This window comes from Toxotes jaculatrix, chromosome 8 (assembly GCF_017976425.1).
Source record: "Toxotes jaculatrix isolate fToxJac2 chromosome 8, fToxJac2.pri, whole genome shotgun sequence".
NCBI classification, from domain to species: Eukaryota; Metazoa; Chordata; class Actinopteri; family Toxotidae; genus Toxotes; species Toxotes jaculatrix.
The window spans coordinates 19140684-19264933 of record NC_054401.1 but is presented as its reverse complement, the minus strand read 5'-3'; the positions used below and the strand labels follow the sequence as shown (position 1 = coordinate 19264933).

The window sequence follows — 124250 nt, the reverse complement described above, 5'->3', positions numbered from 1 at the left end:
GTAACTTGGCTGACAAGCTACAGAGGGAGACAAAAGTTAAACACAGTCAGATCACTCGGCAGCAAGCTGCCAGCCCAGCACTGAAGAGGAACTTCTATTAATAGTCAACCCTTTAAAACACACACACAGCTCTCAAAACAAGCTGCTTGAAATGTACACCTCGACTCACTCTCTGTCATCATGAAAAAAAAAAAAAAAGCAGCTATGGTTTTGTTGCACCACATCTTCCGTTTATCTACTTTCTGTTTTCGCTCCAGCACTTTCTGTATACTTTCTGTATTTATCTACACTCATCTTTCTTTCTGTCTCTCGCCATATTTCTTTTTTCCACCCATCTCTTCCTAGACATATTGAGTCAGCTCCTGAGGCCTTGAGGGAAGCAAAATTTAGGTCATGCAGTTTCCATTATTTAGGAGGACATCCAAATGCCCAAACACTGTTGCTAATGACAACAAACCATACAGTCATTGCAAATGTATGACAGGCTGCAATGACATGTTTGTTCTATAGGTCAGGACCTGAGTCTGTCTCATGACTGAAACAGGCTGGAAAAGTTAGATTTAGAATATTTGTTTTAGGGATTTGAAAATCTAATCTGACTACACAATTGTTGTTCTTCAGTTGACAGTAAAAATAAAGAGGGAAAAGTCTTTGCTGTTCTTTAAAACAGAATCCCTTCATAGCCTAAAGGAAAAAACATCATAATAACTACTGTAATGCTAAAACCAAACAGTTGTGTATTTCCAAATTAAAGTTCCAAAGTACCATGATCTAATAATGTTGTGGCCACAACATTACCACCCTGTACTGTCCTCCAGAGAGGCTCACAATGACTGGGTTGGGTTGAGTTTAGAGGAAGTGCAAGATTTCAATGGGCTGATGGAGCAAGCGCTCAAGAAAACACAATAGTAACTGCAATGTCTCTCTTGGGGACAAGGTGTGGTTCTCCATTTTATTTAAAAGACAACAAATACTCATTCTTTTCTCAGGGTTACAATTAAAATTGTGTAATGTTTGCAGTGATAATGTTGTTTTTTTTGTTTACATGCAATGACACACTGTCTTTGCCCAGACATTCACTTATTTGGTCTCATCCAGGATAGGGTTGTGGGAATATACTCATCTAAACACAGGCTACATTAGGCAGGTGATGTAGTGAGTAGGAAGAACCATGAGAGCAGAGTGAGATTTTATCTGTTTTGTTTTAGGTTTGGGCTCAGTGTTATTAGTGGCGCGGGGTGTGTATTGTGGAATGTTCCAGCCTAGAGTAGGAGCTTAGAGTGTAGAGGCTTTTAAAAAAGTCTCAGAAATGTTTTCTTCACACGACGACTACAGCCACAAATTTTAGTCTACGACAGTGATATTCTCCAAAGTTGTAGCCACACTTGTCTTCTGTCTCACAATGTGTTTATTGGTAGGATTTACGGTTTTTGAATAGACTGCCTTTTACCGACATGAGTCGCTCTCAACTGCTCCATTGACTCCAATGTAAATCGAGAAGAAGAAGATTTTTGGAGAAAAATACTCTTTTTTTAAACTTGCCGTATTATCCACATTTTTGACACAAAATACATCACTGTGTTCCTTACAGTCTTGTGGCATTGACGGTGAAATTTGTTTGGCGATATTATGTTTGGTTTTTGAATAAATAGCAGTAGTTTGACAGGCCCAAATCGGCCGATAATGAACCCGTCGGAGCAGCTGTGAGGTGCTCCGAAAATTTCCCAAAGGCAAAACATCAGCATACAAGAAAACAAGAGAAAACACAGTCCTGTGAGGATTCCAGTGTCCTGACATGGTGCAGGCACATTAGATCCATTCACAGGATCAGACAAATTATTACTGTGATTAGCAGTGATAACAGTAGTCATACTAACTGCAGTAAAAGTCAAATAGAAAATAGAAAAAAGTAGTAACAATAGCAGATTTAGTGTTCAGCAATTGCAATTGCAGCAAGTGCAATAAAAGGGAAAAATTTAAACTTGTTATTGTTTCTGAACAAAAACCTATAAATCTGTGGCTCTAAACATGGGGACAGGAACCAAAAGGGGACCTTAGCCAAAGGTTGTGAATGACAGCCAATAGTAGTTTTTGCTTTTGTTTAGTTATTTGCACTTTTTTTATTTGCCCTCTTCTGTTAAAAACTGAACAAAAATCTTAACTGAAAAGTAAAATTTAAATTTTGACTTAAAAAGTATTTTTATTTGCCAAAAATGTCTTGTGTTTTATTATAATCATAATCATAATCAACTAATTGAAAATTGAAAAATCACAAAATCATTTAATGATCATGAAAATTCAAATGTTCAATTTTCATCCAAGTTTGCATATTGCATTCACGTCATTATGACGCATTGCTCCGCCCTACACAAAAGTAGATAAGATGCTTTTCTGAGTAAAAAAAATATTTATTTGGTATGGAATCATAGCAAATTTTGCAGTATCACACACTCCTATTAGTTTCTATGTTTTGTCTCGTAATACATGGTCTGTGATATTATGGTCTGGCTCAATAATCACTGGCCAATCATTAGCCAATCAGAGATGACGATCCACCTGGTTGTTAGAGGGGTGGGACATAAAAGGCGCAGGTACAGGCCGGGAGAACGCTAGAAACAGCTGGAGAGACGCTGGTTGTGAGTTTATTCAAATCTGTGAAATACTGTTGTTCTGAACAACAGTATTTCACAACAACTTGTTCATCAGGTGAAAACCCGGGACTTTGAGTCAAAGTGTAAACTGATAAAACCGGACGCTGAGCCGTGTGTTGGAGTACCACTGCGACCACCACGGCTGCACCGAGTCCACCATTACCGCGCCGGTTTGGAGGAGAGGAGAGCGCGTGTGCGCGGAACGCAGACTTCCACCGAGTTTCCGAGTGAGTATGGAGACAGAGTGTGCACACTGAGGGAAACAGACCAGGTGTATAAACCTGTGAATCTCTGTTCTTCAGATGCTGCAACAGAGGCGCCCTGGTCCTTTCAACCCCGTGAGCCACAGACGCCACTTTGTGTTCACGCCTGCGCGCACGCTCGCGCACACAGCCTCAGTGCGCGTGTCTCCATCGCACCGCTCACCTTGGACAGACGGCCTGGAAACGGCTTTCTGGACTTTCTACAAAAAGTGAGTACACACAACATTTCAGTCCACGATCTCAGACGAGCTCCAACGAGCGCGCCAACGACATGGTTCCGAAAACAGTCACAGTTTACGGTGCCGCGGTGAGCTGGTGCCACCTGGGGTTATATTTTAAGGTGGCGCTCACCTGGTTCTGTATTAAATATTTCTTAAGTCTTGATGGTTTGACATATTTAAATTCTGGACCGTGATGTGGTTCATGTGGTAAAGATAAAGGCTGAATATGACACGCGGGACAGCGCAGCCGCACAGAGATAATTAGGCGTCAGCGGCCTCCTCAGTTCACGTCACCTGCAGGTCAGTGCGCGCGGACTGTGGCTGGCTGGAGCACATCTGCTGCTTTGGCTCACAGGTGCAGCAGCGGCCTGGGTGAAGGTGAACCTGAGGCGTTGGTTCGCTCTGAGTGAAGCTCAGACAGTAAAACACCGTCATCAGTTTGATCAATGTTGATTTTCCGTTTTACTCGTGCAGAATTTAATCAATAAACAATATTTAAAGACTGTGAAACGCTGCTCAGTGAAGAGAACATGCTGCGGGTCTCTAAACCACCTGCAGTTAGTCTGAAAATCTTCATCTTTCAGCTTCACCACAGTCATCCTCACTCATACATCACAGTCTCCAATATGATTAATAGCTATGACAGGAATGTTCCATAATCTCGATCACAGCAGGAGAAATTATTCCCTGATCAGTGTGAGGTGTGTGTGTATAAAGCTTCACACAGATGGATTTATATTCAGTTAACTGATGTCCACAGTGTGTGAGTGTTGGACATGATCAGTCCACTCTGTGTCTTCACAGGTGAACTGGCTCTGACCTGCAGACTCAGACTGAGCTGGTTCTTCTTTTTCTTCTTCTTTCAGGTCCACAAACAGATCAGCATGAGAATAAATCAACTTATTGTAAGTGAAGTTTTTATTCTGCTACTGGAGTGTGTGTGTGTGTGTGTGCAAGAGACACACACACACAAACACAAACACACGGCCACTGTGCCAATCTGTCTCCCCCTCTTTTTCTTTCTGTCTCACACACAGCAACCATGCCATAATTATTTGTCCGCCTGACCGTTTGCCTGTCTCTCTCCAATATGGCTGCCATCGGTTGTCTCTATTGGTCTGTTGGTCGGGCGGTTGTTTGATTATTGTTTGCTCGTCGATTTTGACCACGTTGGATGAAGAGGCTATACGAGGTATACGACTATAATTTATTTGATGCTGGGATGTCTGGCCGCCGTGCCATAACTTTTCCTCCTACAGAATTTGTTCCTGTCCATCCTTCCAACCCGGCTGCTGTCTGTCCATTATTATTTTGAGCCTGCAAGATGTATTTGGTGTTTGCTCGGCCACTGTGCCATCACTTTACCTTGTCTCGGTTGCTGTGCCAGTCTCTGTCCTTCTGTCACACACACACACACACACACACACACACACACACACACACACACACACACACACACACACACACACACACACACACACACACACACATATACACTGACTAACACTCACACCTCTGTTTCTCTCCCTCCCTCTAATCAGCCTGTTGTTCATCTGGGGGCCCAGCATTGGGGCTGTTTAGGGCCTGTCTCTCTCTGTCTAATATTGTCATTTTGGCCTCTCCCATCCCCATTAGCTTTATGTGGGCTGATTTGGGGACCCTAGTTTGGGTCTGATTTTGCCCCCCCCCCCCCATTAGCTTTATTGGCAGATCAGATCAACCTAAACACCACATTTCCAAAGCAGACAGAGGATTGGCAGCATATACAGTGATATATATCAGCAGTTATGTCACATGACAAAATGCTTCAAATAACACAAATTAACTTGAATTTGTGACCATAGTTACAAATGTGGAAGGACAAATGACACAGGCAGCTGTTTTAAAAAAAAAGAAAAAGAAAAAGAAAAAAGAAAAGAAACAACCAGTCATTTTGATAAGTCCCTCCTTTCAACTTTCAGTTTGGATAGTTAAGGTTAGGTCAGGGTAAGGAGCAAAGGCATTATGCTTCAGTGTGTCCTCACAACTGAAGTAAGACAAGAATGTGTGTCATAGGTCTACTGTATATAGAAGTGATTACTGTTGAGGTACTGTTGAGGTGTGAGCAAGGAGGCATCTACAGCTGCCATGTTGGTGTGCTGGCTGTCTCTTAGGCTCTGATGGCGTTTCCTCCAAGTCGGTGCTGTATTTTACTTTAATCAGAATCTGAATGTTTGAATGAACTTTTTTATGTATTTATTTCTTTATTTGTACTGTCTCGACGTGTGCTTCCCTGTAAATTATTTTACAGTCTGTAGATTAATCTTTTTATTCACTGGTGATAACTTCTCTAAGATCAGCATAGCTGATTAGGACCAGGACTTTGATAATGAGCAGGAATTATTGCGGAATTATTGATAGAACGTTGCTGTTCTGATCTGATGAATTGGTTGTAAATGTGTTTCTGATGTTGGCTTTCTCAAGCAGTTATTCAGCCCATGGATGATGTTTTATGAATGCATTTAAAATCTGTATTGGCGTCTGAGATACATTTGTGATCACATATTTTGGTATTGAGCAAAATCACTGTTAGGTCAGTAAGTTGCTAAGTTTTCCATCGTTAAATGGTGGAGGTACATGGGCAGGTCTGATGTCGATTGATTGGGGATCCTCCAAAGTAAGACTTGTTTGTTGTTGTTTTTTTTAATATTTTTCAGCCTGTGTCCTGAGCATAGTTGCACTGCTGTCCATCATCACCAGCCAAATTTTCATAGAAGCTTTATTGTACAGGGAGGGTGAGTTGACTTTGAGGTCAAACACTGGCTCGTCTCGCTCTGCCAAGTTTCGTTCCAAGGGGAGACTGGAATAGGACCTTTCTAGGTTGAAGTTGGTGTCATGAGGAAAAGTTTTGCAATTGTTAGGTTTTTTGGCGTCGGCATATAGGGAGGCCTCCCGACAGGGGAATTTTACCCACCCCTGTAAAGCTCTACGCACGGTAAATCGCGGACAAGATTCACTGCAGAATCAAGCGGCATGGGGTTATTTGGGTCAGGTTTGAGTGTAGGCGGGTTCGTACTTTTTTTCGTTTTTTTTTTTTTTTTTTTTTTAATAGCGTGGGGGACAGGGTAAGGGAAGGAAGCCTGGCAGAGAGACGACTCAGATAGCTCAGACGACTGTAAAGATGCACCCAGTTTGGGTATATTTGCTTCATTTTCCAACTATTGGTGATGATGAATGCAGTGACCACTGTGAAAACCTAATAGATGTGTCAAATTCACCAGGTTGAACAATAATGATGAATTTGTTCCTACTGAGCTATGTGCTATTGACATATGTGAAATGAGACATTGTCATGGGCTGAATTGAAGAGAAAGTCTTTAGGATAACAGGCTTTGTCTTGAAGTAGAACTGCTAATTTTTATAAACAAATGTGAACAGAGTGACAGCCATTTCAGAAGGCAAACCTGAAAAAATGTTTACAGATGGTAGAGAAACCTTTCACTGTTTTAGAAACCATGTCAAAAACACTAGAGGGAAAGACACAGTTAAGGCCTCGTTCCAGTGCTTGAAGGAATAGAGTGAGGAAGACGTTGAAGTTTGGACAGACTATAAATTCTGCTTAAATGATTCTGTAGCTGCTGTAGTTTGATTATGAGTGAACTGAGGCTTTAATCTGTGGCTGAACTTCCAGTTATGGTGTCACTCTCTTTATCCATGATGTTTACTTTTACATTCTGTTGCACACATTTCTCCCAAATTGTCAGGTTTCTGTCCTTTAGCACCTTTTCATATGCTTGTCATTTTATGTATTTTAGTTTAACTTTACATATTTATGTGTATTTTTTTTTTTTATTCTTTTGTTTTCATAGTTATCCTTTTTCTTAAATTTTTGTTATTGTGAATTTATTTTATTTATTTAATTTCTTATTTTACATTTGGACTTTTCTGTCTCTCAGCCCATAATATTTATGTATGTTTTTTTTTATTTTGTTTTCATAGTTATCCTTTTTCTTAAATTTCTCTGTCACTTGGATGAAGAAAACCTTGTACTCTGTAGTGCTTGAACATTTCTTTTTGTCTTTTTTTTTTTTATTTCTTTACATTTGGAGTTTTCTGTCTCTGAGCCCATGACATGGAGCTGTCAACATGTTGTTAGTCTGCAAAAGGTGTAAAGTGCAGTAGGAGACAATAGCGTCTTCTCAGACTGTCTCCATGTACGTCAGGTCATTGGGCTTGCTAATTACCGCTGTGCCTCTGTGGAAGGGTTTGCAAAGATCACAAGACCATGGCAGAACATGCTGAGGAGGAGTTCCACAGGCAATACAGAACTGGAATGTGATGAAGTTTCGAGTTAATGGACTGATGGATAGATGAGTTCGGAGACTCCAAGCAGACTTTTCACCCTGCAGGGACGGATGCACTGGACTGTTCCACCACAGTCTCTGAAAGCGGCGGACACCAGAGTCAGAGGAAGTGAGAGAGCACCAACCAAAGGTAAGATCTGAGGTCATGTTGAAGGTTTGCTTTAGTCTGTTTGCTGTTTGCTTTTTACTTATTACTAATGATTGTTTTTTTTTTCTCCGTTTGAGTCATATGTCCAACCTTAAGGAAGGCTGGAAGGGGAATGTTGTGGCCTGACCTGATCCACCAAGCCCTGGACACCGCCTAGATCTCCGGAACTCACCTCTGAAGGACTGTTGCAGCCTACATCGCACAAGTCTACAAACTGCTCTTCAAACTACAAGACACGACCAGGAAGTGAGTCTGCTGCATCCAGGAGGTGGATGGGCTGATTTTCTGCATAGCAAAGCTCAAGTGCTGATTAAGCCAACAACAGAGTTAATAAATTAATAAATGGTCACAGTCTGTGCTGATTAAGCACAGTCTGTGACCATTTATTAACTCTGTTGTTGGAACCAAAGTTTTACCGGCTCTTCACTTATGATGCCTCAAAAGGACACGGTCTCAGGAAAGTTCAAATGAAACACGGCTGGATCTGTGATGTTGACTTTCTCAAGTGGTTATTCAGCAAGGAGCTGCTTGAAGAAACAGAGTGAGGAAGACATGTTTAAGTTTGGATAGACCATAAATTCTGCTTGAATGATTCTGTAGCTGCTGTAGTTTGATTATGAGTGAACTGAGGCTTTAATCGGTGGCTGAACTTCCAGTGATGGTGTTACTCTCTTTATCCATGCTATTTACTTTTACATTGTTGCACACATTGCTCCCTTATTGTCAGCAGATACTGCAGAAACACCTCTGAAGGACTGATGGGCAGATGAGTTCGGAGACTCTCAGCAGGGATGGATGCTCTGCACTGTTCCACCACAATTCTGTGAAAGTGGTGGACACCAGAGTCAGAGGAAATTAGTCAGAGAAAGTGAGAGAGCGCCAACCAAAGGTAAGATCTGAGGTCATGTTGAAGGTTTGCTTTAGTCTGTCTGCATTTTACTTATTACTAATGATGTTATTTTTTCTCTGTTTTAGTGATATGTCCAACCTTAAGGAAGGCTGGAAGGGGAATGTTGTGGCCTGACCTGATCCACCAAGCCCTGGACACGGCCTAGATCTCCGGACCTCACCTCTGAAGGACTGTTGCAGCCCACATCGTATAAGTCTACAAGCTGCTCTTCAAACTACAAGACACGACCAGGAAGTGAGTCTGCTGCATCCAGGAGGTGGATGGGCTGATGTTCTGCATAGTGAAGTTCAAGTGCTGATTAAGCACAGACTGTGACCATTTATTAACTCTGTTGTTGGAACTGAAATTTTACCAGCTCTTCACTTGTGATGCCTCAAGAGGACACGGCCTCAGGAAAGTGCAAACGAAAAACACAGCTGGATCTGTGATGTTGGCTTTCTCAAGCAGTTATTCAGCCCATGGATGATGTTTTATGAATGTATTTAAAATCTGTATTAGCATCTGAGATACATTTGTGATCACATTTTTTGATATTGAGTAAAATCATTGTTAGGTCAGTAAGTTGCTAAGTTTTCCATCATTAATTGGAGGTAGATGGATTGGGGATCCTCCAAAGTAAGAATTGTTTTTTAATAGTATTCAGCCTGTATCCTGAGCATAGTTGCACTGCTGTCCATCATCACCAGCCAAATTTTTATAGAAGCTTTATTGTACAGGAGGGTGAGTTGATTTTGAGGTCAAACACTGGCTTGTCTCGCTCTGCCAAGTTTCGTTCCAAGGGGAGACTGGAGTAGGATCTTTCTGGGTTAAAGTAGGTGTGATGAGGAAAAGTTTTGCGATTCGTATGTTTTTTGGCGTCGGCATATAGGGAGGCCTCCCGACAGGGGAATTTTACCCACCCCTGTATAGCGCTACGTACGGTCAATCGCTGACAAGATTCACTGCAGAATCAAGTGACGTGGGGTTATTTGGGTCAGGTTTAAGTGTAGGTGGGTTCGTACTTTTCTTTTTTTTCTTTTTTTTTTTTTTTTTTTTTTTTTTGTGTGGTGGACAGGGTAAGGGAAGGAAGCCTGGCAGAGAGACGACTCAGATAGCTGAGACTACTGTAAAGATGCACCCAGTTTGGGTATATTTGCTTCATTTTCCATCTAGTGGTGATGATGAATGCAGTGACAACTGCGAAAACCTAATAGATGTGTCAAATTCACCAGGTTGAACAATAATGATTAATTTGCTCCCACTGAGCTACGTGCTATTGACATACTTGAAATGAGACATTGTCATGGGCTGAATTGAAGAGAAAGTCTTAAGGATAACAGGCTTTGTCTTGAAGTAGAATTGCTAATCTTCATAAACAAATGTAAACAGAGCGACAGCCATTTCAGAAGGAAAACCTGAAAAAATGTTTACAGATGGTAGAGAAACCTTTCACTATGTTTTAGAAACCATGTCAAAAACACTAGAGGGGAAGACACAGTTAAGGCCTCGTTCCAGTGCTTGAAGGAACAGCGTGAGGAAGACGTTGAAGTTTGGACAGACCATAAATTCTGCTTAAATGATTCTGTAGCTGCTGTAGTTTGATCATGAGTGAACTGAGGCTTTAATCTGTGGCTGAACTTCCGTTGATGGTGTTACTCTCTTTATCCATGCAGTTTACTTTTACATTGTCTGTTGCACACATTGCTCCCTTATTGTCAATTTTCTGTCCTTTAGCACCTTTTTCATATACTTGTCATGCTATTTATTTTAGTTTAACTTTACATATTTATGTTTTTATTCTTTTGTTTTCATAGTTATCTTTTTTTCTTTAATTTTTGTTATTGTGAATTTATTTAACTTTGTCACTTGGATGAAGAAAACCTTGTACTCTGTAGTGCTTGATCATTTGTGTTTTGTTTTTTTATTTCTTGCTTTACATTTGGAGTTTTCTGTCTCTGAGCCCATGACATGGAGCTGTCAACATGTTGATGTTAGTCTGCAAAAGGTGTAAAATGCAGTAGGAGACAATAGTGTCTTCTCAGACTGTCTCCATGTACGTCAGGTCATTGGACTTGTTAATTACCGCTGTGCCTCTGTGGAAGGGTTTGCAAAGATCACAAGACCATGGCAGAACATGCTGAGGAGGAGTTCCACAGGCAATACAGAACTGGAATGTGATGAAGTTTCGAGTTAATGGACTGATGGATAGATGAGTTTGGAGACTTTTCACCCTGCAGGGATGGATGCACTGGACTGTTCCACCACAGTCTCTGAAAGCGGCGGACACCAGAGTCAGAGGAAGTGAGAGAGCGCCAACCAAAGGTAAGATCTGAGGTCATGTTGAAGGTTTGCTTTAGTCTGTTTGCATTTTACTTATTACTAATGATGTTTCTTTTTCTCTGTTTTAGTCATATGTCCAACCTTAAGGAAGGCTGGAAGGGGAATGTTGTGGCCTGACCTGATCCACCAAGCCCTGGACACCGCCTAGATCTCCGGAACTCACCTCTGAAGGACTGTTGCAGCCCACATCACACAAGTCTGCAAGCTGCTCTTCAAACTACAGGACATGACCAGGAGGTGGATGGGCTGATTTTCTGTGTAGCGAAGCTCAAGTGCTGATTAAGCACATACTGTGACCATTTATTAACTCTGTTGTTGGAACTGAAATTTTACCAGCTCTTCACTTGTGATGCCTCAAGAGGACACGGCCTCAGGAAAGTGCAAACGAAACACAGCTGGATCTGTGATGTTGGCTTTCTCAAGCAGTTATTCAGCCCATGGATGATGTTTTATGAATGTATTTAAAATCTGTATTAGCATCTGAGATACATTTGTGATCACATTTTTTGATATTGAGTAAAATCATTGTTAGGTCAGTAAGTTGCTAAGTTTTCCATCATTAATTGGAGGTAGATGGATTGGGGATCCTCCAAAGTAAGAATTGTTTTTTAATAGTATTCAGCCTGTATCCTGAGCATAGTTGCACTGCTGTCCATCATCACCAGCCAAATTTTTATAGAAGCTTTATTGTACAGGAGGGTGAGTTGACTTTGAGGTCAAACACTGGCTCGTCTCGCTCTGCCAAGTTTCGTTCCAAGGGGAGACTGGAGTAGGACCTTTCTGGGTTAAAGTATGTGTGATGAGGAAAAGTTTTGCGATTCGTATATTTTTTGGCGTCGGCACAAAGGGAGGCCTCCCGACAGGGGAATTTTACCCACCCCTGTAAAGCGCTACGTACGGTCAATCGCTGACAAGATTTACTGCAGAATCAAGCGACGTGGGGTTATTTGGGTCAGGTTTAAGTGTAGGTGGGTTCGTACCTTTCTTTCTTTTCTCTCTTTTTTCTCTTTTTTCTCTCTCTCTTTTTTTTTTTTTTTTTGCGTGGTGGACAGGGTAAGGGAAGGAAGCCTGGCAGAGAGACGACTCAGATAGCTCAGACTACTGTAAAGGTGCACCCAGTTTGGGTATATTTGCTTCATTTTCCATCTAGTGGTGATGATGAACACAGTGACCACTGTGAAAACATAATAGATGTTTTAGGTTTACCAGGTTGAACAATAATGATTAATTTGCTCCTACTGAGCTATGTGCTATTGACATACCTTTTTTAAAGGAAATGGTATCTTTAAAAAAAAAAAAAACAAAATTGGTTGAAGTCAAATGTTTTCATTTTCCCTTTTCTCGTATGTTTCTCATTAAGTTTTGTCACTTGGATGAAGAAAATCTTTTACTTTATAGTGTTTAAGTCTTTGTATTGTCTTTTTAATGCTCATATTTTGACAGTAATTTGGTGTCTTTAACAGGATTTAATTAGGCAGAACTTCTCTATTATATAGTGAATAAGGTCAAACTGAGTCGATTCATATGACATAAGATGTGATGCTGTAAGTAGTTATTGTTCATTTAGACTGTTGCTGACTCTGTCTTAAAGCTATATGTTTACCAAGTGAGTGATTTTTATGAATGAATTTCAGATCTGTATTGGCATCTGAATTATGTGTATGTTTAACAGAAGAAACCATAGCAAATTATTGTTCTACCTTTAGGTTCTTATGATATGGGATATTTTGCTGTTTCCAAGGATACCATTCTCAGTTTGTACTGTGAGTTCAATATTAGCTGTTATTGTGCTCTGTCCTGATTGTTAGCTGATGCTCTGTGTCATTTCCACTCTGGTCAGTCTGTGTTGAACTGTGATAAGTATGTTCATGATATAACTAAATGTGATGTAATTAGAGACCCAACGTAATTTGTTCATATTTTATTGAATTTTATTTAAATGACACACACTACTATTGATATTTTTTCCATCCTTTATCCTCCCTAACTGCTCTTAAGACCCCCTATTCATTTTTATGTCTTTTTCATTCTTAATCCTGTGTATGGGTGAGGACAGTTAAATGATGTATCTCCCCCACAGATGATTTCATAGTGCATTCTCTTAATCAGTTTCTCCTGATTGTGTGTCAAACTGCAAAAATTCGGACATTACAACACAGACCACAGATTTGAGCTGCACCACCCAAAGCCTCTGTGAGCGTCTCTGAAACTCTTTCCATCTCCAGCTGAGGTCTACCCTAAGAAGACTGTATCAAGCCCAGTTCAGTGGCCTGATTGGTTTGGTGTTGCAACTTGACCTCGTTAAAAACCTTTAGATCATCAGAGCTCGTAGACACTCAATACACAATACACAGCAGTCACCTAAACAGTCCAGCATCCATTTTCAAACCTACAGTGTGTATTGAACGGGTTTCCAGAACCACAGGGACATAAAACATAACTGATGCATAAAGACCAATCCACTCAAATCTGGTAAAGCTGATAAACCAAACATTATTCAAATTAAATCTACCTATAAGCATTCAGCAAATATTGTATTAATGTTGAAATTTGTTTCATTGTCATGACATTGTCAAATATCTACACACGCACACACACATCACAGATTTACAGTAACACAGAAAACGTACCCCAACGTACACAAAGACACAGTCACAAATGTTATGTCTTGCAGTGTGGAGGAATTCAGGTGCAGCCTGATGACATCAACACATTGGCAGCCTGTCAACACACACACACAAGTTGTGTGTGTTTGTGTGCTTTAAACTCTTTTCTGCATGCACAGACTGTAGCTCCCATGGAGCTATAGTCTGTGCTCAGTGATGCACTGATAGAATGAGAAGTTTAGTCAATCTAACAGTGTAATGGTGTTTGTAAGAGTGAGTGTAAAGCAAGAGCCGATGGACTTTCAAATGTGACACTGATTTGATTTTTTTTTTTCTTTTTCTTTAAACCATGTTCACTTTTATGTTTTTCTGCTGGATCCCTGTCCCCTTTAATTTCTTCATTAGAGCTGCACATTAGTTACAGTAACAGTTACAGCACTGTTATGTGTTTATTCAGTTTTTTTAGGATTGTGTCAATCCAGAGTTGTTTGATCTCGACTGGCTGTTGTGCAAAAGCTAATTCCTACTGCATGAAAAAGACCAGACTAGTAACAGAGCTGTGAAGCTGCAAGTGCAGCGACTAAAGCGAGTTTGTTTCAGTATCACACCCACAATCTACCATCTGTCGATCAAAATACACCTGCCAATCCAGTGCAAGAAATGAGTCTGTTTCACACTGTAGTACACGCAGAAATAAAGTGCATGTGGAAGACTAATTCTGATGACATGTACATATTTTACCTGCAACCTAAATAATCACCCTAGCAAACTTTGCTAACATTAAACTGTTGGCTGTTGATTAACCCACAGAATTTTTAGTTTGTGGCAATTTAGTTAGAACAATACAGCAAATGCATAAAGCCTTTTTTTTAATTTGCCTATGACCAAACTATTTGTAGCAAGTCTGCCTAAAAGGTTTAAAACATTAGCCTTTCTGATATTCTGCATTTTACTACACCAGTCAATATATCAGTGCACAATACATGCCTCTGCAGCAGTTTTTAGCAGCTGAGTGCTGAGGTTTGTCCTTGCTAGAGGGGATTTCCTTACTTTCAGTAGCTGATAATGCAGACCACTTTGACTGGGTGTAGTGCTGGTTTCCAGTGTTGTGTGTGTGTGTGTCCCAGTTAATGGAATATAGAAGGACATGCTGATGGATAAGTGTTTCCAGTGATCGTTTGTCTGTTAGGAGAGGACTCTCACATACTGTGCCTGACAGGAAACACTGAATACACCATAAACAACTTCCTGTGAATGTTCTTTACTGTAAAGGTCACAGGGGGCTGATTCCTGCCAGGGGGCAGGAATCAGCTTCAAGACAGGCTGCTTGAAGACATATTATAGAAACTCTGTTTCTGTCCGCCCCGAGAAACAGGTCAGAGCCTCTGAGACAGATGGATAAGTTTCTGTATTCCCACTCAGTCATTAGAAACTGAGATGAGTCGACTGTAAATATGTAAAACCAGCTTCCATAAAAACACCATGGTGAGGAGACCAACACATAAAAATCTCCTGCAATAAAATCACCAGTTATTAGAAGCTGATAGAAATCAGGGGACGACAGTAAACATTGGTTGCTATTCAAAACTGCAATGTCAACATTACCCTGTGTGTACAGCCCCAGGTGCTGTTTGATTAAATGTTACAAAGGACAGGTTTTGATTCTCAGCCTACACCTAACTGGTCATAGCCTTACATAATGGGCCCAGGCTGGTCTCATATTTCTCTTTACTTCCCACTAGTTTGATTGGGTTGGGTTTTATTTTAGTCCCTTACCCTTTTCTCTCTAAATCAGACCATGTGGATGTCCTTTAGTCTTGCCCTTGGCTCCAGATATTAACAAAATGAAATATTGGGTGCAGCTGCAAATGTTTCCAAGTATTTATAATCTTAAAATATTTGCATAAAAACAATTTGGTGCCAGTATCAGTTTTACCACATAATTGGAGTAAACAGTGCCACAACAACTGTTAAATAAATAAATTTAAGAATGTTATTTTTCAATCTTAAAAGTTAACAGAAATTCCAACTTCCAACAAAATTTTTGACTGAGGTTTTAAATGGAGGTCAGTCCAGGCTTCAGTCCTTCCTGTATGCCACTTTATGATCAGTGGATCCAACTGATCATAAAGTGAGTTTAATAGCCTCTGTTTAACCTTAGATACAATCAAAAACAAGAATTTCTACTTAGGAGCAACAATTAAATGTATGAGAGATGTAGCCCCGCAAAAGAAACTGATAATACAGAGCTGATATAAGTTCTAAACTGCTTTTTAATTTGAATTTGATGAAAAAAAAAATTAAAATCAAAATAGTTTTGCTTTGAAAAGTTCAGAACGAGTGTTTAATTAAAACTTGAATTTATAAACTAATTAAAGAAGTGTAGACTTTGTTACCACAAGCATTTAACTACAGCCAAGCCTATCTGTTCAGTACAGCTTTAAAAATCTAGATTGTGTAAAACTGTAGAACAGACCTGCTCTGTCCTGCCTTGCTAATCACGTCATTAAAGCATGTCTGAATCCTTGGTTTCTCAGTGACATGATTGGTTGGTGGTGAGTGGAGCAGGGTGTTGAGCAATAAACGAGAAAATCTCCTGTCTTTAGGATGCTCATCCATCACATGTGCTTCTCATGTGCTTCGTCCATTTCTTTCCTCTTCATTCATTCATCAGCCTTTCACTCTGTTCATTCGTCAGTCCACACTGCAATTTTTTTATCTGCCTGCAAACCAAAATCTAGCAAGCAGACAAAAAATACAAAGACACACAGTCTCAGTTCAACTGTCCTCACCGGACGAAGAGACAAAGAGGAAGTCAAACAGAGAAGTTGAGGAAAACGGAAGCTGCCACTGGATTTTAAAGACCAAGACGTCACATGATCAGTCAAAGGAAGCTGAGATGTCCTTTCTTAAATCCTTTACATCCCTTCCTGTAATGTCAGAGTTGAACATGTCCTGGCTGACGAGTGTTGTGCTGCTGAGAAAATAAATGTAAGTTCTTCTTCAGGAGCAAAGTGGAGTGGAAAAGGGCTGATGGATGTTCATGACTGCAATTGTGACAGTACCGCCTATTTGAAAGCTTTGCTGAAGGGAGACAGGAGGAAATCACATCCAGGAAGAAGACGGATGAGAGGGAGGATGGAGGAAGGGAGTGATGGAGTGAAAGAGAGGTAGAGGAACTGATGGTAGAAGAAAGGAAGAGAGAGGAACAGAGGGGGTAATGTGAGAAAAACAGAGGCCGAGAACTGGAGCAGATACAAGATCTATCATTTGCAGTTATTATCCTACAAGACAGGAGGAAGACAGAGAGAAAACCAAAAACCATAACAGAGAGCATAAACACTCTTTAACTATGACTCAGGAAACCATACAAGGCATTGAGCTATAAAGCTAATCCTGTTGGGATTCAACAAAGTTGGCGTGGCAAAGGAGGGTTGCTAAATCTCTCTATGAACAGCCTTCAGCCCTGTCAGCTTGATTTTATTATACAATATATCCTCCATGGCTTTCCACTGTCAGCCAGTGGTGAGAATGCAAACAAGCCAAAACTCAAACATTCAACCTGACCAGGAGACACTGGAACAGTGTACATAACACCTGGTAATAAAGAAATAGTTTGACTTATATACATATGTATATATAATTTTATCTATCTATATCTATATCTATATCTATATATATATATATATATATATACTTGAAAAAGGTGCTTCTTTGCCTCATAAAGGAGGATAAAGGTGGACAAAACACAACTTTTAGCAATTGCATCTGAAATCCAATATAAGAGCTTCTGAGCGATCAGAGCACTGTGTGCCTTGTCTGATTCAGTAAAGCATCTGTCCTGCATTCTTTATACTTTAAAGAGACAGTTGCTTCACTTCAGCTCAGTACAGTAAACTGTAGCACCGACACTAAAAATAACTATCATGCTATTTTCCATCAAGAGGGTTTTTTTCATCCAGACTGTTTTATATTACCATTAAATAGTATAATGTCATCCTTACAACTTTATTATGCTAATTGCTTTTTTTTTAAACGATGGAGTCAAATAGATACAAATTTCCACAGGCTGTATCTTAAGTGCGTTATTTTTTTATTTGTCTTTTGTTGTTGTTCCTCACTGTATACTATGAAACACCCCACCAGTTACGGTGATTGCATCAGCATCTCTTGCACTTGCTAATACGTACATGTTAGAGGAACACTACTTTGATTGTAGTTGTGGTTGTTACCACAACACCTACATGATTTGACCAGATTCGTTTGCAAGCAAAAAGCAGGTATATATTTATATTATTTACTAGTGGAATAAATAGTAGTCAGTATTACTGTGCCAACATATCAGACCAGACAGTGTTAAGTCATGATAAGGCAAAAAAATATCCAATCCCAAAGGAAACCCAGAGATAAACTCTACTCACTGAGGAACAGAGCAGTTAATGTTCATTTAAACCCTGTTAATGCAGTTTGGGATGTTTTACCTTTTTAATCATCCCTTTTTACAAGGATTTTTTTGTAATTTTTAAAAATTATTATGTAGCCATAAAGCCATAAATCCATAAAGTTCCTTCTCAGTGATATAGCGCAGTAAAAGAGCTTTGAAGTTAATACTGAGGGCCTCATTCATAAAAGCAACCTTTACCTTTACCAATATGCAAGATCATCAGTCTCTAGCACACTTACATGTATGTCTGTGCTGACAGAGTAGGACATAATACATGCTGTCATCACTTAAACAATATTGCTGTGTATTTCAGTATAAAATGTACTGCTTGTATTTTGTACAATGTAATACCACAGAGAAGGAGACTCATTTTGTCTCACTGAAAGGGGGTAAAGCAGTTAAAAATAACCAATGGAATCACACAGGGCTGACCATGATAACTGATTTACCATGTGCTACAACTCTTTGAATAAGTGTGTGTGTGTGTGTGTGTGTGTGTGTGTGTGTGTGTGTGTGTGTGTGTGTGTGTGTGTGTGTGTGTGTGTGTTAGGAGTGGGACAGAGAGGTCAGATAAGAACAAACACACTCCACAGTCCATCTGTCAGTCCCTCCCTCTGTCAGAAACGGGAGATATCTCTTAAGGTTGAGCTCCTGGTTGTGTGAACTTTCTCAGACGTCTCTGTGTTAGCAGTGAGGTTCACTCTGTGTGTGTGTGTGTGTGTGTGTGTGTGTGTGTGTGTGTGTGTGTGTGTGTGTGTGTGTGTGTGTGTGTGTGTGTCCGAGCAGTGAGACAGTACGCAGGCCTTCCACAGATCATGTGCTGTTAGTTGGCAAAACCATCTGGAGCCTTATTTAGCTTCTCAGGACTGGCTGAGAAATCCTCCTCCTCAGCTGTACAGCTGAAATAAAATGAAAATCACTGACTACTCAATACTTTTAAAGGCTGTACAGTACATGTAGAGTTGTAAAACACATGAATGCATCACAATATATAGTTAGCAACTTTCTTTGAACCTAACAGACTATTGCAAAGTGACTGGCTTACAAAAACATTCAGATACTCAAACCTGATTCATACAAGTAATGATCTAACTGACCAACCAGAGGATAATAACCTAATAATAACCTCATGTCCCTTGGCATCCATGGAAGAAGTTTGCTGACAGTCTCTGAGAGGTAGCTTTGAGAATATGTCAGACTGCTTATGGAGACTGAGGGGACTTCAGTCACTTTTAATGAGAGGAGGCAGATTTACTGTGATAGGATTAGGTCTTCCTAAATCTGAAATCAATCTTATTAAAAAGGTGCCCACGAGCCGCTGTGACAAACCCTCAAGGCTGAGCAATGGTTTTTTTCCACCTCTGAGTCAGACAAAGCGTGGCCAGAAAACAGAGGTAACAGATCAGACTAACGGATTGTTCTCACGCAAAACCTGGACTCCACACGGGTCATCTAACACACAGCTGAGCGAGATACTCAGCACATGAATGCGACAAGGAAAACATATCACTTTCACTAGTAGAGATCGGTTGAAAAACATCGCATGTATCAAGTTGTAGTATAAAGCGTGAGTAACTGTCAAAAGCTTAAAGAGTGACCAGTTTCCAAAGCTGTGTGGGACTCTGCACCTGCTCCAGTATTCCCACACCACATGACCATCAAACTTTACATCTATAAAACTCACAAACTGCCAAAAGATTTCTTACCGTTTCAGTAGACAGCTCAGGACTTCCTGCATAGACGAAATAATACCGTTTTCTCTTTTATGGGCGACTGCATACAGACTGTTCACGGCTCACTCAGCGCGGCTCTTCTCACTATCTGACGGTGTAAAATGAGTCCAAATTCTACGGTACGACCGGTGCAGGAATATCAGCGCGCTACCAGGCGAAAAACCAGCCCAGTGAACAGGCGAACACAGGGGATGTGATTCATTCAGTCCTGCGCCTGTTCACAAAACTTCAGCGACTTTTTTTTTTTTTTAAGCTTCCCTTTGAGCGTACACACACACAACCGATTGGAAACAAAGCTGCAGCAGAGCAGAGTCAAAGAAAGAAAAAATGTGGAGGGACATCCGGTGTGGGTGATTTCAAAATAAACCAGATTGTTGTTGTTTTTAGCATTGCTATTGTTATTTATTATAGAGTGTGTAATATTGTCAAAATTATATGTTATATCATATATTATTTTATGTCAAAATTTCAGACTCCACCTTACTGCTGCATAATCAAAAGCGTGACATAAATAATCTAAAAGGTTGTCTTCAAACTTTCTGCTTCCCTGGTTAGTGTATCAACGGCATATGGGACACCTATTCATTGCACATAAACCACATCACAGTGTCATGGTGAGACTGTGGCCCCTAAATGAGGCATTTTTTCCACAGAAACAATAGTTTCTAATTTGTAATTATTGTATTTTAATGTGATGGTGGCAAGAAAAGTTGTAATTATTGTAGATAACATATGTGTTTTGTCTATTCATTTACACAGTGTCCCATATTGATAACCACTGGACACAGGGTAGTGTGTTGCTATGGAAATGTGATTTTCATGGAATATGTCCAAAGGAAATACATAAACACAAACATCAAGCAGCTAAAGCGAGGTCTAATATTTCCAGTTAGAATTATCTGTCATTTGTGTTATTTTTGTTTTACTGCCCTTTCATAGTAACACTCTAAAATGAGCAGAAGACATTAAGTTACAGTTGCCTCAGTGATCAACAGTAGAAGACTGTGGTTTTGCTGCTCGGCTCTCTGGAATGAAGATACCAATTTACTTGTGCAATTCTGTTCAATAAGGCAAGCTACATTCTCCACTGAGTAAGCTGGGTGTGGCAGACCAGTACCACACAAAAAGGGCTATCTTGGAGGCAATGAAGTTGTCACTAGTCATTAAAACATTGGTGATCATTACATTTGTTTATTTATTTATAGTGTTGCAAGAGCGAATGTGGTGGAAAACACTTTTTTAATTTAATTGCTTCTATCTTTTATTTTGTAGAATAAAATGCTCTCAGAGGAAATTGTACTCTTAGCGTGTATAGGTAACCTTACAGTTTAGGAAGTTTTTCATTCTTAAGTTTTTTTTTGCAATGAGAGGGTTTCTGTTTTCCCCTGCTGTTCATTGTTTCTCTATCTTTATGCAGTAACCCAAACTTTAGATTGTCTTAAGACACTCTTAAAACCAATTGGAGTTTGTCTTCACTCTTAATTAGTTTTACACATTTTGTTGGGCTTTGTGTGCAGATTGTGTTCTACTATTGCCAAAAGCTTCTTTCTATAGTCTAATGCTGATTAATGACTTCCCCTGGAGCTGAGGGTAAACATTTACTCATGAATGCGTCTGGTTGGAAAGATCTGATCCCGGGGAATCGTTGGTGTCTGTTGCTCGGTCACAAAAGAAAGTTCACCACTTTAAGATCGTTCAATGTGAGTACTCCGACAGTTGCAGGCTGCATAAAATCCACTGAGGAGGGTCACGGGTGCCTTGTGTCCTGCTGGCGGTTTCATTCAATGAATGACGTAATTCTACTCTCAGATAGTGTGTGTGCGTGTGTGTGTGTGTGTGTGTGTGTGTGTGTGTGTGTGTGTGAGAGAGAGAGAGAGAGAGAGAGAGAGAGAGAGAGAGGTGGGGGTGCTTTTAGGTTAAACGTTGGGTAATGTATGCAGTGTCATTTCAAAGCACTGAAAGCCCATGTTTTTGAAAAGGAAATCTGAACATTGGCTGTAGCGCAGAGGATGGGAATAACAGCTAATGGCTGACTTGAATACAATTAAATTTTGAATGGAAAAAAATAAAATCCGAGAGCCTTTAAAATGCAACCTAAACAAAATCTGAGAAGTTGGAAATGTATATTTTGTAAACTGTAGAACTTACAGTTGTGTATTATACTTATATGCTCTCCTCCCTGCGCTGCCTGTTGTGTGCACTCTTGTGTCCTAGCAACGCAGGAATATGCCATGTGTGAGGTGGTCAGATCAAAACCAGTACAACTTTTACAACACACTAACGTTTTGATTTGCTCGCGCGGACGTAGAAGCATTTTGAGACCACAAATACACTTCTTTAAAAAAAAAATGTAATGTTTTTTTGTTTATATTTAGCCTTCATTTTATCTGAAGAATTCCAGACTTCCCTCTTCCAGTTGGATTTACGTGACCCACCACTCTTCCGCCAACAAACAGCGGATTGCTGAAGAGGTAAGTTCAAAGGTAGTTTAACACTAAGTTGAGAAATAGCAAACGAGATCTAAACGTTTTTTTTAGACTGGGTGTATAGTCGCTTGCAGATTTCATGCAACTACGTTACTTTTTTTAAACTGCTGTCTTATTGCAAGCGAACTGCCTCCTCTTCCAAATAAACGATAAGGTTAGCGTGGGCAGACCGCACGCGGTAGACAGTTAAAGGCCAGCCGTTACCCTCTAACTAGACAATTAAAGCTAAATATTTGATTCACCAATTAGTAAAGTAAATTATGCTTATTTGATATAACTGTATAGCACTTCAGAGTCCTGTCTGGTTAGCTGCTGATAGCAGGTTTTCCACTCAAATCATACCTTCAGAGAGAAACAGGTGCCAGGTGTCGTGCAGCTAATTAACTGAAATTATAATCAGCTGGAAAATTTTACATGGAGCTATTTTTATACTGCAGCTGTGGGATAATGTAAGTCTGTGTTAAATGTTAGTTCCTCATATGGCAAAGATATACAACAGTATAATGTATGTACATATATTTACATGTATTTATTTGTTTGTTTGTTTGTTTGTTTGTTTGAGTTGTTTAAAAAGTGATGCTGGCCAGAAAACAACTTGAATAGGTTAAACTTTATGGTAATGTAATAATTATATGGCTTGTAATTATTAAAAGTATATTTCAGATATGATTCTTCTGGCAGAGAAGATAACATTACAGTAAATGCACCAGCATTCATGATACAGCTAAGATAATAATTGCATGATTGCTTTAAAGTATTATATTTCTCTGCTTCTGTTCCTTACTAATAACAAACTCATCTTCTTGAAATGTCTAATTTTTTAATTGTAACTTAGGCTTCTTATTTTCTCTCCACAGCAGATGGAGAACTTTATCCTGTATGAGGAGCTTGGGGCAGGCAGTAGCTCTGTCGTCTATAAAGGAAGAAGGAAGGGCAATCTCAGTTATGTGGCCATCATCTGCACCGACAAAGCCAAGAGATCTGAGATCACTAACCATGTAAGACAGTGCTTTAAATCTTATAATATTATTTTTTATCTTTTGAGCCTTTCAACAAAAATGCTTTCTATGTGGATAACACATTTTCCGTTCCTTCTTAGGTTCGCCTCTGCCATGATCTGGATCATCCAAACATAGTGCACTTCTATGAGTGGTATGAGACAAGTAACCACCTCTGGCTGGTAGTGGAGCTTTGTACAGGTAAGCATTTCTGGCACTCCTGATAAACAGTAGTTTATCATTAAATGGATTCACCTCATGTTTTTCATCCATGAAACGATTTGACTATTGAAGCTTAGAACTGCAAGATTTCACAAATAGTGAATGCCCTTATATTCTGATTTATTCAAGTATAGATTATCAATTGTTACAGATTGTTGTCATATTTTTTATATGTAGAAGGGTTTTTAAAACACTGCAACAGGTGTTGGTATTACTTTGTCTCCCTCTCTCATGCTTGCCCTCTTGTCTCTCTGTCCATCTATATCTCTGTTAGGTGGTTCCATGGAGTCTGTGATTAGTCAGGATGGATGTCTGTCAGAAGATGTAGTGAGGAGGTTTGGATGGGACTTGGTCAAAGGACTGAAACACATCCATGAATTAGGAATCATTTTCTCAAACTTGACCCCTGCTAAGGTTTGCATTTATACATGTAAGACTAGCAGTATAACAGCAAAATCATCATTATCTAATGAATACAGTAACTCTCATTTTGTCACCCATAGATTCTACTGGATGGTAGTGGCATCCTGAAGTTTGGTAACTTCTGCCTGTCCAAGGCAGAAGGAGAAACACTGGAGGATTTCTTTACCTTGCTCTCCACATCTGAGAAGGCAAGAGAGGGAGATTGCAAGGAAAACTTTGACAACATGAGGAAGAGATTACAAGGTCAGATCACCATCTTTTAATCATCCTGGGTCTCTGTGTACTGCCTTATTGATTGATGGAGAAGCTAATCAGTAGATTAGCAAAGAGGAGTCCAAAGATATATATGTCTTTTGTGTCCCAATTCTAGTTGAATTGGGACACAGCTTACAAATGCCATGGGGAACAATTAGCAGCTGGGAAACATGAACAGGAAGGCAAGGATTTTATGTGACAGACAGGGTGGAAAAGCACGCAGAGGCAGATGAGTTGTCAGCTAAATACAAAAATACTTCTTATGTTGTTAAATTCAAAATGACAGGAGGGGATGGAGTAGCTGTTGCTATGAGATGGTCATCATATCAGAAACTAAAAGCTGAGAATGTGTGGAGGAATAGTATTCTATGATAACTTATTAATCTAAAGAAGCCCATCTTCCATCAGTTCATAATGAGGGTGAACATCTCCTTATGCAATTTTTTTGTATATATATATATATATATATATATATATTTTTTTTTTTTTTTCAGGTTCTCCAGCTTACAGTGCTCCAGAGGTTTTGCAAGGATCAGAAACCAATATAAGCTCTGATCTCTGGGCTCTGGGGTGTATACTCTACTACATGTACACTGGTATCCACAAACACATGCACGCTGACACACGCATACAATGAATAATTTAAAATACATGAGTATGAATTTATTTAACAATGTTTTTTCCTTTTTTTTTTTTAAAGAATTAAGAAAATGCTTAAATATTAGGACATAAGAAAGGAATTAATGTAACTGATGATTGGACTGAAAACAGGATACACTACTGTACGGTATTGTAAACCTAAACCCAAACTGCTTGTTTTCCAGGTAAGCCTCCATTCTGTTCTGATAGCTACACTGAGCTGACAGAGGTGATTTTACATCAGGAACCACCTCCTCCCAGACAGACGGGTAATGCATACTTTCTCACATACACACACACACACACATGCTTGCACACAGACACACACTCACACGCAGATGTGATGTTTGGCATAAATGTTTTTGTCACAGCTTAGCAAAAAAAAAAAAGTTAGTATCTGTAGTTACTTTGTTGAGGGCAACTTGTTTTTGTTTGTTTTGTTTTGTTTTTAACTACTGAAACATTTTCTTTGTTTTTTGTTGCAGAGTGTTCACACAGTCCTCCCAGTGAGGACTTCCAGAATCTCCTGAAAGCCTTGCTCAACAAAAACCCAGATAAGAGGTCAGGTTCATAGACACGCACAAGTCCAGCACACACACTATTCTACTGTTGAATTTTGAAATATAGAGAGCAGATTGGAGCTAGTAAGTTAATTATCTTCATGGCAGGTTATATTTTTGTCTTGACATCAAAATACTGCAGTTGTTGTTGTATATTATTTATGTTTCCCAGTACAGGTGGTTTAATGTTCATGAATCTCCACAGATTAAACAAATCGTCTAATGATAGTTGATTTCATTATCTTAATAGTTTTATTAATAAGCAGTCGTGTTCTTGACTTCTAGAGTTTCTAAGATTGTGAAATTTACTTAAACATGTTGAGTTTAGTGTCATCTTTCTGTCTGCTAATGTCTAGTTTTTTGTTTTGTTCTTTTTAGGATGAACTGGCCAGAGCTACTGGACCACCCTTTCTGGACACAAGTGCTGAGGGAGGAAGACGATGTGGTAGAGGGAGAAGTAGAAGATGAAGAAGGGGATGAGGAGGAAAATAATTGCTGTGAGGAAGTTGGTCCAGCTAGCGTGAGGTGTTGTTTTATTATTATTTCTCTTGATTCCACAGTTCCTACAGTATTCTACAATTTGTTGTCATTTTAATGCATCTAGATTTGCTTTTGTGAAAGAGTAGCCGTAGATAGAAAGTGCTGTTCAAATCCAGTCTACTGTTTCTTAAACCAAAACTTTTGAAACACCCATCAGTATGATGGGACAGAATTCAGCATCCTGAGGGATTACAATTAAGTTTAATCAATACATTTCATATGCTGCATTTTTTACTTTTCCTTCCGTTAAATAGTTTGTGTTAGTGTGCGTTTTCTTTCAATTCCTTCACAGACACACAAGGATTCCAGCACAGGCAGATGAGCATCCCTACAGCCACTCAGCCAGCACTCAGCCAGCCCATCGGGCTTGTCAGAAACTAATCTCATCACAGACGACAACTGCAACAACTGACAGATGGACTGATGGCCAACAAGTTCTCAGACATACTACCTGTGGAGTCTTAAAGGAGAGAAGAGGGGAGGGGCAGGCAAAGGCAAACAATGACCACAAGCTAATTGGGGCACAACAGATGTGCCACACACTGCATAAGTCATTCACACTAGGTAACACATTCACTGATGTTTGTGTTTGGTCTAGTTTACGTGTTTTAAGTTGAGAGTTTACTTGTTGGCCGCAATATATATGTCTTCTGTATATATGGACCATATGTGTGTGTGTGTGTGATAGGGGTTAATATGAAAGGCTGTTTACTGGACATTCTATACTTTATTTATGGGAAGCAGCTACTATCACCATACCCCTTAGCAAGATTGTTTCACAGCAGTAGCATTGAGAATGCATAAATATATAGGTACAGGCATGATTGGCAATTGTCCTGGATCAAGAAAGAATATTTAGTAAGATTTTCATTCCTTTACAGCCTTATTTTTCTCAGTTTAAACTGTTTGTATGAACATGGCTGTAGTTATCTGGTTTTCTAGACAAGCCAATTTTGTTCTGACCTGTAGTTTCCCCCTCAACTGCAAACACTGGATTTTCACGGTTTGTTATAGTTTCTGTTGTGTAAATTTAATCTCTGATTAAAATATGTGCTCCATCTTTCACCTCTGTGGCCTTTATTAGGCACATGTCTCAGACATATGTGTGATGTACCTTAGAAAATCTGATTGACTATCTTGTGTGCTTCCTCTTCCAGATAACGTATCAGAGCTCAGGCCAAAGAGTGGTGTGGATGAGGACGATACTGAGGCCATATTTCTGCTCAGGTAGTCAGTTCAGTCCATCTATTGCCGTTCCGTTTTATCAGGGTTTTCCTAGGTCACAGGGTTATTCTTGTTTTGCCAGGGTTGTCTACCATTTTAATCAGTAAGCTCATTGATGGCCTTGATCATTTCTTTTTTGTAAAGAAAAATGTGAATCTTTTAAGTTATGCTCCTTCCAGACTTTACACTTTACAAAGCATATGGTATAAAAGGTAATTTTAGAATGAGTGGCCCAGGCGGTACACGTACATCCTTACTCATCAATACTGTACTTTACCAATTAAGCTACAGGGGATGAGCTTTATGTACATATATCCAACTGCTAACCATGAGCAGCTAGCATTATATTATTTTATATTATATTGTTTAACTTTTTGATATTTTAATATTGTCTTCCTGTTGTTCTTCTAGCTCCCATGCCAACTCAAGAAGGAGCTGTAGTACCTCAGACTCTCTGAACCAGAACCCTGTTCCTCAGGTGACTGTCACCATATACTCTGAAATGCAAACAGTAAATAAATGTGATTCATTTAAAAAAAAAAAAAAAATCTTTAAATGCATTCCAGTAATCCTCAGTGCTCCATGATAAACAGTATCCAGCATCTAACCCCCACAAAGATGCATGCATGTATATAACATTGGCACAGTCCAGCACAGACATAAAGATGGCGGTAACAAGTCTGCTTTTGGCCTCAAAAGAAAGGCAGGACTTGATTTTAAACTAAAAACCCAATTTCAACTTCTGTTTTTTCATCAACTGCTGAATGTGAGACATAAAAGAAAGCAAACCAACAATTAAAGTTCCCAGATATTTGTATTGAGGTACAAACTCATTTTCTGAGCCCTGAAAAATGGTGATAGATGGAAAGTTAATTTTTTTTCTTCGTAAATATTTCTGGTGTGCCTGGTTAACGCTTGACTGCTCATCTGCTGAGGTTGATTCTTCTTCTCTCGTCCTTTACCCTCCTCCAAGGCCAGTACTGGTACTGACATCACATCCTGTGTGAAAACTCTTCTCCATACTGACTCTGATCTGACTGTCACCCCGATCATGGACAACCCCAAGGTACATATATGCAATATTATTGGACACAGGTTGTTTCAGGGCGTTTTTGGGTACATGAAACACATATATTTGGCTTTTCATAATCTTCAGTAGTCTTCATTGTCCTCATGAGGAATCTTTCCTGCTGTTCCAGTTTTATTATAACCTCCTCACACATTTAAAGTATAAGCAAAAAAATACTATTTTTCTACTGGTAGCAATGAAATGGATATCTTTTGTTGAAAACAGGCTTTTAAATATTTTTGTTAATTTTTCACTGAATTAAAAAGCCTGTATACACACATTGTTACTTGGAAGGAAGGAAAGTATTTGCCTGGAAGTTTAGACAACTACTGTGAGACTGAAGTTCACTTTGTGTTTTTCTCTCTCTGTTTACCAGATTCTGAAGAGTCCTCCTGTGCGATTTGATCCTAAAAGCCTTTGTGTTCCAGCATATTCAGGTACATTTGTTTTTGAGTCAAGAGGTTTTGTACAAGGTAAGCACATAGGGCCTTGGTGTGTGGTTATTTGCCCCAGTTTATCCTGAGCCTGACTTTTTCTCCTCCTCTCTCCTGTAGTTGAGAAGCTGCAGTCCCTGAGTGACGATGGCTGGTCTGTCTTCATCTTACAGCTCTGTTCAGCCCTTGAAGAACAGAATGCCTCCACTCCTCTGTCCTCCTCCTCCACTGCTGCTCCTCCTCCCTCCACAGTGACTCGCTCCAGACTCAACCTGCTGTGTTACCTCTGCTGTGTGTCTGGACATAAAGTTGTTGCTAACAGGCTGATTAACTCAACACTGGTAGGAAAATGCGTATTTTCTGAGAAATCCTGTTGAAATATTGTTGCATCACTATTGGCTGAGTTTACCAAGATGTTTTTGCAGTTTGAGGGAGTTTGGACTACACCACTGTATGGCAGTGTGGGAGTCTCTGCTCTTAGCCAAGTGAAACTGTGGTTGTAAAATATCCTAATTCTTCTCCATTCGCACAATTGTAGACTGACATAAAAAATGTTATATTATGAATTTTGTTTTTTCCGGTCCTTGTGCTCCCTCTGTGACACATTTGCCAGCCCTTTATTTTCAGGAAAGAGCTTCACTAGGAAGATGTAACATGAGTTTCTTGCTGTTGCTCCCAGCTGGTCATTAGTCATGTGGGAGTCATTAGTGCAATGACAAATACCATGGTCCCGTTGAGTTTTTCAGGGCCAACAAACTAAAGGACTTTTCTTTCATCTGATTTTGAAAATGAAACAACATATATATACATAGATATTTTTCAAAATTACAAAACACTCAAAAAAATGTATGTCCAATATTTTTTTGAATTTTGTCTGTTTTCAAGACATGTTGCTACTAGTATAACATGATGTGATAATAGTTTTGCCCATACAACCCATCAGATACTTTATTATTTGATGTTTACAAACATCAAGTTTGAACAAGGTTATTAAGAGCCATAATGAATCTAAAACTGTCATATCATCATCATTTCTCACAAATTGTTTATCTTTCTCCTTTCTCTCTGTATGTCTCTCCAATCTACCTCCTCCTCCATTCAGCTTCCAGTGTTGACCCAGCAGTTACGACAAGCTCCTAACTGGGATGTGTAAGTACAGTATATTTATATTTTCTCTATAAACCAGGGAACACGAGTGTGCACCTTTGCAGGAATGATAGAGTGGTTGCTACTGATACACAGTAAAAACGCAAACTAAAATACTCATTGGTGTAGATGAACTACAAGCTACTGAGACTGAAATACCCAAAATGCAAGTGATGTGACAGGCCTAAACTATGATAGAAAAACTGCTGACTGAAAAAGCACACAGGCAAAGCTGCCAAAAACAATTTTGGCTGCACTAAAGTAACAAACATCAGGGGCAGACAAGCACTTGGAGGATGGCACACCTACAAAGATGTGTCTTTGCTCACTCTCCTTCTCTCTCCCTCTCCTTTACAGTTCTTTCAGAACTGTGTTTCTGAGTTACTGCTATTAACACCAACACATAGACTGGTCTATTAAAGCTACAACAATGTGGTTGTTTACAAAGTACTGCTGCTCGTTGTTTTGATTTGAGGTTACAGGCTTTACACATAAACTGGAAACTGAAATTGCCCTTGTCAGTGATGTGTTTCCCTTTTATCAGGATTGTTTATTGTTTAAGCATAATATTAGATTGTCCTGTGTTGATGTGCAAACAAACTCAACACTTAAATACAAAAAATGTTTTCCAGGCGGAGCAAGGTTCTCAGAGTGATGGGTCTACTCGCTCTGCACTGTACTGAACTCAGAGAGGACAGTCCTGTGTCTGAGGTCTGGAACACACACACACACACACACACACTTTTCTATTTAAAAGGAAATTTAAATTCAGAACAGAAGTTCACATACAGTGTTACAGCAGCAACACTGGCACTGTAGAGACACATAAACTAATCATTTAATAAACATCTGTTGTCAGTTTTACTCCAAAACAATAAAAACAGTTAAAGGCATGTTAAAGTGTTTAACAACAGACAATTAAAATAGGGGAATTCCCAAATCTTTACTAAACATTTTGAGGACTCAAACCTGCAGTACCAGTTTGCACCATGAGGTGGCAGTCCATATCAGCAGGCGTTTACACATGCACATTTATGCATAAGAACATGCATAAAACATAAGAACAATGAGTTCAGTATTGCATACAATATCTGCAGTTGTTGCTTTACTTATAGTAAGTCTTGGTCAATGTTGCTGTGCACATCTGTGATTTTTTTTTCTAAATTTATATTTGGTCATTTTTGTTTGGATGTTATTCCTGGTATATCAGCAATAATGGAAAACCACTCGCCCAACACGATGGGTCAAATCTTCACTAAAACAATATGAAGATGGGAATGGTCGTCTCTGTCCACTCTTACTTTATAGTACTAGTGTATACCAGCAGGTGGCATTAAAAACCTATGAGACAACAATTCCTTCATTAGCGTCAGAGACACTGAAAACAGCACCCTCTCTCGTATTCTCTCTCTCTCTCTCTCTCTCTCTCTCTCTCTCTCTCTCTCTCTCTCTCTCTCTCTCTCTCTCTCACACACACACACACACACAAGTTAGTCTTACAACTGGAGGACACGCTGGCATCATGGTTTCCCTAGCCCCTTATTTCTTACCCATCCTATCCTTCCTATCCTCCTTAACCACTCCTAACCTTACCCATCACAGCTAAATGCCTAATACCCCAACCCTTACTCTAACTACCCCTAACCTAAATCTAATTCTACCCATAATCCTGAAACCAAGTCTTAACCTTCAAACAACCCACTGAAGTTGTAAGGACTGTCCAAAATGTCCTTTATGTTTGTAATCAAACATAGCACAGTAAAGTGAGTTCATGATAATGCTAATATGCAACTGAATGTGGCTTTTGTGGTAACATTTGTGATAACTATGTTGATAGTCGGAGGTATTTATTATTTTGCAGATTTTTTTTTTAATTGTTGTGCTTTGATTTGCAATTGCAAATTATTTGTTTTTATTTATACATGTCGTAATTACGGCACTGATGCAAGTGAAACTGCAGCCTCCAAAATGACCACACAGCTGAATCAACACGTCTCTGCTACAGTTTCAACAAAAACTGTACATTTTAATCTTCTTGAAGAGGGTTTATGTGACTGTTGTATTAGACTGCATTAGCTTTAACCAGGTTTATTAAATAAGCCGACAAATCACTGCATGTAGCCATATCACTGCCATACCTATAACCATAGTTGAGTGCTGTAAGGTAATAGGACACACTTGTCTACACTCAAAACACACACACGCTTTACTGAGCCCCCTTCAACACACATACACATGCAAACACACACACACACACACACACACACACACACATTCAGACAGAGGGGTGCTGAACTAATTCAATGTAAAAGCAGTTTAGTATGGAGGTGAGATGTGGAGCCTCTCTCCCTTATTTGGTCCTTTCAACCTGAGCACTCTTTTCCTGTCTGTCTTTTTTCTACCTTCCCTCTATTCTTCTTTGTCTCTCCGTCTTCTCAATCACATCTATTCATTCTGAATGAAATCCATCTGACTACAGTAGTTCTGATCCCACGTGCACTCCCTCTCCTGATTTGTCTTTTTCTTCTCTCTTTCTCCACTTGTTCTGACACTTTACTGCTACTAAGTCGTTACGGCGATTTACAAAATGGCTGACTGTGGCATAGCAGTGTTTTTCGGTGCGCCTGTTGTTAAACACAAATGGCGGAACATTTTTTTCTGCTCCTCTCCTTATGTCCCTGCAGCTACCGTAGGATGACAAATTGTTAAGAGAAGGACAAAGCTGTTTGTGCCTGTTCATCTTTGTGTGTCTGTCTGTTTGTGTTTACGGCCAAGTGTGTGTCCATCTATAGACTCAGCAGGGCTTCTGTGTGTGTGTGTGTGTGTGTGTGTGTGTGTGTGTGCGTGCGTGCGTGCGTGCGCGTGCACATGTGCACGCTTCTGTGTGTTAGTAAGTTCACATGGGCTTTTTTGTGACATGTTTATGCATGCACACAGCAGGGGTCCTGTGTATGTAGTTTTCTGTGTCTGTGTTCTGTTTCCCTGTTAGTGTGTGTGTGCATGCAGATTTTGTGTGTCTATGAGTATCCTTATTTTGTTTTTATGCTAACAGATGACCAGTAAAACAGCACACACTTGCATTTTTCTGTGTTTGTGTGTTGTCTCAGCAGGGGTTCTCCTGCTGCAGTCCTGCTGATTGGAGTGTCAGGGTTGGGCTTAGTTACCATGGTAACTGCTATATGCTTCGATCACCCCCCACCCCTACACACACACAGACACACACACACACACTTACCTGTGTCTGTCTGTCTGTCTGTCTTTCTGTCTTACTGCTTTCTCTTTACTCTCTCTAGTCCATGTGTCTCCTCAAATAGAATTAAATGAGAATAAAATTTTCTGGGTTAATGTTTCTAACACAAGCTTACTGCTTCCCTCATGCAACTTAGGGAAGCTGTGCTTTCGAAACCAAGTAGATATCATTTTCTCCTTCACTTATCATCACTTATAAAGTTCTATGGCTTTTACAGCGGTTTAGCTGGTAAAGCTTCTACTGTGCAGGGTGTTTCATGGGGATATGGGGTCTTAACACATTCGAAAAGCTCATAGCAATCTTTAGGAACACACATTCAGAGGGCATTGGTTCCAGAAAAACCCTTCTCAATGCATTTGTGAATACGTCTTGGGCGTAAAAATGAGAGTTTGAAAGACTTGTGTTGTATAAATATTAGACAACTAATGGATCTTGAAAAAATTAATTGAAAAGCTGTCATATAGTATACACTTAGAGTCAAACTTAAAATATAGTATTGTATAGTTTTGTTTCTTGGAGTTACCTATTGAAGATATTCTTATAGTCGGCTTTAATCAACATCTAAAACCTTAAATTAGGTGTTTAATTCATTAGCAAAACTGTTTAAATACAATACGTACATGTTATATCTGCCATGATACACTTAAGAACATATATATCTGTGTTTTGCAAAGGTCAATCTGAGGCCATCTCAGCGAAAAGCCAGCTTGTAAATTTGGGAAGTTAAGCAAATTTAGGTGGAAAGCTGGGTGCTTGAAGATAAGAGGGTTACCCCTGACTGCAATGCTGCAATACTGCTTTATACACCACTCTCCTCTCTCCACTCAGCAGAAACAAACCTTGTATTAGCTGTGAAGTTGTTAAAGTCATGTGCAGCTTCCTCTTTAAAGGACTGATAATTCACCAACCTGTTCTCTGTATTCTCTCTTTACACATCTGGCTCTTTACACTCTCAAGTGTAGACACACAGTAACTGCTCATGTGCACTATTTGTATCTGTCATATTTGTGTGTGTATGTGCAGAACCTCTGTGTGTTGTGTTGGGGCGTCTCTTTATTCTCTGCGCCACTATTTGAGTGTTGTCTGTGCATGTTAATTAAGTGCATATGTTTATGTTTTCTGTGTGTGCATTCATGTGCATTATTTGATCTGAGGGAGTGTTGATGCTGAGATAATGATAATGTGTTCTGGGGGAAAATAGTTATTTGTGTGTGTGAGTGTGTATTTGTGTCTGTGCTTGTTTTTGTTACCTCTTTTGGACTTTTTCTGGCACAAACACCAACCTTGTCGGGATAAGCACTCCTCATGGGGACCTAAGCCTAGTCCTAATTGGGCAAAACATCATTTCTGAGGTTGTGGTTACGTTTAGGTATAAGGTGAATTGAGATTAGAGTTAGGCTGTCTGCAGTGAACAGAAGTCAGTGCAATGTCCTATCAAGGATAGCTGTGCATATGTGTGTGTGTGGGAGAGAGTTTATGTTTGCTTTTCCACTCGCTGGTTGCACAGCGGTGCCTTTCACTATCCTCTGCCTGAGAGCAGCTGTGTGGCCAGTCTCACACACACCCCAGAATCTAAACTCCCCAATCAGCCATTTATGTTATTAGTAGGTTCAGCTCAGGAAGGCAGGGAGAGAGAAGAGGACAGAGCAGAAAAGTGGGAAACTGGCAGAAATCCAAGAGCAGTTTTTTCACAGCACATTAACAGTGACACAGCATGGTGTGAGTTTATAGTCTGAATAAATATGTTTAAAGAAGGTAAACTAAAACATTTTGCCCTAGTCTCAAAGTATATTAGCAATAATGTTCAGGCCTGCACAGGATTCCAGTGGCAAACTGATACTGTACCATGCTCATAGGCGGCTCAGCATGAGGATACACCATCGTGCTTGGGCAAAAATAAAAGGAATAACTTGGGGAAAAGGGAAAGGTATGTTGAGAGAGAACATGACAAACAGACTGTTACCATTTCTCACCTTACAATGTGAAAGACAAACAGAAGGTGAGATACAGTGAAAGCAAGCAAGTGTGAAAGAAAACTGAAGGTGAGTGAGTGAGAGACATTATGTGATATATACATAGAGGCCAATTCAAAGCAGAGCAGAAGGAAAACCACAAGTAGTGAGAAAAATAACAGAGGGAGGAGAGAGTGAACAGAGAGATGGAAAAAGAAAAAGTGGAGAAGGGAGAAATAGAAAAGTGAGGCAGAACCTGCATCAGATCACAGAGGGGGGAAGCTGGCAGTAATGCTAATGCCAAGAAGCAGCCAGCCAGCAAGGCTGGCTCTGCATATACTTAACTCTGTGTGTGTGTGTGTGTGTGTCTGTGTGTATGTATTTTAGTGGTTTCCACTGAGGTTGTTGTTGCTGCTGTCCAGGTCATATCTTTTTCTTTAATGCTCTCCTTCTCTCCCTGTTTCCCCATTTTCCCCATGTTCTCATTTTTCTGTATCTGTCTTTTCTTCTTGTTCGTCCTTTTCATTCTGTTCTTTTCATTCCTCCTTCCTGTTCCTTCTCACTGTTATTATCCTTTTCTCACTGTATCCCCTCCTTTTTATTCTTTACCCTTTATGCTTTTAATCTTTCCTCTCTATAGTGTTTCTCATTTTTGGTCATAGAGAAAACATTCCATCACAATATCCTAAGGGTTGATTGAAGGCAACTGGACTTCTTGTTTGAAGCATCTCACCTGTCATCCGGTGCGATGACCTGGATGAATGAGAACTTGCACAAACATTTCAATCACAATAGTTTCACACAATAGTTTCAATTAAGATAAAATAAAATAATTTTTTATTTTCGGTTTGTCATTTTTGTGACCAGGACACTAACTGAGCATTTTACAGTGTAAATATGTACTAATAAATACTCTCTGGTGGACAAAATCTTGTATTTGGAGACACTGTTTATATCTTATATCTGCAATCAGGTAATTATGGGTGGTGATGTCCTGGTCAATGTGTTGGTCTAGCTCATGTTTATGTAGCAGAGTGTGACCAAATTTGTTTATTCTGGACTTATACAGGTACAGCCATTCCCACAAAGCAGGTGTTTTTTCAATGTACTGGGTGTCAGGGAAAACAGAAAACCTTCTACATTCCAGTGAAATCCAATACAACAAGAAATTTAAGATACTTGCTAGAAAGTTGAAGATCATTAAATGGTTGACATTAGTTTAGTTGAAATCTAAATTCTGGTATATTTTCTAGTCATAAATTCAATTTTATAGAGCCTAGTTGTCTGTCTCTTTTTCTTTAAATTTTGCAACACCAAAGAACAGAAGTGTTTGTAAAACTGTGTCTGTTTCTCTTCTCTCTTTGCAGGCTGTGTCCACATTGACAGACCTGTTGAGGGATAATCAGAGGAACAGCAAAGTAAAGCAGTTCCTGCTGCCACCACTTGGGGAGTTCCTCTACCTCATTGCATCTCAGGTACTCTGCATGTCAGAAGCCAATATCATGAGACAGATAGAAAGGGACAGAGATAGTGCAGATAATTCACTGAAAAATATTCTTTTTTTCCTGCCCTTTTTAAAGGTTATTTTCTGGTATTTTTCTTTTATTAGACAGGCAAAAACAGAGGGTGGGCTCTGACATTTGATAAAGGTTTCTGATGATGTCTGAGTTTTTTGCTACAAGTCTTTGTACGCTGGCTTATGTGAATATCCAGCTGACTAACTGGTTGGGAAATGAAACAAAAGTTTGAGAGAAATGCAGAGATGTAGAAGACCAAAAGATACCCCCTAATGCTATTGCTGTGAACATATGAATGTGCAGTCATTTTCAGTTTAAACAAAAATGACATACATCACCTCTCCACAGTTAATTTAGTATATCTGCACTTAGATATAACCACTAGAATTTTTAACTAAGCAATGTAATGCACACTAGTTTGAAGTACTGACAGAAAAATTAGACGGGTTCCAGCTAATTGTCTTGAAGATTTTTTAAACACAGGTATTATTAGAAAAACATGGGTGCTATTTGAAAAACATTGAATGTTGGTGCTTTTTACACACCAACATTCAGAACTTTGACTAGTCTCATAGCAATTGTGGCAGAAAAGGGGTGAAACTTAGTGTGTGTATCAGGTAGAGCCAATTAAAGCTGGAGCAGATAAAGACAAAAGCTATAGGGTGTTATTGGTTTTTCGTTCGGTGTGAAAGGAGCTTACTTTTTAATTAATTTTTAATTTTAATTACTTTATTGATCCCTCCTGGGGAAATTACTCTCTGCATTTTACCCACACCAAGTGAACGAAACACACACACAAGCACGTACATGCACAAGAGACGCTGGGGCAGGGGGCTGCCTAGTGAGGTGCTCGGGGATCGGTGTCTTGCTCAGGCCATGGTCGCAGAGGCAGGGGAGGCGCGTCTCTTTCACCACCGTATCCATTTTTTTTGCGCTTGGTCGAGGGATCGAACCCACTACCCTCTGATCTCAGGCCAGTCCAAAGCCACACTTTTAACTTGCTGCGCCACGGCTGCCCCTGCCCTGCTTCACTTAAGTTGACTGTACTAGAAGAAATCAGCAGTTAAAATCAGCTACGTGGGGCCTCTCAGAGACTTCTGATTTCAATCAAGCATCTTTGATGTACTGTAATCTGTAGCCTGTGGTGTGTCTGTGTCTTTAATTAAATCTCAGACAAGTACTCTCAGTGTTGCTGAGGCCCACCACCACGTACTAGACCCGTTAATGACATAATAAAAAAAAAAGGTCATTAAATTCATGGGTTGGTTCATATTATTACATGTTGTGAGCATTACAATGAATACAATGATCCACTTGCTGCTCACACTGCTAAGTGTAAACCTCAAACAATAGTAGGCTGACAAACTGTAAAGTTACTCACGACTAGTTTGCTCTGCAAATCATGTTCAAACTTTCCATTGTGTTTGCACGGTATGCACCTTACACGTATGCACCACACTAAGTAAGCCATCAGGACACTACCTAAAGATGAGTTTTTAAATGTTGAAAATAATCTTTCAGAGGAAAGTTTTTCTTTTCCCTACTCTTAAGTAATTAATGTAGAATGACTGTTTTCTTTTCAGTTAATGAGTGGAAATGAATGGAGCACAACACTGATGCCAAATGCAAGAAAGATCAAAAGACATTTCCTTATTTCTTCAGTGACAAAGAACAATCTTGATTGAAAGGAATGAAACTGAGAGCTCTGTCATTAGGTAATGGAGTTTAAATTTTCATGCTGACTAAAGTAAATTGAAAGCGAATTGACCCCCAGACCTGACAATTACAAGAGAAAGAGCGGAGCAGACCTCTTTTGACTTCATTTGAAAAGGTGATCCCAATTTATTTCTGGTTAACCTCAATCTAACCAGGCAAGTCGATTAAGTGTAAGATTTTTATTTACACGACTGATGGATAACCTTCAAAAATCAATCACCCTGCCTGATTACACTTATTACTCTCCTGAAACCATGGAAAATCTCATCAGTGTCCTGTAGAAGCTCTTAATGAATTGACTTTTCAGCCCCTGCAAGAGCTACTGTGTTTTCATTGATGCCAATGTGTTCCTAACAAATAATAACATGACAATTATCTGTTTTTTTTTACCTCCCTCAGAGATCAGGGTCAGTCAATACACTGCACTTTAAAATTGTAAATGTTTGTCAGTTACAGTAACAAAATTAAAATAGCTAGATTAAAGATTTGTATTTTTTTCTGCAGGCCATCTGTAACATATGCCACAACAATAGGTTTTCACTGTGACTAAAGTTTCAGGCTGACAAAGTGTTCTTGATCAGAGTATTTCCACAATTTAGTGAATGAGGTGTTAGGTTTAATAAAGGGTTTTATTGAGGAGTATTAGAGGATTTACTTCAATGTATTAGTGACAGCTATGAACCAGTAAATATATTTGTTCTTCAGGAGTAAAGTCAAAACAGTTTTATTGTGCTTAAAGAAAATCCAGTTCAGTCCTCTTTTTTCCTCTCGGCTAGAGAGAAACGACGATGTAACAAGAGGACTGTAACTGTAATGTTTTGCCCTTAGATCAAAAAGTCTATAGTATAATTATATACTGAAAGCTGCTCCCAGAGTGTTAACTGAAGCACAGAAGAGCTCACATTTATATATAAATATATGTATGTGTGTGTGTTTTAGTAAATAACAATGATTAGCACAACTTTTAGTACTGTGTGGGCTGGTGTGTCACACCTGTCCCCTATTTCAGTATAGACTGAAAGAGAATTTGATGTTTTTGTCAAGGAACTGATAGCTCTGCAAACCCTGTAGTTATTTGGCTTGTACTCAGTCTTTTAAGAATCACCTGGTGGACTTGGAGGTCGGCTGTCAGGTGTTTTTTTTGGTCAGTGTCAGTGTGATCAGCTACATTGCTGCTTCTGTTCTCAAGGTTAGATATAACTTACAATCCTTACAAACACAGGAAACAAAGTTTTATTGGACTTTATTGGACTGATGGTTTCAAGGTGGAAATGAAAAGTTATGAGATTACTCCCATGTGGTGGCTACGGTTGGGTATGGCGGAAAAAAATGTACATGACCTCAGAAAACACCACTGAGAATCATACTACTGAATTTCTTTGAGTCATCATTTATAGCACCATGTTGAAACCATTCATTCAATATAGTAATACACAATAATAAGTTCTCTGAGCAGTATCAGCGGTAGCTAATATCTTCATTACAACCAGTTCTAATCCTAAACACAGAATATAAACTGATATGGCCCTGATGGGTAGACCCTCCTAGTTGTTTACTATACGGAGAAACAGTTTTATTGGAATAATTTGGAATGACCCTTTAAGTATCCCCCGGTAAAATCGTCTGCTTTGCTCCTCTCCTCTTCTGCAGCGCCAGTCAATGACAACGATTAGCTATAGCCTCCAGTGCTGTCTTTATCCTCAAGGTTAGATATAGCCTAGAGCCTTGCTCAGTAGCAATGGAACAGAGCAATGTTTCTTAAAAAGATAAAAAATATTGGTTAAAATAATCTGAATTTTGTGGAATGTAATGAGAGTGCTGATATGGTATGTATATATAGAGTGTTTTGTTAGAAAAAAAGTACACATATTCATCATGAGCACATGAATAATTGAAGTCAAAAATCATTTGAGACATTTCTCAAACAAAAACCAAATGGAATGTTATAATTTTCTTTTTTTGTTTTTCTCAGTTTCATATAATTGGAAATTAAATATCTTTTGGTTTTAAACTGTTGGTTAGACAAAACAGGCTGTTTAAAGACATTGCCTAGGTTTCTAGGAAATTGTGATGGACAATTTTTCATTATTTTCAGATTAGCTTCATCTTGGAGTCATAAAATTAATGGATTATTTGTTTAAGTAGTTGAGAGATTAATTGATGATGAAAATATTTGTTTGCATATCTGTGAACTTTAATTTAACTTCCACAAGTATGGTGAGAGTTTTAAGTCTTTTTCTACCTCTTTTATAAAACTGAGAGTGAGATGTTTGAGAACACAAACAACTAAAATTAAAGAAAAATATATGTATAATACTCACACATAGTATGTTTCTAACTAAAATCAATATTTTGATTAAAAAAATCAGCTGAATTTACATAGTTATGAAACCATGTTGCAGAGACATGGTAACCAAGTAATCAAGATGTCACGGCTCCTCTTGCTCCCATCTCCCCTCCCCGGCTTAGCCCTTTCTTGCCCTTTTCCTCACTCCTCTCCACTTGCATCTTCTCCACTTTCTCTCTCTGCCTTTCTCTCACTCCCACTCTACTCCTCCAATGCCCCCCCCCCCCCATACCCCCTCCTCTCTCCTCTCACCCTTTCTCCCTGTCTTTTCTATGCCTCTCTATCAGGAAGAGAAGAGAGGCTCCCCAGAGGGACTGTGGTTCGTTCCCGCTGCCGCCTACACTGGCTTAATGAGGAGCCTGCGGGAAGGGGTGAGTGTCTCTGTGTATGTCTGCGTGTGTCTGTTTTTGTGTCTGTGCCTGTATAGCTGTGACTAAGTCTCTCTCACTGTGTGTGCCTGCGAGTGTGTGTGTGTGTGTGTGTGTGCGCGCAAGTGTGTGGCAGGGGATCCCTGTGAACAGTAATGATGAGGCAGCTGTGGGAGCCTAAAGCGTTGTTTGCCAGCTGCAAGTCAAGGGCATGCAGAGCAGTCACACACACATGCGCGCACACACACTCTTACCTGCATCAAACACAACCCTTTACTGCTCAGCAGCCTGACCTCAGCAGCAATTAGGACCTCCAGACACACACATACAGTGGTTGGAGCAGAAGCACAAGCAGAAATATACATAGCTCTTTTCTTTTTGCTTGCTTTCTTTTTTGCTTTCTTTCTTTTTTCTCCTCTCTGTCTCATCTCTCCTTCTATTTAATTATGCTTCCCCTCATATATTAGTCTGTCACAAGAAAGTAAAGCTGTGTCCTAAAACGCGTTAAGAAATAAACAGGCAGTATATCAATGCTGGCATCACTGTACTGACGATGAGAGACTGGCCTGGTCGTATTTTGGTTTGGATCCCATGCCTCTTATCTTCAGCAATAAGATCCTCTGTTTCTTTTCTTAATTTGCTGTAGACATGGTAATTGGAAGAAAAGTGGGGTTTTACATTTTCTCTACTTGTTTAAGTTTTGCTTTACTATGTCTGCATCAAAGCATGCACATCTAACCGCTTCCATATCACATCATAATATAGTGTTCCTGTACTGTACTGTTCTTACATGGTGGGCCATTGCTTCTGAATGAACAATATTTTGGTGGGTTGTGAGGCTGATACAGTGGACAGGCAGAGGGAGGGAAGGAGATGGATGGATGTTGTTTTGTCTCTCAGAGGTAGAAGGGGTCTTACTGTGGTGGCCCACTATAGCAGAATGAATATAGATGAAACTCTGGTCTGCACAGTTGTCAGCTAGTACCTACTGTTGCTTCATTACCAGTGGGAGTGTAGTGGGGGTGGGGGGGGGGGATGGGGGGGTAGATGAACAGAGGAGGGGTGCATGTGACAGGAGCAGGGAGAGGGGTTGAGGGGAGGAGAGAGAAGGTTGACTTATTTATCATTATTGAGCTGTGAGAGTATGCTGATGGAAACACACACACACACACACCAGCCTTAGGGACCAGACGCTCATCCTCAGACCCAACCTGCCTCCCTCTTTCCATTTCTTTCTCACCCTCCTCTCCCCTCCCTCTCTCAACCCTGTCTCTCCCTGACTGGCTGTTTTTTTTTTCCTGTGGATGCACAAGTATACTTGGTATTATTATTACAGAGCTGTCTAAATAGCCTAACTTTGTCTCATGGGCATTACATTCCTTGCGTTAACAAGGTGGTCACACTGTAACATAGCTTGCTATACTTCCACAGATAGTCGTATAGTTTTACTGTTGATATATAATATCATTTCTAATGCACAAATGCCATATATTTGTGCAACATTTCAGGAATGCAGAGTAACTGCAAGTCAGTCTCAGGGTGTGCATACACCAGCATTTATAGCTATCAGTTCAATTCACTGCACTGCCATGGAACCACTGCTGTCATAGGGTTTTCCCCCAGAGATAAAGGAAATCCATACAAAGTTTTTGTGTAAAGTTGAGCTTTAATTACAGGATATCAGAGTCATCAGAATAAAGATAACCCTTTTAAGTGAGTCAGAAAAGATCTCAGACACTTCATCCTCACTTGACGTCCTTCTAGATCCTCCAGGCAGGGGATCCTCTGCCTCCACTTGCTGGTTGACTTCCAGGTCGACTCGATGCTCAGCAGCAGCGTCTTCAGCTTGTTGAGCTACATCACCATTTGTCAAGATTGTCATGTTGTCAGCTTCATCATCACTGCGCTTCTGTTCTTTGTTAATGTGCCACAGCAAAGCGTTGCCTTCATCCTCCGTTAATTATGATGAAATGCAGCCAGACAATCATTCCAGGGTCAGGTCTCTCATTTGTGCGTTAGCCACCATCACATCAAGCAAGGTTTTATGTGATGAGCGGTGATCTGTAGATACTGATGGATTGTAAAATTCCACAAGTAATAAGTATAAAATTGGAACAGCAGGTGTAATTATTTTCTAACCATGAGTTGCAATGTTAATGAGATTTAGATCACTCCTAGCTTACAACATAATGAGAGCAAATGCTTAATATGACTTATTATTATTATTATTATTATTATTATATTATTATTAATACAGATTGAACATCTTGTTTCAGATGAAATGACTGGGTGAAAGTTTCATTTTACACGTTTTTACACTAATTTAGAAGTTATTGCATGACATGTCTGCTGATCTGATGGAGGTACAGACATGACAGAACCAGTGGGAAGAGTGTACAGGAGGGACTCAAACTGTGATCTACTTGGATAGTCCAGCCATGGGTTATGCATGGGAGTTAGTTTAACATCTGGTCAAGAAGACAGCACAGATAGAGTTGCTCATCCCTGACAGCAAGGAGAGAGAGAGAGAGAGAGAGAGAGAGAGAGAGAGAGAGAGAGAGAGAGAGAGAGAGATGTCTAGAAGGCTGCTTGTGTGAGTATTAACAGTGCCACTCTTAAACTGGTAATTTTAGCTCATTTTTCTTGCATAGTGAATGAATAAATGGTACCAGCATTTCAATAAACCTACTTAATAGTATGGTACAGTGCTAAATAACCACTTGGACCAAACCAGATGTTTTTTAAACTCTAAATATTAATTCTGTTTTTTAAGATGTATTTAAAATGGGTTGTGATGTTCACTAAAAGCATGTTTGTACAAGCTAGTTAATATCTAATGACATTAAAGTCTGTTTAATCTAAATTGTAGTTCTCATTAGAAAATTCCTTATATTCAGACTGCCATGTCACCCATATAACATAAATTTGCCATATTGAACCAGAAATTAGGCTGTGCCAGTCCACCTTAGCTCAAAAGTAGGTGACAGCTTGTATGCATACAGCAAACCATCAGTATTCACTGTTTAGAGACATTTTACCATCTCCACACATTTTAATTTGCAAACCTAATTTCAAAACATTGTTTTTAGTACTCGCAGGAAGTGACAGAGAGAAGTGTTTTTCTGGTGTACTGTGAAATACCTACCTCTGTAAGGAGCATTTTTCCTGCTTTGAGTTGGCTAGTTCGAAGACATGTTTTAGAAGATGATGCTGCTGGAGTGGAGCTATAGATAATGAGCAAGAATGAAACATGAAATTTGTTTGTAAAGGGGTTGTAGGTAGAGAGAGGAATGGGCAAAAAGGGGGGAAAGAGAGCAGGTATGGGGAGAAAATGTAGATGAGACAAGCTTTGACAGAGTATTTACTCAGTGAGAGAAGCTTACAGAGAGAGAAAGTTGGAGAAAGTGCAGCCGGGACAGAGAGTAGATATCATTAAGTGACAAGGACGCAAAGATAAATATGTTGTGGTTAATCTATCTAGAACAAGATTTTATTCTATGTTATGCTGTTTTCGCTCATCTTCACATCTACCAAATCTGATCATAATTTGTCAATAAATGTATGTTACAATTATGCTCAGTTCATCATGCACATTTGGTTGATTTTTAGATTGTTTTTGGGTGAAATCATCTGCTTGCTGCCTGAAAAACCAAAACAATGAAGTAAAAGGAGCCAAAGCACTACATACAGCTGAGGGGCACTGCAGACTTCACTTTACACATGTTGATTGTATCCATTGTTGATTTAAAAATACAAATTAATTCAGCATTACATAAAAATATATTTAAGCTTACTAGCCCTCCAAAGATCAGTCCAATGTTGGATGGTGCCATTTACGATTCAGAAAGACCGGTTGTCTCTGTTGGGTTTCACTTGACCATGAGTTGAAAACTAAGTATTTGTTAACTCCTACACATTGTAAGGGATGTGAAGATGGGATCAGTTTGTTGTGGCCTTACTGTATGCCAAGACAGTTCTGCAGTTTCCAACACACTGGATGTTTGAAACTATGCTTACCATATCACCACAGACCTTTTTATAACCTGATATTGCCTGATTTGATAAGTGACCAGTTGCATCCTTATTATCATTATTGTTTTATTGCATCAGTGGTCTATCCAATACTTTGTGATGCATTTTTTTGTAGTGTTGTTTGGACAAGAACATTGTCTACCAAATGTGCTAAATGTAAATCCAGTGCCACATACTCTTTATTGCATGACAGCTCTGAGATACAGTGCCAAGACCCTGTCTAATGTGCTCCAGGCAGTGTGGTTTTGATGCGTTTTCTGACCCGCCAGATCACCCCAGCCCCCTCTGCTGCTGTTGGGAGTTTTCCTGATTTACAAGTGAAGCACTGGAGAAAGGGATAGAGATCATTGTACAAGAAGAGGGGTCGGCTGAGGGGGGGTTTGCAGAGCCAAAAGACACCATGGCGTTTTTACCAGTGGATAGAGGGATAGTAGGGGGAGATGGCAGGGAGTGACAGAGAGGAGGAGAGACAAGGAACAGTGTAGTGGGAGAATGGGGGGAGATGGCAGGGAGTCAGAGAGAGAGAGAGAGAGAGAGAGAGAGAGTGTTGTACTTGGAGAAGGGGAGTGGATGGCATGGAGTGAAAGACAGGTTTCCAGGCCAGATTTGAGCTGCAGGAAATTATTTATGAGCATGAACAAGATGATGCTTCTGCTGCCTATGAAGAAAAATCTGTGTGTGTGTGTGTCTGTGTGTGTGCATGCACGCAGCAGAAATGGGGTGTGAACAGTATTACAGTGATAGAAGCCAAGGGGCAGAAGGCAGAAATCACCACGCACACACACACACACGCACATAGACACATGCATACACACACACACACACACACACAGCAGTGGTGATCCTATTAATGATTTATCACTGTCTTCCACAAAGGAAAGGAGAACAGAGGGGGACTTTCTAAGTCAGTCACGGGTCCTACCCTTGTGTCTCTAACATAGGATGTGACCACTCCATGTGCATGCAGTCACACACACACAGTCTGAGTGCAAGCCATTGTGTAATATAATAATGTATTATGTTGTATTGATTAGCACATTTTTTGAAAAATGAGTGCCTCTGTCCTTCACTCAGAAAAAGAAGTGACAGAAGATGACTAATGTCCACCAGCCTGTCAGATTGTCCTTCTGTACTGTATTGTCTATCTTTGCCTACCTGTATCTCTGTTTCTTTCTTTCTTCTGTGTTTTCATGTTTTGTCTGCTAGTTTGACTGTTAGTTTTCATGTGATTGTCCATTTGTCTGTCTGCTGGTCTGTCTTATTTCCCCTGTGACCTTCAGCACCTCTACTTGTTGCTCTTTTCTGCTGTTTTGTCCATGTCTTTTCCTCTTTCTTCGAGCCTCGCTGTCTGTCTGCTGGCCTGTTAATCAGACAGTCTGTCTCTGTCTTTGAGTGTTGTTATTAGTGGTGATAGATGTGCTGTGTGAGGCTGATAGGTGGTGTCTGTTTCTGCCATAGGGGCTCTTTCAAAACCAGGTGCGCTGGCTTCTAAAGAACTTTAATTACACAGGAAAACCACATCAGACATGTGAACGCAGACACTTGTACACACACACGGTAACACACAAATCCTGTGTCAGTTCATGTGATGTATATCTCTTTCTACTTGAGACTCAGAGGCCAGGTGCAAACATGTTGGGATATAAAACTAATCTATTGATCAACACTCGAAGATAGGATTTTATTGTTCCATATCTGCCTAGCCCTTAACTCTTTTCATCTGAAAACAAAGGTTTTTCCAACTTTTTTTTAGCCGGGGGGTTCAAAGTTGCGTAAATCTTATCTGTCAGCCCTGAGCTCAAGAGTAAGGGAGATTTCTAATTTAACACAGTTGCTAGTAAGCCAGTTAGTCCGGTTGAAACCTGACGAAAAAGATGGAAATCCTGTTTAAACTACAGATACATCAGTAGGATAAAATAAGGGAACTACATGTTTTTTAGCAGTTGCCAAATTCAAATCCAGGAAATCTGAAACTGAAGAATGCATGTTTTAGATGGTGGTAAATTATTCTGAGCACAGAAGCTCAGAAATCATGGTTGGATATTTGAAGATGTACTATATGAGAGTGTGTGTGCCATCTAATTAGATCTGCCAATGACACCTCTTGAAAGCTGAACTTTGCACTCTAAATCTACCAAATGTTACTGATTCAATGTACTGATTAAAAAAAACAAAACAAAAAACAACAAAAAAAAAAACAAAACGATATCCATGCCAATCATCCAGGAGGAAATACAGAGTAGGAGAAGCAGTTGAGTCGGAGAAGTGTTTCAGATATTCGGCATTAAGATATGGATTGTCCAAATATTTTCTGCAGCACAATATCTGGATGTCCTAATTTTTTTTTTTTTTTTTTTCATGTTCACAGTACACTGCAATACCTATTGAGATGTCATTATCTTCTGAGGTCACAGATTCTAACCTTTTTTTCTCAACATTTTTTATGTTTGTTTTTTATTTCTACAGTTACTCTTACTGTTAATTTCATAATAATTGTTTCAGTAACCTCCCCATGCCCCTCACACTGGGGGAAACACTAGACAAGATGCTAAGATGCTATTTTTGCTGTCAACAAACTAGAAGAGCAGTTTGAAATCACTGTGGGAGCTCCGGAGAGTGAGTCTTGTCAAGAGAAGGCATAAGGAGACTTGGTGCAGTGCAGTCACTCCAGTTAGCCGTACCACATTTTCTCAGCGTAATGACTTTGTTGATCTCCTGATTTTTCCTCTAGTGCGTACATGATGTTGGCATTCTTGGTTTTGAGTGAAATGTCTTGACAGATATTGGATGGATTGCCATGATTTTTTTTTTTTCAATTTATTGCTGGCAGCAACAGTAGAAAGAGACAAGGAAGACAGAGAGGAGAGAGAGGGGGGATGGCATGCAGCAGAGAGCATGATTTCCTCACCAACTAAATACCTGCAAACTACTTGTTTTCCCATCAGCCTCAGCTCTACTTTATGTTCAGCGTGAATGGCGTAATAGACTTTTCTGTGACAGACATTTTGTTTTGTCATAGCAGGAAAAACACAGGCGAGGCAAAGTTTGTTAGTGATGGCTCAGGTCTATTAAGTGTCTCTAAAGCATGTCAGTCAGCCAGCATGTACAATATCATGACCCTGGATCCAAATAACCCATTGGTGGACGTGTCTCACAGTGTGGGACAGTTGTTGGAGTGATGACCACAGATTTTACCAAGTTTCTCCCACGACTAAAGGGGCCTTTAGTTTTGCTCTAAAACTATTTGCTTTACAATCACGTCAATATATTTATGTACAGTGGAGAGAGAGAGGAGGCGAGGACAACATGCAACAAAACATTCCTAATGTTTAAAACTGGAATATTTTGTTGAATACAGATCTCAGCTCCTAAGAAGCTGTGGTATTGTGAGAAAAGAAAATGACTGTCATTTTTTAATTTCACTGGTGTCATGTAAAATTACAGACTTGTTGTCACTTGAAAAAGAAGTCTTAGATGACCTTGTAGACAAAGTATTGGGAAAACCACTGCAGAAATTTATTTCACTTTTATTTCTTTAAAGTTGACTTTCTGGAGATGTGAGGTTTAAGTAGGACACTTAGTATAATATAATGAGTATGTTTCTCAGATGAACTTGTTTCTCCCACTAGGAGAAATTATAATGAGAATAACTTGCTCTTTCCTCTCTCTTGCATTTCTCTCTCTGCATTATAATGATGGAGTTTCTTGCATGAGCTACTTGTTTCTCACCACATGTAAGGGTATCTCTCTCATTCTCTCTCTCTCTCTCTCTCTCTCTCTTTCTTTCAGTCTCCCCCCCTCTCTCTTTCTCTGTGTAGTTCCTGGCAGGGCTACAGTCTATTAAACACACAGACAGTGGGTGCTCCCCCGTGGGCTCATTAGTGAACTGGCCCGCACAGCCTGGGGAATGCAGGAACAGACCACTCTACTGGTTCCCAGAGGGGTGCCAGAGGATTCATTATGTTGTCGTGATATGTACTCTCTTCTTGTTGAATACACAATGTGATGTCCTATATTGGATTAATAGGTATGTTATTTAAGCTATCAGTTATGATTAGAGTTCCCATGTGGTTGAAAAGGATGTGCCTCTAATTTCTGTAAAATGTTAAATAACTGTGGATCACAGCCTGACCATTGATGCATTGCTAATGTCAGAATCAAGTTTTTTCTCAGTTCTAAAACATTCATTTTGTTCTGGACACATTTTCAAAAGTGATACAAAAATGATTTTTAAAAAACAACATAGTGTTTAGCACCTGAACCGACAGTCAGCTCTTTCTGACGTCTAGCAGCAACAATGTAGTTAGTTTGAATTGATGGCTGTTATAGTAGGTGCTTATGGTTCCTAAATTTTCAAGGCAGAGTGTATCTAATTATCATCTATGGAAACTTTTCAGACCATTGCTGCAGCCTAATCACATAATGCGCATCTGCTGTCCAACCTTATTCTGCATTACACTGCAGGAGTGTTCGAGCTCCTGAGGAGGGAGAATAACACAAAAGAGAAGCAGTGTGTTTAGCCAACTGTGACTGTTTGAAACATACCGAGCACACAGATAGACAGCAGAAAAATATATTACGCTTCTTGAGTGATTAGAGATGTTTCTGCTGCAAAACCTTGGTACCATTTGGGTCCATTGTAGGTGACATGAGTTTAATGTGACCACAGCTGAAGTTGTTTTTGAGGGAACTTTAGATTAAGCAAGGTGGACCAGACGTCCCTCTCCCCAGCAACATTTTCCAGCTCCTCTTGGGAGAGGGGTTGGGGGGGTTTGGTGGCAGGAGGAGCTTTTCAGAATTACCATGATAAATTGCCACAGGGAAATTAATGTCTGAGCTGTTATTATGAACCCTCACCACAAAATGTAGTTAACTCTGTTTTATGAATAGGCTCCATTGTATCTCATATCTAGGGAGAGTAGTGTCTAAGTGATGTAACACAGTGAAACACAACAATAACCTGACAGAAGCAATCACTTCTGTTCCACTTCCTGTCTTTCTCCACAATGATTTTCCTGGAAAAACTCATTTCCTCCGCCACAGAGATTTCATTAGTCTGGCCCCATTGTCTGAACACAAACAACTATTCTCTACTCAGGCAAAGGTGTGTCGGCACATACAGTATACACATAATCATACTCACACAAACACTTGCACACTAACTCATATATGCTCACACGTGCACACACACAACCTCTTTCTCCTTTTTGTGTTGGGGTGATGTTGAGAGCTAATCTAATTGCCAGTTTGTGATTGCGTTAGTTCTTTGTTCAGTACTTCCTTTTGCTGTACGACATTTTTCAGTAATTGAGTTCTGAGTTTGTAATTTAACAATGAACCAGAGGATACGTTGTACAATGCAATTACAGAATGCGGGGAAAAAAATTTTTTTTTAGACACAAAGCACTATGATATGCTCTGGTATTAGGATGCACGTACACATTTACACAGCAGTATGAAAGCGTATCTTTTCATATATTAGTACGAATAGAAGACACCCACCACTTGGCTGTAAGTATTTGCACTGCCCCAGTGGTTGCACCCTAGAGGCTTTTCAGCACATGCTGTATTTCAGCTGTATGTTCTTTCTGTCTGCATTGTGTCTATGCATGTATCTCAGTGTTTCTGTTTGTTAATCTCTGTCTTGTCCATTCGTATCATTGGGATCGATGTTATGATGTTGGTGCTGAAGACTTTGGATTCCAGCTGCAAGGTTTTTGACGAACACACAGATCTCACATCCTTTTGCAGAATGGTTCTTAAATTGACTCTAAAAGGAAACTAGTTAATCAATTTTCAAATTTTATAGGCAAAAGTTGTGAGAATTTGTAGGCCCGCGTCTTGTGGCATAATTCTATTATTCTAATGGATTATACCATTACTTTATTCATCTTTATGATTGACTGTGGTGAAACACTACAAGTGGTTCATTTACTGTGGTAAGAGATGCTCCTCATTGTCTGTTGGTGAGAAGTTTCTTTTGGGTTTGTCAATGCCCAAGTTCATAATTTCACTAAATAATATGTACTTGTTAATATTACTTGTGGTCAATGTACCATAGTAAATATAAATTACTCAAGGGTGTTTGTGTGTCTGTCTTACAGGATGATTCCATAGTCCATCACATGGCTGCAAAATCCATAGAGAACATTTCCACCACTCTTTCTGGATGCTCCCACCACCTGGTAACAGCAGAGATAGGCTCCGCCCTGTGGTACCTGTTCACTCACTCCACTGTGGAGGCTGTCAGAGTCACTGCCATCTCCGTAAGTTAACAAACATGAAAACACACACTTAAATGCACAGTCAAGTTTGCGTGACTGTGTTACAGATGCATATGCAAACACTGCTATCTCTTCAGGTTCTACAAACACAAATGCCCACACACACATAGACACACACATAGACAACCAAACTGTTAACTCAAAAGTAGTAGATACTGAACATGCAAGCTGTTTTCACAAAAAATTTAAACTTAATAAAAGCAGGAAAAGATACTTGGTTGCTTGAACTTGCTTGTATTTTGTAACTGCTGATGAAAAATAATAAGCAACCTCCGATAATGGAAATGAATGACTTCCTAATACTAAATGACAACCTGTTTCAAATCTGGCAACTTGGCTTTACCCACCAAATATTTAAATGGGCTACACGTACATTTTATTAGCTCAGCGTTCATGCAGAATTTGATATCCTGAATCCCCCACTGTCAGACTGTGAATCACATTAACTTCTTTGTTAATGGTGCAGTGGGTAGAATTACAAATTCATTTGTAGGTTATCCGTTGCTCCGTTTTAGGCACCTTTGGGAACTTGCTTCTTTTTTTAAGCTACTAACAGCTTAACATCAGCAACATCAAGTGCAACATGATGTTACAAGGGAATGGAAACACACAAGTTATAATTGACATACATTACCTATGTGTGCATGTGTTTGTCTGTCTCTGTCTATGTCTCCAGTCTCTTTCTAGGCTAACCCGGGTGGTCCCAGCAGTCTTCTTGGGAGTGATTGACACATGTGGCCCTGCGGCAATCTTGGAGGGTGTGGGTGGAGCAGGGGCCAGGGTCCAGCAGCACCTGCTCACTGCTATGGCCTCTGCGTTAGTCACGTCACGCATCCAAATACACCGCGTCACACAGGCCAGGGTATGTGTATGCTTTCTTTCACACTTGTAATAGTATATTGCAAAAGCACCAGATGTAAATCCACTCAAATTACATATCAGCTGGCCCAAGAATCCCACAATCAAACAACCATATTATTTTAATCTTATATTTTATTGTTAATGATTCTGAGAAATTCTACAGATTTGGTGATAACATCAGTGCGGAGCAGAGTTTGATGTTCAGAGAAGTTTACATGGGGAATATCACTAATGAGGAAGTTTTTACACAAAGACTGAGGGATGAAAACACTCCTAGATAACACCACAACATCAGGAACAAGCGAGTCTGGATTCAAACTCTCTACACCTTTACTTCATCCTCTCTCTCTCTCTCTCTCTCTCTCTCTCTCTCTCTCTCTCTCTCTCTCTCTCTCTCTCTCTCTCTCTCTCTTCCATGCAGTTCATGAACTAATGCTGAACTGTGCATGAACTAATTTGTCAGGAATTACTTATTTAATTTTTCATAAGACAGCCCATGTAGTGTGTATGTGAAGTGCTAATCTTGGTAAGGCAGAGGTGCTAAAATTGATTTGAAGGTTTTTAACTTGGAGTCTAGCTTTGGTAATTGACTCTGAACTGAATTTATTTGCATTGAGCATTTCCAATTTAAAACCAGAATACAAACTTAGTACTTCAACTCTACTCTAATTATACACTGATATGCATTCACCCCCCACCATCCCCCTCTCTCCTCTGGCACAAAGACAGACAGTCCAAGAGTTTGTTTACACAGAACTCTGTCTATTCGTGTGTGTGTGTGTTTGTGTGTGTGCGCGCATGCATGTGAGAGACTGTGTGTGTGTATGTGTGTCCGCGCATGCACACACACTAATTTGTAGAGTGTGTCAGTATCTGGGCTAATTGGCTGAATGAAAGCGGTGCAGTCTTCTACTTCAGCAAAGCATTGTGGGTAGTGGGGAGGGACTTATCAGCCAGGCACACACTACGGGGCTTTGAAATTAATTAACTTGGTGTGTTGCCCCATAAACACACATGTATGCACATTCCCTCACATTAATTCTCACACTCTCACACACAGACATACACACAGTCAGTAGTGTGTGGTGTTGGTGATAATGATAATAGTAATGAATGTTGGCCAGTCAAAATTTTTTCCAACCACTTACTGCTGCTGAGTTTATGCTGAGTGAATGGATGTCTGAAGTAGCTGTAGGCACACAAGTTTGTGTGTGTGTGTGCATGTGTGTGATAATGTAGAGTCTGAGCTGATTAAGTTTTTAGTCTGGTAGTTTGACGCATTTTCATAAAATGAAATGTTTTTTTCTTCACCTTGGGGAAAATGTTACATTGAATTATTTTTTATTTCTATGCATACATTATTTGGATGCAGTACAGTAAAATCTTCTTATAGGATAAACTCAGAGTATAGCACTGCGTACAATGTGAAAACATTTTTCTCTTCATACTCAATCAACCTACTTCGTTGGAATTTTACTTCGAAAACATTTAGATGTGACTTTGCAGTGTTAATAATAAAGTGTGATCCACATTGCTGACTTGTATTTGAATTGCAAAGTGTAGTGTCTTGGACTTTACACGAGCAGAAACATGCACAACCAGTCTCAGGAAGACTTTCACTTTATTCATGTGGGTTTGTGTCTTGTAGGATTTGGTGCTGAAGGTGCTGCGCTGTCTAGAGAGTCCATCCACAGTGACAAGAGCCAAAACATTCCTACTACTGCTGCTGCTAATACAGGACAACTCACACACACTGCTTTACTGCTGTCAACACAGGTAAATACACACTCACTCACACCCACACACACGGACACACAGGCATTCACTCACACATAGAGACACCTAAAAGTCTGTAACACGTATTTGAAACATGTTTTGCCCCCAGCTAGATTATTATTATGTGGATTTGTTTTATTTGGCTAACTGAGTATCAGCTAGAAAGTAGCTCACGTTTGGTCACTTACTATGACCAAGTATGTTTGTATGAAAATTGACTGAATCTCACGTCTCAGCTGCTTGAGGTTGATGTGTCTGCTTAACTGTTATCTTACCACATAGCCCAGCGCACCCTCCTACTGACTGACTGTACTGAGATTTGGACCAGTGAAGCTTACTCATAACTCCACTCAGTCTGTCAGACCACTGGCTAATTAGTTTCTCTGGAATGTAGTTGCCCGGGTTCAACTGTCAGAGAACAAACAAATAGCATTTGTGAATTCCATTTCAGGGTGGGATTCCCCTTTAATTATTTAGCTGTAGCTTTCAGTGTGTGTTCTCTGATCCAGCTTACTCGCACTAAAATTAAATTCCCTCTTCAGTACACGGAGTGGTGGGCCAAATCCAAAATTGTGCTCCAAGTTTTTGTTTTTGTGAAATTGTTTATTTTAAAGAAATTGGCATTTGTACCATCTACCACAACAACTAATCTGCATAGTTAAGCTGGTCCATATTATACATTATCTACTTCCAGCCAAGGAGTCCTGTTGGTCCAGTTATTCCAGGTGGCTAGCTATGATTAATTGATTCCTCGGGAGGGGAGATGACACACTTCATAAGTTTCACTCAGCATAAGACTATTTTTTTGGCTGGACTGCGGCAGCAGGGGCCAGAAATATAAACGCGAATGTCTGTCGCTGACTGACTGACTGGCTGAGTGATGAAGTTACACCACTGGTTGGCTGACCAAGTGTTTGAGTTTCCCCATTGGTCTTTCTAAATGAACTGGTGCTAGGTCTGCTATTATGTCATCAGGTGGCATTTATGGGCAATGTGCAAGCGCAATACATTTCGAGTCTTTTTGAGCAGGCTTTAGTTACTTTCCATTGAAAACAGCTGTTTACAGTGGTTCAGTTTTTAACAGTTTTTGGTTAGATCCTCAGTTTCGCACACTGACCATACATGGTTCTTTTTGTAAGCTTTTTAATGGTATGTGTAATGAATGCTCAAGGGTCCAGCAGATTCACTCTGCCCATTATGATGGGTGGGGAAATAAAATCAGTTAATCGATAAATAAAAGCAGTGCAGTTTTCCTCCTCTGCAATCCTCATGCTGCCTACCAATATTTGGTTAAACTTCTGATCATCTTTATCAGTCCGCCTGGTGAAGAGAGTTTGGAAGGCAGCTGTTCTTTCAGCACCTCAGGAGCTGCTGAAAGACAGACAGCTGGTTCTGCCTAAAGAGACGGCCAGACGGATATTGGAGTCATTGTGGATTGAAGGGACCAAACATTTCAGTACTGCTTACATACCACTCACATCTCATTTTTAATGAGCATTCACAGGTAGACTACGTCCACAGTAACTGACTAAATCTGAAAAACTGACTACTTCTGATAGTGACTTGTGTCCACACCATTTTTCAGGTTCCTTTAGAGTTGATCCGTCAGCTGTACACACAGCCGATCATGTCTGACCAGGCTTATGTCATTGTTTTCCAAAAGCGCTGTTTCCTCCTGTCCACAACGAAATGCAAGACCGCCATTTTCAGAAAGAAATAGCATAATTTTCACATTTAAACAACTTAGTTTGGATATGTTATACAACAAACTGAGTTAAAGATTTATTAGATTATTAAACCAACAAATTTGGCCATACATGCCAGTTGCAGAGTGATTTATCTTGAAGCAAATAAATCACATGCAATGTTATTTAACGCAAACTGGCCTTAGGAGGGAGATTTCCTTCATAAAAATGCTGCCTGGGGTTGTTGGCAAAGCAGTTGTACTCTTAGTAACCTTTGCGTTAAGTAGCACAGCAGCCGTGGGAATGATAATAAAAATGTATGTACCCTGGACATTCAGTTTGTGCTGCTTCATGTTCTAACTTTACTGGAACTTCAAATCATTCATCAAAGCTGGCTGTCCTGTGTTTCACCCCATTCTAACTTGAAATACAGTTGTGAATGTGCATTGCTCTTATGATCAGATGCATATGCATGATATATGTATACACCCAGTTCCCCCGGTAATTTATGACCAGTTGGTATTTCTTTTTGAAAAAGATGCCCTAGATTACTGACATATGGATCCTTGAACTGTCTCTCTCCTTGTCTCTTCATCATCTCTCTCCTCATCCCTTTTTTTCCATCTTTTTTTCGCCCCCACAGTTTCTCTTTTTTTTTTTTTTTGAAGTGCTTCTCTCTTACCCTCTTTCTCTCTCAGACTCTTCTCTGATTTCTCCGCTATGGCTGTTTCACATTTTACACATGTGAACAGCCAGATTAACTTTTCCATAAAAGAGTAAGGGTAAGGTTATTTGGAGTGGGGTTTGATGGTATATATTATTTATAATTGTTTTTACTTGCCAAAATAAACTGAAATCTGAATACACCACTTTATTACCTTTGACTCAAACAGCCACAAAACTGCAGCTGCTGAGGAGCTTGCTCAGTTCAGCACCAGTGTAGTTTGATATTTTGCCAAGTAGTTATTAAATGTATTAATGGTTTTACACAATGTTCCACAAAAAAATGTAGATTATAAGCTGTTCCCAATTCCATAATAAATAACAATTCTAATTGGGGTTTGAGTATGTAGTGTATTCATACTTAAAGTCTGACAAAAGGATGTATCCTTGAAGATGTCATTATGCATGATAAATATAATACATTCACTTGCTCTGTGAATGTGGTGTTGACGGACACTTATGTGGCACAATTCAAAATACAAAGGAAATAAAGACCAAGTCTCAGCTAGAAATAATTAAAACGAATTGATTGTGAGGATTTGAGTTAGTTGCGTGGTCAGGAATATCTTGGTAAACAAAAAAGACAATTTTCCACACTGGTGGACAATAAAGTTATATTCTACTCTAAAATGAAGTATCTTTGGGAAGACATTTTTTCCAAATTTGCAGTTTGGCTGTTTATCTATCAGCACATATATTTCCTTTTAGTACAACATATTAGAGTGCATTACTTCCAGTTACTCCAACTGCCTAAACATGATCCCATAAAGAATAATACATTCTGCATATGTAGTATATGGAACTGGGACACATAAATAGTCTGTGGCAGGAAATGGAAATGAAGCAGCAAGATTACCTCATTTAGGATCTATTTGATTGGACCGTTCTCCCTGAGAGGCAGCGGAATGCCAGAGCATCATATCCTGGATCTTAGAATAATTGTGCTCTCTTATATTTAGGCATAAGAATAAAATTCCTGGAAGTCTGAACACAACCTTCTTTTACATATGGCCCTAAAATAGAATTAAGATGTTTTCATTTCTCACCTCCTCTTCAACTCTTTTCCTCTGTCTACCTCTTCTTCCTCTGTCTTTCACTCTCTCTCTCTCTCTCACACACACACACACACACACACACACACACACACACACACACACACACACACACACACACACACACACACACACACACACACACAGTTTCTTTCTGTCTCTCTCCTCTCACTTGCTCTCACTCTGTTCCCTGTGTTAGAGCTGTCAGAGTTGACCTGCCTGTCTCTCTCCCACCGAGCACTCTGCATGATTCAACCACACACACAGACACATACATCTTTCCCTCAGTCCTGCTCTCACCCAGGCACGTTGTGTTTAATTAGCTCAGTGGTGTGAAAATGTGTGTGTGTGTGTGCGTGTGTGTGTGTGTGTGCGCATGCATGCGTGCGTGTGAGTTTGTGTATGAGATAAACTAGTGCAGGCCTCGCTGAAGAAGTGTCTGGATTGCCATTGGGAGTGGAGAGTGAGATGGCTTTCAACAGACACAGTCTCACACACACACACACACACACGCACAGCAGGCCACTTGTAGGTCAGATGTGTGTGAGTACTTTGTGAGTCTCCCACAGTGACTGACAGAGAGGTGGCAAGTTTGTCTCTCTTTATTTAGCGATCTGGAAAAATGGCTGCAAGACGAACAGAGGAACACACAGGCAGAAGTCTAGCAGGGAGACGAATAGGTGGACAGACAGGAAGCAGGCATACAGCTGGGCAGGGAATTAGAAATGCTGACTTTGGTGCTGTTGAGGATAAATTATATCTTCAACCAAATGTAAACTAAAGGGTTACCCCAACACCAAATTCAACATATTGTTGAAACCTACTATCATTTTGCCATGAAATGGTGTACAGACATCCATGGTGCCTAGAGGATGAATCCTAATAGCTTTGGTGATCCTCTGACATTTCCTCTAGGTTGATTTTTTTTTTTTTTTTTTTCGGTTTTGAGTGAAATTTTTTAACAACAATCAGATGAATTGCCATGAAATTTGGTAGACATCATGTTTCCCTCAGGATGAATTAGACTTAGACTTAGACTTGTTTTATTGTCATTCAATAAACACACCACCGGTGCATATATTAAACAAAATATTGATACCTTGGCTCACAGTGGAGTGGACACATAGATTATCCAAATACGCTCAATTGTACTCACACTGCCCACTATTGTTGCCTCGCTGACTAGAGTCTGGCACCATAAATATGTCCTCTGGAAAGTTTAGAGTACACATTTTTATCTGTTTGTGTGTTCAGTCTGTTCCATGCCACCTTGTCTATGGGTCTAGAGATGTTTACAGGTATTTATACAGGCAGTCTAAAACAAAATATCCTCTTCATTTCCATGTGGAACATGTGGGGAGGCGTTTGATTCTGGTTGCAAATTGATCCACCTCCTTTTCTTTGTGTCTGTTGTTGTGTCAGAGTTTGATTTGAGTGAGTGTTGACATGTGAAATCTCAAGACTCTCCACTGTGCAGCCAGTTTTAGAGAAGGGGTGGGACTGACTTCTCAAGAAATATTTTTTTATTTATATTCTTGTTTTGTAACTGTACTGCAACAAAGAACAAGCTGCTGATTTCTCTAGTGAGTGCAAGGACAGTGACAGAGATGGCTGATACTGAAATATTTGATTAACAGTGTATAATTAACAACTCTGTAGACTGCTCTTGCTATTTCCTGTCCCTCCTGCTTTTGGTCACACAATGCAAGTGGATTTTGCAGATTTCGGTCTCCGTGAGTTGTCCATATAGTTAACTGACATTTAGTAAACCCTAACCCTAATGCACACAAACTGAAATCTCTCATTCACAAAAGTACTCAGACCCTTAATTCAGTCATTTGTAGAAGCCCCTTTGTCAGCAGTTACAGCTTTGAGTCCTCTTGGGAAAGTCTGTACTTATGTAAGTTTGCACACTTGGATTCAAACTCCATCAGACTGGATGGGAAGTGTGTCCTGTTAGAGTGACCAGTGGGTTTTTGGCCACCACCAAATTTGCAAAAATGTTCGAAAAACATGTTTTCAGTTTGTCATTATGGGTATTATGAGTATCACACAACTGTCTGTAATTTAAATGATTCATATAGCAGACCTTTGTAGAACTGGGACTGAATGTGGACTTTACATTTTTGATACCTAGATACACTTCCTTATCTGTATGAAATCCCTCTACCTCATTGTGTGTTTCTTGGTTCTAATTGTTTAATTTTTGTCTTGTCATTGCTAAGTATACTGTTGTTTTTAATACCTATAACAAGCAAATAAGCTATAGTTGGGAGTAATTGTTTTCATTCCTGAGGGTCCAATGTTGCTAACCACACTGCAGACTGTGACTGTGTTACTAAGATCTTGAAAAGGTTGTTCTTTACAGTCTTTTGAAACAGACGTGATTAAATGGTATATAAAGATAAGATAAACTTAACTAGTAATTTGCAGGTCAGTCTCAATGGCAAGGCTCAAGGTTACGTTGAAAGTGAACATTAATACGACCTACTAAGGAGTTTGTCTTTTCTTTCTTTTTCTTTTTTCCTTACAGTTTTTTTATTTGCACAAATGCCATTATGATCATGGAAAATTGGAAAAATGAAATGCACTAGACCCCTAATATAGTAACAGTAGCTGTGCCGGATACCATATAACCCTAACCCTGGATAATAATAATATATGTAACATTATGAGGAAAAATACTGAATTTATAATCCCCAAACCCTCGGCACAATTGCCACTCTAAAGCTTGGAATCAATATTTGTTAACTAATGTGACCTCTCTGAATATCTCTGCATGGACCTGCATTCATTCTTGCCTGTGCTTGTGTGTGCCCTGATATACATGTGTGGGTGTGTTTGTGTGTTAGTAATGAATATCAGTTAGCAGTGGTAACCTTTCTGCTCCGCTCTGAATTTGTGAATAGGATATTATTGATTACTGTTCAATACACGCAGTCTGACAAGAATAAAAATTTTCTCAAACTGTCTGTCTCTCTCTTGCCCAGTCTTCCTGGCTTGTCCTTTTTTATGCATCCTGTCAAAATTTCAAAGCTCATTGACTAGAATCATATTGTTTATATGTGTTTGCATTCTTTTCATCATTTGCATGTTAATCATTAAGTTGAGCAGTAAGATACGATAAAATACTATAAGCAGCTAGAATGAAAAAAAAATCTTGCATCCTTGAACAATGGATGTATTAGTAATACTACATACATATCTAGAAATAAGTTGTTTTTTTCTGTTTTGTGACGTGCAATACATGTGTGTCTCTTTCTCTCTAGACTTGTCATGTACCTGGAGAGAGACCTGCGCAAAGCCACACCTCTTAGAGAGAACCCCAGCCAATCAGGATACCTGTCTCAGTGTCTGGACTTACTGATTGTGTATCTGAGTAGCACGGCACCACTGATTCTAGGTACACACAGATATACCCCTCTGCATGTGCTTGTGTGTATTTTAATGATTCTGCAAAACAACCCAGAAAATTTCAGCTCAATAGGAAGATGAAATTTTAGCAGTGGTAAAGATTAGTAAATAAAATAGTCAAATATGGTTTATGTTTGTTCATAAGCACATTAGCTCCCATACCTTTTCATCTCATATGCCCTTGTCTTGTCTCTCTCTAGAGGATGTCTTATGTGCATTAAGAGATGTGATCGGGAGGAGACACCCATCTACAGCTCAGAGCAGACAGCTGAAACACACTTTGCCTACAGTGTCTGTAGTGCTGGAACTTGTTTCATCACAGGTAACTATGACCAGTTTGAGCATTATTATAGAATTATTCTTTGTAAGGTATCCACAAAATTCTCTCATAAATTACCCATACCCATTGCTAGCATTGAACACAGCATTCCCCACCTGATTGCAAATCAGTTATTTCATTAATCGTGCATTTTTGCTCCTTTCAGGTCAGGCCAAGTGTGTGGGCCTGTTTACAAATATATAATGATTTAATTTGGTTTAGGTTAGCATCAGATGGATACATTTTGCAAATTATGTACCATTAGAATATGTGTTTAGGAAGCCTTCAAAACCATAATTCACTGCTATTTTTTTGTTTCTTTTTACTGTTTTGCTTAGTTGTCCCATCAGCCTATCTCTGTTTGACTGTGTGACTATCTGTCTGTCTTCTTGCAGGTCTTTCGATCTCAAATTGTAACTGAGGGCTTTCTGGCTCAAATTGGATTGCTGCTAGTAAGTGTTCGGTAATACAGATTACATGTTCTGATATATCTGTATGCTTTAACATGTTTAACATGTTAAAACATACAGCAACATCCCAGCAAGTTTAAGCCATCAAGACAATAAGGATGACATGAAAAGAATTGCAGTCCTTAGATGTTTTGTAGGGAGACAGATGGACAAACAAGTAACTGAAACGTGCAACACACAACATTCTTCACTAGGTTACAGTCCAGAAAAATGATCTTGAAGTTTTTAACTTGATGACATTTCTACACACTCTCTTTCTCTTAGAACTATATCACCTCTATAGAGTCCAATGAAACAAATCTGGCCAGTGCTGTGGGTGAGTTACTTTTTCAATTACTACAATGATGATGAACACATGTTCAATATTTATTTACTATGTCATTCCTTTTAACAAACTATACATTGCATTCACTTGGCATGCAACTAGCATTGTGTTTTTCTTCTGTTCAGTGTTTTATCTTTATGTTCATCATAAATCATATTTTATTAGCTGATTTTGTTTATGCAGGTCTTAATTGAACTGCATCTGCTGATTTTCCATTGAAACTAAAATTTTTTTTTTACCTGATTTAATTAAGACTCAAAGTAATAAATGAGGTCTCTGTACTTGAACATTTTGTAAAAACCCATACATTTTAGCAAATGAAGGCCACACTAACACATTTCACATTTAAGAAAAAAATATTAGCATGTGGAAGATTAATATGTGGAAGATAAGGAGAGAAACAGATACATAAATCCTTGAAGAGACAGATGTGGCTTTGAATGTCAAATGTGTTGCATACAAGGTAAGTTCAGAGTACAAGGTCGTCCACAGTGCACTGCATCTGGAGGAGCTGAGGGCGTTCACATTATCAAACATACTCCATCTGCTAGCTCACAAATAGAATACACCCAGACTCCGGTGCAGGGGAGTTCCTGGCCAGCCTGTGGGTCATCTTCCACTTTTGAGGAGATGATTCGGTAGAGCTGATTGATATTTGATTCCCCCTCTAGGTACAGCAATATGTGAGGAGTTGATTAGGACATCTCTGTCCATTGTGGAAATCTTGAGTCAGCACCATACTCTCATCACTCCACATCATAGTGCTGTAAGTATGCACACAAGCGAGTATGCAACTGATTTCCTGTCTGACTCACTGTCTGTATACCTGATACAGACTGTTTGTGAATGTGTGTGTGTATCTTGTGATATTCAACATTAATACATTACCTCTGACAGGACTTTGGCGACAGCCTGTCATCATCCTGGTAGTTTTCAGAAAGTAACACATATGTTGCTTTGCTGTGATGTAATGCTCGTAGAAAAAAATTGTCAGGTTAATGTGAGAGTGTCTCCATGAATATCTTCAGTTTTTGTCCATTTCATGTAGTGGACCCTGGTTTGATATTCTTTGTATGTCTTCCAGTCTGCTAAACCTGTCTATTAGTGGTCAGAGGACACAGAGTCAACTTGCAGGTTATTAGGCAAGACACTAATCAACTATTGAACCAACAGAGCCTCATTAGATGTGTGTGTGCGTGCGTGTGCGTGCATGTGTGTATGTGTGTCTATATGTGTATGTGCGTGTATGTGCATGTAATGGGACGATGCGATTGTGTTTAATGACTATTGACGTATGGAAGTGGAGAGCAGCAGGAAGCAGACAGGATGGAGGGAGAGAAAAGAGAAGAGATGAGGAATAGAGGAAGGGAGCAAAGAGGAGCCTTGTTGCTACTGAGAGTCAATAACACAGGAAGACACTTTAATTACCATCAGCCAGCTCAGATTAACTTTTATTGCCCACTGGACAAGGAGACACGCTCATGTTTGAGTCAGTTTATGTCTCTGAATCCCTATCACAGAGTAAAGTTTTGCCCCCATGACTTTTTTTTCGATAAACCACTTTCTCACCAAGTAAGTGAGACCACAAATTAAATGCCCGATTGCACTGTAATATGGACAAGAGTTTAAAATCTTAACATACAGATGTAAACAAATACAATTTAAGTTGATTTCAGTCCCTGACCATGAATGTATTGCATTAAATGTGCAGTCAGGTTTTCTCTAAACAAAACAACAAAAAAATAACAACACAATTTTGATACAATGCATACTTTACAACACCAGACTAATTAATTACAAGCAAAACCAACTGGTGATTGCACTTATATCCCTATCAAACAATAAATATAATATTGAGTCAATTTACTTGTTTAGTGTAATACCATAATTGGTCACTTTGGCAAGTAGAGAGTAGCACCATCCTCTTTTCAACTCAGTCTGACAGCCATTCACTTGCCCAGATATATTGAGCATCATTAAAAGCTACTGTCTGCATCCAGGAGCTGTTTACTAACAATAACCCATTTGTTATTAAATTAATGATATACAGTAGCTTCAGTACAGCAGGTATATTAAAAACCATAGTTCTAGTAGTTTTATTCAGTGCCTAATCAACGGTGTACACAAGGTTTGTTTACTAGTGACAGGCGTTGAATTTCAGAGGACCAGCTGTTGCCTCTGATTTGCAAAAGGTAAAAAAAGGTAAAATAATAAGTGCATACAACATTGCATCTTTCCTAGTCCTGTGAGAATACAGATGAAATAGCATTTTACTATTTTTGTGGTGCATGCAAAGCGAACTGAATGAAATTCATCTTTAGTTGCAGTTGGAAAAACTGTCTTTTGCTACATCTGTACAATAGGCAGAGGGATTACTATGTAAGAGAGCAAAAACAGAAAAATGGGGACAAGAAAGGATTTCAGAAAGTGGGGGGACATGTTACCCATAGATAACACACACGCACACACACACACACACACTCACTCCATCCAGTCTTTTGATGGTTGTGATATTAATACACAGACCATTAAGTGGTGGACAACATCCTTTGTACTTTTCTTTCTCTGGCTTTCAATGTAATGACCTCACACACACTCACTCAGCATTAGTGTTGTTTCTATGGTAATATTAGTAATCATGCAAATTCATGCAATACAGACCCATGCCTAAATAAAGGCTTTGACAGTTGCGGAAGTACATTTGTGTGTGTGTGTGTTTATATGCGTCTGTGTGTGGTTGTGTGTGTGTGTGTGTGTGTGTGTGTGTGTAAGTGTGTGTGTGTGTGTGTGTGTGTGTGTGTGTGTGTGTGTGTGTGTGTGTGTGTGTGTGTGTGTGTGTGATCAAAGAAATCACTCAACGGTGTATTTCCATAGTAATTTGATCCTCTGTGACAGTGGTCTGTGTGGTTGCTGCTCACTAAATGAATATAGTACAGTGTCTTCTGCTCAGTCTAATCTAAAAATATATCTGTTTTCAGATTTCCCTGTATATTAAATGGGTTTTCAGAAGAAAGGCTGATTGCTTTTATTGATATACATTTTTCCCTCAAATGAGAGAACATGGGACCAAATTAAACTATAGATAATATTTATACTCTTCATCTTCAACAGTGAGATTGAAAATGAACTTTTGGATATAGAAGCTGTCAGCATATTGGAAGTAGCTTTGCTGGTACATTTGCTGCAACTTAATTTCCTGCTGGTACAGAATTTCAGCCTGTTTCTACCTGAGTTGTTTTATGTTCATGGCGCTGAGACATTATCTGCAGCTGTACATATGTAACACCAGGTTATACTGAGCCTGCCAGATTCTAGCATTGCTTTACTAATGTGGTTAATTAGCCTCTTACAGAGCATTGTGGTCAAGGATCAATCCTGTGTAACGTGTGAAGTTTTTTGGTGTATTTATGTCTCCTGAAGGTTGTGGACGTCCTCCTGCCTCCTCTGACAACACTGGCTTTCAGCAGAAATGGTAAGAGAGGTGTTGGGTCATTTTGAGAGCAGGAGAGAGAGAAGCAAGACAGAGGAGATGTGGAAATAGAAGCAAATGTCAGAATGAGGGAGGAGGGAGTGAGTAAGAAAAAGGAACAGAGCAAATTGCAAATGGGAAAGAGTGGAAGAGAAGGGACAGGTTTAGAAAGATAGGGGCAAACTACTACCCAAATGGCTATCAGTGCATACCACACATTCACAATGGCATTCACATTTATTGCACGGCTTGCTCCCCATTCTTTCCTCTTGTTTTCCGTCTGTTATTGAACACAGGAAAAAATGCCAAAATCTGAAAAAAGTATGAAAGGTACTGTACGTACATGCATAGATAGATGGATATTAGGAAGATAATAAATAGATGGAGAGGTGTGCAGAGGATAGAGATGGCAAAGAAAAACAGAGATGGTGAGCAAGCTAGGCCATCCTTGAATGTTTAAGGTCATACAAATCTCTGAATTAATGAATTGTGTATCTCCTGGAAACTGTCATTGTAATTATCCACTGCAGTGTTTTGGTTATGGACCCTCAGTGAGTCAGTATTGTTTTCATTCATTCATTTCTTCTTACCATGTTACACTGTGTTGTTCTAAAAGTTTGTAACATTGAGTTCTCTCCGAGCCCTTTTCTATTTTTGTAAACAGGTTCTAGTATCCATATACAGTATGTAGTATATAATATAAATTATGTAATCAAGTGTGTTCAAGTGTGTATGTCATATGCATAAACTGATCTGATCCAAACACACCAGGATGTTATTCAGTTGTTTAAAGTCACTCATTAACATTTAGTATACTATATTAATCCTGTCTTTGTTTCTCTGTGTGTACGTTACAGTGGAGTGGTCTGTGTTTGTTTTGAGGGTGCTGTCCGAACTCGGTCTTGTCCTGCTGGTCCAGGATGGTGATGACCCTGATGAAGAACAGAAGACAGAGGAAAATAGAGAGAAAAGAGAGGGAACAAGGGCAGCAGAAGGAAGAGATGAAGGAAACTCTTCCAGTCAAATCTTAGCTCTCATCACTAAATCTCTGCTTCCAAGGTTGGTCTGCTTATTTTGGCCTGACAGTGGGTTTGGCTTCATCTGTTAGTTGTCATTCCTGTAGGAACAGAAAGGTTCAGGTTCAGGTTACTTTATTTGTGCCCGTAGGTAAATGTGTTTTGTAAATCCTTTTGACACACATACACAGAGCACAAAACATAGTGAAATGTAACACAAAACCAAAACCACAAAACCAACACAACTGACTATAAACATGTTGATAAAAGTAAAAGTGCTAAAAGTGCTCAAGGCTCCACCAATCAGGACATCAAAGAGAGAGAAGGGTCAATGAAGAATGACTCTGGTAAAAGGTAAAATTATAAACTCACAGAAAAGACATAAACACGTTAATTGTGATACTTTGATATGATTAGTGTAAATGAGACCATTGTCAAAATGATTCCTACTCCGCTATGTTTGGATACTACTATATTCAGACTGAAACAGCTTGACTACAGTGACCGTCACATAATAATACATAATACATTAAGCCTTTGTACCTTGGTGTCAACAGGAGATGATGTCAGGGTTGAGCTTTAGAGAAACATAGACCCAAATTTCTTGAAAGGGAAATGGAGATGTCCGAGCATCATACATTGTATGATACACAAGTCCACTTACTGTCATGGGGTTTCTTACACAGGTGACAGTCTAGTCAAGGTAATTACTGAGGGTATAAGGAGTTATTGATATCAAAATCCTGCCTTCAGCTCTTCTTTAAAATAGAATATACAGAGCTGTTTTGTGTCCTGCTTCTGTAGGTCCTCGTCACATCCTAGTATTTGTCAGATAAGGCTAACTGACAAGCATCTGTCTTATGAGTGTTGGCATACAATGATCATACAATCTGTGGAGAGCAGAGACAGACAAATGCAGTTTGCAGAAGTTCACATCATGTCAGAGTAGCAGGGATACAAAATAGACGTTGACATTTGTGGCGTGTTGTTCCCACTTTCCTTGAAATCTTATATGTGTATCTATATTTTCTCTTCCTATGCTATTATTATTTTAACCCCCCTATTAAGAGGTCCTTCTTATTCATTGTTGTCTTAGGTGTTACCCCTTGTTCACCTGTAGTTCCAACCCCATTTTTCTTCTGCATATCTCTCCTTCTCCTCCCTCCTTCTTAAATTCTCTCCTCTGCTCCTCTTGCCACATTTTTTTATCTCTCCTTCTTCTATTATAACTCTGGTTTCCCCCTCTCCCTCTTCTCCAGATCTGTTCCAGTTTACACCCTGTTACTAATGATCAGAACAGCACATTAATTATTAAAACTACGAAAGCCAAATGTTATACTCATGAATGTTTGTGTTTAGGTATGAGTCTCTTCTTCGAGCAGCAGAGCCTATCCCACTCTACGCTCTCAAACTGCTGGTATCAATGACTGAACACAGCACGCAGATCTGCAGGTATTGTACACAGGCACTCCTGAGTCACACACAATCAATCACAGACAGAGACAGCAAAACACTGAAACAAAAATGTGACTTTACTGTACCTTACATTACCATTCTAAGTATTATCAGTATAAGATACTGGTTTTATATTATACGTCGATTTAACTCATCTTATTTACAGCAGCACAAACTGACAAGCAAGCCTGCCCTATAGATACTGGTCAATCTCTTCTTCCAAACATATGTCCACCTCTTCACATACATTATTACTTCTTTCACTAACTGAAACGTTATATGCACAGTATGTTTGTTAACTGGAGATACTTTTGACTCTGTTATTCTCATCCTCTAGCCAAGCTTTGGTAGTATTGAAGTGTTTTGCAGTCCTAGCAGGCATACACACAAATACACACAGGCACATTTTAGGCTCTCTGTGTGTAATGTTTTAATGCCAAGGCCAGTCATTCCCTGTTCAGTGCGGTGAATCACTACTAACTGTTTTTTATTCACAACCATGCACACACACACACACACACCTGCATAAATGTGCACACAAACTTAGCATTGGCAGTGATTTATTTACCCTCTACAGCACATACAGATACACACAAATAATAATTTATTTATTGACGTAGCTGATGCACATTCAGAGCTAATAGCAACATCAGCACAGCTGCACCACCGCTAGTGATCTACATTGAACAAGACCCTTTTCACCCCTCTTAAAACCATTGTTTTCTACATTAGTAATCAGTTTAGTGGCTGGTATAAGGTGCTGTATCAGCTGAGATGTGTAAAGACTTGACATATGGTGCTGATATATGTTGGCACACTAGCTGCTCCTGAACAGCTCTGGTAAAAAAGTTTAACACAGACTCTTTGAATATAAGACACTAAGACAAAATTATAGCTGCGGAATGTCACAGTAATTTGCTGTTCAGGATTTTAAAAACATATCTTGAGGAAGCAGTCATCTGACACCAAAATAAAAAGAGGTAATGATGTGTTGCTGTTGCACAGAGAATCTGCTGATCCCTATCTATTCTAACCATGAGATGGCTCACCTGTGTGTGTGCGCACACATGTGTGCGCTCACTCGTGCATGCACCAGTGTATGTGTGCTTGATAGATGTGTTCTGACAGCAGCTGTCAGTAAGTCTTGATTCTCTGGTCATCTGTCTTCTCTTTTCAGCTGTTGACAGACACAGAAAGTGAGGGTGAAAAGAGAGGAGGCAGACAGAGAGAGAGAGAGAATGGGAAAGGCAAAGTGTGGATGGAGGGGTGGAAAGAAGGATAGAAGGAGGAAGTACAAAAGAGATGAGGAGGGAGATTGAGAAAGATGGATGGGAAGAAAGTGGTAACACCTGGAACGAGAGAAAATGCTGACAAAGGGAAGGGGATGAGGGTTGAAGGGATTAAATGTTAATTGGTGAGGTAACGTGAATATGTGTGCGTCCCCACCTGGCTTTAAAGAGAAGGCGAGTGAAAGTAGGACAAAAAAGGGATGTCCCATGTGAGTAGTTTTTTCAGCTGTACATTAGCCAAATGATGAACTTAGGATCCTTATATAGCAAATCATAGTCGTTACCTTTACATTACAGGTTATATACTCAAACTTTTAGGCTGTGTATAAGGCAAGCCAACTTTTGTTCTTAGAAATACAGTCACACAACCACAGGTATTTGTGGATAGTTCTGGACAGTTAACACGGTCTTCATCATCAGAAGGAGTTTGCTCAGTTGTCATGAAAATGGTTCTGTTGACGTGATTTCTACCACACCACTTTTAGGACCTCTCATCTGTGTTGGCTTAAAAGTAAAGCAAGAAGAAAACAGTGTGATACGGCTGATTTACGACAACCATCATTGTCAACCATCTTGTCCTTTCTTATTTTATTCCCCTCTTCCATCCACTTATTTTATCTACTAAAGCCATAATAACTCAATAAACCCCTTATCACTAATATCCCACTCTCCGTCCATCTCCATCCATCCCGCCTTCCCTCTCAGGGTTCACAGTTCACCCTCGATGGTGAATAGGCCCCTACTTCTCTTATCAGTAATATTACCCCCTCTCGTCTTCATCCTTTTCTTCCTCACTCTCTCCTCATCCCCCTCTTTCCTCAACACAAGTAGAGTGACGTGAACTTTTAAAATTGGTGTCAGCACTCTTCTCTCTACATCTTTGTTTTTCTCTCACTCTTTTCCTCTGACATTATTAACAATATTTCACTTTTTTCTGTCTCCCTCGTTCTCTTTCTCCCACCATCTCAAATTTATTAACATTAGTCCACATTTCCCTCTTTCTCTGTGCCCTCTCTCCACAACTCTCCCTCCATCACTGTGGTTATACAATCAGAAATTAAATTGCCTGGGTCTTGGTTAGATAAGTGTGGCTATGAAGCCAGCCGTGCGGTAATTAGATGGTAAATTGGGGACATTAACGTTGGGAAGGCAGCCTGCTGTCTCTCTCTGCATTATCACAGCCCAGACACACCTTCAAACAACTACATTTACAATGACCTTTAGCCAAAGAAACTCATGCTGTGTGTGTGTGTGTGTGTGTGTGTGTGTGTGTGTGTGTGTGTGTGTGTGTGTGTGTGTGTGTGTGTGTGTGTGTGTGTGTCGGGCCATGTATGTTTCAGGGTCCTCATACGTATGTCTGTCTGCCAAATGTATGTGGATGTGGCCTTTTCACATATGTCATGCTTATCAACCAAGTATAAGGTAGAATTTTCCTTTCAGTTTAACAGGCTTTGCTACTGTGTTGTAATTTTAGAATAATATATATCTAAACTCATAATTCTTGAATATGTGTTTTCTTTGTTTCTTTCATCATTAGTTAATAGCTTGACATGAAAAAACTATTACATCATCAAACAGTCATTTGGACACCTAGGTTTCTCTAAACCAGTGAATAGTGGAGTCATTAGGTGTAACAGCACCAGTGTGGTCGTTAAAAGGATGCGATTGCATGTAATAGCCTGTTTTACTGGGTTACTCCGTAAAGTAAAAAAATGCATGAAAAATATTTTTAAAATATTCTTTAGATGATACAAAACTCTTTAAGGTGTGTCATTTATGAATAACTGGCCCATTCTCTGGGGACGAACCATCCGGTATCTTGCGATATAGGTTCATTTGACTAAAACGGCCAACTGCACTAATATAACCTCTTGGCTTTTTCTCTGGTGTTTATTATCTTTTTACATGCAATACTTCAAGAAGGTCCCTGTTGCCCTTTCAGAATCATCTAAGATTCAGATCTAGAGCTGTAAGTGTTGCTGACAGCAGGAATATATGAGTAGAGAATAGGTTAATCTAGTTAACTGGTTGTCCATATTGTGATAGTTATTATATTCTCTATTAAAAAGCTGCAGTAAGGGTTGTCTTATCTGTGTTTGTTCAATTATTGGCAGTCCTTTGTGTTCTGGTTTGTTCACTGTCTGGTGTTGTGCACAGTGTCCATTGATGTATGGCTGGTAGTTTAAAGGTGGTCCAGTTTATCATGTCGTGCTGGCCTGGCCTGTCCTCTCATCTCTCAGCCTGTCACCTACCTAATGGGAGGCCATCCATCACATCTACAAACACAAACACATACACACACACACACACACACACACACACACACACACACACACACACACACACACACACACACACACACACACACACGGAAATATAGTCAGTGTCCACAGTCTCATGTTTCTACAGGCACTCTGTGCCTACAGACAGGGACAACCAACTAAAACAGAAGTTAAAAATATTATCCCCAAGACTAACTGTAGACTGAAGCAACTGAGTCAACTGCTTGGTCCAATAAATCACAGGTTCTTTTGCAGTTGCTGACTGTGAGCAGAGAATTGGGTATAATTGTGTGGGGAACATGTCAGCACACATTAAGAATAAATGAAACTGGTATTGATCTCTGTGTAAAAAGAAGGTTGTAGGATTACAGCAGAGTAATCTGATGCAACAAGAAAAAAGCAAATTACATATAAGAACACAGAATGTAAATAGGCAATTGACATTTGACATTTGAAGCCTTAAAAAAGGAATGTGAAAAGTTATGAAGACTTGTTAACACCCCTGAATGGCCATTTAGTACTTTTGCTGACCAAATACATTTCTACCAGAACATTTAACGTTTAGTGACAAAAGCCTCTCAATCAATTTACACCATGGTTCCAGGGACATCACATCAACTGAAGTTCAGTCCCGAAACAGCACCTTTGTAATGAGGTGGAACAGTGTTTTTTGGTGAAAACTCTGTTAGACACTGTTGATTCAGCTTGTTTATATCAAGTTTTCCATGAGTAGTCTGATGCCTGCTAGACAAACTATAAATCATAATTAGAATGAAGACAGATTTAAATCAGTGGAAAGGCTTTGTTGCCTTCAGTATATTAACACCTGTCTTACTTTAGCTGGCTTTGTTCCCACTGCAGCCTGAACACTTTCTTGCTTTCAAATGCACACACACACACACACACACACACACACACACACACACACACACACACACACACACACACACACACACACACACACACATGCACAAGGTGTGAGTGCATATGTGTAGACGCTCTAACCACACAGTAATTAGTTGTGAACCTTAATCAGTCAGTAGACATACTGTCATTTCTAATATACTGTAGATATCCACATCTCTTTCTCTCCCTCTCTCTTCTGCCTTCTTTCCCTCTGCTTTTCTTCAAGTTTTTCAGTTTGGATTTATCCACATCCCTCTTTTCTTTTCACCCTCTGCTTCCACCATCCACCCATTTGTTTCTCCCCTCCTCTGTCCTCCTTCTATTCTCTCTCCAGATCTTCTGCCCCTCCTCTAACCTTCCCCCACCTTTCTCCCCATCGCCAAATGTAATCTTCTCTTACCTGATCTTCCCCTTAGCTCTCATCTCCTCTTCCCATGTCCTTCCCTCTCCTCTCTCACGTCCTCTCACTTCATCTGCTCTCATCGTGTCTCCTCTTCTTGTGTCTCCTCTCTCACCAATTCCACCGGTACCAGACAGGAGTCGTTGTAGCGTAACTACAACCTTAATGAAGATGAAACGGCCCAGTGTGTGTGTACACATGCAACTGTGTGTGTGTGTGTGTGTGTGTGTGTGTGTGTGTAAACAGTGCAGTCAATTGCTGCTAAATTAAATTAATTCCTCACTGGCCTTTTTCTATCTCTGCTCCAATATGTATTTTCTCTCTCCCTTTTAGGTTGATCAAACGCAGTAGGATCCTACCAATAGTTTTTCAGCTCATTATGGTAAGAAACCAATCTCAGTTAATCAGTTAATCAATTAGTTTTCATTCAGCCAATCAGTAAATCACTTGGTCATTCATTCAGTTAGTTAATGAATCAGTCAGTCTGTCAAACAGTCTTACAATCAGCAAATCAAACCCAATTATAACAATCTGTATTAGTTTATGTAATTTCTGCTCTATTTTTATTACAGTTCAGTTGTTTTCCTCTCCATCCAACCCTTACAGATGTATTTATGTAAATTAGTCTGAGTGTTGTTGACCTATTAGAGGGCTGGTGTAATTGACTGGCAGGTCAGCAATAGAGAGGAGGAAGGGTTAATAGAGTGGGAATATGGACTCCTCTATTAAGATCGCACACAAACACACACACACAAACACACAGCACTTGTCTGTTATCAGTGAAGCATAACAATGTTTCCAGTAGACAATTTATTTCACCTGACCCTTTTTGCATACGCACAGTCTAATGCACCCACCAACAAACACAGCACAATCTGTTTTCAGCAAACCAAAACACTTGTGCTGCTGCAAACAATTTATGCTTTTACACACACACACACACACACACACACACACACACACACACACACACACACACACACACACACACACACACACACACACACACACACACACACACACACACAAATGTGCTCATACACACTCACTTAATAATCAGTGTTCTGCATGGCTGCCCGTCCAGCCCTGACTAGCTGATGCAGAATGTTAAACACTGTTATCCAACAGACTGATTAACTTCTCTCCTGATTGTTTACCCCTGTCTGAACCGGTCATGTCGGGATCCATTAGTGCCGTCTGTATTGCTCACATTTGGATTGATTTATGCTGCCTGAAACACTCTGATCTGAACTGATTACAGCTGTCACTGGTGATCACAGTTGTCATGGGGAAACTCACCAAATTGTATTTGTCTAGATGATGAAGTAGTTCTGCTTCAGACATAAAAGGACCTCAGGAAGCCAGCTAGACCAGGGTTCCTAATTGGTTGGTTGCTGTGTGGGTTGCAGTCAAATACTTTTACAAATCTTTCCTCACTCATACTGTACTGTAGGTGCACCACCAATACCTGCCGAGTTGAATGCTCTGTGAGTTAAGGGGCAGGAGAGTGAGTTAAAAATCGTTTTTGTTTTTCCATTCCTCATTGTTCTTTGCCAGGTTTAAGCTTTCAGTGATGTCCTTTCACGGCTTATTAGTACATAAAGATCAAAATAAATTAGCTTTGTCATTTATTGTTACTGACAGGCAAGTTGTCCTAGGTGCGAATTGATGTCATTGTCTTCAGCCTCAGGCTATTGCACATGATGAGTACCAGCCAGGCTTATCAGCCCTTACACAGATCACACTGATGCGCACAGACCCTGCAGGCAGAGCTGGTGTATCTCAGAGAGGATCAAATAATGAAATGAGGGCAGGAGAGAAAAGGGGAAGTGAATTAGGAAGGAGAGAAGGTTTTGTACAGAGGAGAAAGAGAAGAAGAAGAGTATAGGGAGGAAAAGCAAATGAGGAGGAGGTAGAGTACAAAGAAATTGGAGTAGGACGACAGTGGAGACTACAGGCTTGCTCCTTGTTTCTTTTTAAAACAATCTATTATCACAGGTCACAAGTCCACTATCCTGTGATAGCTAGAATTAATTTGATCTTTTGCTCAACATTGTGTCCTAATAACAATTTTCACGGATAGAAAATGGAATGATAAATAAATCCCTGCAGCGCATATACCAGTGAGTTTTTTTTTTTTTTGGCTCCTGTTGGTTGGTTTCTGTGTTGTGTGACACATGACACACTAGTGATAATTGACCTTATCTGCTGTTTGGTGTGTCCTGCCCAAAACAGTTTCACAGACTTTGTCTTTAATGAGGGAAAAAGGAGAACCTGGGACAAATTCACAGAAAGGCTGATTCTGCCACACCATGTGTGCTCTCTTAATACTTACATGGTGGGAGCTTCCAGGAACAGCACCACGTTAAAGGCCTAAAACACCTAACTAAACCACTGAAGCTCAAAAACAGACATACTTAGGCAATTCTGTATAAATAAAGGTTACAAAAATTGAATAATATGGGGACTGATCATTACCAATTTTGGGTCTGGCTTAGTGTGCAATGTACGTGGGTTTTTAATAGGACACACACACACGCACACACACAAAGTACTGTGTATTGTGTTATGACTTTAATGCATGGTGAAAGTATGGCACACACGTTGCCACTGATAAACGGTGCTCACAGTGTATCTGCATTATATATCTCAAATATTTAGTTTGATGTTAGTAGACGATGTTAGACAGTAGATGGTAGAAATGCATAGAAAACATTTGATTTTGGACTAATATGGAATGCAGGATATTGTAGGATAACCTGTAACCTAGTTATCTTTTCTCTGGCTCTTACTCTTTTAGGCTAACAGTAGTAATATTAACAGTGGGATGGTTCAAAATGCAGTTGCCTTGCTCTGTAACCTTAGCGGAGACACAGTCCTGGACCTGGAGCCACTACACCAGCAAGGTACAGTATGTCTGCATACAGTATATATGAAAATAGGCATGATATTAGTTTTCTCAACTTTGAAAAAAAAAAAACTTACATTCTTTTCTGTTTTGTGCTCTTTCTTACACTAGTAAGGCCCATCTGTCATTGACCCTACTGCACTGCTACACAGTGTGTCAGTATCATGTATCCTCTCTGCTAGCATAAGTTATTGTAATGTTACTTGTTGACATCTTGTTTTCCCCAGCCTGCTGTCCTGCTGCAGCACAATGCTTATTCAGGTCAACAACCTTGGCTGTGTGAGTGTGTGTGTGTGTGATTGTGTGCATGAGGCAGAGGCAATGTTTTTTGTCCTTCAGCTATGGAGAAACTCAATAATATTAGAATTTGTTGTTGATTCCAAGTGATTCCAGTGGATCCTGAGGGGGAGTCAAATTTGTGATGTGTCCTCTTGGAGTGAGGACATTTTTCAGAAGGTCATTTTAGACCCATTTGAGCACTCAAGACATAGTTTTGGACTTTAATTAGAAGGAAGGAATAATATGGCACAATGCTTAGGCGTGTAGGAATGCAACCTAAATCTACCAATAGAGAATGAATGCACTAAATCAAAGATATTCACAAGAAGAAAAATATAAACACTGCTGCCTCTGTGTGCATGGGTGTATGTGTGTCTCTTTCACTCATTTTGTGTCTCATTTTGTCCATCTTTTCCCCTGCACCTCCTTCCCCCCACCCCGCAACCAACACCACCACTACCAACCCCTCCTCTCCCTCTATTTCTATTGGGTCAGCAGTACGGCAGTTCAGTAGTCAGCATCATTATCGTCCAATCAGCTCTCCTCTCAACACGAAACTGTCAAACCAGCACTAATACTGGCTGGGCAATTAACGCTATCTCCTCTCCTCTCCTCTCCTCTCCTCTCCTCTCCTCGTCTCTCCTCTCTTCTCCTCTCTTCTCCTCTCCTCTCCTCGTCTCTCCTCTCCTCTCTTCTCCTCTCCTCGCCTCTCCTCTCCTCGTTTCTCCTCTCCTCTCCTCTCCTCGTCTCTCCTCTCCTCTCCTCTCCTCGTTTCTCCTCTCCTCTCCTCTCCTCTCCTCTCATCTCCTCGTTTCTCCTCTCCTCTCCTACTCTGTCACCTTTTCCTGCATTAACTTGGTCCACCTCTTATTCTTAATTTCCTCCTCTCCTGCTATCCACTTCTCCAATGTACTCAGCTCACATCTTGCCCCCTCTTCTCCGCTTCTTCCTTTCCTCTGTTCCCATTTTTACCCTCTCCCCTATCCTCTATTTTGGGCTCCTCTTCTCTTCTCCTCTCTCCCCCCCTTCATTTTGTTGTCGTTCACTCCAGATCAGTGTGGTGATGGCAAGAAAGAAGGGAAAGGGAGAGAAGAGGAGAAGGGAGGAAGCGTGTATAATTGGCTTTTTAAGGTGTGACAGAAAGAGGAGGGGAAGAGTGGTGTGTGAGCATGTATGTGTGTGTGTGTTTGTCTGTGAATGTGTGTTGAGAAGCAATGAAATAGACAGTGAAGAAGCACAAATTAGGGAGGTGGGTTTTTGTGCTTGTGTGAATATATGTGTGCTTATGCCTCTGTGTATGTTTGAGACAGAGAGGAGATGTGTGTGTGTATGTGTGTGTATATGGGGGGCGGTGGATGCAGGAGCACCCAGTATGTGTGTGTGTCTGTGTGTGTGAGAGAGAGAGAGAGAGACAGAGAGAGGAGATGAGGTTTATAATTGGGCAGATTTGCCTCCGACTGAGATAATACCCCCTGGGGAATAAAGACAGAGGGAGCAAGGAGAGAGAGAGATAGGGAGGAAGAACAGAACAACAGAAGGAAAAAAATGATGGCATAAAAGGCATGAGAGAAGAAGGAAAGCAAAATGGGAGGTAAAAGGGTAACAGAGAGGGGACAGAGAGAAAGAACGAGATACACAGAGGGAAAATGTGGTGCATTTGGGTGAGACGAAGGGGAGGAGGGATGAAATGATAGAGGAGAAAACTGGAGGTTGAAGTGACTGACAATTTGATAGAGGGAGAGATAGAAAGAGGCTGGATGGAAATAAATAATAATAACTTGACTGGGGAGTACGAGACACTTCCTAAACAAAGTTCTTATTATTTTATATAATTATGTATTTCTCAGTTTTGATTTGAGAACAGACTAATGTAAAAAGTCTAGTTTGATATAAACCAATCTGATTATATAAGGATATGAACCCTAGAGCTTCTCTACTAAGATTGAATTTGAGATTCCCTTTGTCGGCACCCTGACAAGCAGCCTGCATGGTTTAGTAAGGAAATGGGCACACCTAGAGCACCTAGAAGAGCCAAAACGTGTTCGTATCATAAGCAACTACTTAGTTAGGTCTTAGGCTGTGGTGCTGACAAGGTGTCAGTTAATTAAAGCATGCTTGTCCTTTAATTAATTAAAAAAGCCTTCAGGGGCTCTGGATGTCTTCAGAATCCTTGAAGGTCTTTGAGGTTCCTCACTGGGTTTGATCTGTCACCAATCCTTGTTATTTCTCTTGACCTTCTGTGAGAAGCTCAGAGGAATTTTTTAGGTAATTGCTTCTGTGCCAGTGTTATCTAGTTTCTGTGGAACTTGCATTTATAAACTGCCATTTAAAATTGGGTTCAGGTTATTTCCCCAAACGGTGTCTGAAAAGTTCTATAATGGTTCTTCCACACCATGTCCATATGTGTCCAATCAATAATAATGCCCCCTGGCATAATTTATACCACAAACATCTTCCATATTAATGTTTTCATCTTAGCAAGTACCCAAGAGGTTACTGAACTGGCAATTTTACATAACGGCAATCAGTAAGACACCTTTGACAATAGATTACGTTTTATAGGAAGTCGTTATGTTTATAGATTCACTGATACTGGTAGAGTTTGCACTGCAGTCCCTGTATAGCAGTGAGAAGTTAGGAGAAAGGTTTAAGACTTTTGCTTGTGAGCAGCTGAAGGAGGATAGATGATAGTAAAAACTATCCATCAGTCTACAGCTCAGTACAGACTCTGGTTTGCTGACATCACTTGTTGTTGTAATCATGTCTTTTGGAGTATTGATGTTGATCTAAATGTCTCTTTTGGTTGTAACTTATTTACTCATATCACTGAGCTTTAATATGTAACTGCACTGTCCTTGGTTCTCTAATCTATGAACAACATCAGTTTTCTTTGTATTACTGTAATCTCATGTAATCCTACTGTATTTACACGGACTCACCAAATATATAGCAATTTTATTCCTTAAATACATGCTTTCTGATTTATGTCTTTACTCCATGATAGAGTGTTCTGTTTTAATGGAACAGCCGGTCTAATCTAAATGCATTGACAACTTGAGACAAGCAAAACATTTTTAAAATCGACAGGTGGTTAGATGAGCCTAGATGAGTTAGATAAGTTCTGCCAATGTGTGACTAAAAATTGAAACCACAGGGTACATTTGGAAATAAAGTTGTTAGCCTTCAAATTCCCTTCCCAGTTTCCAGTTTTTCACCACTTCTTAGCCTTATTGTAACCCCCTGCTTTTCTCTGTCTTTGTGCCCATTTCAAATCAGTGTGTAGTGTGAGCCTTGTGGATTAATTGTGAATGTTTTTAAGGAATTGTGAATGTTTTTGTCCTATAACTTTATTGAAATACATGTATCATGTCAACCTTGTCTTGGCAGAACGTGTACAGAGTGGAATCATAAACCTATATCTTGGTCTGTTTAGTGCTGATTTGTCTGCATAAAACTGGTAGCGGGTTATTACAGCATTGACTCAGCCAGTTAGGAAATTAACGTCTATGTGTACTTGTAATATAAGTATAGAAAATGTAGGTACTGATCAAAGAGTAGTTTTACGTTTGATTAATTATGCAGCTCTGATGCCTTGTCAGTTGAAGGCTCAAATGTCATGAAACGCTGGAGAGTATATTTGATAGGATATCCTGTTTTTGTTTTTTTTCCTTTTTACAGATGGCTATGTATAGAGATGACAGCTATTCTCCACAGATATTAACAGAATAATCTTATTAACATATACATGAGCAACTATCTAGCACAGAGTTTATTTCTAAACAGGACTGCATTGTCAGATCACATTAACAGAAGAAGGTCTTTGTTTGACTGAACAGTCCAAAGTAGAGCAGTCTGTTTATTTAATTTATGAGGCAGCTTGGCAAAGTAACAGAACATCCCACTGACAGAAGTCTAGCGTAATAGCTTTCTAGTGTCTGCAGTGTTGCACTTTCACTCACAAAAATAAACACACACAACATCTAGATTCTAAATAAAGATCTATTGGAATAGAAAATAACCTGGCTGTACTTTCCCCAGTGAAGACAGTGATTCAGTTTATTTGTTATTTAACTCTTACTTTTTTGGTGCACAGAAATGGAAATGAATTAGAACTCTGTTCTTAGCTAGTCTAAATATCAGCACATTGTAGGTTTTTTGGATTGCATGTGTCATATCAGCCTAGTCGAGGCAGAGTCTATCCAGCATTCACTTATATAGATGTTTGATGACCTCAGGGACAGATGCCCACAATAACTAACTACACAGATAGAGCTGCAGAATGCACAGTATCTTCCATGTCAAGTTAAAATTAATGAGCAAAGGAACATGGGTTTTCACTTTAGTAAGTGGTATTTATTCATGGCTTAGCAAGAGTTAGCAGCTTTAAAACATGTTCTACATTGGACAGTTTTCTAGGGAGGGATAGAGTGAGGTGAGAGGGGGCGAGAAAGAGATAAAAAGAGAAGAACAGAATTTATTTTTAGATGAGTGTCTAAACTGAGTTGTGCTCCACTGTTGTTGCTTTTGTTGCCATTGTGTGGACCTGAGGGTGTTGACAGATTTTCATAGAAGTCAGCCCTGCACAGTACAAGTTCTGTTTAACAAGTTAAATGTTAAACTCAGCTATATTTTTCTGCTAGGCAAGTTGTTGACAATGAAATGCTAATTGACTGAAGAGCGAGAGTGTTTCTCATCTTGCAGCTATCGATCCACTCAGGAGTTGAACGGGAGCCTGCAGTTAGAGACATTTACACAGGCTCAGTTTATTCCTCACACCTCAGACATACATGTAGCAGAGAGAGTGAGGTGTGTTGGTTGTTTGGAACATAAAAGTTGTTTGGTTTGATTGGTTACAATCTATGATGTAACCAATTTAGTAATTAATAAACGAGCTAGTGAGCAGATTTGATTGTTTGATATTTGATGAAGACCATGGAGACAGGCAGCTCAAGTTCTTCTTCTTTGCTAATAGCATGCTTATTTTAACAATATGACATGTAGTTGGTCTGTTACGATATTTCCTTTGCAGTGTTTAATGTATTTGGCGGTGTATGCTATCTGCAGAGGGAAGAATGAAGAATTTCATATCTTTGAAATTTCACCAGGCTTTAACAAAGTCCAACAGTTTTTAATTTGGCTACAGCCAACTCATGATGATCTCTGTTTTTTACTGCACAGGTCTAATAGAGTTGGTTGTGAATACCCTCTCAGAAGCTGCAATGGTCCACCGAGACGGAGAGGGGCATGCCATGAGGAAGATGGACCATCTTGTGTTACAAGCTCTTCTGGAACTGCTTCACAACACACTAAAACAGACATCAGTTGTCGTCCGCTCTGCACTTAAGGTATCAACATGCAAACAATTTATGAGAACAATAAATTCACTAAACTCTCTTCAACAACGATGACTAAGCTGCCTTTCAGCGAGACATGAAACAGATCAGAAAATGCACAGATAAAATGACCCTCGGTGTCTTCTTCAGTACTTCAAATGTATTTCAAATTATTCCCTGCCCCACTGACAGAGATTATGGTTGGTCACTTGCACAAAATAATTTAATGGAAGCATCAACAGAATTCTTCCAAAAAATAGAAATAAAGGCTCTTAGGGTAACTCATCAAACTAAATGCAAGTACCTCTTTTCTCCCACATTCTTGTCTGGTATTTCATGAATGAAATCCCACTGACAAAGTACACAAATGGCCATTAATTGTAATGATAATTCATTAGAAGTTAAAGTGAATGTGAAGCTTTGTGGTTCTCTACATTATTGACTCTATCTCAAAATGTATCTGTGGAGAAAATATCGATATTTGGCAACCTATGCTTGCAACTTAAAAACCAACATCTTTACAAATTTATAACTACAATTTTTGATACCTCTAAAAATGGCTGCATTTCCGCAGTCCTCACATAGTTATCCTTAAGGAGCTACAATGGCTTCCCTGGTATTTTATACTATTTTTTTAATGATTGGTAGCTGTGTGGTTTTGCTGTATCATGTTACATTGGTCCATATAGTCTGGTGTATTTCCCACATTGATTCACCACTATCGATCAGTTTCATCTCTTTTGAGCACAGAATCACCAACAGAATCACAAAGTCAGCTCCCTAAAAATCTTGTGCTTGTATCGTGTCCCTGGAGGCATGTGTGTATACTGTATATGTGTTTGTTTGTGAGTGTGTGTCCATTGATGTGTGCAGTGGAAGCTAGCAGGTTTAAGCAACTGCAATATTGAAGTTGTGGACGCAGGAGAAAGCGGATGAGGTCCCGAGTCACTGAGACACGCACATACACACACGCATATACACACACACACATACTCACAGGCTTACGCAGAGGGGCCTGTCTGGCTATGTCCCTGCGGCCTCATTATCACCACTGGCTTTGTCCTCAGCTTGCCTCCCTACACACAGATGCGCACACACACTCACATATGCTCACTTACACACACACACGCACACCCACCAGCCCCCTTCTCCCCATAGTGTGCACCCCAGCCCAGCGCATACATATTAATGCTTCGACAGGGGGTGGGGGGACTAAAGGGGAGGCAGGGTAAAAGACTGGGTGGAAGAGAGAAGGACAGAAGAGGGAGAGGGGAGGATGGTAAGATAGAAGGCAAGACAGAGATGGAAAAGGGAGCAAGCTGAATGTGCAGTGGAAATCAATTCTGCGAGAAATGCAAAGCTCATTAAAAGAAAACTTCTGCCCAAACCAAATTCATTTGGGTAATAAGGTCTGATAAGGAGAGAGGACGTGACTAGACCGCTTTCCCCAAACTATTACTCTGTTGGTCAAGAGAGAGAGAGTCAGAGATTATATATACTCAAGAAAAAAAAAGAGGAGGAGAGAGAGACAGCATAAAGTGACTTTGGGAGAGAGAAAAAAAGTGTGTGCCAATATTAATCACATTATTCCACTGCTAATTGGCCTGAAGTTCCACTGTAGGCATGAGCTGAACTAAAATAAGACAAAGTGAGGAACAGAGGTGCCTAGAGGGAGGGGGTATAAGGAAAAAAGGTGAATGTGAGAGGACTGAAGTCTTAATGAAATGCAAAAATAACTTATCGTAATAAATCGTGTTTTTCCTGAACACATCTTGTGCTAAAGAGGGGTTAAAATAACACAGTGTATGCAGGAAAACTACTTCCTCCCTTAGTCTATGTGTGTCTGCCTGTGTCTGTCTCAGTCTGTCAGAATCTGTCTTGGCAGGTCTCTGGATCCATCATTATTGACTGTCAAATCTCTATAAATGATTTAACATGTGTGTGTGTGTGTGTGTGTGTGTGTGTGTGTGTGTGTGTGTGTGTGTGTGTGTGTGTGTGTGTGTGTGTGTGTGTGTGTGTGTGTGTGTGTGTGTGTGTGTGTGTGTGTGTGTGCACGCGTGCACATGTGTGTGTTTGTATAGAGCCAGAGGCTATCTTGTCCAGCAGTAGAGATGGAGGCAGCAGAGAAGCTGCTCCAAGCCAACAGACCCCTGAGCCAACTCAGCACACACCTCATTCACATGGTGAGACCAACAGAGAATGTGTGTGTGCGTGTGCATGTGCGTGTGTGTCTGTAAATGCCTTGCATGCAACTGTTTGCTTCTGTGTGCACACTGGTGTTCTGTATGTCTAAATGTACAATATACCTGGTACAGTGAGAAAAAGAGAGAGAGAGAGAGAGAGAGAGAGAGAGAGAGAGAGAGAGAGAGAGAGAGAGAGAGAGAGAGAGAAACATGCCTATATGTTTTTCCAAGTTGTTGTAGGGGTAAGTCACTGAAAGTTTAGGGTGATGTAACACAGCTGAATTCCCATTAAAGCTGTTCTCATTTACATGTTTTTCTGTTTCTGTTGTCGGACAACAGAACAAATATGAAGTAGTGACTTAAACGTGGCCCATTAAAACCATGTTAACCAGCAGCCACTTCCAAGCCATTTCCAGGCTGCTGTTCTGTTCTGATAAAATCCTGATTATATAACCACAGCATCGCCTGACAAAATCATCATGCACATCAGTTAAAGACAACGGCTGTGTACATCACCTAAGACATTTTCACAGATCATTTCACAGTTGTTTCCACAGGTTAGTTTGAAATGCTTATAACACACTAGTTTCATCTCCACTTAAGTTCTGTTTTGTTGGTATAAAAAAGCAGAACGTCTGAAATAACTTTTCCATCTAAAGGTAATACAGTGGTGTCATGAGGGAGAGACAGCAATTCTTTAAAATGTGAAGCATTTTCGCAGATACCAGGTGACTCCATTATGACCAGTAAAACCACCTCTCACAATTAGACATTTCAGTTACTGGAACTAGATGTGCAGCATCATCTCAAACTAAATATGTCAGTTTTAAGTCTGACTGCTCTGTAAATACCAAAACTATTTGAAGTAAAATGCTTGAAATGCACTTTCATGCATGGACTCTGTGTCTTCTAAGTCTTTAAGCTAGTTCTGTTAAAGTTACGTTGCTTTATGCAACTGTATTGACTGTGTTACTGGTGATATCAGTGTAGGAATGATATAAATACAGTATGCTTTTTGTACATTGCCTGTCTGTTCAATACAGATCATTATCTAAGTGTACTGAAGTAATTATTCTTCAGTTATTACAGTTATTAATCCCAGAAATCTGCTGAAAAGGGTCTTACATCTGCAAGTACCAACACAACCTGAAGAAAAGGGATGCAATATGGAAAAAACAGGAAGATAAGAATGTGCACAATCTTTCTGCTGAGAGAAATATGGAAACGTTATCGCAGTAGCTATTCAAACATCCATACCTCCTGGAACTATACACATTACTGAGGATTAAATAATCACTTAACATCGGATACTAAACAATAGCGTGATGCAAAATAACTTCCTGCACAATCAGCACTCAGTATCTTGGAATGATGTACTAAATGACCACTGGACTACTAATAGGAATAGTACTAATAGGAATAAATTAATATTATAAGAGCTGGAGAAGAGAAGGTAAAGACGGGATGAAATAGAGGTGAGATGATGAAATGGCATGAAGGGAAAGAGGAGAGAACAGAACGAAAGACAGAATCCATTCAAGAGAGAGAGGGTGCTGTGAGGCATCCTGGGAAGTTGAGGACGTAAAGGAGAGGGGAGAAAGAAAGGGGAGTGGGAGGAGGAGAGGAGGGGGTCTCAAGGGACATAATAGAGGTTTTTACTTATACTTGACACATTGAGTGTTGGGTAAGCATCTGTGTGTGTGTGTGTGTGTGTGTCCCTGGTTGTGGATGAGAGGGTTAAGAGGGCAGCTGACACACCCCTGGCCTCTGCACAGCCCCTTTGCCCCCTGGGGTATTAGTGGGATAGAGAGAACAGGAGTGTCAATATGATCCCTGAATTTAATATCATTAAAGTTGCAAACTTGCATGCAGTTCTCAAGAGTAGAGGGCATGCATGGTAAAGTATTATTATTTACTCAGTGTCAGTTACAGACTGGAATCTTGTTCAGATGTACATGGTTTAGAGGGAGCATTGATCCTGGATGCTTGTTTGTAAAATGTTTTGATATTTACTCGAGAAGGCCCCCAAATAAATCAATATATCCAAATAAAGTATAATAAATCATTTCTGCTGGTGTTTGCATGAAATTTTGTATTAATTATAACTAAAAGAAGCAACAGCAACACAGCAATTTTTCATTTAATCTCGTTAATTATTAACTCTAATAAAATTCTCTCGAATCTGTGCTTTAATACTCTATCCAGTGTGTGTGTAGGTTTAATTGTCTGAAATAATTTCTGATTTATTTTTTAAATAGAGAATAAAATTACTTTATTTCAGCCAGTGGGAAATAGTAACAACGGAAGTGTAAATACAAACAGGAGTTATTTCATCATTCCATTTAACTGATTTTCTTTCTTTGTAGCTGTCCACTGAAAACCAGGAGGTGTGGGAGGAGTCTATTCAGTGTCTGTCCCTATTGGTCCAGCTGTACGGTGGAGAGGGTAACGACTGTCTGTCACCCTCCTGCTTGCAAAGCTTCTCACACGTGCTGCGTACACACATGCACACCGAGACCCCCCGAATACAGCGCACAACCCTAAGGATCATCAAACGACTAGTGAGTACAGTGCGTATGTAGGCAGACATACGCAAAGAGACCAACATCTGTGCAGATACATAGCAAGTTTCACATACATGTTAACATGACTTGTATGACATTTTATCAGATGTCAGTTTGTGCTCCATGTGTGTCCTTTTTTAGGGGTATGTACTGGTCATAAGACAGCAGTGAAACATGTTTGAATATTTCTGTGTGAGTGAAGAGCCTTGGCCCCCGTGCTTGTTTGTATTTTGGGGATTGAAATATTAACTGCCACCACTGCAAAATGAAAATATTGTAATAATAAAAACAGACTCAGTACAGACACATACACATACACATACACATACACACACACACACACACACACACACACACACACACACACACACACACACACACACACACACACACACACACACACACACACACACACACACACAGCCCTGCTGTGCTGCTGTTCTGAAAATAGACTGTAGTTTCACCAGAACTTGACTGACAGAGGGAGCAAGACGGAGAGGGAGAAAAAGTGTTGGTTTGTATCTGCCTGTCACTCTCTGTTCCAGTGTCTGTCCAATTTTGTCTGATAGTCAAAATGATTTGTAGTACAGGTGGCTGACTTCTAGAGTATACCGCAGTAAGGCAGGTGGAGATTTAGCGAGGCTTCTATTTCCCAAACATCATAAATAACATTATCTCAATTTGCTAACATCAGGTAAACTGACATAGCTGCAGCCAACTTTCACCAGAATTAGGCAGGTTTTAACAAGGAAGCAATTTCTTCTCCTGATAGACACACACAACAATAAAATGATACTGTAACAACTGGATTAAAAAGCCAATGAGAAAGTTTAGTAAATTGTCAATAAAATATCGAGCGGTAGCTCACACCACATTAGACAAAGCCAGTTGTGCAGCACTCAAACTACAAGTTTGATATACATCCTGCAGCTTAGCTTTCCAAGGAAATAAATTCATATTGGATGATTCTGCAGTACAAGACTCATGCCCAGTGCCAACAGTCAGTGCAGAAAGTAGTATGCTGTTTGTCTACCATGGGGACAAGTAAGGATTTTATTTTGACACCGAAGACCAGGGTTTGCGTCCTCTCTCAGGCAGATAATTTTTTAAACTGTATTCGATGTTTAAAAATGTAGCCACTGAGTATACATCCAGGCCTTCGCAGCTGTCAGGTAAAAGAGAGGTCAGGCAGAGCTGGAGTGGGCAGTCCAGTGAAAATACATCTCAAAAGTCAACATGACCAAGTTTAAAAAACTGGCTGATTTTGCTTTATACCCCTATGAATAATGTAAAATACATTTTATGTTTTGTCTTGGCTGCAGGGTCATGAAATAGTTTCTGCATGTGGAACACAAGGTCAGCTGTCACCCTGAGGTCACATGATCTGACTGAAGGCTGTGTCTGGAAGCTACCTAATATTTGTAGTTACGAGTGTGTATAGGAGTATGTGTGTGTATTTTTGATTCCTCGCACTAATTAGATCCAGTCACCTGAACCACCCACACACAAACTCTCCCTGTCGCACACACGATTACAGACCTGCCTCTTCCTCTTTCTGTCGTCATAACAAATTTGTCCTCGTGTTCAATCTCCCTCGTTACCTACTGTGCCAACAGCTACAGTAACATCGAGGTGTGTATTCTCTACCCTGCTCACCACCCTGAGCAAAACTCACACACACAAAACTGTGTGTGTTTCAGCCATTTCCTCATAGCTAGTGGGTGAGACACTGAGCAGCACAGTGCTGGGAACTAATTTACTCGCTCACAAAAATATCCATCTACCTTTCCACGCATTTAGTCATTCTGTTCATTGCACATTAGTTAATGTAAAAGATTGAAATGGTTAAAGTTTTGCTGTTGCAACACTGTTCTCCCACCTTTCACTTTTTTTTACACTGAGGTCCAGTAGCTCAACTTTTAAAGAAAACACGAACTCAATATCTCCTAACCATTTACTAAATAGAGTTTTCTTGAATCTTGTTATCAGTCGGCCAGTCATTTGGAGCAGTGCCTGGCTTTGAAACAGACATTCCTTCCTCCACAACACACACTTTTTCACAGCTATACCTTCAGAAAAACACCATGACTCAGTGTCTCTCAAACACACACCTACACGCACAGACAAGTGCTTGCCCTTCAACAAAGGCTTTTTAATTATCTTTCATTGATTTCAGGGCTCTGTTAATCTCAATCAAAGATCCCGCTAATAGCTTGGAAACTGCAAGGGAGGAGAGAAGGGGGGAATGAATCAGGAGTGAATTAGTGAAATTTTCAACTTGTCTTTTGTTTTTTCAATCACAACTTGGACAGACTTAAAGGGGAATGCTAATGCAATGAAAAGAGATTCAGAAGAAGTTGTTAGAAAAAGAATCATTTGTGTCTTTTCTTCTTTTTTTCAGTTTGATTTGTCAGTGGAAAAATGTTTTTTTTATGTATGAACAATTCATGTATTTCTCAAGTCCACTTCACACATCTTAACTTGTCTATCAGAAATAATGTTTATTATTTGAGTGTTTTGTGTAAGTTGGATCTGTGAGGGAAGGCAGGATGTTGTTGTTGATGTTGTCCTGTGTTTTCCTTACACTGCCTGTTAATCTCACACTTTTGTCACAAAGCTTTCTCCTCTCTCATCTACATGGGCTGAAATATCTCAGTGCAGCAGCCTCCAAAATGTCAAAGCATATTATGTCCAATTATTGTGACCTTTTCCATGATTGAGCTGGAAACAGATCCATTTCTTTCTTTCTTTATTTATTTATTCATCCATCACTCCTTGAGTTGCAGTGCTTCCTGCTTGTCCAGGGGCTCGCTTAAACTCACCTGACTGTTTCCATGCCAAGCCTCTATAGGTGATGATGAATTGAACTAAACACACATTTGAGTTCAACATGTTTACATGAACTAGACATTTTCCCCACACCCAAGTATTACAGCTAGAAAAATGTAGATTGGGTATTTGTGGTCAGGGACATCTGCACCAAAAGTTTTAAGACAGAATAAAAAAGAATTAGACAGCATGGTGTCACTCTTCAACTTTGGGTCAAAAGAGGCACAGAAATGAGGGAAACTGTCAATCAAACTTGATTGCATGGAGTCAGATTATTTATCAGGTCAAATAAGCTCATCAAAATATATGCATATAAACAGTGAGGCAAAATGTCTGCACAGGATATTATAACAGCAGTGGGTAGGAGTCACTTCTGTCTTTGTAACAAATAATCATTCCTCGATAATCCCTCTCTTCTTTCTCTTCTTTCTTTCTCTGGCTCTCTCTCACACAGTGTCTTATTCATCCTTGCTCTGCTGTGTGTTATTCTGGTAAATGTACTACTCTCTCTGCTGTCAGGTGCACTGTCACTTGTTTGAACTTAATATCTATTATGACAGAACAGCACTGGCCCTCTGAGAATGAATGTGTCTGACTGTCCATCCGTCTCACGCGGCTTTTGAGTTCTGTATAATAGAGTTCGGGTTTTGGTCAGGTCGAGATGGGTTGAGATAAGGTAGAAGGAGAGGATGAAGCAGAGGTGGAGAGCAGCAATGGGGAGGGGATGATAAGTGGGTGTGTGTGTGTTTAGTGGTTTGTTGGCAGGCACACATAAATGCCCCCTCGCCCTGATGGAGAAGGAGAAGTGTGTGTGTGTGTTTGGGAGAAAAGTAAGCAAGTGTGGGGAGCATCTTTGTCTCCTCCTAACCCCGTTGCTTAGCAACAACCATGCTGTGTCGCCACAGAGACAGAGGTGATGATGTCACCGGAGATCAGAGAGAACACGCTCACCAAACATGCGGACACACATCCACTCAGACAGCCATGCGTGCACGCACACACTCACATAAATATTCACTAATACACGCACACATACACACACCTGCACACCTTGAACAACACTTAAAGAAACACAGATTTTATTATTTGTTCTAGATTTTCATTTGTTTTTTAAGTTAAGCTGTCACTGTAATATTAAATCAGATCTTAAGTCAGACCCAAACGTAGCTCAGTTTAAACATTGTAATTGCCCCTTTTTAAAGAGGGAGACCTTCCTAAACACACACTCAGACACACACACACACTCAGACACACACAAGCAGTCTGAGGACCAGGTGTTCTGGGTGGGTGTGTAGAGTAGACATCATGGTGTGGAGAGACATGTCAGGACAAGAATAAAAACAGAGGGGTGACAAAGAGAAGAAATAAGTCACATAGGAGGGAAATTCAGTGAAGGAAGAGAGCAGGGTAATCTTCAGCTGAGAGTCTAATCCAGAGGGGTGCACAGGTTCAGCAGCAGAATCATGGAATAAATTTATGGATACGCAAAATTAACAGGTTATAGAGGAGCGATAAAGAGCAAGAATCCACTGTGTGTTTGTGCGTTGAACTGGATTTTTAGCACATTAGCTCTTTGATCAGTTTACTTAGAAATGGCACTGACAAATGAGTGTGATTATGCCCAGCAGTTGGTCGAGGTAACATGCAAAACATGATTCTGTGGTGTTAACACAGACCGGTGGTTTATATAATGTAGTGGTTCACAAGATGACTTTGAGTGAAGCTGTGAAAAGATAAAGGATGTGAAAATTATATTTTTAATGTACAAATGTATCATCATTGGTGTCTTATTATTGGTGGCACATTGCTTGGCTTCCTCCTCAGATTAATCAGTCCCAGTAGCTTGAAAAAAACCCACAACAAATTAATCTTACATCTTGAACCATGGCTTGTATTGCTTTATTGGGATGACAGTGACAAACGTTACAGACGTCAGTCCGATGAGGCTTGGGAACATGACACCATACAAAGTCATGCTGTACCTTTCTGCCATACTGAAGAGTGGGGCTTTTCTGGGTTGAAAGTGTAATTTCTCAACTTTAGCCTTCAGTCTTTAGCAGGGTGACTAATGGTAGATTGCAGGGGTAGTTATTTTATGTGTTGGCAAAACTAGATAAACAATCCGTTTTAAACAAAAAGGAAACAAGTATTCTGCAGTGTGTTTCCTTTTTTGGGAGTAATTTTCAGCTGGATTTTGCAGATTTGTAAGTCAAAGTTCTATTTTGTTCAGCTTTGATTGTGTGAATTTGCACACTTGGCCAAATAAAACAGCAGTGCATTGTGTTGGGAGAAGGAGGTCATTATTCTAACAGTGAGCCACCTCCCTGTGTTGTACAATACTTCGCTGCCAGATTACAAAGTGCAGTGATGCTCTCATACACTGTTTTCAAATCACATCACCCTGCTCAGTCAGGCCTCTGTCATCACATCCTTTGTTGAGTGTGGACCGCTGCCATTTAACTGAAGATTGATGTGACCACTTCTTTCTCTTTCTCACTTTGTTCTTCCTCTCTCCCTCTCTCTTTAGGTGCAGACTACAGACAAATCTGATTGGTTAGAATGTCCTGAAGGGGCGGAGCTAACAAGTCTATTGCAAGATATAACTACTTCCAATAGGTACGTGTTTCTGCTGCTTAAGTGTGTGTATGTTTGTGTGCATTTGTGTGTGTCATAACAAAGAGTATTTCTTCCACTTCACAGATGTTTTGCACAGATCACCGACTAAATAATTCGACTGTGGCAAAGCAAGATGTCTAAGTGTGTAGCCGTGTTTGGTCTGTGTGTGTATACAAAATGTGTCTGTACCTCAAAAGATACCGCTAACAAATCATACTGAATCTAGATATGTCTCCTCTGGCTCTTTCCCTCATTGTATTATTTTTATGCGTGTCTGAACATGTCTGTGCATTACACATGTCAAAACCTTTTCTAGTTCTTCACTGAAATGATGTGAGCTTCTGACAGGGCAGAGTTACAAAGAGCAGAGAGATTAAATATATGCATTTATTAAAAACAAGACTTTCTCACATCAGTGTCAGGAAACATGACCTGCACCTCCCCGACACACACCTGGTGAAGTAACAGTGCCCTTTCCGGGAAGTTTTGTATTTACAAACTTTGTGTGGAGGTTTGTGTTAAGATGATTGAAACTCAAGAATCAAGATCAGCACAGTCTCAGCCACAAACAGTGTACAGGAAACACTGATTCAGCTGTGACTCTTTCTAATGATTCACTGCAAGTAATACTCACTTTTAACCATGCAGCAAGTGACATGAGCTAAATAAAGGGAGGGAAAAATACTAATGCACAGACTGTAACGGCTTTGTTCATCAGTTTTATTGTACATTGTAGCTTTGTAAAAAAAAAAAAAAAAAGATTGTGTGTGTGAGTGAGTGAGTGAGTGAGTGTGCGAGTGTGTGAGTGTGTGCACGCACACCTGTATCTCTGCATCTGGATGCCTTTTATGAGTATGTGGGCTGAATGTGTGTTCGCTCTTTGAGCCAAGGGTTTTGTCACTGAGCGACCATGCTCTCTTTGATCTTTTGATGTATGAGACCAGCAACCTGTCTCTCTCTCTCTCTCTCTCTCTCTCTCTCTCTCTCTCTCTCTCTCTCTCTCTCTCTCTCTCTCTCTCTCTCTCTCTCTTTCTCTCTCACACACACACACACACACTCACACACACACACACACACACACACACACACACACACACACACTCTTACACACACCCAAATAGTCCATTCCACCCTCTTCTATATACAAACTCTGTCTCTCAATCACACACACACCCTGTCAGATCAATAATAAAGGTGTATTGTTGTCCTTCTATAGAGGCCTCTCCTACTCTCCCCTCCCTCTCCCCCTCTTTTCTACTCAGTCACCCCTTTTCTTCCCCTTTTGTCACCCTCTATACCCATTTCTCCTCCTCTCTCCCCCCTCCATTTTCTCTCTATTTTCCTCAATTTCTTTCTTTTCCATCTCTTTCTCTCTCTCTCTCTCTCTCTCTCTCTCTCTCTCTCTCTCTCTCATTCTTTCCCTCGCCCACTTCTCCTTTCCTCTCCCCTCATCTCTTCTCTCTCCTCTCCCTCTCTGGCAGATGAAAGCAGAGATCAGCTCTAGCTTTGAAGTAGCTGAGACTGGCACACTCCCACTGGTTTAGTGGTAGGAGGAGGGGAGGAGGGGAGCAGAGGTTTTAGGAGAAAGGGCAGGAGATGAGAGGAGTTATGAGGAGAGAGAAGAGGAACGGAAGGGAGGGGAGGAGGGGTGAGGAGAGGTTTTAATTGAGAGGATGAGAGGAGGTGGGGCAGAGAGAGGAGACGGAAGAAAGTGGGGAGGAGAGGGGAGGTCTGGGCTGAGATCCTAACCCAAATGATGTCATTCAGCGTTTACCATGGCAACCTGAGGAATGCTTTTTCAGAACCTCAAGCTTGACCGAGTGTGCATGTGTGTGTGTGCTTGAAGGAAAAACCTTGAGGCCCAAAACCTGATCCTTAGTTTATTGTTGCAGTCAAACTTGAAACCATCAGCAGTTCAAACCTCTGATATCTGCTCAGACAACTACAGAACTACTGTGCAAACACTCAGCTCTCTGAAAATTTGGATTGAAGCACAATTTATGAAAGATTTCACCAAAACACCCACAAAACAAATTACTTCCCTAAAAAAAAGTAAGCTGCCTGGTTTTGCTTAACAACAGCAGAGACCTCTGTTGGTCTGTTAAGCAAATTATTAGACTAATTAAGTATAGTATACACAAATTATTGTTAAACTAATATTTAACAATAATAATACTGCCATTGTTATGGCAGTGATTCACAACCAGGCGGTACTTCTGCAGTTACAGTGGGTATGTGGGAAGATTGTAGAGTAGCTCAACTAATTTGAAAAAAAAAAACTAGAAATTCTGAGTGTATGAAAAATAGCTTTCCGTGTCCTGGGGTAAGAGACATATAAATGTAAACTTGAGCCAACCGACAGAAAAAATACCAAATGTAAATGTTGGCAATTGCAGGGTCTCTATGTCTCGTGTGAAGAAATTACACAAGTGTCGATGACTTGAGCTGAGCTGTGGGAGGAACGTCAGACTAAAGAGATTTGGTTTAGGGAATAGCTTTCTTCTTCCATAGGTAAATGTCATGACATCTTAATATTTAGACCATGTTATTATGGGACTGAGATAAATCCACTGGGCTAATCTCACAGTGAGTTAACTAATCTGCTGTATTCCTGTGAAGACTCCACTGAGATGAAGAGTTTGAAGGAAGAAACAGTGTGAGGAACCTGCTCGTTTTCTACTTTTAGTTCTCTGTCTTTTTCTCAGATGGTTGAAAACACAGATTCCACTGGTGTAAGCTGAGTGTGAGGCTAACGTGGCGCCACCATAGTTTCATTCACTGTAATCTAAAACCAGCTGTTTCATTTTCCTCTGTCCTCCGTGCAGCTGCTGAGTTTCAGTGTGAGACTGTGGAAGTGCAGGGGATTTAATAAGTAACCAAACTCTAAAGTTTGTGCTATAACTCCTATGGATCTAGTTTATGTTTTCCAAATCCACAAACTTTCAAGGGTTTCTGAGGCCTCTGGGAACTGTGTTAATTAGGTTAATTATATAGGTTTTAATTAACTAAGAGGAATGGGTGGGCTTCTGCTGGCCTGGATGCCCCCGAAGACACCTGGGAGGGAGAGAAGAAGAGAAGAGAGAGAGGAGGGAGATAAGAGAGAGGGAGGGAGAGGGAGGTAGGAGAGGAAAGAAGGAGTTGGATTACTGACAGCCTGTGGGGGGTCTGACTGTTGTCAAAGTATTTTATAGTAAACCATAACAAATATGCCATATGACAGAGGAAAAGTAATAGACATTGGACCAATGTGAGATCAAATATGACAAAAAAAATTATAGATATTTACATACATGAAAAGTGACACACAGCTACAGCCAGAATACTGATTTCAAAGCAACAACATGAAATCATTTTTAAAAAAAAGAATGGCTCAGACCAGACCTGACCCCCAGTTGAGCAGCAGTGACTGCAGCTCTCTGCAGGGCCTGTATTCGTTCAGTCCACTCAGCAGCAGAATCCACCTGAACACACCTGCTCCAGTGCTCTCATCTGTCATGCTGACAAATGACCTTGATTCCTTTTTGTTGTCATTTTCATCATCAAGGTTCTCCCTAACAACATACCTGCAGCAATCTGCATCTGTCCTACCCACAACCCCCCACTCCACTGCCTGCTCCCCAGTATGTGTCTCATTTACAGGCATGTTCAATAAGCCACAAGGCTTATTTCAAGTGGTGATACTGGAGTAATTAGGAGGAATCTTTGGTGGACTCATTCAGCTGAAGTTTACAAAACTGTAGTCACCAGTGCAGTCTCCGTGGACACTGTGTGACTGAGACCTCTGAACTGGTCAGATACTGATGGTAAAACTAAACTAAAGGTGGCTGCACATCTGCCAGTGTAACAGTGCACAGAATACACCAAAGGCCTGATGTATGTCCACGTCAGGAATTCAGATGACACTTTGAATGTTCAGAACAGTGCAGCTCGGTGCCAGAGGTTGCTTTGGTGCTCAGAGTGCCAGTTCGTGATCGCAGCTTATTTCACTCTGTCCAACGCTGAACCATTTCCTGAGTTACAAGTAGGTGGTTTGGCCAGGATAACGCGGACATGACTTCCATTATTCAGAATATTAGTATGTAATTTTACTGGAGAAAATGAGTCAGAAGTAGCTGAGAGAAATATGAAGCTGTGTCACAGCTGCAGAAATACTTAGATAAATTATTCCAACAACACATAAAACCCTTTATGAAGATTTTAAGAAAACAGTATCTATGTACATTATGTGATATTGTTATCATTTCAAAGACATGTTGTTTCTATGTCCCTGGGTATATAACATAATTGTGATGTGGTGAATAACATACTGCTTTTCTCTGTCCCAGGTGTCATGCCGACATGGTTCCTCTGGCTGCTGAAATCCTCCAGGAGATCTCTGGATCTTAGAAGCTTTTCATCTTCAAACCTTCAACCAGCCATTTACAGGTTTTTACCACCAGAACTTAAAAGATACTTATGATTAGTAGTCTTGATTTTTAGAATTTCACTTTGTCTTCAGGTGAACCCTTTCTGAATAGTTTGAAGATGTTCTTTCAAAATGTAGTCAGTTATGGAATAAAGACATTATTTATTTATTTATTGATTTTCAGTAGATCTAGGCTCATTATTAGAAAATGGATTGGATATAAACATCTAACAAACAATAACATGTAGATTATATGTTGTTTTGGTTTTGTATGATCCAGTTTTGAACCAGTTTTGCTGGAACAGGCTCCACAAAAGCTTTGAGACACGAGTGATTCTGACTATGTGGTTATCAGAGCATTCACTCCTCTCTCTACATGACTCTCATCACATTTGCAAATTGGATCAATGACAGTAATAAATATTGCTCTGTCACTACAATAATTTGACAACTCAATCAAAACATCCATCCAGTGCCCATCAGACTGTACAAGATTACAGCTCGAGCGTTAATTCAGACTGTCACAGACGTCACAGCTCAGGCCTCTGGGTTTGTCTAGACAGCTCCAGTCAGTATTTGGTGGCAGACGATCTGATGGTGAAAGCAGTCATGAACACTGCTCAACCACTGCCAGCTTCTCTCTTTTCCCAAACGCCGTCACACACTGAAACTGTGTCTTATCAGGACTTATGATGCCACACAAATGAAGCTGTGGACCAGAGCCCCGACCATAGATTAAGACTGAGGTAATTCTCTACACAGACAGGACAGATGTTAGAGTGTGTGACTTGTATGTGAGTTATTTTACTGATCCAAGGTAAACTTGATATAGATTTGTGGTTGGTTAAAACTGTATTAACAGCCTTGAATTGGACATCATCACAGTGTAATCTAATGTACCATTACAACTGATGTCTACAAAAGGACAGGTGTGTATTATGTGATAGCAAGAGGCTAAATGAGGACAGGGACAGTAGGCATAGCATCTGTCCTCCATGCCACACCATGTATTCTGAACAAAAAAAAAAAAAATTCTTGGACACATCAGTCGTGGTCACCACTGGCAGGCTTTTAGTTCGTCACTCCAGGTTCTAATTTCATATGCAAATCTGACTAATCTGAGTAAAGCTGCAGCAAACACAGCTGTCACCGTTCAGTTGTCTAATATCATCCACTGACTTAAACCAAGTGAAATTAAGGACACTCACGTTCTCGAATGAGGAAGACAATGAACAGAACTGACTTCCTGCTGAGCTGCACGTCCCTGCAGGTGGATGTGGACACTTGTTTTCACAGTTAGCAGATCATCAGTTTTCCACACTTTGATACAGAGCTGTTACGTGATGTGTTGAGGGTCACGCCTGTGTTGTCATGGTCATGTTACCTTTACTATGTGATGCTCTGATTCTTTCAGCAGAGAACTTATGTCTTGTTTTACTAAGAAACAGGCCTATTATTATGCTCTTGTGTAGTACATCAGGCTGACTGGTTGCTAATCGATGACCGTTTTTAGTAAAGATCACCTGAGTACTGTGTACCTGTGGAAACAGTTATGAGACTCTTAAGACTTGGTCTTAGGCAACAAATATGATCCAGTTGTAATTGTTATAGGATTTGCTAAACTCTGTGGGATTCAGTCGACTTGTCAGAAATTGTACCAATGTGTTGTTTTGCTGTGTAACTTGTGTCCTTCTGAATTTGAGGTGTAGGTGAAAAGAAACATGGAGGCGTCCAGGTGAAATGACAGTCCATTTTATTGTTTCAGAACACAGCAGGCTACAGCAACCAGCTCCTCCCACTACCCCACCCCTTAGTAACAGCAGACCAGTAAAAGCCCTCCTCCACCCCTTATCCACAGCCACACCCATCCAGCTTAGGTCAGCTACACCCCCTTTGGAACAGCAAAGACACATCAGTGTCCACCTTTAAAGCAAGAAAATAGCTTGATATTTGGACCATGATTTCCAATTCATGTTTTTTTTATACAAAAGCTACACAATGTTACACTTGATCATCAGAATACAATTCAACTGATTAACTTTAGTGTTTGGACACCATTTAAAATGTGATCAGATTCTTTACTTGGATGGAGCATTACCACTAAAAAAACTCAACACTATCAGAGACTTAAAATACAAGGGACTGCAAAAACAAGAGATGAATATCATAATTCTGAATAATGAAAAAAAAAAAGCAAACTAGAATCAGTTTGTACCATTACAGACTTGAGGAAAACAGAATAAAAAAAGTAAAACAACCAAAAAGAAGTAAAAATGAAAAACAAAATACATAAAAAGGGTTTTTGAAAAATCAACCGTTGAGATCAAAATCCATGTGTCATGTCAGGATTTGATGTCAGCCCCCTGTCAGGCTGAGAGACCAGAACAGAACCGCACTTAAATCTTATTTGTCCCAATGGAGTTCCCGTAGACAGGAAACTCTACTTGCTGTTGTTGAGTCATCTTCAGGCACTTTCTGAAACCCCGCCTCCTCCATATGGGCGAATCACAATGCAGGTTCATCCAGATCACATGATACAGCTGCAAAGAGAAGAGAGAAATGAGTGGAAAAGGAATGAGGGTGGGAAAAAAGTCTGAGCTGAGAGGAAGGAGACTGAGCACAGGCGTCGGTAAAGACCACACACGCAGATCAAACACCAAAAAACATCACACACACCACATCACACAGCTTTGCAATTAGGAGCAGTGTGACCATGCAGCAGCCTCAGTGAGTAAATCCACTCTCCTCTCCCCTCAGCCATTTTCTCCAGACAGAAAACATCCCCCACTTTTACATCCTGCCCAGGAAATGGCTACCCTTCATTTCAGCTAACGCAGGGCTACACAGTGAGCGTGAAGATATTCTTACCTAGTAGAAAATGTAGTGTAATGTTGGTCTTGGTATTTACAGGTCGGTATCAAACCAGGCCAGTTGGTTGGAGTCGCCAGGTGGCAGGCCCTCTATCAGTTCCTGGGCGTGTCCCAGGTCAGGCAGCCCCTCTACAGGGGGGTAGTCCTGGCCTGGGTGGTGGCCTCCACCCAGATCGTGGTCCATCATGGGCTCCATGCCCATCGTGTCCCCTCCGTAGCCTCCCGAATGGAAGGAACGGTAGCTTGGGTCTGAGGGTGGGGAGGGGGAGGAGTGGATGGAGGAGAGGCAGGGGAAGCAGAGCAGTTGTTAGAAGCATGTTAACCAACCAAGCGGTCACACAGTAGTATGATCATTCAAACCAAACACCACACAGCAGCACAGCAACAGCACACTGTCCATCCTCAAAACGACTGGCCAACCGAGTTCAAACTACAGCTGTTAAAGACTCTGAACTGAATTTAGCTCAACCCGTGGAACACAAACACAGTTCAGAGTGTTTGTGTTCCACCAGCAGAAATCCATCTGCAGTGGACGGGTCGTTCTCCAATATGTCTGCTCCAAGTCTTTATTTTCATTTGGCTGGCTATGAGCCAATTAAAGCTGTTAGTGCTGGAGGAGTGGAGAGCAGTGCAAATTAAAATCAACAGCCAACACACACCCCTTAGCTTATTGATCAGTACACAGTCCAAGGTCCTGGTACTCTGGTAACATTTAGATGGCCAACTGTGACAACTAAAAGCAGCGGTATTGTATTTCTTGGACCACCTGTGTTATTCTGACTGACAGCAGGGACAAAATCCATCTCCATCTGTAACTTGAAAGCATTGTTGCCCTTCACCACTGTCTCAAGTTGCCTGTGCATCATGACCTTTGACGGCCAATCCTGTCATCAGTAGTAATAACATGGGACAGATGGAGCTCAGTCATTGGACTGTGACAAAATTTAAGGGGGCAGAAGAGGTCCATGGGTTTAGAGAAACTAACGGGGCAGAATCACCCAGAACAGAAAGGCACTGACTGTACGTCCAAATAGTGTTAAAGACTAAAAAAAAATAATAATAATAAAAAATAAATAAATAAAATCAGGTGACATGTTTTGGCTACAGCCTAACAGCTCTGATATGTGTTACTTGTGTTACTGCTGGGAGCCTCCCAGCCAGCATGAGGTGAGGAGATGGCTTACCTTCCTGTCTGTAGCCCAGAGGCTCTCCCTGAGCTCCGATGTCCAAACCCAGGTCTCCGGTCTGCAGAGCAATGCACAGACATACAAGGATGAGCAGGGAGGCAGCAGTTTTATCTGAGCATTTTGTGTGTACAAATACACTGAGTAGCAATTTAAGAACAAAACTGTTTTTGAGTGCGTCGTACCTCGTTCCAGGCCATTGGTTCTGTTCTGAAGAGCGAGCTGGTGAGTTCTACAGAGAGGCGTTTCTTGTAGTCTTGGGGTTTGTCCTCAGACATACGGAACAAAACTGCTGCAGCGTAGGTGGCTGAGGGAAGATGAGGTGGTTTATAGATTAGTGGCCTTTCTCTGCTGCATCAAATTGTTTTTAAAAAGACAGCACAAATAAAGCAATAATACAGCTATCACTGAGAACGCGTGAGTAAAATGCCAGGTATTGCTATGATTATGGTTACAACATCACAGACTAAAGAGGCTCTTCTGAACATAATATGAACGATAGCTCTTTGTACATTAAGGTGCTTTTGTGTACATACCAACTCCTTCGTTGCGGCTGTGCAATAGCTCTGTGAGTGGGGCAGTGGCTCCCTCAGCCTCGATGGCCTCAGCGGCCTCTTTGTCCTGGGCCAGTTCACACAGAACGCCTGCTGCTACACGCTGGATGTTCTCAATGGGAGAATACAACAGCTGCACACAGAAACGAAGGCAGGATGCTTAGAAAAACTCACTGTGATTACAGCATGACAACACTAGCACGACGCAAAACTGTGCTGAAGACTTTTACCTGTACAAAGAGTGGAATGGTGTTGAGTCCTCTGATGACTATTCTGTTGTGGACGTCTCTGGCCAGGATGTGAAGTGCTCCTGTGCAGCCCTCCACAATCTCCTCCATACGAACTCCCTCCTAAAAACACAAACGCTCAATTAGTAATGTAAAAAAAAAAGAAAGGAAAAAATCTAGATCCAATTTTAAAAAAAGATGAAATGATGTCGTGGCACCACTGAACTGCAAGTTTCATGCATCATGCCCTGCTGGTGATTTGTTGTGAATGAGTGTTTTCACAGAAAGGTCAAGTGTGTGCGAGCTCTCACCACAAACTGCTGCTGTGTGCCTCCCATGCTGGTGCGCCTCTGTGTGTCTTGGTGTGCTCTGACCAGCAGCTGGACCAGTCTGGGGATGGCTCCCTGCTCCCTCAGAGGAGCGTGGTTTGCAGGGCACAGAGCCAGATTACGGATCAGACCAACTGTAGCCTGATTGGAGGAAATACAGTCACATGTTATCAAAAATGTCATTTAAATGTAAGCTTTTTATTCCCAGCGTTTTAAAATGCATTGTCATTTTTTTCATTTGAAAAGTCCCCCTAAACCTCCAATTTTGTCTCATTCTTGTAACAAACTGTACAAAACTTCTGCCTATATTTGGTGTCCTACTTAGGAGTCCTTTTCAGACTGGACTGGGCCCAAAACAATAAAGATTTGCAGAGGTGTTGCAGGTTTAAACAACTTCGAGCAGTGAGGCAGTGCATTCTCAATGCACTATAAAACATTCAGTCCTGAGAGACTAAAAGGAAATCAGCTACCAACATGGGTTAGTAGCCAGCTACACTTTTCAGAGACAATTCTGTGCTTTTAAAACCAGCCCATTATTTTGGCTTAAAGGTGTGGTCAAGTGTAAACTGGCTCAGTGGAAATACCACTAAAAGAACAGCGAGATGACTGGCTGACAGTATAAAAGAGCAGCTTTTGTGACCGACTGCTGCTGGCAAGTCTGTGTGAGTGCGTGTGTGTACCTTAATGAGTGGCCAGTGTGATGGCGGGTGCAGTAATTTGACGACCACAGGCAGACCGTAGTGCAGTCTGACAGCATTCTGAGCCATCTCGGCGTCCTGGTGTCGAGATGTGAGGTGACGCAGGGCACAAATAGCTGGCTCTGTGATGTCTTCTCTGTCACCTGCCCGCAGCACTGTGCGAACTAATGCCTCGATACCTCCAACCTACAGAGGGACAGACAGTGTGACGGATTGATGGACACGTCAGACATACAGTTTACTATTTAGATAATGTTGTAAATTAAACACAGGTGTGAAAGTGCATTTATAAAATAATTTGTTTGACAATTAAGAAAATAAATCAGAAAAGGAATTAATAATAATAATTCACATGAAGACTCAAACCTTTGTTTAACATAAATTTTACCTTAGATTTTGCTGTGCATTAACTGTGTGTGTGTGTGTGTGTGTGTGTGTGTGTGTGTGTGTGTGTGTGTGTATGTGTACTCACCTGACAGACCATCATCTTGTTCTTGTAGTTGTTACAGGTCAGGTTAGACAGAATGCCAGCAGCACAGGTCACCACGTTAATGTCGTCACTGCCAAGCAGCTGGACCAGAGTTCCTAGCAGACCCTCCATTCCCTCCTGGAGAGAGACACAGTTGTCAATGGAAGTTAGTATGTTAGTATGGAAGAAATGTTGGGGACATTTTCATCTGTTCCTGTATCTGGCCAAAGCCTTTTAAAGACTCAACTAATGGAGGAGGGCCCCTGAATCTTAGTGAATGACAACAAAAAAAACTTCAGTGTTAGCACAAGGGGCAGCTCTTATCACCTGTTTGGTGGCAGCATCTGATAAGTTCCTGAGAGTCCAGAGACAGTTCTGGACCAGTCTCTGGCTGGGGTCTGTCAGGTGAAGTCCCAGAGCCTGCATGCCTCCTGGACAGAAGGACAAACATGGACAGAATTAGACTTGTTGACACACAACATGTCTGAAAAATTACAAAGCAATAAATGTACTGTTACTTGATTTATTACAAAGCAGTGGTTGTTTGTGAGACATACCAGCTTCTACAATGGCAGGTTTGTTACTGGAGCAGACGGACAGCACTTTGAGAACTCGGCTTGTGGTCCACAACAGTTTCTCGTAGGTGTAGGTCCTCATGATGTTGACCAAAGCCTGGGGGCCACCGCTGGCCAGGATTATCAACTACGCAAAGACAACACACAAAAACATTAGAGGTGTTGGTGTTCTCATGATGGCAACTGTGGAGTGCTGCTGCCTTTCAAACACTCTCAGACTCCTTCTACTCACCTTGCTTTCCTGGTTGCCATAGGCCAGTATCTGGAGACAGTCAGTGGTGATGGCCAGGAACTTGACATTGGTCTTGTTGAGTAGAGCCACCATTTTCTGTAGACCGCCAGCTAAACGCACAGCCATCTTGGCTCCTTCCTGGTGCAGGAGGAGGTTGTGGAGGGTGGTGATGGCGTAGAACAGGACAGAGTCCACTGGTGAACTGCAGGACAGACATTGTATAATGAGATTAGTGTCCCACTGGGAAATAACCACAACTAAATACATTACCTAGGTTTCTCTGTACATCCTCCGCCTTTGGTAACTTAACAGCCAATTACAAATTAGTCATGTTTCTCTGTCACAGTTTATAAGTTACTGTGTCAAAGGAGCTATTTCCCAATAAGATTAAGAAAATTCTTATGTTGCTGAAAACCCATGGTGCTCAAATAACATCAAATCAACGAACCCCCGCAAACTGTCTATCCCTCCACCCTCCTTACACATACCCAAGCATTTTGACAAGAGCTGGTATTCCTCCAGACTTGAAGATGGCCAGCAGACCCTCTCTGTGGTGGGACAGGTTGTGCAGTGTTCCCGCGGTGCAGCGAGCCGTCTCCACATCATTTGTGTTCTGCATGGTCCTGACAATAGCAGACACCATCTGAGGGGAGCGCATGATGGCATGGCGAGAAGCTTCTTTCTTTGAAAGCTGGTGGACCATCACTGCTGCTTTGTTTACTACGACCTGGAAGAGACAGACACAAATGTTATGGAATGACTAAAAACTTCAGAGCCAATTCTGATCCACTATTTCCATGGACAACTACCTGGTCCTCATCATTGAGTAGTTTGGTGAGTTCTGGTATGGCTCTGGTTGCCAGTTCGGCGTCATCTTGATAGTTGATCAGATTGACCACGGCGTGTTTGAGCATTTGCGAGGGCTCTGCCAGCCTCTGGACGTTGGTGGGGTTTGCTGCATCATACTGTGTAGAAGGGATCTGCATGCCCTCCTCCAAAGTCTCTGGGAACATCGCAGCACGCACCCTCTGGGCACGTGTCATGGCATACTGACCATCGATGTCTAGAAGAGACAGAAGGTAAGTGTTTTATTATATTGGGTTTTAAGCTGCTATTTAGGCTGTACATGTCCAATATTTTATAAGCAGTAAACAGAAGTTACTCAAAAGACCAACAAAGTGTATTATCACTTACCTTGTACTTGTTCCTGGGAGAAGCTCTGGGTGAAGCCCTGCTCCCACTCGTACATGACCTGGTTGTTGTCGACATCCTCTTCCTCAGGATTGCCCTTCCCACTGAGGGAGGGAGCAGTTGTGGTGGCCCCTGAATGGATGCCTGAATCCAGGTACGACTGTTGCTGCCAGTGACTGACTGCTGCCTTACGATCTGGCTCCATGGCCATGTCCAGTTCCATCAGATCAGCTGTAAGACACAAAGTTTTTGTTGTTGTTTTTGTTAATACAGATGTACAAAGATGTTTTTTGTAAATGTCTGTCTAACCAACTTTCCAGTAGCTGTGCATAAAAGATCAACATATATTATTTGGTAATCTGCCAGTAAAACTTGCAGCAGGTGACTGGTAGAGACAGAGAAACAGGTATTGTCAGCTCTGCAATTTCTTAAGAACAGTGTAGTGAGTTCTGTTTAAGTGAGCTGACATGGACTGACATGGAAGTAGTTCATCAGATAAAATGCAAATAAACAAATCGCCTACACAGTTAGTGCCAAGAAGTATGTTCACTATTATGAATCATGTTTCTGATTCCACCAAGTTTAATTTCACTTGTCCCATCTTGCAGCAAACTATCTTTTTATCAAAGGATGATAATGTAGTATTTAAGTCTGGAAAAACACTATGTTTTTTTTTGATTGGCAGAGGTTTATAGCCCCTGCATTGAATGGGTTTCTAACCTGCTTCCTGTGCTTTCGTTTTTCACACATTTTCATACCTCGATAAATGTAATTTACCAGTAAAGGTCTCTTGGAGCATTAAGTTTGATTTTACACGTGTTCCAAGTTTCAAATTGAAATCAATAACTAATTCACTTTGCTCTAATAAGAAAAAAATCTGCACCAGGAGAAGAGGCAGTTTTGAACTGCTGTAAAGTTTTAACACGCTGAAAACCAGTCAATGCATGAGTGTGTGTTTGAGACAGAGAGAGACAGCTGCAGAGAGCAAGGACATGAAAGAATTTGTGTCTGAAGACTATTAGCTCACCCTGGGAAGCCATGTTCCTTTCTCAAACCGTGACTGACACAGCTTCCTGATCTGAAACAGAGAAAAAAGAAGAAGAAAAAGCACAATCAGTTCAACTGCCTCAGGAGCATCTCACCTTCCCTCTACCCTGCCAAACATCTATCCATCAAGTCAACCATCAACCATTTTATTTTAAAAACACAAAAAAGAGAACAGACTTTTAGAAATTAGTGGCAGTGTTTGTTAAAAAGTAAAAGGCCGGACAAATGACTTTCCAGGGCCTTCTTTCCTTCCCTGCCTCCTCCCTTTCTTGGATTTCCTCCTCTGTGTAAGCCAGCCATGCAAACAGCAGCAGCTCACACACAAAGCCACCATTAAGTGTAGCAGCAAGCAACTATTTAGGTGAGGAGGGACAGGGGAAGTGGAGCACTGGGTGGAGAGAAAAGAGGCAGGAGGAGGGAGGAGGGCAAACACATTCCTGCGCTGGCTTTGAAGCTGAAACCACACTCTGCAGGAAAGTAAACCCTAGCAATGGCAGGAGAGAGGTAGAGCGAGCGAGAGGGGATTAATTCAGAAAAAAATATATGAGGAAAACTGAAATGGGTATTTTCAATTTATACTCAAAGATAAATGTTATGACAGTAACACACAAAAACAGGAAATGGGAAAATGCTGAAGAAAATCTTAGATAGGATGAAAGACAGAAACAGGGGCTGTGGATCCATAGTCTGACACACTTTTTGTCAGACCCTTTCAAAAGTACATCTGTGGTTATTCCAACAGGACCCCTACAGGAAAATGCAGACCAAACTCCTTTCAGTCATGAAATACCAGTTTGGACATGTTGTAAGAAGAAAGAGCCACACTGGTTGAAAAACAGAGGTATGGCAACAAAAAAGACATGAATTGATTTATCCTCTACTAGAGGAAGTAGAATTGACAGATGGCAAGATACAGTATTCCTGCAGTGAACTAACCCCTGTTGTGTTATATTTTCTACATCATTTACAATTCACAAAATGTACAAATATCTACATCCCCCAGCAAACCAAAACTATTTAGCACCATTCAAATCACATTAAATCAGCGTAATTTACCCCTGCCCACAGAATAAACTGAAACCAAATTCATACCTTGTGTGTCATATTTGTCTAATGGGGCAAATTAATCAAAAATTAGCTTTCATCCTAACACAAACAGCTGTTTAGAGGATTACTTTCCACTTGTCCCCACTGAAAATCAGTGTGTTAGATTCACGTTCTGAGCAGCCGCCTTTTGCCACGAGGCTTGATGCAACAGGTGTGCAGCTGCGTCACTGTTGTAAGGTCAGATGTAGTTACAGTGGCAACTTTGATGTCAGTGTCTGACCAAAAAAAAAATCTAAAAATGACATTTCAAGTGTCTGTGTGATCATTTAGGGAGAGAATTTTGAAAAGTCAGGACATTGTCTCGGTTTTTGGAGTGTGTAGTGAAATTTAACATTATACAGTCAATCACCTGTTTGAGTGAAATGAGCTGTTACCATTAACTACAAATACAGAGAAAACTCATAGTTCTGCAAGAGGAAAGTTATATTTAGTTATAACCACAACATATTTATCAACTTATGGCCAATGACACAGTAACTAACTCCAAACTTTTATCCTCTCTTTAGTAGTGTGAGCTACCTTTTGTTTCACATGCTGACAGGACAACCTACCTCCAGGCCCTGAATTTTGGAGGTCCTGTTTCAAAGATATCGCACTTAGCTGCTAGCTGTGAACAACCTGTCTGAATATTAAGTGATGTGATCAACTTGACTGTATTTGTTTAGAGAGAGAGGCTCTATTCATATCTGCGTTTACACATGTCTCAGGTGATCTGATCAAAGGTGGACAGCTCTAAGTATGTCAGTTCACACCTGGCATTAGACTGTGTCTCGAGAGAACACTTGTGATTAGATCTCATCTCCCAGCCGTAAATGTGAAGAAACACGAACGTCATTTCCGTTTGCTAAAACCAAATGCGTTGTTTTTAACCACTGAGAGGCAGAAACATACTTTGTTATCCACTGTCTGCTGGACATTAAAAGAAGAAATCAAAACAACACAGACGAGTACGTACTTCCGCTTATGCAGAGTCAGCTGAGTGGGGGGGTTTTTCAACACACTCCTAAAGGAATGTGGCCACATGAGGCCCAGACCACCTTAGAACTTGTACGAGTTATCAGACCTCAGTGCGTCCTTGTTGAATCTTCGGTACATTCATGCCTGTGTCCACTTGTGATCACCTGAGATGCACTTTAATGCCAGGTATGAACAGGGCCTAGTGTCTCAGGGTCTGGCAAGGATTTAACACACTCTGCTTACAGAGCTTAAACTCCATACAAAAATCTTACAGCCCACAAACAGACATTTGGACAATACAGTTGGTCACTTCAGTGTTCTTCCTGCCTACAAAATGCTCTCTACTGTTTCCAAAACAAGAACATAACTGAATTTAATCAAAATGACAAAGCCCAAAGAGAACCCTAAAAGGCCTAAAACAGAGGTAGACATATATATATAAAAGCACAGAAGTCTGGCACATAGTGGTAAGAATCAGTCTGGCATGAGTGCCCGTGAATGTGTAGGAGTTTGTGGCATTAAATGGCTGCCAATATGCAAATACACCCATGGACAGCTAAACTACAGCTCTGAATGACTTCCCTCCTCTCACACCCACACCACCCAGCTCAGCTGTGTCATTAAAACACAATCTTGAGTCAGGCTCCAAAACTGCTGCTTCTAACCACAAACGCACCAACTCAAATTCACTGTTCACACGCCATCCTCCAGAGCTTTGCAGGCCTGCCCTCACATAACCTAGCCCCGTCCTAATGGGAGCCATATGGCCTGTACAAGGCTGCATAAAAATCAAACATACAATCAAAGCGCACAGTGGAACCATTTATCGTTCAAACTGGTGGAAAATGTGGGCTTTTACATCTGGCTTTGGAAACTGGGCCCATGATAGTTTTTTTGATGGCCAAACAAGAAAAGTCTGGTCTCCAATTGAGAGGCACAAATGGCAGCCTTACCCTAAAGTCATACTCTGACCGTTAACACAAAAAAAACTCATTACAGTAGGAGTTCCTAGATATCAGGCTAGGAGCCTGACCGCAAAAATCTAAACAAGAGGTTTCTTTGAAGCCAGATGTCAAATCCAATATGTGGAGTTGTGTCCGGTCCAGTTAAAGCCATATAACTGAAACCAGATGACTAATGAGTGACACACCAGTCACCAGAGTCAGATGGTTGTCTAGTGCAATATAAGTGGGATCAATTGACGAATCTGAGCCCAAGAGGAGGACACACACAGTTATACACACAGAAATGTGAATGTAGATGGTGAGGTACTATGCATGCAAACAGGCAATTGAAGTGTAGCCGCAGCACTGCTGTCCCGGGTCAACAATCACAATGACAGGCTTACTGCTCCAACACAGAACTGGAGGGCTGTACATAGTGTACTTCCATCTGTTACACCACCCTGAATACAGTAAGAAATAAAATATGCCGTTCAAACATGAAAACATAACAGAACATGAAGCTGAGAACAACAGACCCATTTCTGTGGCAAGGAGCTCTGACTACAGCCATCCAATGCAGCTCATTAGACTGGCTGCAGTCAGAGCATGGACAATACAACTTACACTCACAGACAGAGCTGGATGAAGCACAGCTACAAGCTTGATCGTACATTAGAGGACAAAATTAGGATAAATGTGTAAAAATAAACAAAGATCATTTCAACCAAGAATAAAAGTTCAGCAGTTCAGGGAAATTCCCACATGCAGATCTTGCTCAGCAGCACTGAGGGCATCTCAGTCAGATGACTGACAACAATCATTAAGACAACTTCCTTTTAACTCCCACAAATAAAATAAGATGTGGCCAGGAGGCTATTACAGGTACACAGTGACACCTACACAGTCTAATTATGCCTTTGGAGTTTAACCTTTTATCTAAAAACATCAGCAGCGAGCTAAGCAAGCGTGAAAGAAATCTGTAACCTATGTGGGAAATCTTACATTCCTAAACACCTTCGAGCGAGAGAAAACAAAAAATAAATTCCAGTGCACTAACACTATAAAAAAAACATGCCCCAGTTACATTGCTGCCCTGTGAGAAACATCTCTCTGCTTTCCTTTTTAATTCGCGGAAACTTAAAATAAACCAATCATAGGAGGGATGGAAAACATATTTATTTATTCACTGCTTGAATTCACAGCAGCTAGGGACATCTAAATGCTCCAATCCTATTTCCACTTTCTGAAAAGAACAAAAATAGCCATTCTGTGGGTAAATCTGAGCCAGACTGTCACAAAATTAGTTCAGGTGAGCCTTGATATTTGCCTTGTGTAAAGAGGACAACATTATATTGCAATTTTTAGAAATAAATAAATCACTGTTTGAAGCACACTTCTTCTAACTGTATTTCACTCATTTGGCCTGCAAACATTTGGAGCTTCATTTTCTCTTCCTAGTATGCTATGGCATTTTAATTATTTATGCAAAACTAATTTGTTAAAGGTAAAGGTAATACACGGTCCTTGAGTTAAAGAAAAAAATCTTTGAGAAAAGGACTTCAAAAGACCTAAATCCATCTCAACTCCTCCTGCACAGTCCACTTTCTCTCAAGTGACAAAAAAAGACGGTGGGTTCAATACATCCATATAAGTTAATGACCCAAATAAGCTGTGTTATCGGCACAAGCAGAGAGACAGGAGTTGCCACAGGTTTCAGTGTTAGCTACGTAATGTGCAGGGTCAGCAGCACTCACTGCTGGCTGCCAACAATACAATGAGCTCAATGCCTGCAGCCGCTGCAGTGTTTGGTCTGTGCCTCAACTGCAAAATGATGGATGCCCATAGAGAAACTAGAGCCCCAGAAATCACCCAAGCCATTTCCACACCATGACGACTTTTCCCTTCTTCTATTCAATACTTTTCATTTCATTTCATCTATTTAAAATGGAAAAATAAAACTGAATGAATTAATAGCAATACAAAAAATATATAAATGAACATCATTACTGTCACTGAAACAGGTACATTAAAAAAAGGAAAAAAATCTAGCTCAGACCTACAAGTTGTTGACAAATTACCAACTAAATGCAGACACAAAGGTGGGGTTGGGGTTGGGGGGGTTCAGTATTAGGTGGTGGTAATACCACTGGAAAGGTCCATGGCAGCAGTCTTCTTGCGTATGAATAACCTCAAAACAAACCACTACCGGTCTCGGATATAACCTACACCCACGTTTCCGTTTCAAAAATTTAATGCACTGTTACAAGAAAATATCGCTGACAAGAGGAGGTTTGTCAAAATTTTTTGTTCCATTGTGCAATCTGATCGGGGATTTCACCCAGGGACCGCAGAAAGACGAGTAAACAAAATATTTTAAACCACCAGAGTCAAAGATAATGCAGTGATTTTTGGGAGGCTCGTGATATTAGTCCAATAATTATCTAAAAAAAAAACAAAAAACAAACCCTGAATCCTACTCTCGTACCTTTATTTAAAATTAACCAATTTGGTTGCTGAGATTCAGAGACTTAAAAAAATCTTAAAAAGCCGCCGGGTGAGATGTCAACATCCTCCAGCCGTCGTTTAATCACCGCATCTCTTTATAAATCACTCTTTCCGATGCATCAATGACGTGTTGAGAAAAAACACCTTAATCTTTACACATATCCACCATGTCGTCTCGCACCATTAAACCACACAAACCAAGCAGCTTTTTTTTTTTTTCTTTCTTCTTATTCTTTTTTTTTTTTTTTTTTTTTTTTTTTTTTAAACAGAAGCCATCCTGCCGCCTGTTTTCTGTTTCGGCAGGATGGCGAAGAGCAGCGAGGTATCCAACTTTTCTCCGTAGTGACCCGCCTGTCTATCTACAGCAGCCAAACAAACAACTGGCTGTGCAACGGGACCGTAAGAGAAAAAAAAATCAAACACCCAGCATAACATTTGATAAAACAATTCAGCAAACCGTTTCCAAATAATCATACAGTTAATAATAACGTACTGCAGCCCTTCTTCTCCACAGCTGCTCGCTGCCCCTGACTTTCTTGCTCCGACGCCACTGACTCAAATTTCACACTCTGGCTCCTCCTCGTCTTCCTCCCAAAGCCCAGCGGCTGGGAGGAATTTGTCGGTCTTTGTTTAAAAGGACGAATGGAAAACACACTCTCACGGACATTTAACTTAAAACTAACTTCAGTATAAACCGTTACTATACGTTTGAATCGATTAATCCCGCAACAAGCTCCATTTAGCATCAACGTTTCGAGCGGTCTTCAGTTTTATAAAAGTTCAAACTGAACTTCGGAACAAATACTTGCGTAAAGGTTAACCTCACCAGTTTTCCTAACTTGGCTAACGATAAATAACGAGTTTATACCCGTAAAGCTCAACACATGGCCGCAATACGCCGAGCCCCACGCGCGTGTAGCTTCACCCCATGTTAAGTGTCCGTTAACTTAAACCAGCTGCAAAAACAACCGAGCAAAAGGCGAAACTCAAGTCGAGCAAACAAGAGTGAGAATACTCCAGCAGCACAACTGGGCCAACAGTGGTCAGGCTAACTAACCCTGGCTATCGTTGGCTAACGTTAACTGTTATAATAAGCGAGGTTACAACATCAGCGTTTACTCCCAAATCCCGATTACGGTTTCCGAATAAACCGGGAGGCAATGAAAACCACCGCATTCATATGCCTATTGTTAAGTTAACTACTACTGCATATATTACTAAATACATACACAGTGCTATCATCATCAAGTTAACGAATATCATCATTATGTATGTTCCCATTAGGCGGTGGCTGGCAAATCCCAATTATCTGCCGTGAAAGCAGCTGGCTCGCTAGCTGCGGCAGCAGCATCCCCGGCCGGCCCGCACACAACAACCCGTCTCCACTACTGCTGGCGTTCACGTAGAGACCGGCAAGAAAAGATGGAGAAACTGAGCGGAGCCGATAGTTTGAATGTAGAAGCCTACCCTTGTCAACACAGCAACTCCCGTCCACTCGGATCCTGGAGAGTAAAAACCAGTTAGAAATGGAAAAAGTCGAGGAAAATGTGTAGACAAGCGTCAGCGGGGAGCCCTCGTCCACTCCCTCCGCAATCAGTCAATATTAACTTCGGCCGAACAGTAGAGACTGGAAAATGTAAGATGGCGGCGAGTTTTTATAGACCGGAGAGCACCTCCAGTCGTCACATGTCCTGCCGTGCAGTCAAATAAAATAGAAACTAAGATAAGATAAATATTTAATTCCCATCACTCTCCCGCATATCCGTACCTATATCACCTACCATAATGACTGCTTGGCGTGTTTGTGGGGTTTAGTTGATTTAATAATGTAAAGCAAACCAAAAATCACTGTCTATGGCATGAGTATGGATACACAATTGAATGAAGTTCCGGCAGACTAGAAAAGGGAAATCCGATTCCTTTCCCCAACTCAAACCTCATGCACTGTGACAAATTTTTCTCACCTGTGCACAGTAAAAAAACAAGTTTAAATACTTCACCTTATTAGTAATAAACAGTAATAAAGCACACACACACACACAATATTATACACTGCAAGAGTGTAATAACAGTGTAATTTTTTTTTGATTACACTTGCAGTCAACCAATACACTGAATGATTATAAGAGTCAAATGCCAGTGGACACAGAGCTTGTTGTGTTCACAAACCACTGTTCTGTTGGACATTCAAACTGTTGTTCTTGTGTACATGTGTAAGTTCGGCAAGCATTTCATTAGGTACAGGCTTCCCAAAACAAAAGTGTGTGATCATACCTAAGGACAATAAAGCGGAAGTCACTCAGCAGGTTGGAGCATCTGATTGCTGAGATACATTTGGTTGTTTGTGAATTAAATCAAATCTCACGTTAAAGAAATATTTCAAAGTAATGATTCATTACTACTGTTTTCATAGTTTGAGTGGGAGAAAATCTGAGTTCAGGCAATTAATTATATTATAGACTTAACTGATCAAACAATGCGTGCATTGCTAAAGGGATTATTTCTTCAAAATATTGTAGACTTAGATTAATCATGTTTCCTGACTCCATTAGAAAGCAGATTCAGTCATTAAAATTATTAGTGATCTATGGGCATAGCCAAGGTCCTTTGAGTGAATAGTGTGATCTCCCTTTTATTCTAAGATCACAGAGTTGTGGCTCTTAATTTTCAGATGATTTTCTATTTGGCCCACTTGTAAGTAAGTTGGTGGATATACCACGTAGGAAATTTAAATATGCACCACAAGTCCTCTAGTCAGTGTTCAGTCCCTTAATCTTTGTGTTATAAAAGGTGGAGGAGAGCAGGTAAAGTGCTAACTTCACACTATCCCTTCATTCTACAGGTAACAATGTCATGGGCAAACAAAGGTAAAATCCTCACTTGTCATCTGCCTACAGGCTATTTCATTAACCTTTATTTACAGAGTGTGGGTGGAATAGGTTAGTGAAAGCCAAACTCTAATTCAAAACAGTTCAGCAGAACTCGGATAGAACATAAGGGATTTATATCAACACAGCCAGTATACAATAAGAGAGCACATCACCTAGAGTGAGTCCACCCTGTGTCATTAGATTGCAACAGGGAAATTTACGGTAACTGAGAGTGATTGATTTTATTTTGAATGGCTTTCAAACCACAGTGAGAATTACTGCTGTCAGTCAGTTTAATATATGGCCAGGATTTGTGAAATCATATGACTCAGTTCATGTAGTCACGTGATTTCACAGGAGCTTGCTGACATAACCAAACAGGTACAAAGTCGTGACAGGGTGTGAGACATAAACAAAACAGAATGACATAACACTCTGGGCTGCAGATATATTGATTATATTCAGAAACATCTGTCGGTGGAAGTGTAATGGCTGGGAGACAGACTGGTGACCAGAAGTTGGCTGAGTTGTGGTTACAGTATGTCTGGGGGGACTATTGTCTTTGAGCAAGGCACTTAACCTCTATCTTTTATCATTATATATTCTTGATGTCAGACACTACACACTGTTGTTGTGGGTACAGGTGTAAAAAATTTAAAAACAAAAAGGAAGTTAGGATAAAACATATTAAAACAATTTATCATGAAAACTCTATCTCTGAACAGAGAGAACGGTGCACTACCATTTTCCTGCTTGTGTAAGATGCTAATCTGTAAAGCAGTTAACCTGCTCACAGGTACACTGTCTTGTTAAATAAAGTATACTCGTCAGATTCTTTATAAAAAATTGTCCATCTGCCTTTCTAGAGCTTACCCAACCTAAACAGAGCATTTCTAGGAATATAACACTTCCAAAACCATCCTAGAAACATAGCTGTTTATACTCCTGGTTATTATGATTAATGTCTCAAGTTCATTGTTTCCCACCTTTAGCTTATAAGAGCAACACAAAAATCTACAGACCATAAATCAGAGTAGAGGAGCATATTGCTTTTTTCAGTGTATTTGTATTGCCCATTGTAAAGTTTTACCTGGTGGAACTGTGTTAACCCATCGTGAATCACAATGCAAACATCTTTTACTCCACTGGTTACAAGCCTTTCAAAATGTAATTGTGTCTGTCATAGATTTATTATTAATCAAAACTGTATTTGTTGTAAACTGTTATTTCTCTCACGCAGCGTCTGTACTTATAGCAAATGCTCAAGGAATAAATAATGTAAAATGTCCTCCTTAAACAAAGACAGAAGAGGGTTGACAGTGTCTCAACAGAGGGTGCCGCACTGCAGTTACAGAGCTGGGTTTTAGCTGTAATAAAGTTTTAATAAGAACCAAGTTGTCACCATATATCCTTCTGTGACCACTGGGTCTGGAAAAGGAATACAGGGTTAAAAATCTGACTTACTGTCTGTGAAAGTCATACTGAAGTCTAAACTGTGACTCATCCTGCATCAAGAAAACTGACTTTGCATCCAGTGTATCTTTGTCAGAGTTTTCCTTTGAAAAGCGGTGCCACTTTTTGTGTTCAATATGTATTTGATTATACAAGAAAACTGTCCCGTTCTGCTACATCCGTATCTCTAGGTCTATACCGCTTTTTATATGTTACAGTGATTTCTGCATGTGAAATGTTAAATAGCACCATGCCTGTTAAATTTAGACCTGTCAATCACTGCTCCTGTCAAACTGAACTGGGTAACATTTCTACACTCAGCCCAGGAATAACAAACGGTTTACAATAAGTGAGGGAAGAGATGGGAGGTTTCAGCTGTGAATCTATGTTTCTGTTTAGCTCACATAAACACTAATGTGGAGTAATAAATACAACAGTTTACAACAACAAGATTCAAAACTCTTACAATCATTTTCCTTTTCCTGTTAGTGGAAGAATAGTTAGACATCAAGTCAAAGACAAGAAGTGCAAAAACCAGGGTACATTCCATACTTATGGTAAATTCAAAGAATATTTTATTCATATTAGAAATAAACAAAATAGCCCAGAAGTAGCTGGTCAGAGGCCCATTTAAACCTTTTTTCATTAAGTGATAGCCCTTTTTAAACATAATGAATTTATGTTGACTCTCCTGAGGAAGGATGTACACTATGCAGAGCAACTACATTTTCATCTTTTCATAAGAAGTCAGGTAATACATTTGGAAAAATTAAAAGTGTTTAACCCAATGTTGGTCACAGTCAATCCTCTCTATCCCGGTTTATCACAGGAGAACTCTCAGCTCTAGGACATGTGAGGTTAACCATGCAATTTTGTTTGATCCTGGAGAGATCCTGCCAAAGATTAATCCATAATGCCTGTGAAATGGCCCTTCATCCAACAGGCTGTGCTGAAATAACACAGATTGTTCTGTTCCCAAACACACTGTGGCTCTCCAATGACCCAGTGTTGCACCACTTCAGGGAGCCCATACAGCACTTGTTCTTCCAGCTGGAGAGGCTGTTTCATGTTCCATCATGGCAGCAGGAAGAGTTCGCTGGAATATTTACACCTGCAATTTATTGATATATGCAGATTGGTGCAGACATTAAGACAGCATATTTCATAATAAGCATAATGAAATTATAATGGCATTTTTTTATATAAAGATGTTTGTGGTTTATAAAAATCTGGTAAAAGGTTAAGGTTTCCTCATTTAAAGCATATAATTAATGGAATACGATAAATACTAAGTAGTGGAGAAAAATGTCTCAAAATTTTACTTGTAATGCGAGGCACGTTTAGGTTGATTTCCAGATTTATTTTCCACACTGACTGAATTATTGTGTATTTTCTCTGGTAATCTTCAGCTTTGGCTATCCAGCATCATGTACCATGAAGGGCTGAGGTCAGTTCACTTTGAAAATAAACAGCTAATGGTATAGATATGTTCACTGGATGAAGCCTTCAGCTTTCACAATGTCTCTTTGGAGGTGGAAGTCTGAAAACATTCTCTTATTAAAAAATTGACAGTACTTCTAAAATTGAAAAAGAAAAAAATCATCCATATGTGAGAAGCTGATTAAGGATTATGATACATACCAGCAAACATAAGCAAACCGTAGGGGATTGCATACATTATCACTTGCCTGCACCAAACAAATAAACACACACCTTGACAGAACCAACAATTATCCTGACTTGTGCGCTCATCCGGCTTAATGCATAACTGTGGGGAAACTGCGTGTGTGTGTGCCTTATGCTCACACTGAACACAGGACGAGCCCATGATAACACAGAACTCAGGATAACACAAATAACACGCACAAACACATAAAGACAGGAAGGTTTTGGTCTCCCTGGGGGTTTATATTCACAAGGGAAGCACAGGTCACATTCAAGCTCTGTTCTTATTGGCTAAAGCCAACTCATTGTGTTTACATGAGAATGTGTGTGTACAATCTTGTGTGTGTGTGTGGCTGCACTGACATATGTATGTGCCACATTCTTTAATTTATGTGCAAGAGTACTGTATGCGTTTTCTTTCAGACTTCCTATATGGATATGTATATGGGTATTTCCTCACAGTTACTTATCTCTTTCTCTATACCTGTGTGTGTGTGTGTGTAAGTGTGTGTATGTATGTATAGTGTGACTATTTCTGTTGAACAGAGACAGCAATAGAAATCCCAAAATCGCACCAGAAATCCCAAGAGAGCGAAATGCCACACACACATACACTAGGCCAAGGCCTGAGGGGTGTGGTTCCTTTATCTAGCTGTGAAAGAAAGGGGCAGGACAGAACTATAGATAGGGGCAGACAAAACAAATACCCCGTCACACACAGGGACACACATACAGAAAAAGTAGCGGCAGGCCAAGGAAGTGCTATAGACAGGGAGCACATGGAAGGAATGTTTGTTTGTTGTTTGTCTGACACTCTCGTGTAGAGGGCTGTAACTTATGGCTCTCTCACAGCCATAACATTGTTTTTTTCAAACACACAGTGAGCACAGAACTGTTGTGACCAATTTCAAACTTGAACATTTATTTCTTGAGGTAACGTATTCAACTTTGGTTATTAATATAATACTTGATTTCACAGATTTGCAGGGAAAATGAGACAAATGTGGTTCAGCGTGTGCAATATAAAATATAAACTGCGAACAGAATAAGCCACAAAAAATATGGATGAATTAGCTTTACATCAACTTGGCGTTAAGCAGCACCATCACCTTGTGTATCTGCTGTTCTGTTTAGTTTGCCACACTGCATGTTTCAGCACACTGTGAATTTTTAGTATACGGGACATGCAAACATTGCATCATCTAAACAATACCTCATTCACCGCAGAATGTACAGAGGTGAAATTGCTTCTCCTTTTTATGCACCAAAAACACGATAAGGTTATAAAAAAAAAAGAAAGTTATTTCAATCAACATTCCATGCTAACCTGTAAGATGTCAGTTTTCAAACTTGCCCAGTTGTAATCCAGTGTGTGAAGAGAAGGTAGAGGGGGGATAGAGAAATCCTCGAAGAAGGTGAGAGGACACTGCAGGGACCAGATATTTGACTCAGGCTACAGTGGGATTATGAGGCTTTGGCAGCATAAGCCGATATAGGAAACAATGTGAAGGAGACACTTGACAATATTGGCAGAACTTATATATATATATATATATATATATATATATATATATATATATATATATATATATATATATATATATATATATATATATATATATATATATATATATATATATATAGTGATGCTACGGTGGTGTTATAATGCAATATAGGAAGTGATGTTGTGGGGAGATTCTTTTGTCATTTACAAGCTGCTGAATGGAAATTGCACAGAAAGGATGCTGTGATGCTGAACTAATACAGCAAACAATAACATTTCTGCACAGAGCCAAGAGGGATTTAGCGTTGCCCACACTAGACAGCAAAAGCCCTCCTTGCTCATTTAAAACAGCAGTCTCGATGACATTTCACCTGCCTTCCATGAATCCTGTATTATTACAGCGGTAGCCAAAGCTCAGTTCCTGCATCTATACTGCATTAGTGGTTGCCATGGTAAAAGTCCTCCATCCCGCATCTACCCTGCACAGACAGAGAGGCAACACTCATGCTGGTTTCTGAGAGAGGAAACTGAAGGTCTGAGAGTCAGAAACAGCTGAAACCCAGAGACAGCTAGTCACAGTTGCACAGTACAGTAGTTTAATTGTGATCTACCTGTAAAATCATGCAGAGATTTCTTGCACTGTCTGTCACACCTTTCCAGCAAAGCACGATATGGCGACTAGCAAAGCAAGCCTGTGGACAAGAAAGGCCATGGACTGCATTCACAGCCAGCCGAGGTTTTATTATTCTGAGTTGTTTCAGTTTTACTCTGTTTTGAAAGAATATTTCTATGTTATTTATTCTCAAACAGACAGACAGACAGACAGAGAGGGAGGCCATGTGCTGGATTTCTGTCAGTATGACACTGTGAATGTGTGGCCGATGCACTAAGCGATCCCACTGCTCCCTGATATTTCATTACATCTCGTGATGTCATGTTCAAATTAAACTCCACATGGGGAGAGATTCTGGAGCCGAAGGGTTTAAAGCTTCTAAAAGTAATTTATCAGATGGATTATCGCTAACAGCTGCTCATTAAAGCCAGTCACATCTGGATTTATATGCCATTTGTGTCACATACACAGCAGGGCCCAGTGACTGTCAATATTATTGTCATATCATTATGAACTAAGAAATAATTTTAACAAGTCATGAGAGAGTCTAAATGTTCGTGTGATGGGAAATAAGAAGGAAGGGTAGTGCTCTACAGTGATTTTTATTCACAATTTAGCAGATGTAGTTTTGTCTAAATAGATAAACTGGTAATAATGATAATACTAATAATATAAATCATGCAATACTAAAATGATGCTGGCCAGTGCTGCATGTTACAGCAGTTTTTGGATGTACAGAAAGAAAAAGAAATTAATTGATTGAACAACAATCATAAACTGCCTAACTGGTTTATTGTATCACTGATGAATATTATTTAAACAATTGAATCTGATAACATAATGCTTTAGCTTAAAAAGTAGAGTAAAATTATGAACTGAGTAAAAATTCCTATTCAAAAATGCAATTACACACAACTTAAAAAAAAAGAACAGATAAAAGCAAAGTTAAAATAAATGATAATATAATAATACTGTACATACAGAAAAATGAAGCAGGCACTTACAATGTGAATTAAGCAGAAAAACCAAATCATGAGAAAGTCAGCCTGTAAAAACACTGTACCAAAAGATGACGCTGATATTGAGATCCCGAGCCGGGAGTCCTCAGCTGAGACGAGGAGATCGCTTCTCGAGAGCGTTGATTACATTCAATTGAACTGAATAAATCATGACTGAGCACATATTTCCACAATAATTCAATTATTATAATTTGGTCAGGCCCAACAAATTCAAGCAATACAACTGATACAAACAGCTGTATCACATTTATCTCAAATCATCTTTCCGTAGCATAAAATAACATCCTACACGGCTGGCTCCAGTTCACCTTCAGTTTAATCAATTTAGGAAGCCAATTTTCTACCAAACATTTCAATATTGAGAAGGACAAGGTTGTTATATCCATCTTATTAAGAGTGAATACTCTATCATTAGCAAATCAATTGCAGTTTCTATTCACATTTGGAATGGGCTGAACCGAGAATGAATTGAAGTGAATTGACGCCCTCCCCCTTCTGTACAAAGCCTGGTTCAGTCACACTGAGCTATATGTGAAGTGAGAAAGCCTTTTCTTGTACAAACTATTTGGAATTGTCCTTTAAAGTTCTCCACTTGCTCCAAAGCAGCTTATAGACAACAATGTCAAGTTGGCCCATAGACGACCTCTAGCATGACTGATCCTTCGTACGTTTGACAGGCGATGTGTGTGTGTGTGTGTGTGTGTGCGTGCTCGTGATAGGGAGAATGCGTGACATGGACTGAAAAAGAAAGAGTGAAAAATTGACAACAGAGGGGGAGTATTGTGGATGCTAAACCTCAGTTTAAAAGGCACACACCACACACACACACAGACCATTACATCGACACATTTCTGTTTACGTACGGGTTGGACATGAATAGCAGCCTACAGCACAGGCCTCAACCAAAACTAGCAGGAATGAGCTGATAGATTCAATGGTGAGTAGAAAACGCTCCTTTTAAATGTCAAAAGGTAATTTGGCGTTACACACAGTCGTCTTGATGCTATGATAGACTTTGTGCACGGTGCACACTTTGCCTGTTGTTTCTATTCCTGTTGATGATACAAAAAAATGAAAACCCACCTGACACCAAATGAGAGGTTGATAACATTATTTATCTTCTGTCATATTATTACAGTAGGAACCCCAAATCAAAATTGATTATAAAATCTAATGAGCCATAACACAAAATTGCATGTAAGAACAAACTAATAATTTAATTATCAGTGAAACTCCCCTTTATCACTCAGGACTGTGACTTCACCATTATCTTGAGTCTGAGGCTTGAGTCTTGATGCAAAACCGATGAAAATCATCTCAACTTTAATTATTTTACTGAACAGAACAGACCTGCAGTATTTTCTGCTCTCCGCAGATCACATTACTATTAACTGCTGAACGCGCCATCATACGCAATAACACACACAAACCTGTGCAGCATGTGTCTAGTGAAATATTTCAAAAGAAAAAAAAAATAGACAAATAAGAAGAAATAAGAAGAATAAAACAGACAGTCTGACTTGATGTGACTTCAAGGCCTCAAAGGTAAATCACACCGTCATCAATAGCCACAGTGCTTAAGAGACTATAGAAATCTTATCATATAGGTCTATTGCCGGAAAGGTTAAGTGTATACATACAGACGTTACCAGTAGAGATAAGGAATACAGCGCATGATAATAAATCTGAAAGATGTGGGTATTTATTATCTGTGGAGATAAGAAATATATAGCATGATAATAAATGTGGAATTCACTTGAAATGATTTTAATTTTGATCAGTATGAGGTATGAGATCAGTATGAGAGATCAAAAGCTTGAGATAGTATATATATATATATATATATATATATATATATATATATATTTTTTTTTTTTTTTTTTTTTTTTTTTTTTCCATCACAATTCTTGTCAATCTGGCTCTCATTGATACCTGCAGTGGTACACTCATGCAGTCCAGAAGAAAGACACAACACAAAACCTATGATTTCAAGCTGACCCTTGTATAGATTATAAGGTGTTTGTTGTAATAAATATAAATATGATTTGTAGAAGTTTAAGACTAAGCAATGAAAATCATGTTAGAGGTGAAACTGTCAGATAATGTTTCAGGTGACTGCTCAGTGCCTGATTTTCTGTGGTCATGAGAAAAAGAACCAAATGGACTTGAGAGGAAAACAAAATGAGTAATTCAGTGGCAAGTATGAGCTCAAGATCAACACGCTCATGTTTAACACACTATCACATGTCTTACCATACATTAATACCAATGCTCTGCAGCCAAAAGAACATGTTTATGCAGTACAACTTTTGAATTAAAGCGACAAGAACTCATAGTTCACCATTTGACTTAACACACAAACTGTATCCATTGAATAAGGTGCATTTAAGATGTTAAGCCACATGAAAGCCAGTGGGGGAGCTATGCTGTTCAAACACATAAAGTAAGAGATGCATGTTATTTGTTTTTATTCTCTCCATTAATAATATAAACAAAATCAGTGGCATGATTCATTAAGCTAATCAATCTAACATATCTATCTAATGTAATAATAATAATAATAATAATAATAATAATAATAATAATAATAATAATAATAATAATAATATCATGTTGTATTTGCTTTTAACTAGGTTGATCAGGTTTTTAACCAGGTTCATATAGAAGCATTGTAGGAGCATTTGACATTTGACACACTGAGATCGCAGAACTGAAAACAATATATTAACGCTGATTAACTAGCTAGAACATTTTGGTTTATAATCAAAATAAAGTTATAATGCCAATGGTCTATTTTATGTTAGTTTTTTTTTTTTTTTTTAAGCTTTTAAGAGACACAGCAAGTTTTGGTGATGAAACAGATTTGAATGTGGTGGTGTGCTGGTGTGAAAAATATTTCATCATGTTTTTTAAAAGAAGATCAGATTTTTGTAGAAGTAACAGACATGTCAATTTTCACATAGCATTTACATGAAATAACATTTTTGATTGATATTAAACTATGTCAGTACATTGTGAATAACCGCTTCTTATCACACAGTCTGTTCCCCAGAAATAAAACATCATCATGTGATTGTCACTGTGAGTATTGTAACATACTGTTTGTCACCATGATATCATGAACAAATGCTAAAATGACATATTTAACAAGACTAGGCTGTACATTACTGGGAATCTCTTTATAAAATAGAAATTATGGAGTTCAGTGTTATGGGCATATTTAAAATAAAATATGTAATATTCTGGTTAATGGCATAATAGTTTTTAGTACATTTTATTTTGCTTGCTGAGTATTAAGAGCCCAGGGTCAGAAATCATGGATTTTGTATTACAAGGTCTGGGCATTGCATCTGTTACAAAACCACCGTGTGAAAATAATAATTATAATGCAATAAAATTTATAGAATCCAATCTGACCACATGCAACAACACAGGCGGAGCTTTGAATGTTTAAAATGTCTGTAAATTTGTGATATGTGACTGTGCCAACTTTCATGCTTTTATCGAAAAGATTACACCACGATTTTGTATGAACTCCAACCTGCTATTGTGAGAAAGTCTGAGAAAACAAATCAGTATCGTACGAAAATTCGAAGCGACAGAGGCGACACAAGCTTGTAAACAACGGTTATGGTTGCCACTTTGGCTGTCTGTCTCACTGACCGCTCTGTTAATCCACTTAACACACAATAGACAACAGACCCACTGATCTGGTGGATCACTACCTTGCACAAGACATTTCGAACAATTTATGATTAAAAACATTTTATTTCACGTGTTTCCCTGCTGATATAAAATCATGACTTTTGAGGTAAAAATGACTGGATCTGACAGGGCCGCTCTTTGTATGAAAAAAATCAGCCGTGAGTCATTGGGACCTGGCTGTGGTCTGGGTAATTTTTCACGGTGTCTTCTCCCTTCGTCTTTCTCTCTCTTCTCTGCATTACCTTAACAAAAGCCTGACACACACACACACATACATCCACTCCACCAGTGTGACAGACAAGGAGACAAAATGGCTGAATAGTGATGGAGGGGCTGCGTGTTCCTTTATGTGTCGACTAATCAGCCAGCACTAACATGTGTCAACACTACACTCACACTCGCCTCAGAATGGGGGACATTGTCCCACAGACAGAGAGAAAAACTAACACTCTTTCGATATCCTGACAACGAATGAGGAACAAATAAATAAAGGTTCATTCACGGTGAGAATATCGATAACGAAATGATGTATCAGGACAATTAGTCACTCAAGGAAATACGTTCTAAGAAAAAATACCATCAGCTGATTTCTGATTTTAGTTCAAACTCTAAACTAAAATCATTTCTCGTGTGGTGGATTTATACGTGAGCTACTGGTGGAGATTTTTTTTATAACGGCAGCTCCACTGTGACATCGGAATATTGGCCGACGGCTACCTTTTGAAGCCTGCTGCAGCAGCGCTGATATTCTCCACCACACGTACACATACAGTGTCATCAGTATTCTGCAAAACCCGCCTGTCTCCAGTTCTGCTGTATTTTTATTAATATAATTGACAGCTGACATCATCCTCAAAGGCGTAAACAATATTCT

At 40.0% G+C, this 124250-nt stretch overlaps 2 protein-coding genes across 3 annotated transcripts; one reads left to right on the top strand and one right to left on the bottom strand.

Annotated features, from left to right (window-relative positions):
• The first annotated feature begins 22984 nt into the window (after positions 1 to 22984).
• On the top strand, positions 22985 to 96246 carry ulk4 (unc-51 like kinase 4). The gene is made up of 36 exons (XM_041044775.1): positions 22985 to 23122; positions 23224 to 23323; positions 23619 to 23758; positions 23848 to 24010; positions 24517 to 24618; positions 24847 to 24930; positions 25147 to 25222; positions 25600 to 25746; positions 26054 to 26325; positions 26919 to 26988; positions 27397 to 27463; positions 27959 to 28051; positions 28431 to 28491; positions 28609 to 28829; positions 29591 to 29637; positions 30267 to 30345; positions 36204 to 36311; positions 40704 to 40787; positions 50921 to 51082; positions 51777 to 51962; positions 53610 to 53737; positions 60467 to 60600; positions 60812 to 60933; positions 61326 to 61382; positions 61665 to 61716; positions 62397 to 62491; positions 65146 to 65197; positions 66052 to 66253; positions 67570 to 67662; positions 72876 to 72924; positions 75343 to 75448; positions 80908 to 81074; positions 83144 to 83245; positions 85612 to 85806; positions 91166 to 91254; positions 95580 to 96246. Exons 1-36 carry the CDS (start codon positions 22985 to 22987, stop codon positions 95638 to 95640), a joined length of 4104 nt encoding a protein of 1367 aa, XP_040900709.1. The 3' UTR covers positions 95641 to 96246.
• Positions 96247 to 97413: 1167 nt separating this feature from the next.
• Positions 97414 to 112169, bottom strand: LOC121185690 (catenin beta-1). 2 transcript variants are annotated; one of them, XM_041044025.1, is made up of 17 exons: positions 112016 to 112169; positions 105016 to 105066; positions 103992 to 104219; positions 103607 to 103860; positions 103286 to 103524; positions 102798 to 102999; positions 102548 to 102692; positions 102318 to 102421; positions 101994 to 102128; positions 101504 to 101707; positions 100806 to 100964; positions 100498 to 100617; positions 100250 to 100400; positions 99899 to 100020; positions 99714 to 99774; positions 98528 to 98778; positions 97414 to 98199 (listed from the first exon to the last, which is right to left on the bottom strand). In XM_041044025.1, the coding sequence occupies exons 2-16, from the start codon at positions 105026 to 105028 to the stop codon at positions 98564 to 98566; spliced, it is 2352 nt and encodes a 783-aa protein (XP_040899959.1). In that variant the 5' UTR covers positions 105029 to 105066; positions 112016 to 112169; the 3' UTR covers positions 97414 to 98199; positions 98528 to 98563. The 2 variants fall into 2 exon arrangements, with proteins under 2 accessions (XP_040899959.1, XP_040899960.1); XM_041044026.1 differs by lacking the exon at positions 105016 to 105066.
• Between the last annotated feature and the right edge of the window lie 12081 nt (positions 112170 to 124250).

Coding starts and splice junctions, on each gene's coding strand:
- ulk4 (XM_041044775.1), top strand. CDS start 22,985: ATGGAGAACTTTATCCTGTATGAGGAGCTTGGGGCAGGCAGTAGCTCT. Junction 27,464..27,958: donor ACCAGAACCCTGTTCCTCAG/GTGACTGTCACC, acceptor CCCTCCTCCAAG/GCCAGTACTGGTACTGACAT. Junction 67,663..72,875: donor CACAGCACGCAGATCTGCAG/GTATTGTACACA, acceptor TCTCCCTTTTAG/GTTGATCAAACGCAGTAGGA.
- LOC121185690 (XM_041044025.1), bottom strand. Junction 103,000..103,285: donor GCTCTTGTCAAAATGCTTGG/GTATGTGTAAGG, acceptor TCTGTCCTGCAG/TTCACCAGTGGACTCTGTCC. Junction 102,129..102,317: donor CAGATGCTGCCACCAAACAG/GTGATAAGAGCT, acceptor GTCTCTCTCCAG/GAGGGAATGGAGGGTCTGCT.